At 41.2% G+C, this 109,476-nt stretch overlaps 1 protein-coding gene and 1 pseudogene across 1 annotated transcript; one reads left to right on the top strand and one right to left on the bottom strand.

Annotated features, from left to right (window-relative positions):
* Positions 1 to 1,787: 1,787 nt before the first annotated feature.
* LOC149991282 (elongation factor 1-alpha 1 pseudogene) lies at positions 1,788 to 6,877 on the bottom strand (annotated as a pseudogene).
* Positions 6,878 to 6,947: 70 nt separating this feature from the next.
* GAB3 (GRB2 associated binding protein 3) lies at positions 6,948 to 75,998 on the top strand. The gene is made up of 11 exons (XM_090264286.1): positions 6,948 to 7,019; positions 53,594 to 53,897; positions 56,455 to 56,671; positions 57,246 to 57,727; positions 62,368 to 62,423; positions 62,925 to 63,144; positions 65,634 to 65,715; positions 66,837 to 66,939; positions 73,317 to 73,433; positions 74,970 to 75,082; positions 75,444 to 75,998. The coding sequence occupies exons 1-11, from the start codon at positions 6,948 to 6,950 to the stop codon at positions 75,466 to 75,468; spliced, it is 1,791 nt and encodes a 596-aa protein (XP_090120412.1). The 3' UTR covers positions 75,469 to 75,998.
* The last annotated feature ends 33,478 nt before the right edge of the window (positions 75,999 to 109,476 follow it).

Genomic DNA, 109,476 nt, shown 5'->3' with positions numbered 1-109,476 from the left:
GAGAGCTTGTATGTACGACCCATGGGCGTGGACTTGGGGAGGGGATTGTTGGGGAAGAGGGGTGCTGGGCAGAGGGGAGCAAAGGGGAAAAAATTGGAACTATTATAACAATATAATCAATAAAATATACTTAAAAAATAAAAGAAACATCGATCGGGTTGCCTCTCATAGGTGCCCCTACCAGGGAACAGAACCCGAAACCCAGGTATGTACCCTCACCAGGGAATCCAACCAGTGACCTTTCACTTTGCTGAACAACGCCCAACTAACTGAGCCACACCAGACAGGGCTAAAAGTTTTATAGTCTTACATTTTACATATAAATATAGTCCATTTTTAGTTAACTTTTATATAGGGTATGAGGTTTAGGTTAATTTTTTGTTTTGTTTTGTTTTGTTTTGTTTTGCCCATGCATGTCCAACTACTCCAGCACCATTTGTTGAAAAGACAGTCTTTCATCCACATCATTACTTTTGTGTTTTTGTCCAAAACCAGTTTTGGCTAATTTATCTGAGTCTATGTCTGGGTTCTCTATTTCATTCCACCATTTATGTGTCTATTCCTATACCAATATCATAAGTCTCGATTACTGTAGCTATATAATAAGCCTTAAAATTGTGTAAAGCTCTTTGTGTGTTGATCTTATTAGTTATGGGAGTCTTTCTGTAGATTCCTTGGGATTTTCTATGAAGACAATTATACCTGTAAATTGAGATAGTTTTATTTATTCCTCCCCAATCAGTATGCCTTCTGCTTTTTTTTTCTTTTCTTTTTTTTTTTTTTTTTTGCCTTATTTCACTGGCTAGAACTTCCAATACTATGTTGAACAAGAGTAATGAGAGTGGATATTCTTTCCTGTTCCTCTTCTTAAGGGGAAAGTGTCCAGTTTTTCACCATTTAAGTATGATGTTGGTCATATGTCTTCTGTAGATGTTCATTAACAAGCTGAGGAAGTTCTCCCTCTATTCCTAGTTTTATTAGTTTTCATCATGAATTGGTGTTGGGTTTTGTCAGATGCTCATCCTGCATCAATTGATATAATTATGTGACTTTTTTTCTTTTGCTTGTTAATGTGGTGAATTGTGTTGATTGGTTTTCACATATTAAATGAGCATTGCAGCTCTGGGATAAACCTCACCTGGTCATGGTGTATAAAATTTTATATATTTGTAAATTCTACTTGCTGCTATTTTGTTAAGAATTTTTAAGTCTGCATTGATTAAGTATATTGGTCTGTAGTTTTTTTTTTTAATTATTTTTACTGTATTTTTCCGGTTTTGGCGTCTGAGTAATACTGTCCTCATAGACTGAGTTGAGAACTGTTTGATTTGGACTTATGACAACAATTTCATTTTTCTCATTAAACTTTGTTTTAATGGGTTTCAAAATTCTGTGACATGTTTTTGGTCAAGTTGTTTCCATTAAAAAGTACTGATTTTAAAAACTAGCAACTTAAAAACTGTCACACACACAAAAAAACAAAATAATGCACAAAACATTCTCCTTTCTTTCTGAAGATTTTATGATGCATTGTAATCATTAAGTAGTGTTTTACTATTAAATTTAAGTGGTCAATTGATACAAACAGTTCTTGTGTATGTATGTGTTTTCTTTTATTTATTTTTTTTAATTTTTAGATAAAATTTTATATTTGGAATTTCTTTATTAAACCGTAACACATGGGATTTGTATATATCTTTTTTGTGGTTGCATATAGAGACAAACAGTTCTGAGACTGTTCTTCCACTATTAATTAAGTCAGGGGTGTCCGGTATTTGGGATAATATTCACTTAGCCTTCTGTGCTTTCTGGGCAGACTTGATGGCTTTGCCAGCTCTAGCTGCCTTCTTGTCCACTGCTTTGATGACATCCACAGCAACTGTCTCATGTCACAAACAGAAAATGGCCCAGAGGAGGATAGTCAGAGAAACCCTCAACACACATGGGCTTGCCTAGAACCATATAAACAATTTACAAAACTTTAGGCCATCTTCCAGTCTTTTCCCAGAACAATGATCAATCCTCTCCTTCAGCTCAACAAATTTGCAAGCAATGTGAGCTATGTGATAATCCAACACAGGTGCATATCCAGCACTGATTTGGCCTAGATGGTTTACCACCTGAGCTAGGAAGTCAGCTGCTTTCATTGGTGGGTCATTTTTGCTGTCATCAGCCATATTGCCATGACAAACATCTTTGACAGACACGTTCTTGACATTGAAGCCCACATCGTCCCCAGGAAGAGCTTCACTCAAAGCTTCATGGTGCATTTCAGTAGACTTTACTTCCGTTGTAACATTAACTAGAGCAAAAGTGACCACCATTCTGGGTTTGAGAACACTTGTCTCCACTAGGCCCACAGGGACAGTACTAATATCACCAATTTTGTAGACGTACTCGAGGGGCAGATGCAGGGGCTTGTCACTTGAATGACTTGGTGGCAGGATACAATCCAGAGCTTCAAGCAGTGTGTTTCTACTGGCATTGCCACACTTACAGGTGACCTTCCATCCCTTGAACCAAGGCATGTTAGCATTGTCACCTTTCCAACCAGAATTTGGCACAAATATTACTGTGCCAGGTTTGTAGCTAATTTTATTTTTTTCTAATTTTAAAAAATTTTTTTATTGATTATAGAGAGAGAAGGGGGAGGAGAAACATCAATGTGGGAAAGAAACATTGATGGGTTGCCTCCTGTATGTGCCCTGACCAGGTATCAAACCAGCAACCTACGCACATGTCCTGACCAGGGATAGAACCCACAATCCTTTGGTGTACGGGATGATTCTCCAACCAACTGAGCCACCCAACCAGGGCTAAAAGCCACACTATTTTAAATGTAACAATAATGGATATGACGTCAGGATTTTTCATAAGACATGAAAAAGACTATCATTGATAATATAAAGTCAAGTTTTCATATTTCAAATGGAAATTAGGTTGCTTTCACTTTCAGAGAAGCATTTTGTAGATGTCTGTATAGGCAAAAAGAGAGTTTCCTTATCTGAAATTGTACCATGGCAATCTAGGCTTTTAATTCATGTACTTCACAGATGATTTGAATAAGAGGTGGGTGGGAGTTGAGGAATACAGTACAGGAAAGCACAGCCCTCTTCCCTTGTTAGTGGCTTTTCACACACATGTAAGCTATCTTCGCATGTATGTCCCTGATCCAGAAATTGGAGAGACATTTTATTTTTATTTATCTTTTTTGAGGGGGGATCAGGCAACGAGTTTATTGAGGGAAAAAGGGAGAAGGGGGGAGGCAGCTCCCAGACCAACTCAAGGGCCCGTAGAAACAAGGGGAATAGGGAGCAAAGAAACAGGGAACAGGGAATGGGGAATGGGGACTCCCATTCCTCCTCGTGGGCCCGTAGGAGTCCCAAGACATTTTATTTTTAAATGTTCTCTCTTTTCACAGAGAATAGAATAAGTTGGATACATGACCACTTTGTCCATCATAAGATAATTGAAATAGAAACTCTTCCATAATAATGGACATTTATTCTCATAAAGCCTTCTAGTTATAAGATTTATAGTACTTAATGAACTGCCAAACTAAACCTATTTTAAATAAATAATAAATGGGGAAGCCACAAAGAGAATCCAGGTACTAAAAACCACTTTCTATTTAAAGCCTCCTCTCCCCAGGCTGGAGTGAAAAGAAGATGGGATGGGGCTTGATGAAAGGAAAATTAAAACCTTAGTATAAAGAGGTCAACTCTTCCTAGAAATTTAGGAGGAGTGACCACGAAGAAGCAATTTGGTTTCCTCTCGAAGGGAGAATAGTACACTTTAAAAGATGCAGGAATCACACCCTTATTTAACTTACCTGGTTAGCCTGGGAATGAATGGTGGGTAATCATAAAATTAATTAGGTTGTGACTTGAATTGAAGCTATTCTGGATGATGTTGTTTTGCTAGAGCACATCAACACAGACCCTACCACCTGGTAAGTGGCTATTTGTCTGCCAAATGCTTTTTTTCTCTATCCTGGTCAGCAGAGACTATCAGAAGCAACTTGTTTTCATCTGGAAGGAACAGAAGTCTGACTTTAGTGCCTTATCTAAGGGCTACTCCTGTCCTCTGGCTAGCTGTCATAATCCAGGGTGAATGGAACTTGATTTTTGCTATAGTCATGGTGAACATCGCCGGTTTATTACATCGAAGAAATTTTACTGGACCTGGTGACCAGCAGTTAGCATAGATGCTTTATTAAGACACATGTATGCCAGAGGGTAGGAGATAAAACCCACAAAAACTCAGGAGTCTGACCTTTAATTATGTTTTGAGATGGTCTGGACCAGGCCCGGTATTCAACAAGTTACTGCACCTCATACCACCTACTACCCAGAAAGAGCCACAGCATTTTGTGGGGCTCTTCAGATTCTTCAGGCAATAGATACTACACTTAACTATGCCACACCAACACATTCAGCAAGTAATCTGTAAGGTTGTACGTTTTCAGTGGGACCCAGGGTAAATAAAGGCTCTGCAGCAGGTCCAGGACACTTGACCTTTATGATCATGCAGATTCAAGGTGCATAGAGCCCTTTGACACACTTGGAGGCTACATGGAGTCTCTGACAAGTCCCAACAGGAGAAACATACAGTGGACACCTACAGTATTGAAGCAAAAGAAGTATCGATATTTTCCTTTAAATCAGCAGCTTGTGGCTTGCTCCTGGGCTGTGGTAAAGTCTGAATGTCTGACCATGGAGCACCAAGGCACTGTGTAACTTCAGCTTCCCCTGATAAACTGGGTGCTAATTGATCATACTAAGTAAGTGGAGTATTTGAGACCAGACTCAAGCAGGTCTGGAAGGTACGGCAAAGTTGTTTGGGCAAGTGGCTCAACATCTCTGTGTCCCCTACTGCTTGCTGCATGACACTCTTTCCTTTGACTCACACCTGTAACATCATGGGGAGTTCTTCATGACTAGGCATATTGGTCAAAGTCTCAGAAGGAAGCAAAAGGTAGACTCAGTGGGTTGAACTGAAGAGAGTATCATGAGGGGATTTTTTTTCACAGAGGTGAGAGCAAGCTTAAGGGGATTAGAAATGAATGGTGAGGCTCCCAGGGACTGTCATCAATTGATACGGTCACAGCCACTGCGACCGTCGCTGCTATGTATTCAGCTTGCCCACAGCAGAGACCAACACTGAGCCCCCTATAAGGAAGCATTCCCTGGGGGTCCAGCTATCCCCCTGGTGGCAGATTGTTGAAATCAGATCACAGTTGTCTATAAGGGACAGCAATTTGTAGTCACTTGAATAGGCACTTATTGTAACCCACATTTCTGCCAGCATTCCCAGCCATAGACTTACTGCCCCTTATTCACTTTTACAGTATCTCACATAACAGTGCTTCTGACCAAGGAAATCATTATAAAACAAAGGACATGTGCTAGTGTGCTCATGCTGAGGGACTGCACTAGTCTTACCATGTACCTCATTGTCCTGAAGCACCTGGCCTGATAGGGTGGTGGAATGGTCAGTCTATTGAAGACTCAGTTACTGCACTAGTTAGGTAAAAATACACGGAAAGGTAGAGGTCTTACAGTGTGAGGTAAATACTTTGAACTGATGACCACTATATGGTGCTGTTTTTCCATAGCCAGAATCCATGGGTTGAGGAATTAAAGAGGTGAAAGTGGATGCGACACTTCTCACTGTCACACCTAATAATCCACTCCCAAGGTGTCTCTTCCCATCCCACAACCTTGAGCTCTGCTGTCACTATCTGGCCATTTAGGGTTCTTTATGCCATTGAACCAAAAGGCAAACCATGAGTCTACTGAGCTGGCTTGGATGGTTGATGTTGATTATCATATGAAAACTGGGTTGCTGGTAAACAAGATTAGAAGGACTATGAATCAAATCCAAAGAATCCTCTGGGGCACCTCCTACTACTATGTCCAGGCAGGACCGCTGAGGATTCAGACTTGATAGGAGTAAAGATTTGGGTCACTCACCAAGTGGAGAATTTTGACCAGCTGAGATCCTGGCTGGAGAGCAAAGGAAGGACAGGGAGGGTGGTGGAAGAAAGTTATAAAGATGAATTACAGTCTCAAGACCAGTTATAGAAATGAGGAGTGTAGTGGCTCTGCGTGTGTGTACATATCATCTTTTCCAACCTTCCTTCTCTCTATATCTTATACACGTCAAATAAAGGTTGATAGAGGTTATAGGATATTGAGGTGGGATGGTGTCTGAACTAGAAGAGGAATGACTATCCCCTAGAGATGGCTGCGATGACTGGTGGAACTTTTGGTCTCCTGTTCTAAGGAGTGCTTTTTAAAGTAGGTTTTCCCATCTGAATCTCTTAGGGAGGAGAGGGGGGAGGGTCAAAGATTCCTTCTGAGTCTTTTGTTTCTTAATAATCAGCTTAAAGTCAGTATCCCAAAAGGCATATTTTGGGGTAGCAAAACTTCAGTACCTCTGAAAACCATTTCTTTGCAAACAATCATGTGGAACAGGGAAGTCAAAGAGGAGGCAATGCTTTTTCTTATTGCCTAATTATATACACGGCAGGTGCGGATCACAGGTTTCGGCTTTCGGTACCCAGGACCAGCCCTTTTGACGTGACTGGTCACGGGTGGGGGTGAAGGCAACAGGGGACAGTTCCGTCCTGCGCTCTCTTTTGGTCACGGGGCTCCTTCCGCGCGCTCTCTCGTGGCCCGTCTACCGGCCACTCGCCCGGGTTCTTGCTCGAAGGGGCTTCCCGGTTTTTGTCGCCTGCTTCCCCCCGCGGTCTATCGCCGCGGGCGGTGGCGCCCGTCCCCTCCCAGGGGGGCGCGGCGGCCGGAGGCGGGGGTCGTGGCGGCCTCACGGGGCGGTGCTGGGAGGGCGGGCGCTGGGCCCGCCCCGTCGGCATCCCTGGCCCGACTTCCTCCGGCCGCGGGCGGGCGACCCAGCTGGAGGAAGCAGCGGAGGCGGCGGCCACGATGAGTTCGGGCGACGCTGTGTGCACCGGCTGGCTCGTCAAGTCTCCTCCCGAGAGGAAACTGCAGCGCTACGTGAGTAGGGGCGCTGCCTGCCCGCCTTTTCGTCCTCGGGTCCCCACCCGCGAGGTAGTCACCGGGAACCCTGTGGTTCTATGCTCCCCAAAAGCAACCGCTCCCCGCTCTCGGGGCTGCAGGCAAGGCCGATCCACCGAAAGCGAAATCGCACGTCGAGCCAGTGTCCAGTAGGCGGGCAGGGGCCCGGTGACTCTTGCTCGCGGGGCCGGCAGCTCCAGACCGCCGGTGACCCTAGAAGAGGAAGGCGGGTTGGGGCTGAAGCACCAGGCACCAGTCTCAGTGCATGAGTGGCCGGGGAGACATCTCGAGTGCCCTGTCTCTGGAGATCGGTGGCCCTGAGTTCCATTGCCCAGCGAGCAGGACAGGGCAGGGGGTAGGGAGAAGCACCGAGGAACGGGGCCTGCATTCCACTTGAACCGTAAGGAGTGCTCTCTCTAGTAGCTGTCATTGGACACTCCTATCTGGAACCTTCCACAGAGTATAACTCGTTTCTCATGCTGTCTCTTCTCAGCTTTTTCTTTATGCTGACACGTTGCTTTTTTTTTCTAGTACCAGCAGGAACCATGGACTTTTGCTAGTAAGAAATAAGGGACACTCGGAAGAGCACATCTTCCTACGTATTGTATTACCATTTTAAATGCACTGTCCACAGCTCAAACGTTCATTATCTCCATCAGCACCCTCAGTAAGGTCTTAGAAACATTCCGCTTGAAGACTTGATTGCTACTGAGTGTTCTTCATCCATTAGGAAGAACCACTTCAGCCCTCAGGGATTTGCATATAAATAGATATTAGGGCTTCTTGCTTTTTTTAGGCTGGGAGTAGCTTGATGGATCCATCTTGTTAATAATTCCCAATTTCTCTGCAATTCCAGAGCAGGGTGCTAGCAACAAACATACACATGCCTGCTCTGCTCTACGGAAGCCCACCCACAAACCTCTTGTTTATGATTTACTCCCAAACTGGTGTCTGAGTTTCAGCCAATTTCAGCACTGTTTTGGTTCCTACATTTATGAGGCACATACTGTGTGGAAGTGGAGGAGGTGGGATTATAAGAAAACTAAGCATGTATGTATACTTCCACAATGTGTGGCAGCAGTCTTTCCTGAACATACAACTGCTTGGGGTCCCTTTTTCCACCGATCGGTATCACTCTCTTAGGAGTTTTTGGGAAGTTTTTTTTTTTTTGTTTGTTTGTTCTTCTGAGCAACATTTTACAGGAATCTTCTATTCAGCATATAAGTGACACAGATCTATGCATACCAAGAGTTTTCAGATTAACTACCAGTGTGTCCTTTCATTTTTTTTTTTTTGAATCCTCAAGTCCATAAACACAAAGTTCAATATTTCTCAGCCTCTGAATCACCCAGCTGCTTCCCTAAAAAACACTGAAGTTGTTTTGAACGCTCATTGATATTCAAATGAAGCAAGAGACAAAGCCTGCTCCCCAGGACCTTCCTGGGCAGGTGAGGATTTTTCACAGCATGGTACTTAGGAGACCAGCTCAAGGTGCTCTTCCTTGTTGCCCTGTGGAATGTGAGACATTTTAAAGGTTCACTGGATATTTTCAGAGTGCCATTCATTCTTCAATAGATTATTCAGAAAGATGGTGAACCTGGAGGGCAAAGTGTATGGAAGATTTTTTTTTTCCAGTCCTGTTTTGTATTTGTCCAGACCACACTGGCTTAAGAAAATTTGTTAGTATTTCATCAACATTGAGAAGGCTTGAGTGTGTATACATATTATCATACATGTTTCATTCTTTTTGGGTGCAGTGGAGGTGTGGCAACTGTGGACTTTGCACAACTTATAGGTAGGTAGGTGTTTGGGGCATTGTGATGGTGAGGTGGTGACAGAGGAGACTTAAAACATGAGTACCTAGACGTCATCTTATCAATACTCCAAGACATAAACCTTGACCTTTTAGCTCATGGTTGGGGATGTTATTCTTATTAGGGTCTTAGCCTTAGTCAATGCTGTTTTGTTAAAAGGTGCCTCTGGAACACACCTCAGAAAGTCCCCTTCCTAAGTTCTTCAGGAATTCCTTGTTGCCACTAGATGGCGATTATATGTCAGTTCAACGGGGCAAGGACAGAACTATTCACAGCCAACTTTAATTAACATCTTGTCCTGTCCTCCCTTTAACTGAGTGCCAACTCTGAACCAGGCCCTGTGTCACCATCTAGAGATAGAGAGAAAAAAATATTTGGTCCCTGACCTCAATAACTCCACCATCTTAACATTTGTACGACAACAATGTAACAAAGCTAGTTTGTCACACAACCAGAGCAATAATTCAGTTCTTTGTGCTGCCAGGTCAACAAGCAGCACTCCTTTAATGTTTCTTAAATTACAAATGTAACATGAGTTCATTTTCAGTTAAGTCTTTCAGTCCAAAGTAAGCTTGTGCTTTATTCTCTTGACTTCACGAGCCAAGGCCATCAGAAAGTTATTTGTATCACTGTTCTTTTAAAAGATAATTGATTCTTTTCTTTTGTATTTTGTTTCACGAATAATGTAAGAATGTATTATTATAAAAATTCAAACAATTTAGGAATAAATAGAATAAAAAGTGAAAGACTCTTTAATTTTCCTGCACATCCTACCTTTTCTATGCACCCCTCCTTATTCCCCTCCCCTCCCTAGGGATAACAACTGTTAGCAGTTTGCTGAGTATCATCCTAGAAAAATTTCTACAGAAGACAATTTTATTTTTTGCACAACTGAGGTCATACTATAAAATTGTTCTACAATTTCCTTCCTGCACAACAATCCTGGACATCTCCTGGTTAGCGCTTTTAGATTTACTTAATTCTATTAAACCATAGCCTAATATTCCTTGTAATAGATGTAACATAATTTAATAACTTACCTATTAATGAACATTTGCCTTGCTTTACTTTCTCAATTTTAAAGAATGCTGTAACAGCAATGGTAATAAAATTATAACTCAAATTTATTGAATGGTTGTATGTGCCAGGCACTGTGCTTGTATTATCTTTTAGTCTTCAAAGCAACACTTAAGAGCCCAGGTACTCTTTTTATTTCTGCATACAAGTTCTTTGTTGGGTATATAATTTGCAAATATTTTCTACCAGTCTATAGGTGTTTTTTTTATTTTTATTTTTTAAATTTTTTATAAGTTCTATAGGTTTTAAAATTTTTCATTTACAATATCTTTTCTAGAACAGATTTAAAATTTTTTATTAAGTCCAATTTATCAATTTTTCTCTTATGGATTATGTTTTTAAGTGTCAAATCTAATAAAGCTTCACTTAGCCCTAGATCTTGAAGATTTTCTCCTATGTTTTTTTTTCTAAAAATTTTATGTTTTTATATTTACCTCAATGATCTATTTGAGTTAAATTTTGTAAAAGACATGAGGTTTATGTTGTAGTTCATTTTCTTGAAAACCGATTTCATTTGTTCCAGTACCATTGATTGAATAGACTATCTTTACTCCCTTGAATTAATTTTGCAACTTCGTTAAAAAAAATTAATTGGTCATACTAATGTAGGGCTATTTCTGTGTTCTCTAGTCTGTTACAATGATCTCTTCGTTCATCTTTATGCTAATATGCTGTTTTGATGGTGATAGCTTTATAATAAAACTTGAAGTCAGGCAGTTTTAGCCCTCCAACTTTACTTTTGAAAGTTGTTTTAACTATTCTAGTTCCTTTGCTTTTTAATATCAATTTTAGAATGTATTGTTAACTTCAGCAGCACATACACTAGAATTAATTTGTCAACTGATTTTTATTTTTTAATAAGACTAACTTTACTGAAAAATCTAGTAAAAATTTTGGTTATAAGTATCTGACAGTATAAAACGTACAAAACATTGTAGATTTGTTTTTTTGTTTGTTTTAAAAACATTTTATTTATTTTTAGATAGAAGGGAAGGAGAGAGAGAGATTTTTTTGTTGTTTTAAATATATATTATTTATTTATTTTTAGAGGGAAGGGAGGGGAGGGAGAGAGGAGAGAAACGATTGGTTGCCTCTCATACGCCCCCTACTGGGGACCTGGTCGTCAACGGAGGCATGTGCCCTGACTGGGAATCCCAACAGGCTACCTTTAGGTTTGCAGGCCGGGGCTCCATCCACTGAGCCACACCAACCAGGGCCAGATTGTAGATTTCTAATATGGTATAGCAATACAAAGTGCATGACTGCATACAGTACATCCTACAGGGGAAGTGGGGTGGAAGAGGAAAAAGCAGAGTGTGGTTGAGGTGTAATAACAAATAAGTAAATACAGAAGTAGAGATGATTTATGTTATAGTATATTCTACTACCAATATTGCAGTCAAAATGTACACAAAAAAAAGAACTATTTCAAAATAACTCAAGAAGACAATAATGGCTGGTACTCTTGTAATACACCTTAAATATTGTGAGGGAGCCAACCCAATTCACTGCATAGTCTGTGCATCTGATGGCTTGTAGTTTTATCAGGTGATTTAAAAATATTCTTATATTCTGCAACCTTGACAAACTCACTAGTTCTAGTAGCCTTGCGTATAGTTAGAACCTGCCGTACTGTCAGTGTTACACAGAAATGATGAGAGCAGTCATTCTTGAATTTGTTCTGGTCTTAGGGGGAAAGCTTTGTCTTTCGCCTAAGTATGTTTTCTGTAGGCTTTTTGTACGTGCCTTTTATCAAGTTGAAGTTAACTCCTATTGCTAGTTTGCTGAGATTTTTTATAGTGAATTGGATTTTGTTCAATATCTTTCCTGCATCTATAAAAATAATAATATTGCTCTGGCTTGGTGTTTCACTTGCTTGGAGCATCATCCCATACACCAGAAGTTTGCAGATTTGATACTGGGTCAGGGCACATACCTAGGTATCGGGTTTGATTCCCCATTGGGGCATGTATGGGAGACAACCTAACAATGTTTCTCACATTCTCCATAAAATCAATAAACTTATCCTTGGGTGAAGATTTTTAAAAATGTACTTTTTATTTTTTGTCTGTTACTATGGTGAATTATTCTGATTGCTTTTTGCATATTGAACCAGTCTTGAACTTCTGGGATAAGCTTCACTGGGTTATATTGGGCTGGCCAAAAAGTTTGTTTAGTTGTTCCTGAACAATGGCTCTAGTAGTGCTTTGTTGTTTTTCACTTCATTTGAAACACTTTTGTTAGATTGTATTGTGACAGCTATCATATCAGTGTGCATTAAAAAAAAACCTTATCAAAATTTGTAAATTTTTGTGCAGCCATTTTAATATTGAAGACAGAAGAAAATATGCAACATTTTTGGCATATTATGTATGCTTCATTATTTCAAGAACAGTAAAAATGCAACTGCAATGCATAAAAAGATTTGTGCAATGTATGGAGAAGGTGCTGTGACTTATCGAATGTGTCAAAAGTGGTTTATAAAGTTTCTTGGTACTATTGACATTTTGGGCAAATAATTCTTTGCTGTGGGGCTGTCTTACACATTGGAAGATGTTTAGCAGCACCCCTGGCCTTGACCCACTAGAAGCCAATAGCAGGAGATAGCCAACATACTCAAAATATCCAAATCAATAGTTTTTGGTGAAAATGAAAAATGTGTTTTATTTTATGGTAAAAAATGGGCTTTTTGGCTAACCCAGTAATATATTATCCTTTGTATATATAGAACTGTATTTAGTTTGTTAATATTTTGCTGAGGATATTTGTGTCTTTGTTCATGAGGTATATTGGTCTGTAATTTCCTCTTTTGTGCTATCTTTGTCTGGTTTTGATATTAGCATAATGCTGGCCTGATAAAATGAATTAGGAAGTGCTTCCACCTTCTATTTTCTGAAGGATATTGTGCAGAATTGGTATTCCTTCTTCCTTAAATGTTTGGTAACATTCACTTTTTTTTTTATTTTTATTTTTTTACCAATTAGATGGATTAGAAGTTTATTACATCAGATCCATAATTTATTTATTTTAAAATTTCTTCAATATAACTTTTTTTAATTGAATTTATTGGGATGATATTGGTTCAAAAAATTCCCTGTTGAAACATCTGGATCTGGACTTTGTGAGATGGTTATTTACTACAATTTGTATTTCTTTAACAGATACCGGGCTATTCAGGTTATTCATAGCTTCTTGAGTGCACTTTGGAAGTTTATGTTTTTCAGGGATTTTCTCTATCTCAGTTCTTTAACTTATTGGCATGAAGATGTTTATTATATTCCCTTATTAGTGATGCCTCCTCTTTCATTTATGATACTGCAGTTTATTTCTCCTCTGTTTTTCCCCCTGATCAATCTCATTAGACTTTTACCAATTTTACTGATATTTTCTAAGAACCAGGCTTGGGTTTCATTGGTCTCTATTGATTTTTTGCTTAAAATTTTTTGATTTATCTTCTTATCTTAACTGCTTACTTTCTTCTGATTGCTTTGGGATTAATTGTATCTCTTCTTTATCTGGTTTCTTCAGGTGGAAACTTAAATTACTGATTTGAGATCTTATTTTTTAATTTACTTTTTCCAATATAAGCATTTAATACTATAAACATCCTTCTAAGCGCTGCTTTAGGTGCATCCCACAAAATTTGATATATTGTGTTTTCATTTTAGTTTATTTAAAAATATTCTTTAATGTCCCTCTGAGATTTCCTGTTTGATCCAAGGGCTGCTTAGAGGATTTTTTGTTTAATTTTCAAATACTGGGGGATTTTCTAGATATCTTTCTGTTATGAATTTCTAGTTAAATTCCATTATGGTCTAAGAACAAACTCTGTATGAATTCTATTCTTTAAAATTTGTTAAGTTTATATTATGACCCACAATATAGTTTCATTTGATGACTATTACATGTGCACTTGAAAGAAAATGTGTATTCTTCTCGTTGGGTGGAGTATTCTATAAATACTAATTAGACCAGGTTGGTCGATAATATTTTTAAATTGTATTTATTGGGGTGACATTGCTTAACAAAAACTATATAGGTTTCAGCCTTGGTCGAGTATGTCATTGGTTAGAGCGTTGTCCTGATACACCAAGGTTGTGGGTTCTGTCTCAGTTGGGACACAGAGAAGAATCAACCAATGAATGCATAAATAAGTGAAACAATGAAATTGATGTTTCTCTCTCTCTCCCTCCCTTCTTCTTTTTCTAAATTCAAGAAATAAAAAAAGTTAAAAATTATATAGGTTTCACGGGTACAATTCTATAATACATCATCTGTATACTATATTGTGTTCACCACCCCAAGTCAAGTCCCCTCCCATCACCATTTATCCCTCCATTACCCTCTCTTACCTCCCCTTATCCACCTTTCCCTCTAGTAATTACCATACTGTGGTCTGTCTATGAAGGTTTTTGTTTGTTTGTTTAATCCTTTCACCTTTTCTACCCAGTCCCCCTCACACCTCCCCTCTAAGAGCTGTTTGTTCTCTGTATCTATGAGTCTGTTTCTATTTTGTTTGTTAGTTTATTTTATTCATTAGATTCCACATATAAATAAAATCATATGGTACTTGTCTTTGACTGGCTTATTTCACTTTGCTGTTGCAAAGGGTAAGAGTTACTTTTTTACAGCCTCTTCCATTGAGTAAATGTATCACAGCTTTTTTTACCACTCATCTCCTGATGGGCCCTTGGGCTGCTTCCAGATCTTGGCTATTGTAAATAATGCTGCAATAAACATAGGGATGCATAGGTTCTTTTGAATTAATGTTTTGGGTTTCTTTGGATATATTCCCAGAAGTGGAATTGCTGGGTCATAAGGCAGTTATGTTTTTTAATTTTTGAGGTAATTCCATACTGCTTTCCACAATAGCTGCACCAGTCTGCATTCCCACCAACAGTGCACTAGGGTTTCCTTTTCTCCGCATCCTCGCCAGCACTTGTTGTTTGTTGATTTGTTGATGATGGCCATTCTGCCCTGTGTGAGGTGGTATCTCATTGTGGTTTTAATTTGCATTTCTCTGATGGCTAGTGATCTTGAGCATCTTTTCATACATCAAACTAAAAAGTTTTTACATAGCAAAGGAAACCATCACCAAAATGAAAAGACAACCCACTGAGTGGGAGAACATATTCGCCAATGATAATATTGTTTAGTTCATTTATATCCTTACTGTTTTTCTGCTTGCTTTTATTTATTAAAAGATTTTCTTTATTTGTTTTTAGAAAGTGATGAAAGGAAGGAGAAAGAGACAGTGAGAAACGTTGATGTGTGAGAGGAACATGGATCAGTTGCCTCTCACACACCCCCAACTGAGCACCAGGCCCACAACCCAACCAAGCATGTGCCTTGACTGGAAATGGAACCAGTGACCATTTGGTTTGCAGAACGATGCCCAATCTACACAGCCACGTTAGTCAGGGCTGTACTTACTTTTATTATCAATAAATGAGAGAGGAGTGTGAAAATTTTTATCTATAACTCTGGATTTGTCCATTTCTCCTTCCAATTCTATTTACTTTTGCTTCATGTATTTTGAAGCTCTGTTGTTGAAGCCATGTAGAATTATGTTTTCTTTTTTTTTTTTTAAGGAAGCAACAAATCTAATTACCTTAGACGATACGATAGCTCTAGAAAGTTCAAACAAATCTAATCACAGATGAATTATTGGAATTACACCTTAGCAGTGATTCAATTTCTTTTGTTTGTGAAGTTTTTTAATAGTTCATTTTTTCTTCACTTTTTAAATTTTATTGTTGTTCAATTACAATTGTACCAATTTTCCCCCATTGCTCTCCCCTGCCCCACCCTCCTCCCCCAGTCAATCCCCACCCACCCTGCTGTCCATGTCCATGGGTCATTTATATTTGTTCCTTAACCTAGACCCTTCCTCTTCTTTCCCTGTTATTCCCCTCCTCCCTCCCCTCTGGTCACTGTCAGTTTGTTCCTTATTTCCATGTCTCTGGTTCTTTTTTGCTCATTTGTTTGCTTTGTTCATTAGATTCCACTTATATGTGAGATCATATGGTATTTGTCTTTCGCTGCCTGGCTTATTTCACTTAGCATAATATTCTCTAGGTCTATCCATGCTGTCTCAGAGGGTAGTAATTTTTTTTTATCATTTATTTACTTATTTGTTTGTTTGTTTATTTTATTTTTAGAGAAAGAGGAAAGGAGAAAGAGAGGGAGAGAAACATCACTGTGTGGTTGCCTCTCACTCGCGCCCCCAACTGGGGACCTGATGTGCAGCCTAGTAATGTGCCCTGACTGGGAATCGAACCAGCGACACTTGGCTTGCAGGCTGACACTCAATCCACTGAGCCACAGCAGGCAGGTCAGAAGGTAGTAATTCTTTCTTTCTGCTGTGTAGTATTCCAGTGTGTAAATGTACCACAGTTTTTTGATCCACTCACCCACTGATGGGCATTTAGGCTGTTTCCAGCACTTGGCTATTGTAAATAGCGCTGCTGTATACATAGGGTTGCATAGGTTCTTTTGAATTGATGTTTCAGGGTTCTTAGGCTATAATCCCAGCAGTGGGATCACTGGATCAAAATGCAGTTCCATTTTTAGTTTTTTGAGGAAACTCCATACTGTTTTCCATAGTGGCTGCACCAGTCTGCATTCCCACCAACAGTGCAGTAGGGTTCCCTTTTCCACATCCTCGTTAGCACTTGCTGTTTGTTGATTTATTCATGATAGCCATTCTTACAGGCATGAGGTGATATCTCTTTGTAGTTTTAATTTGTATTTATCTGATGATTAGTGATATTGGACATCTTTTCATATGTCTACTGGCCATCTGTATGTCCTCTTTAGAGAATTGCCTATTCAGGTCCTTTGCCCATTTTTTAATTGATTTTTTTTTATATTGAGTTTTATAAGTTTTTTATGAATTTTGGATATTAACACCTTATCAGATATATTGGTGAATATGTTCTCCCATTCAGTGGGTTGGTTCTTTTCCTTTTGTTGATGGTTTCTTTTGCTGTGCAAACACTATTTTTTTCTTTTGTTTCCATGGCCTGTAGAGATATATTAGAAAAAATACTGCTATGAGCAATTTCAAGATTTTACTGCCTATCTTTCCTCCTAGGAATTTTATGGTTTTTGAGTCTAACATTTAAGTGTTTACTCCATTTTAAATTTATTCTGGTTTGTGGCATAAGAAAGTAGTCTAGTTTCATTTTTATGCACTGTCCAATTTTCCCAACACCACTTATTGAATAAACAATCTTTAGGCCTATTGTATGTGCTTGCTTCCTCTGTCAAATTTTAATTGATTCTAAAGGCATGGGTTTATTTCTGGGCTCTCTATTCTATTCCATTGATCTATGTGTCTGTTTTTATGCCAGTACCATGCTGTTGTGATTACTGTGGCCTTGTAGTATATAGCTTGACATTAGGTAGCATGATTCCTCCAACTTTGGTCTTCTTTCTCAAGATTGCTTTTGCTGTTCAGGGTACTTTGTGGTTCCATATAAATTTTTGGCATAGTTATTCTAGTTCTGTGAAATATGTCATTGGTACCTTTATAGAAATTGCGTTGGATCTATCAATTGCTTTGGGTAGTATGGACATTTTAATGATGTTAATTCTTCCTATTCATGAGCCTGGTATATGCTTCTACTCAATTGGAATTTATTCTGGGGATTTGAGGTTGGTACAATATTCACAAATCAATAAACATGGTAAGCCACATAAATAAAAGGAAGGATAAAAACCACATGATCATATCAATAGATGCAGAACAAGCATTTGATAAAATCCATCAACATTTATGATAAAAACTCTTAGCAAAGTGGGAATAGAGAGGACATACGTCAACATAATAAAGGCCATATATGACAGACCCACAGCTAACATCATACTCAATGGGCAAAAACTGAAAATGTTTGTTCCCCTTAAGATCTGGAAAAAGGCAGGGTTGTCCGCTCTTACCAAGCTTATTCAAAATAGTACTGGAAGTCTAGCCATAGCAATTAGACAATAAGAAGAAATAAATACATCCAAATTGGAAAGGAAGAAATAAAACTGTCATATCCGTAGATAACATGATACTGTATATAGAGAACCCCAAAGATTCCACCAAAAACAATTGCTAGAACTGACAAATCAGTAAAGTAGCAGGATATAAAATATCCAGAGATCAGTTGAATTTTATACGTGAATAATGAGCTATCGGAAAGAAAAATTAACCCTGGCTGGTGTGGCTCAGTGGATTGAGCACTGGCCTGTGAACAAAAAGGTGGCCAGTTCAATTCCTAGTCAGAGCACATGCCTGGGTTGTGGGCCAGGTCTCCTGTAGGGGGCGTGTGAGAGGCAACTGATCAATGTTTCTCTCCCTCTCTTTGTCCCTCCCTTCCCCTATCTCTGAAAATAAGTAAATAAAATCTTTAAAAATTGGCTCCCAAAAGAATAAATTACCTAGAAATACATTTAACCAAGAGTGTAAAACACCTGTACCTGGAAAAATATAAGACACTGAAGAAAGAAATTGAAGAAGATAAAAATAAGTGGAAGCATATGTATTCTTGAATAATGGACTATTTCATTATTTAATATTTGTATTTACCCTGATGCTATTCCTTGTTCTGAAATATACTTTTTCTTTTTAAAAAATATTTTATTTATTTATTTTTGGAAGAAGGGGAAGGGAGGGAGAAAGAGAGGGAGAAAAACGGTGATTGGTTGCCTTTCACACGCCAACTGGGGACCTGGCCTGCAACCCAGGCATGTGCCCTTACTGGAAATTGAACCTGTCACCTTCCAGTTCACAGCCAGCACTCAATCCACTGAGCCACACCAGCCAAGACTGAAGTATACTTTTTCTTATATAAGTGTTACCACCCAAGTTTCTTTTGATGTGTGCTGGCACGGTGTACCTTTTTCCATTCTTTTACTGCTAATCTAGCTGTGTCTTTATATTTAATGTGAGTTTCTTATATATACTGTAATATAGTTGGGTCTTTCTTTTTTTATGCAATTCTATCTTCATTTTAATTGGTGTAATTAGTTCATTCACATAAAATGTGATTATTGAAATGTTTAAATTAAAATCTTGCTAGCTGTTTTTCCATTTGTTCTATCTACTCTTTGTTTCTTTTATTTTCTGTTTAAGCCTTGTCAGGTTAATTGAGACTTTTTTATTATTCCATTTTATCTCCACTATTAATTTATCAAACATAACTTCCCCTGGAGTGTAAAATATACATCAGCCTTCTTTTAAATAATATTATACCACTTCATGAGTAGTGTGAGGACTGTATTACAGTACATTCTTAATTTATCCTTATGAGCTTTGTGCTATTGTTGTCATGTATTTTACTTATGCTGTAAACACATGATAGCATATCAGTTTTGCTTTATCTTTTCAAACGATTAAAAATGAGAAAAAAAATCAAAGTTATTTTCCTTTGTTTATTCTATCTAGCATTCTTTATTTCTTTGTGTAGGCTCAAATTTCTGACCATTGTCATATTCCTTCTGCCTAAAGAACTTCCTCTAATATTTTATGTATTTTATGTATTTTAGGTATTTTATATAAATACCAGTTGGCAATTAATACTCTCAGTATTTGTCTAAGAATTATCCCTCAGTTTAAAAAATATTTTCACTAAGCATAAAATTCTGGGTTGGTTTTTTTTTTTTTTCTTTCAGTGCCTTAAAGATGTCACCCTTTAAAAAAAAACAAACAAAGATGTCACCCTTTTGTCTTCTGTTTTCTGTAAGGATAAGAGGGGCTGTTTGTCAAAGCTTCTTTGTCAATGTCTGCATGATATTCAACTGTAGGTCTCCTTTTTGTATTTTCAGTCTACCATCTTGCTAGTTGTCTCATTTATCCTTTCTTTCATTTTTCACTTTTGTGCCCTGTTTTGGATTAATTAAATTTTATGATTCCATTTTATCTTCTTTGTTGGCTATACCTCTGTGGGTTTTTTTATAGTGGTTGTTTTAGAGGTTTGGGATATATCTTTAACTGATTATAGTCTACCTTAAAGTAACAGCTTGCTTTCAACTGACAGGGACAATAGTACATTTTTAGATCTTTCCTTAGGACTATGAAAAGTCTGCTGTTCTCTGCCATAATCTAGTCTTCTTTGAATGTCTGGTAAAATTCACCTGTGAAGCCACCTGGTACAGGACTTTTGTTTGTTTGTTGGGAGTTTTATGATTAATGCTTCAATTTTACTAGGTGTCATCTGTGTATTCAGATTTTGTAATTCTTCCTGATTCAGTTTTGGAAGATTGTATATTTCTAGGAATTTATCCATTTTACCCAGATTGTCCAATATATTGGCATATTGTTGTTCGTAATATTTTCTTACAATCCTTTGTATTTCTGTGGTGTCAATTGTTACTTCCCTTTCATTTCTGATTTTATTTATTTGTGTCCTCTCTTTTTCTTGATGAGTTTGGTTAAAGGTTTGTCAATCTTGTTTCACTTTTCAAAGAACCAGCTTTTTCTTCATTGATCTTTTCTATTGTGTTTTTAGATTATATCATTTATTTCTGTTCTGCTCTTTATTGTTTTCATTCTTCCACTCTATTTGGGCTTTGTTTGTTGTTCTTTTTCTATTTCCTTTAAGTGCAAAGTTATGTTGTGTACCTGAGATTTTCTTGTTTCTTGAGGTAGGCCTGTAATGCTATGAATCCCTCTTAAGACTGCTTTTGCTGTGTTCCATAGGTTTTGGGTTGTGTTCTTATTTTCATTTGTTTCAAGTTATCATTTGATTTCATCCTTGATAATATTATTAACCCACTTATTGTTTAGTGACATGTTCTTTAGCTTCCATGTATTTATGTGTTTTTCAGTTTTTCTTCTTATGATTGGTTTCTAGTTTCACACCATTGTGGTCAGAGAAGATGCCTGATATGACTTCGCCTCAGTAGGTGCTGGTGCCTGTTGAGACCTCCCTTTGGATATGCTGCTTGTGAAGCAAGTTGGATCCAGCTATGATGTTTTCTGAAGCTTGCCACTGTATGTGTTGGTTCTGGGTCCTCTTGTGAGGGATTCTGGTACAGGTCAATGTCAGATGCTGCCTGTGACTGGCCCTGGGCAACCTGTTTAGAGCTACAGTTTGTGGCTGCCTCTGGTGGACCTTGGTATTCATGGGAAAGATCAAGCTGTGTACCAAGCCTGGCTTCTACAAGCACCAAGTCCAGTGGCAGTTCAGCAAAAGTCTCAAGGCACCCTGAGGTCTGCCTCCTCCTGCCTTTATCTCCTGGCTGCCTGTTAGGCTCAGTCACTGAAAGAGCTGCTAGTGGTACTTGAGTTGCATGAGGGAGATTCTCAGCGAGTCACCAGGTAGGGGCGAGTGGGTTTCACCAGATTGAAACAGGCTCAATCTCAATTCCAGTGCTAGGTCTAAGGCTACTCAGCAAAAGTTGCAGGGCACACCAAGTCTAGCTGCCACCTGCCAGGTGCCCCCAGACCTTTGTGGTGTGGCAGTGTCTTAAGACATCATCAAGGTGAGGTCATCAGAGTTTATCAGGCTCAAACAGACCAAAATTTGGCTGTGTGAAGCAGAGCTCTGCACCAGTCAGGTGTGCAAGGGAAAAATGTCCCCCTCAACCTAGAGCCACAAAACTCAGTCTGTCCCAGATTCTGCTCAGAGCCCAAGCTCAGCAATGCAGGCCGCTGGGAGTTGGGAGGGTGAGGCTAGTGGATTTCCTGTGAGGGAGAGTATGGGTCAGCTTGGAGGAAGGAGGGAGAAGTGGCCCCATCCCAGAGTCACACAACTCAGTCACTGACACTGCGAGTCTGCCCACACCTCTACACCCCTGCCTCCGCAGTTGACTCCTCAGCAGGGTTTGAGCTCCACAGGGTAAGGTGACAGGATATCTGGAGAGTGTGGCTATTGCATTCCCCCAGGCTGATGCTGTAAGAAGGGGAGTGCTCCACTGAAGAAAGGTGGCATCTGCAATGTGGGAGAGGACTCAGCACACGGATCCTGGTTGCTGTCCCTTCAGCTCTCTCCCCAGAGCCACAAACTGCAGTCTCTCCTCATGTGACTCTAGTCCACTTCACCCTCCCTCCACCAGAGCCCAGGATGAATGATTGTGTTTTGGCCTTTTAAGAAAGTACCTGTGTTTTTAGCAGACTCCTATCTCTCCGTGTGTCTCTAACAGACTTCGATCTCTCCCTGGTGGACAGAATCTCTAATAATTTTCATAGCTATATGGGCTCTGGTGCTTTGAGCTGGCGAACTGAGTGTGGCATTGAGACCCCACGCCTCAACCAGAATCTTTGCAGCTCAGAAACCTCTTCGGTATCTCAGCCACTGCCTGTGGGAACAGGGCCACCCCTTTTCGGGCTCTGTCCTTCCTACCACTCTTGATGTGGTTTCTTCTGTAAATCCTTCATTATTACACTTTTATTCAGCTAGTCTTCAGTTGGTTTTTCAGGTTAATTGTTCTGTATTTTAGTTGTAATTCCAGTTTGGTCTTAAGAGGACCAAAGCATATTTTGTTTTTTGATTAATTTGAGAGAGAGAGAGAGAGAGAGAGAGAGAGAGAGAGAGAGAGAGAGAGAGAGAGAGAAACATCCTTTTGTTGTTCCACTTATTTATACACTCATTAGTTGATTTTTTATTTTCGTATGTGGCCTGACTGGGGGATCGAACCCACAACCTTGCCATATAGGAATGACTCTCTGAACAACTGAGCTACCTGGTCATGGTTCCCCAAGCATGCTTTTTTAAAAAGAGATTTTACTTATTTATTTTTAGAGAGAGGGGAAGGGAGGGAGAGAGGGAGAGAAACATCAATGGGTGGTTGCCTCCCATGCACCCCCAACTGGGAACCTGGCCTGCAACCCAGGCATGTGCCCTGACTGGGAATCAAACCAGTGATTATTTGGTTCACAGGTTGGTGCTCAATACACTGAGCCACATCAGCCAGGGCCCAAACATGCTTTTGAATTATTATTCTGGTAGTGAATGTCAGGAGTTCCATTGTCTCGCTCTTTTACTGTCACAGCCGTCACTCCACAGGCCAAGAAGGCTGATGTGGGGCTTTGATCAGTTGCCAGGTATGTCTGTGCAATTACACATTCAAGAACTATTCTAGACACATTGATCCTACTCTGAAGTGTAATTAGGTCAAAACTCCATTTATCACCTGACCTCCTTAAAATACTCTTTCAGGAGATACAGTGGTATAATGGAGGTGGGTAAGTGAATGGATCACACATGGGAAGTCCACTACATCTTTCTATCTTTCCTTTTGTATTTCTCCTTTTACATAATGGCAAAGGAGTTCTGGTATCTCAACCTCATTGAATGTAGCCATGATTTAGTCTCATGTTTCAGTCAGGCAAACAGAAGACTAAGTACTTGAGCTAATACATTAAATTTAGAAATCTCTGGTAAGCGTACCCATATCAATACAGTTAGCTTGATCCAATACTATATTCTGTCTTTCTTGGGCTAACATTCTTAGAATGCATTTCCACATATTCCAATGTTTTTTAAAGACAGATCTATTGAGGTGTACACACACGTATACTATAGAATAAATTCATTGTAAGTTTACACTTGAGCGATTTTTAGTAACTCTATAGCTATGCAACCATTACTACAGTCCAGTTTTAGACCATATTTGCTTCCTCAAAAATTCCCTTGGCCTGTTTGCAGTCAATTCCCACTCTCTTTTCTAGCCTCAGGAAAAAAAAATCTGTTTTGCTTTTTTAAAGTAATTTTTGATATAAATGGAATAATAGGATATATGGTTTTTTGTGCCTTCTTTCCCTTAGCCTTGACCACATAATAGCCAGTGCTCTTTCTGAAATTCACTTAAGGTAAACCCTGAGGCCACTGATCTGAGACCTCTCTTATTGTCTGATAGAGACATTTAGTGCTACGAATTTCTCCCTTGGCACCGCTTTAGTGGCATTCCAAAAATTCTGGTATGTTGTGTTTTCATTTCTATTCACTTCAAGATATTTTCTAATTTTCCTTCTTATATTTCCTCTGTAACCAATGTGTTATATTTAGTTTTTAGTTCTACTTTCATTTCATTGTGGTTAAAGAGCATACTTTGCATCATTTTAGTCCTTGCAAATTTGTTGAGACTTGACCTAGTATATGGTCTATGTTGGTAAATGTTCTGTGTGCACTTGAGAAGAATTTACGGTTTGTTGTTGGGTGGAGTGTTCTATAAATGTCAATTAGGTCACCTTGGTTAATAGTGTTGTTCAGTTCTGTGTCATTTTTTATTTTCTTCTGTCTTCTTGATTTACCCATTACTGAGCAGAGGTATTGATATTTCAGATTATAACTGGATTTGTCTATTTCACCTTCATATATTTCAAAGCTCTGTTAAGAGTTGCATACACATTTAGGATTGTTATTTTATCTTGATGAAATAACCATTTCATCATTATGAAATGACCTTATTTATTTGGGGTACTATTCTTTGTTCTGAATTCTACTTGTCATGTAAGGTCATTGAAAAGGTTTATTTCCTAGGACTACTTTGGACACCAAACACTGTATCAGGCAGGCTTCACACAGGAATACTAAAGCCACACTAAGTATTCAACAGAGATAATTCAATATAGTATGTGGTTTACACAGATGTTAGAGAGCTGAGAGAGCAAAAATGGGGCAACCAGATATTAGTAACTACAGAAAGCAGCTACTATTGTAAGAAGAACTCAGGCATAAAGGTGAAGGATTACATCACCAGAACCTCGGAGCTTGGAGGAGGAGTACTTGTAGTCATATATCTATTGCTCCAACTTCTGATGAGGCAGATGCTATGCAGTTAGTACTGGTACCTCTGAGGGGGCCTAATGGAGCTGGCAGCTGGAGCTGGTGCTATCTTGTGCTACTGGAGAGATGCAAATGGCTGTTGAGATCTCTTCTCCCTTTTTCATGCCTTGGAGTCTTCTACTGGTGTTTCCCATTAGCAGAACCCAACAGGAAGATAGCCAGCAAGGGAGTCCTAGAATTGTGGTGGTAGTCCCAGTTTCAGACTTAGAGGGGAGTGTAGAGGGGTGGTATCAGGGTTGAAAAATAATAGAAAAACAACTGGGGTAGTCTGGATGTAACTCTTCAGATATCTCCCAGATTTTCTCTCATACTATTCTTGTGTTCTTTTGCTCAGTGTTCTGAGTGAATTTCTCAGGTCAAGCTTTTAGTACACTGATTTACTCTTAAGTTATAAACATTCTGCTGTTCAGCCCATTGATTGGTAGTCATGTCATGTTTTAATTTCTAAGAATGGTTTCTTTTCACATCAGCCTGCCCACATTTTCTGGGTGTCCCACCATCTAGTGAGAATTTTCCCTTGCATATTTATTACATCCTGGCTTCCTCCCTCACATTCATACAGATATTTAGGAGGACAAGTTTCTAGAAAGAAGGAACAGAAAGTGTAAAGACCTTAAAGCAGAAGGAACACATTTGCCATATTTGGGGAAGAGCTTTTTGAATTTGGTTTCATATTCTTCAAATGCTTGATAATTCTTGGTTCTCTGCTCATGTTCATGTTTGAGGGTCTAGATCAGTAGTTCTCAATGGGTGTAAGATTTTGCCCCTCAGGTAGGGATGCCATATTTAGGAAGAAAAGCAAAACCAGTTAAATTTCCATTTCAGATAATAGAAACAAATAATTTTTTAGTATACATACGTCAACCCTATCCCCTGGAGACATTTGGCAATGTCTGGAGAAATTTTTATTGTTACAATTGATGGAGAGGATGCTACTAGCACCTAGTGCGTAGAGACCAGGGATGCTGCTCAACATCCTACAATGCACAGGATAACTCTCAGAGCAAAGCATTTGGCCCAAAATGGCAATAATGCCAAGAGTGAGAAATTTGTTCTATATTGAAGTGAATTTCTTCAGCTGAAATGTGAATCCTGTTGACAAATATATGTTTTAATCACAGGAGCCTGTTTCTTGTTGTGTTTTGGTGAAGAGGAAGGCCAGAGACTGAGGTTGGCTAGTTTGTCTTCTGAGGTGTGGACTCTCACAGCAACTGGAAGTCTCTATGATTAAGATCACCACCAAGGGGGCTGCCACCACAAGTACCATCTACCTTGGTCCCTTGTAACCTCAACTCTCTTATGGGATTAAAAAAAAAATGAAGATTCTGTGTTTTGTCCAACTTTTCTAGTTAGGGTGAAAAGGATACCCTTCGCAACTTTCTACATCCTAGGCAGAAAAGGGAACCCCTTTATTTTTTTTTCTGAGTTTCAGAAACTCTTGTTTTATTATTTTATTTCTCCTTGGTATTTATTCATTTCTGTTCTTTGCTTTTGACATCTGGATGATCTCAGCCTCTGAGTTATATTTAGAGGATATGTTGGGAGTTTCAGATTTACACAGCCACCATTACCTTAGCTGGTTTCATTTGTAAAAAAAAACAAACTTTTATTTCTCTAGTTTAGTTGTTATTCATATTAGCATAAGGTGAAGTGAGGGTATAACTTTATTGTAGTAATCAACTGATCCAATACCATTTGTTGAGTAGTCCTTCCTCCATACATATTTTATTTGTATGATATCAGAGAGTGTATTTTTAGGAAAGATATGCACATGATTCAAAATATAAGCCATATTAAACTGCATACAGTAAAAAAAAAAGTTTCCTTCCTTCTCCCTTTCTCCCAGCTGTTCAGTTTGTCTCTGCAGCTGCAGACGTGGGGACCAGCTTCTTGATTTTCATGGTTATTGCAATATTCTCCATAATAGCCAAGATATGGAAGCAACTTAAGTATCTGTCAGTGGATGAATGGATAAAGAAGTTTTGGTGTATGTAATATTACTCAGCCATAAAAAGAATGAAATCCTGCCATTTGTGTCCACATAGATGGACCTAGCGGGTATTATGCTAAGTGAAATAAGTCAGACAGAAAGATGAATACCATATGATTTCACATATATGTGGAATCTAAAAAAAACCCTCATAGATACAGAGAAAAAATTAGTAGTTGTCAGAGGCACGATATGGGGGGTAGACAAAAAGAGTGAAGGGGGTCAAAAGGTACAAAAGTTCAGTTATGAAAAAAATAAGTCGTGAGGATGTAATGTACAGCATGGTGACTATAGTTAATAATACTGTATTGTATATTTGAAAGTTGCTAAGAAATTAGATCTCAAAAGTTCTCAAAAAATAATTTATTCTAGAATTCTCTCCATGTCAGTAACCAGAGATCTTCATTTTTGACAACTGTAGAATATTCTATTGTGTGGCTATACCACATCTATTCAATCAGTTTCCCATTTTGGACACCTGGGTTGTTTCCACTCTTGATATTTACAACCATTGCCACAACTAATAATATTGTATGTGACATTTGTACTTGTGCAGGTATATCTGTATTATTTCCAGAGCTGGGATTTCTGGGTCTATGAATTTATAAATTTAGTAGATATTACTGAATGTCCATTTACATTCTTACTAGCAATGTAAATAGTGCCTTGCTAACAGAATGTGTTGTCATACTTTGAGATTTTGGCCATCTGATCATGAAAAATGCTGTTTCTGTGTGATTTTAATTTGCAGTTATTTTATTCAGAGAGAGGTTGAACATTTCTTGATATTTTTTTAAATTTTCCTATGACATATATGCTGCTTCTCTATCATTGATTTTTTTTTTTTTTTTTTTTTTGCTGCAAAAAGCTTTATTGTTTCCATTTGGTCCAATATCATTGATCTTTTTAGTCTCAATTTTGGGGAGGTGATTAGTCCTTTTTGAGAAGAGTTGTGTATTTTTCCTAGTTTGTCATTTGCCTTTTGACTTTACTTATGTTATTTGTGTGAGTGTACAAAAATGTATGTATTAAATGTGTCAGTATGTTATTTTACAGCTTCTGCAATCTCATTCACATTAAGAAGGCCTTTTCATTCCCTGGCTTTAAAGGAATTCACCTCTGCTTTCTTCTGTTGCTTGTATAGTTTAACTTTTTCACATTTAGATTTGTAATCCATTTTGGAGTTTATCCTGGTGCAGATGTTATGGTAGATGGATCTTTCCATTATATCTACTAATTAGCTACTGTTTATATACATAAGGCTATTGATTTCTGTCTTTGTCTGTGAGTTCCTTCAAAAACAACATTTGAGCCAAAACTTATTTGCTAATGCTTGTTGGAGTTGTGACCTCAGTGTGGTGAGAGTGACAGAAAAGGGGAAGGCAGGAAATAAAATACAAATTTGTGTGTTACTGAGTAGTCTTCACGAGAAAACACAGCCAGTTATTGGGTCATTTGGGTCTATTTGGACAAGCTGTCTAGAACCACTACACCTTGAAAATGGTCTTTTGCAGCAAGGAAGGGAGATAAACTTATCTGCTAATTCTCTTATGGTTTCTGTCACTGACCCTCTGGGCAGCCACTGGGAAAGCCAGATTCCGTATTTTGTGGCATGGTGTCTCATCTGAATTCAGAAGTGGTGGAAGGAACTAAAGTATGTAAGGCTTCATTTGGGTTAGGTCTAGGCATAGGAGCTGCAGTGGCTTCTGCCATGGCAGACAAGACATAAGCTACGCCAGAGTCCAGCCTTTCTCCAAGGAGGCCAAACTAGACAATATGGGAGGGACTCTGAGCAGAGGCTGTGCTCTCCACTGGGCAAGCAGCCAAGGCCTGGAAGGCAGGTGGGGCCAAACTCATCCTGGGGATGCACAAAATGGGGTCCAGTAAAATTTCCACATCTTAATATTCTGTCCTCTTTATTACTTTTGTAGTAATTTTTCCAGTTGATTATTTAAGTTTCCTGGGTATACAATCATGTCATCTGAAATAGAAAGAGTTTTACCACATTTTTTTCAGTTCTTATATGTCTCGTTTTTTCTTCTGTCCAAACGTGTTGGTTAGCACCTCAATGTGAAATAGTAGTATTGATACCAATCTTATTTTGATCTTAACTTTTGTAAGCATGCCTTTAATGTTTTCTTATTAAGAAAGCTATTAGAAATTTATACCAATTGAAGAGCAGCTCCCCATTTCCTCCTCCCCTTGTACTCTGGCAACCATCATTCTATTTTCTGCTTTTATGAGTTTCACTATTTTAGATGCCTTGTATAAGTGCAATCATGCAGTATTTGTCTTCCTGTGTCTGGCTTATTTCACTTAGGATAATGTCTTTCAGGTCTATCCATGTTGTCACAAATGGCAGGATTTCTTTCTTTTTTAAAGCTGAATAATATTTCATTGTATGGATACATATCATACATTCTTTATTCATTCATCGATAAATACTTAGACTACTTTCATATCTTGGCTATTGTGAATAATGCTGCAATGAACATAGCAGTGCAGCTATCTCTTTGAGATACTGATTTCAATTCTTTTGAGTGTATACCCAAAAGTGGGATTACTGGGTCGTATTGGTATAAAGTTTCAGTTGTGAAAGATAAATTAGTTCTAGAGATCTTTTGTGCAACATAGTGCCTATAGTTAAGAATACTCTATTATGCACTGAAAAATTTATTAGGAGGGTAGACATATTGAATGTTCTTAACTCTTAACACACACACACACACACACACACACGAACACAAAGGAACTTGTGGAAGTGATGGATATGTCTATTACCCTGATTATGGTGATGGTTTCCAAACTGTACACATTATGTGCAACTCTTTGTATGCCAGCTATACTTCAATAAAGCTGTTCATAAAAAAGAAAGATTGATTTTGGGGCTAGGAGAAATTTTTTTCATCAAAAGTCACTGTTGACACTGTTTATTTTTAAAGTTTTTTTTAGCATTTCTAGTGATAGTAATAAGATTTTTTAATTGAAAATAGCAAAGCAATACATTCTACTAATAGGTTATCTAACATTGACCCATTCTTATATTTCTGAAATAAACCCCAGCTAGACAGGGTGTGTGTGCATGTGTGTGTATGTATATGATTATACATGCTTATCATGTATTTTGGGGTTTTGCATCAATATTCATAAGTAAGATTGGTCTTTGGCTTTAAATGTGGCTTTTTAAATTTCTCTACAGTCTTTAACAGATTTTGGCATAAATGTTATACTTGGTTCATATAAAAATTTGGAAGTTTACTATATTCTAGAATATTTTAAGTAGAGCTGGAATTATCAGCACTGTAAAATTTTGGCAGAATACCCCTACAGTTTATATCTGGAGCTTTTTTGTGTGTGTTTAGATCTTTTTCAACTCTATTTCTTTTATGGAAATTGATCTGTTTAGTCTATCTCGTTCTGAGTCAGTTTTGTAAATTAGACTTTTCTTGGAAAAGTATCTGTTTCATCCTGGCTATCAAATTCATCTACATGTAATTTTACAAAATGGTTCTTAAGAGTTTTGAATTTATTTTACTCTTCCTGGAGTTATTTCTTCCTTGTCATTGTGATTTTGTGCTGCCCACTTTTCCTCTGTTGATTAGGTTAGCTGGTGGGTTTTCTATTTTATCAATTTTTATTTTTACAGTGAACCAGCTTTTTGATCACTAATTAGTTATACTTTTTAAAAATTTATAACCATTTAATTTCCCCTTTTCTATTTATTAATTCTTCCTTCAAGTTGGTATATTTTAGAGGTGAGGAAACTTGAGCTGACCAGGCGCTCCATATAGATGTTGTACTAGTCAGGGTTTTAAGTTGCAAGCAACAGAAGCTGATCTTGACTGATTTAAGCAGAAAAGGAGCTTATCAAAATTATACTGGGTAGCTCACAGAAGTGTTGAGAAGGCTGGAAAACCAGCTTTGAGGTTAAACAGCCAGGAAAAAACACCCCAAACCACAACTAAGAACTAGCTCTGGTGAGAAATCCACTGCTGCTACTGCCTACCTATTCCTTCTCTCTTGTGTGACAGTAGATGCCGGACAGTCTGAGTGGTGCCACTTATCTCTAGTATTGTCACAAGCCTACCTAAGAATCTATAAAATAAAATTAAACTATAAAATTTACTCCCATCAACATATCCTAGATAAAAAAGCTTAGGGAAAAGAAAGGAAAGGAAAATTACTAAAATGTTGTAGCAAGGCAGAACATCTGAAAGGTTACTATAGTCCTTGATTCCTGTTCCCCTTTCACTCAGTCAGTACCTCAGCTGATCAGGGTTTTCTACCTGGTGAGGTGACCCGAACCTTCATTGCTAAGGAGTCTGGTTCCTTGGTGGTCAGTCCTAGCAGTGGGTTCTGGGGGTGAGCATATGTGTGTACTCAGAATCATCCAAATATCCTCAAAGGTCTCCATTCTAATTCTCAGTCCCATTCTTTCTTAAGCTTGCTCTTGATTTCACACATAAGACCTGGTGGAATAATTTGGCAACTCGCAGTATTTAAACTACGAAGTTTGTTTTGGGCTATCTCAGCCTGTGGCTATAAGATATGAGGTTCTTTTTATAAAAAAAATATTTTATTTATTTATTTATTTTTAAAGAGAGCAGAAGGGAGAGAGAAAGAGAGGGAGAGAAACATCAATGTCTGTTGCCTCTCGCGTGCCCCCAACTGGGAAACCTGACCCACAACCCAGGCATGTGTTCTGACTGGGAATCGAACCAGTGACCCTTTGGTTCACAGGCCGGTGCTCAATCCACTGAGCCATACCAGCCAGGGAAGATATGAGATTCTTTTAGCATTGTCATAGAAAGTCTAGTTTTTCAACCATGCTGAAGCCAATAATTTAGGTGTTTCAGCTTTTCAAATCCCTTTTCTTTAAGATCTCCAGCACATTTAGAAGCAAATGCCTACTTTGGATGAGATTATCCAAGGAGTGTTGTGAGTAAGTCCTAGAATGCCTCATGACCTTCATTGCTATTCTGTAGTAGTGAACACTGAGCTCCTCTCCCCATACCACCTCTCAAAAACCCTTATCTTCAATAGGTACATCATTTCAGGTAACTAGCTGATTGTTCAGTTAGGTAGCTAAAAAGGGGTGTTGTGGGGTCTGCAGAAGCAATCTGGAAGCTAAACTGTTAGGAAACATTATCAGAGTTTGTACTCTAGGTGGTAAGGGAAACTGGAAAAGAAGGGGTATTAATGGGAATGCAGGAGAAGGGGAAACAGAATGATTTCAGGGAAATAATCAGTGGGACTTGTGATTGCTTAATTAAGAGGTGTGTGACAGGGAGGATATTGAGAAGGGTGATTGGCGGTGCCTATTGCAATGCAACACTGTAAACTTCAGTGATTTGAAGGGATATTAACGGTAATCTGATTAAATGCTGGCCACGTTTTTGACCAGTTATTAGTTATCTGGACAATTCCAGTGACAGGAAACTGGTTACATAACATGCTTCCCAAATAATTGTGTGATAACTGCTGAGTGTGAGAATCTGGTTCTGATGTTACCTCTTAAGAATATACAGAACACGTCTCATTTTTTCACCTTGAAAGCTCTGCAAATATCCAGTCTAAAACTCTCCAGTTTTTTCACCCATTCTATCTGAGTTCCTACACCATCCTGATAGATCTTCTGTGAGCTGATACCAGACTGAATAAACTCCTCCACATTTTGAGTGGCCATGGCAGGACAGAGCAGAGCAAGACGATTCCTCCTCGTCTGGATGCTCTGCTTCTGAGAAGGCAGCTGGAGATTCCATTAGCTTTGTTCTGGCAGCCACACCACACCGTTGACTCACACTGAGCTTCCTGTCAAGTGAACTTAGTTTTCCTCTGTGCTTTTGCTAAGCTATCTTTTCTCTAGTTTGTTCTTGTGCTGTTCGTGTTTTGTTTTGTTTAAGCCCGGGAACTGGACATTACATTTATTACTGTTAAGTTTCATCTTTTTGTTTGGTCCTTCGTGCTGGTCTTGTTGGGCTCTGATTAGGTCATATATGACATATATGTGAGAGGCAGCACAAGAGAAAGACAATTTGGGAGGAACTCTTGCTGTGGACACGTTTAGGCTGAGACGTACTCAGTTTGAAGTAACTGTGGGACAGTCAACAATCATTTGGGGTAAAATTTGTCCTGAACTCAGGGATGGGACCTGGGCCTGAGATGGCATTTTGGTTGTCACTGGGGTATAGTTAATTGAAATCATGGAAGTGAATGAGATTATCTAAGGAAAGTGTGATGAGTAAGAAGGAAAAGAACCTTGGACAGAACATTGGGAGATGCCCAGGGTTAGTGAGAGGAAAGATGTAGGTGAAGCTGAGAGAGCTAAGAGCACTTGCAGAGGGCTGCTTTGCAGGGAGCGCCAGTCAGCCCTCCCTCCTTCCAGGGCTCTGAAGTGGAGAAAGCCACTTGGGCCTGAGGCCAAACTGGGGCTCCTATGCTTTCTGATGATACTGATTCCATGGTTTAGAAAGAAATGGGTAGGGAGAAAGGTACAAGTGTAGCAGTGGAAAAAAAGAGAGATAAGCTGGTAGTTGGAAGCAAAGAAGAGGGAAGCATTTTATTCATTTACAAGGTAAAGTAACCAGAAATCAAGTGACCCAGGCCCAGCAGAAAAATAAATCTAGGCAAATGACTAGAATGCATAAAAATAAGCAGCTTTGCAGACGGACAGCTGCATTTTCAGGACCTGAAATGTGTGTTTTAGATGCATTTTGCTCTTAAGTATTTGTGAGATTCAAGATAGAGTGTATTGGTTAGAAGTCTTTGGGGGAGAGGGACAATGATTGACAAGATGTATTTTTTAAATTGTTCTATTACAGTTGTCCCAATTCTGCCCCTCTCCCCACTGCTCCCTTGCTCTCCATCACCCTGCCCACCACCCATTCCCACAGTCAACCCCCCACCCTGTTGTCCATGTCCATGGGTCATTTATACTAGTTCCTTGACTAGACCCTTCCCCTTCTCTCTTCCCTCATCCCCCTCCCCCTCCCCTCTGGTCACTGTCAGTCTGTTCCTTGTTTCCTTGCCTCTGGTTCTATTTTGCTTATTTGTTTTGTTCATTAGGTTCCTGTTATAGGTGACATCATATGGTATTTGTCTTTCACAACTTGGCTTATTTCACTTAGCATAATAGTCTCCAGTTCCATCCATGCTGTTGCAAAAGGTGGGAGTTCCTTCTTTCTTTCTGCTGCATAGAATTCCATTGTGGAAATGTACCCAGAGGTTTTTGATCCAGTCACCTACTGATGGGCACTTAGGCTGTTTCCAGCACGTGGCTATTGTAAATAGTGCTTTTGAATTGCAGTTTCAGGATTGTTAGGGTATAATCCCAGCAGTGGAATCGCTGGATCAAAAGGCAGTTTCTTTTGTTTTTTGAGGAAATTCCATCCTGTTTTCCACAGTGGCTGCACCAGTCTGCATTCCCACCAACAGTGCAGTAGGGTTCCTTTTTCTCCACATCCTCACCAGCACTTGTTTGTTGATTTGTTAATGATGGTCATTCTGACAGGTGTGAGGTGGTATCTCATTGTGGTTTTAATTTGCACCTCTGATTGCTACTGATGTTGAGCATCCTTTCAGATGCCTATGGGCCCTCTGGATTTCCTCCTTGGAGAAGTGTCTGTTCAGGTCCTTTGCCCATTTTTTAATTGAATTGTTCTTTTTTCCTGGTGTTGAGTCATATGAGTTTTTTATATATTTGGAGATCAAACTCTTGTCTGGGTATCATTGGCAGATATGTTTTCCCATATGGTTGGTTCCCTTTTCATTTTGCTGATGTTTTCTTCAGCCGAGCAGAAGCTTTTTAGTTTGATGTAGTCCCATTTGTTTATTCTTTCCTTTATTTCCCTTGCCCTAGGAGATATATCGGTGAAAATATTGCTGTGTGGGATATCTGAAATTTTCCTGCCTATGCTTTCCTCTAGGACTTACATGGTGTCACAGCTTACATTTATTTAAGTCTTATCCATCTTGAGTTTATTCTGGTGTATGGTGTACTTTGGTTTCCTAGTTTCATTTCTTTTTGCATGTACCTCTCCAGATCTCCCAAAACTATTTGTCGAAGAGGTTATTATTACTCCTGCCTCCTTTGTCAAATATTAATTGACAATAGAGACCTGGGTTCATTACTGGGCTCTCTATTCTGTTCCATTGAACTGAGTATCTGTTCTTATGCCAGTACCAGATTGTTTTGATGACTGTGGCCTTGTAATATAGTTTGACATCAGGTATTAGATTCCTCCTACTTTGTTCTTCTTTCTCAAGATTGCTGAGGCTATTTGGAGTTGGGGTTGGTTAGAAGTCTTCACAGGAAAAAACCCTTAAAAATTCTCTCCATAGTTCTTTCTCAGAAGTACTATTTAAAACCTAGAGTGAGAGTGGAGAAATAAGGCAGTGAACTGATTCCTTAATGGACCAAATGCCTCATCCTGTCCTTGCCCTGCATTTGGCCAAGACCCTGTAAGTCCAGCTTAAACCTCTAAATTATAAGAGTCAACATTCAAATGTGTTGTTATTTTCTGAGTGACTAATATAATGAATCCATTACCTATCTCAGTAGAACTCGTAGCCTTCACAAGTGGTATTCTTTTACTTTTATTAGGAGGGATATCATAACTGGTTGTCTTTTTGTAATTTTAGCAGTCCCTGATGTTTCATATATATAGATAGATAGATAAATATAGTGAGGACTTCATTAAGGATTACACATGATGGTATTGTATTTCTCATTTACTCTTAATCAGGCTTTTGTCAAGGTTGACCTATGTCCTGCCTCAGAGTTGCTATGAGGATTAAATGAGTTTTTATATGTAGAGCTGGCCCTGGCTGGTTTAGCTCAGTGGATTGAGCGTCGGCCTGCGAGCTAAGTGTCGCTGGTTCGATCTTCCAGTCAGGGTACATCAGAGAAGGAAAACTCTGACTCCAAAAAACCTCCGCTGCCTTGCGGCATACCTCTTCAGGGGAAAGGCTAAGGGAGTAAACCCTGACAGAAAATCCGGAGCCGGAGTCCCTAAGGCGGTTTGACGTTGTAGTCAACACCGGCAACTCCTGCGGCGCACCTGAAGCCAAGCTGTATTGACTCCGTCTTTCCCTTGGACCCTTCAGCTGCGAAGAGAGGGGGGGTCTGCTGCATGGGCAACAGCAGACCCTCCATATCACCCTGCCCAGGCTCTGTAGCTTCAGCGTCATCGCAAGATGTCGATTCAACACGGGAGGAGACAGATACGATGTCACTCCCGAGTCGGACTGCACAGCCATTCTCGGCGGTGCAGATAGACTCTTGAGAAGCTACACCATCGTCTCTCGAGACGGACGGCTGCCGACGATTTGTTAAATTGTAGCTCCCTACATATTATCTCACAATTATATTCATGTGCTAATTAAACAAAAAAATTAAAAGAAAAGATAGAAAAATATTTTTTATAATCTTGGCTAGGGGAAGGACTCCAGACTTGCGTCAGGCTGAATGTACCCAGAGACCCTGAGTAACCTGGCCCCAAAGCATGCTCGGAAGCCCTGGTTAGGGTGGCTCCACATCTGCTGTCTCAGTAGCTAAGGGCGGGGTGCTAGAGTGGAAACAGGGATCAAAGTCAGTTTCCTTCCCTTTTGGAGCACCCTCTGTTTACTTGTCTGTCTCCCTCCCTGCACTGTGAGCGCATGAACACAGGGGCTACAATGGACTTTCTCAGTGTCATCTCCCCAGGGCTTAGAGTGAGTGACATCAAAGTCTGGCTTCCTTCACTTGCAGGTTGGTGCCCAGTGCCTAAAAACGCACTGTCTTCCTACCAAGTAGAGCCTCATAAGTCTGTCCCACTGACCAGCAAAGTGTTTAGGTGAAAAGCTTCCTATCTCCTCTCTTGGGCCCTGGCCTTGCCTCTCTCATGTCTATCATGGTGCAGTGTGATTATTTGTTTGACTTTCTTAATATCTGTATCCCCAGTACTTAGCAAAGTCTTTCATTAGAGACTTTTTATTCTGGTAACTCAGCTTATTTTGCCTTAATTCTTTTTTATTGATTGATTGGTGTGAGAGAGAGAATGTGTGAGAGCGAGAGAAACATCTATTGGTTGACACCCACATGTACCCCAATTGGGGATCAAACCACAAGCTGGGTATGTACCCTGATCAGGGATAGAACCTGTGACATTTTGGTGACCTGTCAGTGACCTTCAGTGTACAGGACAGATGCTCCAACCAACTGAGCCACACCAGTCAGGGCATTATTTTGCCTTCTTTACAGATAAGAATTTTGCCTTGCTTTACACTGAAATAAATGGTTATTTGCTATTAGGCAGCAGCAGTGATGTGCCAGCTAGGTCACCCAAATGGGCCACTGTGTGGTCCTCTCCCAGACCTCCTTTTCAGTAGTTGTTTCAGTTAATCACTTCCAGTTTCTATTTCACAAGAAGCAAGTCAGTTGTGTTGTGGCTTTCAGTGCTAACAAAACAAAAACAAACAAAAAAAAAACAGTGGTTTGGGGTCTTTGGCCAAGAAAATGGTATAATTAACAATTAAACTGAAATGTAAGTAGTAATTTAACCCTACCCAAATGTTGACACCAAATGAGAATTCTAACATTACCTTGCCAAGAACAGTCTGAAACCCTAAAATGTTATCCTGATCAATATTACAAAATAAATATGAAAGGAATGAAATGTATTGCCAGATAATTACCAAGACAGATGCTTGACTCAAAGTTTTTATGTGAGATCTTTTGAACTTTGAACAACAGATAATTCTCATACTTTAAACTCTTAAGGCAAATTTCAATAACCCTGATATAAAATTAGATAAAGAGATTACAGTACAAAAAATACTATAGATCAAGCTCAATATAGATATGAGAAACTAATTCCAGATGTATTGTATTTAAATGTAAGAAAATTAAATGTAATTTCTAGAAGAGAATGTTGTAGAATCTCAATCAGATCTTGGGTAATGAAAACTTTTCTAAACATGATAGCAGAGGGAAAACTATGAAAGAAAAGATTGAAATTTTTGCCATGTGAAAATAAAACACGTTCATTCATTTCTTCATTCATTCAGTCCTTCAACAAATATTTAATGAGCCTCTCCTATATGCCAGGCACTATTTTAGGCGTAAATGTCAGATCATGTACACCTGGACTTTGGTAATCAACCTGGCCCTGGACTTAGCATTTCCCAAAAGATATGTTGATGGACTGAAACTTTCCCAGAGGAAATGCTATGGACTTAGTCCGGTATGTTAACTAAGCTGGTGTGGGAGGGGGAAAGCAATGAGATGTAAATGACCTACTGAATATGTCAGTAAGCAAACTCCTCCTTACCGAAAGGTGTATAAAAAAGGTGCCTGCAGAAGTGTCGGTGGCGATTCCTAGGGGCCCACGAGGAGGACCGGGAATCACTCTCCCCTATTCCCTTGCTCCTACAGGCCCACGAGGAGGACCGGGAGCTACTCCCACTCCGCCACCATTTCCCTTGCTCCTACCGGCTGTTGAGTCAGTCCGGGGAATTGCCTTTCCCCTTAACCCCCTTCCCCCTTCCTTTGTTCGCTCAATAAACCAGTTATCTGTTCCCACAGCAGTCTCTGGGCGGTTTCTCGGAGCAGGGCTACCCTGACAGTAAGGTACTTCAAAAACAACATAAACATGTGAGGCAAGTAATAAACATGAAAAATTTTTGCATCAATCACAAATATGTGGCAAGCAAAGAGTTCATATCCTTCACCATTAGAAAAAGATCAGTAAAATAGTTCCTCTCTATATTGCGGTTCACTTATCACAGCCTCACTGTATCGCGGGATTTTAAAAAATACTATAATTAATTAATTTTTCACTATGTTGTGGGATTTTGCGGTACTGTATACATATGTTGTTAAAGTTACGTAGGTTTGAGAGTGTAGAATATGTTTAAGAACATAACTAGTGTTTATAAAAGTGTGGAAAAGGTTAACAAGGGACTGGGAACGGCTTATCAGTGTGTGGGAAGGGTTTTAAAAGCCTTAAAATATATATAAATACTAAAATAAATGTGAGGTTCCTACTTAGCGGATTTTCACCTATCGCGGGGGGTCTAGAACGTAATACCCGCGATAAGTGAGGGAATACTGTATCCCAATTGAAAAATTGGCAAAGTACATGAACATTAGTTTACAGAATAAAGTTAACAAAGGGACATGACACATAAGAAATGATACTGAACCTCATTAGACATCCAACAAATACCAAGTTAAAGAAGATACTCTTTTGCTTTGGCCTATGTGAAGGCCAGGGCTTTAAAAGAGTTTCTGAGAAAGATGGCAGAAAGAAAGTAACATAGTACTGAGTGCATGTTTGTGTAATCCCCTCTGTGACACACATCAAAAAGAATGGAAAAAAATCCAGAATAGAGAAGGAAAATCCAACCAAGTCATGGAAAGACACTTGCTTGGAAGGGCACAGTTTTGACAAATTAGAAGAAATATTTCTCAAGGCTTCCAGTGAAAAATGCTTAGCTTGGAAAGGAGATGACTATAGCATGGACTAATCCTCCATTTACACTCTCAGGCGTCATGAGCAGAAAGGGAAATGAAGGGAAGAGGATAGAGATTTAAGGTGTGAAGAGGTGTGCAGTAGTGCCCAGGGGAGGGAGAGCGTGCTCTGAGGGGGACCACCTGAGTGACGTTAGTGCTCATACACTGAAATGAAAGTGAGACTGGTTCGTGTTGCATCTGAATGTTCCTGAGGTAAAGGAATGCCATTGGGGTCAATAGCGAGGAGACCAAAGAAGTTTGCCTTGAACTGTAAACAATAAAAGGTTCTTCCCTCTAGCAGGTGTATGTGCTTTGAACCAAGCAAGTTACGAAGCCAAGATGAAAGGGAGAATGTTCTTTTCCTCTCCAGGTATCTGGGGATAAGCTTGCTGGCAGGCAACCTCTGGATCTTAACTTCTCCCGTGTTGAGACTGGAGCTTAAATAAACCCTGGTGCCCTGTGGTCTGGGTGGAGTAGCTTCTATTGATTGACAGTTATGTGCTGGCCAGAGCCTGGGAGGTGGTTTTGGCAACTTCCTCCAGCCAGAAGGGTATTTCAAACTGATGAGCCACCTTGTAAAAAATCCCCTTGGGGCCATCGCTGATTGCTTGGTGTCCCATCAACCCTGAGGTGCAGCCATAATCTAAAGCTGGGACCCCTTTGAAGATGGCTCATTCCTTCTCCCGTTCACTTTCCTCTCTTCCCCATCCCCCATCCTCCTATATCTCAGGCTCACATGTAACACAGGTGTTTCAAGCATAGACATCTGCTTTTTAGGAAAAGCACTGTTTTTCTTTATAATTTCTGGCTGTAGTGACGTATTTTTAGGAAGCCTTTCTAGATGCCAGTGGTAAGTAAACGTCCACCTCTATTTTTTCCATACTGTTATAATTTCCTTATTTAAATGTGAATTTTTAATAGAGGCAGGGTTTATTTTGATTATGTGTCGGGTGAGAGAAATTTATTCATTCATTCAACAAGATTTACTGAGCTCCCCCTAGGCACCAGGCACTGTTGGGACATTTGAGAAAGATTTTCCTCATATTCCTTATATCTAATAATATAAGAGACCAGGTTTTCTGAATGCTTTCCAGATTCATCTATTTTAGGAAAAAGAACAGAAAGACCGCTTGCTAGACTGTGTGCTCATTTTTATAAAATGGTGCTCTATTTTCTCCTTTCCTAGACGTTTAATCCTAGACTTTGTAACCCAAATACACAGTCTCCCACAATCCCAATCGATTTGCCTCATTCCTTTCTTCCTGCCTGACTCTTTGGAGTTCTAAGCTCTTTGATCTGCAAAACTTGTTGTCAGCGGATAGCAGCTTCTAAGCTCACTACAGCATTTGGTTAAGACCTAGGATCCTGAAGTAGCTGATCTGAGTTCAAAGCCCACCTCTGCCACACATTAGCTCATGTGCTTAGGCAAGTTGTTTAATCTGTTTTTCAGTTTTCTTATGTATTAAAGGGCATAAACATTGTATACCTCACGAGGTTTGTACACAGCTTAAATGATTTAAGTTAATCCATACAGAGCACTTAGAACAGTTCCTGGGACATATGTGTTAAGTATTATTATTGCTGTTGTCTCTTTTGAGGGGTCTGTATCACTTCAGGTTTGTCACTCCAGTATTGATATCTTCTCATTGTTAATGGACTTTTTTGGAGACAGTCCCAGGAATTCTCACACTTGTGTACTCAGCTTGACCATCCATGGTGTCAGAGCAATAGTTTTTATTGTAGTTAAATATACATAATATAATATTGACCGTTTTAACCATTGTTAATGCCACAATTCAGTGGCATTAAATACACTGCTGATGCTGTGTAACGACCACCACTATTTGTACCCAACAGTTTGGTGTGAAGGTAATTTTGATAAGCTTATTCACATGTGTTCATGCCTTTGCAAGCATCCTGCTTAGAAGAGCCTCCCCTCAACCATTTTGGTCTGGTAAGCTCAGCTCAACTGTCACTTCTTCCATATTGTACCTTCTCTGAACCTTCCTCCAGCCTTAATCATTTCCTTTGTGTTTCCATTCCATTCCATTTAAGACTCTTAATCTATCACATAACTTACTGGAGTTTAAAATAACTGTTTATTCCTGAGTTGGTTTGAGCCCATTGTTCCAGCCCACCATTTTGCATCCTGAGTCCGATACCTAACATACTGGTGGTGACCCTCCCAGGTTCATAACACCTGCAAATTTGATTAGTGGGTCTTTAATGACCTCTAAGATTCTGCCACACAAGAAATAATGAGAAACTAGTCAGGACATTCAGTGGCACTTAGATTGACAATACATGAGGAAGGTCAAGTCCATGTCATGTACTGTGGCATACTTATCTCTGCTGAACATTCCTCCTCAGGATTCCTCCTTCCAAGGCCCACCACACTGCAGAGATACAAGATTTTTCTGCCTCTGTTGACAAGCCATGGAAGCAGATCCTGTGGGCCAGGCCATCTCTAGGACAATCACAGGAAGTTATTCCACGCCTGGGACAAGTCCCAACTCTATCTGGCAGCGAGCAGAAGGTTACAGGCCATCAGGCTGAAGGGTCACCAGCAATCCTAGGGCTGATGGCACTGAGCCAGGACAGAAAGGAGCTATATAACCTGCTTCTGGAAATTCCCGACCTGCTGTCCTTGGGTCCCCTAGCCTTTGTGGTCTCCCTTGGCAAGGAAGTAGAGGTGGAGAGAAAAGACCCTCTTGAGTAAAGCCCAACAGAAAATAGAACATTAACCAGAATTCTGTTTCTTCAATGATACTCACATTTTGCAACACATAAACACACCCCAAACTTCCCAAGTGTTTTCAAGGTGAAACCACCGGGAAGAGAATGAGAGCTAGGCTTAGAGGAGCAGGTCTTGGGAAGTTACTGAAAATCTCCAAGTTGCTACCAAATGCTTTCTTTCATCTCATGTTCTGGGACCACATCCAAGATTCCTGGGGGCCTTACAAATGGCAGTCAGTGGTTGAGTTGTTAAGTTTTCTAAACACTAACTAGCATTTACTAAGTAGATGTCAATAGCAACACAAAAACAAGAAAAACACAGTGGGGTAAACCTACTCATAGAAGAACAGGGATGAGGGAGGATGTAAAAGAAAGTGAAAAGTCAGTAAATCAGACAAGAGCAAGTCTTATTCATTTTTCATTTTTTTCTTCTATGTCTTCTAGACTCCAGAGAAGAATATGTACATGAAGGGACCGAAATATTGCACTTTGGAATATAGAGCTAAATCGGGGAAATAGCTTTGGCAGTTCCCTGTGATAGAACAATCTTTCCTGGAAGTGCTTCTAACATGTTTGTGACTTTGAGGGTAATATGCTCTGTCAGTCTGTTTCCTTCTGAATACCTCCCAGTAAACTACAGGAGTGACAGGAGCAACAAGCTTGAAAACCTGCCTGATAAAGTTTTAAGATATCTTACTGCATCACCAGCCAACTCCAACTGGCATATATCCTCTTCCTACTGTAACTCTTTTCTCCCTTGAATTTTAACTAATTCTAATTCACTTTCTTAAACATTCTTCTAGAACACTAAAAAGGAGCCATGAGAATTGGATCAATGAATAAGGTACTTCATCTCTCTGAGAACCAGCTTTTTCCGGAAAATTAGCTGTCTTGACCACTTAACAAGTTTATTAATATAACTTGATAGACTTGTAAGAGAAAGAAATGCCATCAGTGAAAGGCCATGTACCTTGTTCTATGCAGGAGACTCCTAGCACTTGATAAAACATACAATGATGGTATGTGCCCAGTAGCAAACCAGAATGCCTGATTCAGCCTGGACCCTCCCCCTCGCTCACGGCCCACGTGCCACTGGTGAGCCCGTACTATCGATTTTGCCCCCACCGAGTCTTCCACCATCTGGCTGCTGCCACCTCTCTACCTTTGTCCTCGGTCACTCCAAACATCCAGGAAGTCACAAGTTCATACATGTGGCACAGCACTTGGTCCACAAGGCCACCATGAGTATCATAAGAGCAGGGCCTGGGTCATATTTACCTCTTTGTCCCCTGCACACACCCCATTCAATAAACACGTTTTTGCTAGATGATTTAGTCAGTTTCCATTTCATGTAATTATTGATGCTTTTGGATTCAAAACAAACACCTTATTTTGTGCTTTTTATTGCTCTTCTGTGTTTCCTTTTCTGTACTTTCTTAACTTCTTTTGGACTATCTTTTTGTAAACTTATTTAGAAATTTAATTAGGTCCCCAGGAGGTTGTAAATAAATGTAGAGGAGACTGCTGGCTCTTTCCCTAGTCCCCCCACATGTAAGTATCTTGGACAATTTCAGTTCAGTCTTACAACCAGCCAATGACATTGGTACCATCCAAGATATGTGGCAGGTTTCACCTATTGTACATGCACTCGTATGCATGCGTGTGTATTGTTATGTGTGTCAGTGCAACTCCATCACATGTGTAGATTCATGTGACTACCACTGTAATCAATATATAGCTACCTTCTGACACAAGGATTCCTCTTGTTAACCTTTTATAGTCACACCAGTTCAGCCTGTCATTTGGTCCACAACAATGCATTGAGTATGTATTGTATGCCAAGACTTTTAAAGATGTGGGAGGTACTTCAAAGAACAAGACAGGCAAAGTTGCTGCCTTCACAGAGTATACAGGCTAGGTCAGCAAAGGCTAAAGTCCCAGGGAGAGTTGGAGACCAGTGATGTTCATTGAATATGTCTTAGTTCCTCGAGTTCCTTTATTCTGCTGGTAACTTCAGGTGCCCCCCAAACTAGTTTCACTTCCAACTTTTCACCTCTCTTCATATGTAATAGTGAGAAGTTCTCTACCAACCAATTCACAAGAACTTGAAAGCTTTTCACAATAGCCCAGGCCTTGCTGTCCTCTAATCTGAGGCATCTTCTGCAGCCTGACAGTAGGGCCACTGAAAGAGCGGTGCAGGAGACCAACACCTGTAAGCAATCAGACAGTTAGAATCTGAGCACCAAATCCTGGAGCTCCGGACACACTTGGCCAGGACAGCATGGAGTACATCCATAAATCAGGAGAGGAAGAGGCCCACACAGTTCCTTTTGGCAGCTTAAGTCGAAAACTGCCATTGCTGAAATGACAGCAGTATTGAAGGATCAAAACCTAGAGCTCCAAGTGTAGCTAGATGTAGGTTTTTCTCCCTTAGCCTGAGTGTGAAAGCCTGACTCTGAAGGCAGGTTGCTGACCCATCCTGTGCACATGCGAAGGAAATGATTTCATAGCTTTGGGATTTCACCACTGCAGAGGGGGCAGCGGGCCAATTCTGCTGAAACAAAGGGACAGTAATCACTCTTGCCAGAAAAGCAGTTTAAATCAGAGGTGTCTCTTTACAGCCTCAGAGACTTTCAGGATGTTTCTCCGTTCATTTCAGTGTCTTTAGACAATAAATACAACCCAGATAGGCCACTTGAATTTTACTGAATTGAATTCTGGAGCCCCAGAAGTGTAAAAAAAAACTTACTATAACCCAGCCAGGATTGTTTTACTGTGCAAGTAAAATTGAGTGCACAAATAAAGTACTCAAACTTCTAAGTTTTATCCATTATAAACTTCAGCCTTGATAGCCTATCTTATTAACTGATAAAAGCTAATCTTAGGTATGCTTAACTGATCACTCTTGCACCCCAGTTTAATCCTGAACATGCTGCAGTGTCTGGATAGAGCATTTGCTGTGTTTGAGTTAGAAGTCTGGTACCAAACCTTGCCTGATTACCTAAGGTCCAACTTAGAGGCTGTATCTCTCTGGTTCACTATCACATCCCTGTCTCCTAGAACATAAATATGTTGAGTAAATTCTGGTTATTAGGTTTATTATGAACCCACAAAACTAGTTTCTCAAGAGTAGTGATTTAAACCTAGGCATGCGGTACTGTGAAATAATGTGCGGAAGTCAATCAACAAGTATTTACTGAGCAACTATTTTGTGCCAGGAACCACTAGGCCCAGTGAGTAAAGTGGTGATCAAGATAGACAAGGCCACACCGTGCCTGAGTGGCTTAGTTGGTTGAAATATCATCCCGTGCACCACAGAGTTGTGGATTCAATTCCGCTCAGGACACATGTCTAGGTTACAGGTTCGATTCCTGCTCGGAGTGCATACAAAGGGAAGCCAGTTGAGGTTTGTCTCTCACATCTGTTTCTCTCTTCTCTCTCTCTCTCTCAACTCAGTAAACATACCAGTGGGTGAGGATAAAAAAAAAAAAAATCAGCTGAATCATTCCAAGGCTTTTTAAGCTTTTTAAGGGTAGGTCTATAGTTAGTCTATACTCAAAGCTACTGTGGAACTCTTAAGGTTTGGCCTTTCCTAAGTCTCTGTTGAATGTCTCAGGTTTCTCCTTGCTAGTTGGTCAGAATTCACATATCTTCCACCTTTGTGTGAGCTGCAGCAGTTATTCAGTTTGTGAGTCTTCGGTAGCTGTTTTTTGATTCACCTCCAGGGGTTTCACCCTGCATAAGTGGATGTTACTACTATTAGCCATTCTCACAGTGGGGCATTCCTATGGAGATTTCTGAAGCTCTTTATATAGATCCCTCCTCTCTGGCGTTCTGTTCTACAAATTTCAGCCACCTCAGATATTCAGAATTCTGATCTGTCCTCTCAACTCTGCAAGATTTATATGCTCTTTTTGGGATCCTCTCCCTGCACTGAAGTCTTGAAATGTGACTATAGGCTGAAAGCCAGGATGGTCATAGGGCTCCCCTCTTTTGTTTCTCTTTTCATACTGACTACAGCCCTGCATGGACCGTCATCCAAAGTCTGAAAGCAGTGGTTCCATAATTTGGTCTAATTTTCGAAGTGGTTTTATGGGTAGGGGACAAGTTCAGTGCCAGACACACGGAAGTGGCTATAAGTAGAAGTTCTCCCAAGTGATTCAGATGCATAATAAAGGTCGGAAAATGTATTGGTTTGCTGAAGCTTCTGTAACCAAGTATCACCAACTGGGCGGCTTAAACAACAACAATTGTCTTCCAGTTGTGGAGGATGGAATTCCAGGGTTGGCTCCTTCTGAGGGGGTTGGAGGGAGAGTCTGCCCCAGGCCTCTCCCCGGCTTGTCGATGGGCATCTTCTCCCTCTGCCTCTGCACAAGCTTTCTTCTGTGTGTAGCTGTGTCCAAAGTTTTCTTTTTTTAAAGGCCACCAGTCATGCTGGATTAGGGTCCACTCTAACAATCTCATTTTAACTTGGTAAAGACCCTGTCTCAAAACACAGTCACACTCTGAGGTACTGGGGGTTAGGATTTCAGTGTATGAATTTAAGGGGGGGGCACACAATTCAATCTGTAACAGGGAAGTTCAGATTCAAGTCTCAGTCCCTCTTCCCTAGACACTAAAGTGACCGCAGTTTTCCAAATGTGCACAGCATCCACCTCAGTCTTGGCGGGCACTTGCACCTTTGTTTAACCTGTGGATCACTCTAGATCAAGAAAAAATGTGAAATCTGCAAATTGGATTGGCTTAAGGGAAGGCCAACATATAGCTTTTACTTTCTGAAAAGGATGAAATTCAAGTATTCCTCTAACAATTCCATGAAAACAAATAGACCTGTGATCTAGGCACACTTCCTTGGAGAAGTTTATATTTTAGAAATGAGCAAAAACACTTTGCAACAAGGTTACAGGATGTTGCAGGTTTTTGTTGTTAGAGATGATACTGATCGGGTGGTAATGACTCAGCTTGGTGGCTGTGGCAGGGAAAGGCTGATGGGAAACGGATCTTTTGTTGGTTAGAACTGGAAAAGCCCCCAGAGCCCATCAGGACACAGTGGCAGTGGGATGTGGGCTCCAGAAGGGGAGAATCAATTTTCCCAGGGCAAGCAGGTGCCTAGTGCCCCGGCGGTGGGGGGGTTGCGGAACAATCCCATTGTCGTTTTATAAGTTACTTTAAATTGCTAATGTTTTGCTATCCATTTTCTCATGGCTCACTCCAATTACACCAGAAGGGAGGCAGGACAAGGTTTATTATCTTCATTTGCAGATGGCAGGACTGAGGTTCACAGCAGTTGAGTTAATTGCTCAAGGTCACTAGGAAAGTCTAAAGGTGTATCAGAATTCAAATGCAGGTCTCCGGAATTTCGATTCAGCCACCGCCTTTTCTGAACTCTCTTTCTCTGAGTCATAATTGTGGATACTTGTTTGTACGATGCTGCTGCTTTCTAGATCCTTTTGGCCCAGGATATGCTCATCTTCACAGTCTTTCCTGAACTGTTGACCTCACCCTTTTCCATCTTGGCTTCCCAAGCTGTTCTCGACCTGCACAGCAGAGGAAGCCTGGAGGGAGAAGGTGGAGTCTAGTGCAGCCTTGAAAACCAGCAATCCTGCACTTGTAAAATGTAAACATCTCCACAGTCAGAACTGGGGAGAGTCTTCTGTGAGCTTACCAATTCCGTGAAAAACCAGCACCCTTCTTCCTTTCATGCACAGTGCCTGGCACACAGTGGGCACTCAGTAACTGCTTACTGAATGAATCCATGAGTGTGCCCTGTCCAGAGGAATTGCTTTAAAATCCTTTTTGTCATAAAAGAAAACACAAATATAGCAAACCACATTTTTAAAAATATGTGTGGCTCGGTAAATTACTATAAGGTGAGCCCCCTTGTAACCACCAACCAGTTGAAAAATAAATTTGCCACCCACTGCCAAAGCCCCTCCATGTTTGCCATCTCAATCACAACATCCTCCTTCTCCCCATAACTGACTACTATTCCTGACATGTATAGAAATCTCTTCTTTGCATTTTTAAAGTTATTACTCAATTGAGCATCCCCTAGGCACTATAATTTAGTCTTGCCATTGAAAAAATTCTGATACATCCTTTAAGTGTCATTTAATTCATAGATTCTCCACACTCCTATCCTTTCTTTTTATTATTTATCGCTGAAGAGCTCAGGCCTTTGATCTGCAGAATTTCCCAAAATCTGGCTTTTTCCTTGTCAATGTAAGAAATATCCAAACCTGTAAGAATTTTTATGAGTTTGTTTGAGCCAAACTGATGACAATTGCCCAGAAGCAAAATCTCAACAGATGGAGAAAATGCTCTGGAAAATGGCAGTTTTACCACTTATTTTATACATCAAAATCAAAGGGGAAGACATAAGGGGGTTGGTTGCACGAATTCATTGGTGATAGATTAGGGAGGTGGGAGAAAGCAAAGCAGGAAAACCTCCGGGATTGGATGAAAAGTAAAACGAATAGCCCTGGCCAGGTGGCTCAACTGGTTGGAGCATCATCCTGTGCATCAAAAAGTTATGGGTTTATTTCCCGGTCAGGGCACATAACTAGGTTACAGGTGCTATCCTGGTTGGGGCACATACAGGAGGCAACCAATCAATGTTTCTCTCTCACAGTGATGTCTCTGTCTCTCCCTCCCCCACTTCTCTCTCTCTCTCTGGATAGTTAACAGTCAGTAATTAACATGATAACAATAATAATGAGGGGATTTGTGGCCTTCCTTTAGGTGTCCGCTGTGCTTTGAGGTGGGGGTGGGGGGGAGGAAACTACTTTGTTTTTCCAAAGGCCTGTTATCAGGTATGCTATCCTAGATGCAAAGACTACAGACAGATTCAATTAAGGTAAAGATTGACCTGTATTAAGGAAAAATACTGCCCTGGGACATTACTACCGATCATGAACCATTTTTAGTACGAAAGTTTTAATTTCAGACTGCCCTATGTGGTTACTTTTTGTCTGTGAGTTTAGTTTGTAAGGCCCACCACACAAGCCTCCCCTGAGTTTATCAGGTTTAGTATGTGGCCTCTTTTTCATCCACAGCTTCATGCTAGGCTATTGAAGGTACAGAGTGTCTGCTTGTTTCTCTTCCTGAGTTCGCCACTGTAGATGCCTAATGCTTACACCTACAGATTCACTGGGGATAGCGACATGGTGATAGTCTAATTCTATCAGTTGTTTTCCTTTATTAGTCAGAATACATTTATAAAAAGGTATTTCTCTTCATGTGTTCAGTGGGATGGCTTATCTCGGAAAGGCAGGGTAATGCTCAATTCTTTCCCCTTATTTACCAGTTTGCAAGATAATGAAGTGGTTCCCCCACATCCTCTGAGGATGACAAATTATTTTTTCTTTTTTAAAATCAGGAGAACTTGTGGATTTAAATATTTGGTGGATATCAAATTACTGAAATTATTATATTTATTAAAGCTTACATTGCTCCACCTTTGTCCACTGGAAATTTCTTCAGGTTAACTCCTGTGTCCTTTTGATGTGACCCTTGATATTTGATAACTTTCTTGTGGCACTGTTTCATTGGAAAGAGCTTCACTTTGGTGCTGGAACATTTGCTTTCAGGGATCTTTGTCACATGTCTCCCACTTCCAGACACCTATAAGCCTGATGGGACAAAACTGTAATAGCTGCTGGGTCTACTTACTTAACAGAACCCCAAGAATGCATCATTTCTGCTTTTGCATAATTACAACTGTTAGGTAGAGATTTAAAAACCTGAGGAAGAACATGTTGATAAGTTTGCCAGATTTAGCATGTAACTGATGCTACATCCTATTCAAGTTACTGGGTAACTGTTCTTTTTTCTTTCCGGTCTCATGCTTGCCTTCCATCTCTGCTGAAATACCTGCACTTACACAAGCCGCTTACCTAGCCCTTCTTCAGTCTTACCTTAGCCATCATTTCCTTTTGGAAGCTTCCCTAGACCCACTGATCTGATAGATATTTCTCTCCTGTGTATTACCATAGCATTTTGGCTTTCCCTTCTCATAGCAGTTATCTCACTGACTGCAATTGTCTGTTTATCCATCTGCCCACTTCCTTTGCTACCCACAAGACTGAGTGGCAGGGCCTGTGGCTTGTTCACCTCCATTTCCTCAGTTTCTGCACAGTGTCCATTATATTAGTAGCCTATTAACAGATAATTGTGGAACAGATGAGTGAAAACCAGACTTGTCCATGTCATTCTACTCTTTGCATAGCCACCACTCCTGGTCGATGCCTCTACTAGAGCACTCATTACCCTGTGTTGAATTTCATATTTCTAACCCCCCTTTCCACATATCCCTACCAAAGTGGCCTTTGGAAAGTTTAGGGTACCCCAGGCTCCCCATTAAAACTTTCTTTAGCAGGTATACATGACATTCTTTCATCCCCAAGACCCCTTCCTTGGACCCACGTTGTCACAGGGAACACCAAGACTGGTCCTTACTTTCCTGTTTGCCTTGGTCACTGCCAGAAGCCCAAGTTTCCCATGCCCCTCGCTCCAAACCTCACAGTGATACTTGCACTCCTTTCCTCATGTTTGGTGTCTCCATTCTGTTCAATACTCTGTTTTTGCAGCAAGAATATATTGACTCATTAATTTTTCGCTCCCTCCTGGATTACTTAATGAGCTTACAAAATGATGTTATTTCTCCTATTTTTTATTTTTTAATCCTCACTCGAAGATATGTTTTTTTTAAAGATTTTATTTACTTATTTTTAGAGAGAGGAAGGGAGGGAGAGAAACGTCAGTGTGTGGTTGCCTCTCACATGCCCCCAACTGGGGACCTGGCCCAAATCCCAGGCAGGGGTCTGACTGGGAATCGAACTGGTGACTCTTTGGTTCATAAGATGGCACTCAATCCACTGAGCCACACCAGCCAGGGCTGTTTTTTAAAAATTGATTTTAGAGCGAGAGGGAGATGGATGGAGAGAGGTGGAGAGAGACGGAGAGAGAGAGAAAGAGAGAGAAACATCAATTGGTTGCCTCATGTATGCACCCCGACCAGGGATTGAACCCACAACCAAGGTGTGTGCCCTGAATCTTCAACCTGCAACCTTCTGTTGTGTGGGACAGTGCTCCAACCAACTGAGTCACCTGGCCAGTGCTACTTCTCCCATCTTAAAAACAAGAACTAAATCATATTGCTTTGTCACTCTTCTAAGTGACCAAACATCTCCTCAGAGCTTTACGCTGTCTGTAAAGGCAGACCCAAGCCAGGGCTCACCTGCCAGGCACTGTTTTCCCCCTCTGTCCCAATCTAACATGGAGAAACTGCCCTTCTTCTGGTGGCTGGCCCCTGCTACAGATTCAAAAGGGCTTTCTGTTTTGAGGTATAATTGCAGGTCCTTTGTGCCAGTTGGTCTTCCCCTCTTCAGTGCTTTATCAGATTCTCTGCTGTCTCAGATCTTATGTTCCCTGGGTAGGGAGGAAGTTAAGAACACTCCAAACGGTGGCCTTTCCTTTCCTCCTGGCCTCTTGGTCAAAACTGGTGGGCTTATAAATGTGTCAAGCATAAATGAAGTTAGAGATATAAAAGACTTCCTGTCCCAGTGGTCACCATGCCTCCTGGCAGAACCCCGCACTTCCTGCTCTCACACATGCCATTGCACAGGAGAGCAAACCACAGAGCTATAAATCTCTCCATTTGCATTTACCAACTGCAACATTGAGCCTCTACAATGGAAGAAAGCCCTGCGGTCAGCTCATCAGCTTGTTACCTTTGTCTGTGCTCAATTCTCTCCAGCACAAAGCAAGCATATGGTATCCATGCAGGCTGGCCAGGTGGCATGCACTGAGCAAACAGCACCTACATGTAAAAGATAGGGAACTTGAGGAGAGTCCTCACTTCTCTCTTCCTGCCTCTAGGAGAGAGCAGGGAAGTTTATAGACAACTGAGAACTTCTTAGAATAGAACGCTATGGTCACTTGCAAATCTCTTTCCCCAAGGCTCATACCCAGAAAGGTAGCTATCCATTTATCTGTTAGGATTCTCAGATCTTGGTACTGTGTGCAGCAAACATACTAGATCAGGGGTGAGTAGGGAGTTGAGGGGTTATATCCTTTTCAATAACTCCAGTCTGCCATGATCTCGCTGCTGGTTCCTTTCCAGCATCATTCTCTTTTCTCTTTTGAGCGCATAGACTAAGCATTGCCTGACCATCTTACCTCAAGACTTGACTCTTTCTATGATCATTATTGCACTAAGAAAGTTCTTTTCAATTGTTACAATGTTTCTCAACAAGCCTGCCCCCCCTACCTTTATGATAAAGCAAAACACATCTATTTTCAGATGTTCTGTAGGTCTTCTTGATCCCTGGTTGAGAAACAGTGTGATTGGGGTGGGGGGAGAAAGTGCATGTGTCTTCCATGTTTAAAAAATAATCTCGTGACCCCAAGTTAGACACCTCTAAAGAATTGGCTACACACCCCCTCTACTTTTTTTCCTTCATATTCTTTACTGATCCTTTCATTCTCACTTGAGGTCAAATCCATTCCTACAGCAGCTTACCTGTGTGACCTTGAGCACATTAGTTAATTTCTCAATTTGTTTCATACACAAAATGGACACAAAATAGTTATAGGATAGGATAGTTTTAGAGATTGAGTTATGGTAAAACATTTAGAAAGTGGTTTTCTCACATAAGAAATATAACTAGCCACATGCTATTTAATTCTCTTAGAAGTCTACTTGTATTTCAGTCATCCTTGGTGATTTTATAGAAAGACAGTCATAAATTTCAGATAATGCTAATCCTCTTTCCTCTCCAATGTATATGATTTTTCTTTTCCTGTGGAAGAATTGTCTAGAGAAGTTAAGTAACAATGTTAGATAATACTGACAATGGTGAGCACTCATGATTTGCATCTGATTTTAATGTATGATATTGCCTTTGGGATTGAGATAGACAGTGATAAGAAAGCTTCCTTCTTGTTCTTCATTACTAAGGTTTATTTTGAAGGCCTAAGTATAAATAATTTTGTATTATTGTACATACCTTTACTGCATTGATCATATAGTTCTCGTCCTTCAACCTGTGGGTGTGAATCCTATACTCGTCGGCGGCGGCGGCGGCGGCGGCGGCAGCCGTCCGTCTCGAGAGACGATGGTGTAGCTTAGTCTATCTGCATCGCCGAGAATGGCTGTGCAGTCCGACTCGAGAGTGACACAGCATCTGTCTCCTCCCGTGTTGAATCGACATCTTGCGATGACGCTGGAGTGTCCTCTACAGTGGAGCTGAAGCTACAGAGCCTGGGCAGGGTGATATGGAGGGTCTGCTGTTGCCCATGCAGCAGACCCCCCCCTCTCTTCGCAGCTGAAGGGTCCAAGGGAAAGACGGAGTCAATACAGCTTGGCTTCAGGTGCGCCGCAGGAGTTGCCGGTGTTGACTACAACGTCAAACCGCCTTAGGGACTCCGGCTCCAGATTTTCTGTCGGGATTTACTCCCTTAGCCTTTCCCCTGAAGAGGTATGCCGCAGACTTGAAGATGACACACTGGTCCTTTAACCCAAAACAGGGTGGGCTTTGCATTTCATTGTTTGAATGGCTGATTTACTTCTTTTTGCTGTCCTTGCTATGAAATGGGTTCTTAGCAGAGTCTGAGAAGCAAGAGCCATTGGTCCAGTAACTCCTTGTTGAATTACCTCTCCACAGGCCTGGCGCAAGCGCTGGTTTGTCCTCCGGCAGGGCCGCATGAGTGGCAGCCCTGACGTCTTGGAGTACTACAGGAACAAACACTCAAGCAAGCCCATTCGTGTAATAGACCTCAGCGAGTGTGCGGTGTGGAAGCATGCAGGCCCTGGCTTCGTTCGGAAGGAATTTCAGAATAATTTCGTGTTCATTGTTAAGACTACTTCTCGTACATTCTATCTGGTGGCCAAGACGGAGGAAGAAATGCATGTGTGGGTATACAGCATCACTCAGGTCTGCAACTTTGGCCAACTGGAGGGCGGTGCAGGTGAGAGCAGAGTCGGGGTTGCTGTGCTGAAGGGATGGCCTGGGACGCAATGCAGCATGTACACTGGAGAGCTACTACGGGAAAACCATTCAAGGTGCCAAGCCCACCTCCTTTGAGGGTGTTTTGGCAGGCTCATTTATATCAGAACTGCCCCCCTCCCAATATAGTACCAGAAATTTCTCCCTTTCACCAGGTTTTAGACTTCAGGTTCAAATGTACCCATACGCTGAGCATTATAGGCAACATCAAAGGCTTTGAAGCTGCTCTGTGCCTTTGCTCTCAAAGCCACATAGAATGCATTCAGTAAAAGTAAATTGTGGGTGAGGACATCCTGTAGGGCTCTTGATTTTCCCCATGCTGTTGATTTTCTAGAAATTTTAAATATCACCATCTTTCATGAATTCATGGAACTCCAGCTTTTCTGTTACCTATTGTATTGCTTAGGACTACATAGCAGACAGACAGAACTTGGCTACTTATAGGCAGGGAAGAATTCCCCATATGTGCCTTTAATTTGTGAAGGTCTCTGAGAGGGAAATTAACTCCAAGTTTGCTCTGGGCCATTCCTGGAGGTGGGAGCAAATGACTCATGAGGCTCTTTCTCCTTCTCTCTTTTATTCTCACTCTTACACACACACACAGACACACACACCTTTTTGGTAATATAAAAGGGATACACACACACACACCTTTTTTGTAATATAACAGGGTATAATGCACCTAGGGTTATAATTCACTCTCCTTCATGCGTTTTCTTGTTGGGCAGGGTGCCCTGATCCTCAAACCATGGAACTTTCCATCTGATTTTTTATAGCCTTAGTCTGGTAGACAAAACCTTATTCCTAAATCCCATGGTCAACAGTTGCTTCGACATTTCCACTGTTACTGTATTCTTATTAGCCGCTGAAATATCTACAAGAAACGCCAGGTGGTGGTAGAGAATCAGAGTTCTATCTACCACAAGCATGTGTTTCCTAAGGGCCAAGTTCCTTTTTCTTTTTTTTCTTTTTTAAATGAACCAGGGAAACTTATTAAGTGAAGCTATTTGGTCACATTGTTGAGCTTTGACAGCACTCAAATGGAAGGAAATGAAGGGATGGCGAGTTCTTTATTCTTGCTGGAACAGATGAAGTTTACTACCAAGGTGGCAGTGAATGCACCCTGGCTGGATTCTCACATGGCAAACAAGCAGAGATTCCCTGACCAACTCCTCTACTTTTGTCACCCAATCTTTGCTATCCTAGCCCCTACCTTCAGCCCAAACTATATATATATATTTGTGTGTCATGTTATGTGTTTCCTATGTTTCTTTCCTCATCTAGGAGTTATCCTAAGACATAGATACATAATATGTTTCCCCAATATTCGAAGAGAAATAGGAATGACTAAGGCACCAGGCAGGAAATGGAAAGTTCTGGCATGAAGCTGGAGGAAGCCAGAAACCCCCTATGACCTCTTTTATTCCCTGTATTTCCCCTTAGTTTTTAAAAGAAGGATGTAAGAACACAGTCCTCTTCACCTGAGAACCACACCTGAAGGGGTTTCTTGTGGCTTTTTCACATATAATGTTTGGTTCTGTCTCCAACAGCCACAGGTAGTCAGCGTACTGTGCAGACTCTGTCCAGGAACATTCTTAAATGCTTTTGCATATTAGCTTGTCTTATCCCTAGACTAATTCTGTGGCATATGTACTAATATTTGCATCTCTGTTTTACAGAGAAGGAAACTTGGAGCAGGAATGTAATTTTCCCAAGGTCACAATAGCTAGATAGTAGAGCCTGGACTTGAACCCAGGCATTTCTGGGCCACTCTGACTCAGGAATTCTGAACTCTTGCTAACTTAGTTCAAAGGGGAAATAAAAGGAGGCTTTCCATTGGGAGATTCTGAATGTTATGCTTTTTGAGAAATGTGGGCTTTACTAGCCATCACAACACCTCATTTTTTTCTTCCTTTTCATTATATGTCATTAACAGTCAATCTTTAACAGTATTCTTTATTTATGTATTACTTGTCTATCCCTCCTGGTGGACAGTAAGGGCAGAGTCCTTGTCTTGGCTGTATCAGCAGGGTTAGAACAGTTCTGGGCACATATAAGTGCAAAGTAGGTATTCTATATATGTAGACATAAGTAGACATCTTTGTATGCATAGATGTATGCATAAATGCATGTGTAAGTGCATACATATGTATTTGATATGCATAAATATATGCATATATATGTATATTTATTGAGGGAATAAACAGTGATGCAGGGCTGTGGCTGAGGGCCATAAAGAAGCTGTGTATAGACTATCTAATTACAGATTTTTATACCAAGGATGGTTGTTTTTTTCTTTCTTTTTTTTTTTTTTAACTCTTAATTGATTCAACACTTCACTCTTAGAACATTGGCCCTCTTTCCCAGACATTGTTTATAGCTTGGGGAAGTGGTCTCCTCCATCAGTACAAACACCAGCTGTGATTTGCATCTTTTATCTGGCTTCTTTAGATGCTGTTTGAGAAATTGTGAGTGTTATAGCCATTTTTAAATGTTAACATGGGAAATGATTTCTCCAGCAGATTCTGTGGAGAGCCTCTCTCACACACCCTCCTCCCTCCAGCCATCCCCTGCCAGCTCCCTTCACACTGCCTGTGCTGTCAGCTCCTTGCCAAGAGATGACCCACGTTCTAATACTATAGCCACTGAGGAAACCAGAAGTGAGTCAGAGTTTCCCTTCCTTCCTGATTATCTGATTCTGTCCAACTGTGAGACTGGACGACTGCACCATGCCAGGTACGCTTATGCGCCGGATTCCCTCTGAGCCGTGCCTCCTACACACTCTCCTCTGTTTGCACAGCCCACACTGCCCACTCTTTCAGGGTCTGTCAGTGAGATGTGCTCAGTGTACCTGACCAAATCAGTCTGTTTAGCTACAGCATGTTTTAGTGGGTGTATCTGCCCTCACTTCTCTTCCTGCTACTGACTGGGCGGGGACAGATCACTATCAACCACTATGAAGGGTGAAGTATGTGATATACTAAACAAAATGAGTCATGTAGTTTAGCATTGTGGCTTTCATTTCTAACCTTGCATTTTCATATGAAAAAAACATATATACAAACCATTTTTTTTCCCCGCATCAAGGTGTTGGTGTGACCCAGGGTTGTAGAGGGTTGTGGCTATATATGTAAAATAAAAGGTAATATTTGAGGGATGGGAATGAGGCCAGCATGGGCTTTGTGGTGGGTAGATGGCTGGCTTCTTCAGATTTCTGCCAAGCATGTATCGGCAATGTTGCTGTGGTACCTGCTATAGCTGCTAGGGATCTACCAGTTTCAGTCAAATTTACATATTTTTCTTCCCTCAGTTTACCCACCAGATGTGACAGCTGGTCAAACTCAGACCGTTCTTTGGAACAGACTTCATTTGATGATGTTTTTGTTGAAAGCCTGCAGCCACTGCACTACATTAATGTGGCCTACCCCTCACCCCATGGGAGTGGATCTCAGGAGGTACCTTACTACGCAAGGCCTCGGGCTTCCCTGACCTGGAGCAGAGATATCAATGGGCCATCCAGGGACCACTTTTCCTCACCATTGCTGGAAACTTCCTTAAATTCCACCATTCAGGTAGATAAAAACCAAGGTTCCTTGTCCTATGGAGTAAAAGAACTAGACCTTGTGCCCAACGTGCCACCTCCCCGCCCCCCTAAGCCAATTCATCTCTCTGAACGGCGCCAAGGGGAGCAACTTCTGTGGAGTGGGCACAGCAGCATCAAGAAGCCAGAATGCACTACGGCACCAAGAAGAATCTCTCTCTCTGGTTTAGATAACATGAGACCCTGGAAAGGTAAGTGTTGGATGCTAGAGAAGCCTGGCTCCTCTTAACTCTTTGGGTCCCTGTAGATGTTGAAAGAAGTCAGAGCCCTGGTCCCTTAGTGATTGTTCTGCCTTCCCTACTAAGATTCACCTGGAATCGATGTTTGTGACTGGTGGGAGAGTGGGGTCAAGGCCTGTTATTGAGGAGGATTCAATCATGTCTGTAGATCATCTTGTGAAGATTTAACATCCCTACAATTTTTAGTAAGATTTCTGACAGACTCATTCTCCAGGTGTCTGTTTCATAAGAATGTGGATGTGAATCCATTCTTGGTATCTTCCTTTAGTCTAAACCCATATTTACTCTATCTATAAAGTCCTTCAGCTTATCTGATGTTGATGTAGGGTTTTCTTTATATTTGTGTTATTTGATGATAGCAGTAAGGATCTGATAACAGAAAGGGAGTTAGGGGACTGTGTTCATACACACAAGTCCCAAATTTTTTATTAACAACACCCATAATAATTTCTAAGATTTAAGTACTTTATGTGTTCCAGGCACTGTACTAAGTCCTTTATGTGCATTAACACATCTAACCTTTCCAGCAGTCCTATGAAATAGAATCTGTTACTGGTCATATTTTATAGAATAGGAAATTGAGACATAGAGAGTGTAAGTATCTAGTATCTAGTATGACACAGCTAATAAGTGGTGGAGTAGGAATTTTAAACTGGACATTGTGACTTCAGAGCAGCTTTTAACCAGTACTTCTGCAGACTTGAAGACATACAAACATAGATATGTATCAATACGTATCATACATAGATGTATATATAATACATATTCTTAATTCCATCAATCTCCATCACATCTTTCTGAGATAGAAGTTATTCTCTCACTTTAAGATGATGTTGACTTCCAATCAAGATGGCATCATAGGTAAACACAGCTCACCTCCTCACACAACCACATCAAAATTACAACTGGTCATCACTCAGAACTATCAGAAACCAAGCTGAATTGAAGTCTGACAACTTATGGAATTAAAGAAATTGTATCTATCCAGACTGGTAGGAGGGGTAGAAAAATGGAATGGGCTGATCCCACATCGATGTGTGGTGTATACAAATTTGGGAAGGATATTTTGGAGTGAGGAGTGCCAGCCCCACACCAGGCCACCCAGCCCAGTGTTCCAGTGCCAGGGAGATAAGACCCCATAACTTCTGGCTGCAAAACCAGCGGAGATTGAGACAATGGAAGAAATTCTTGGAGCCCCAAGAAGTTCCCCTTAAAGAACCCACACATTGACTTACTCAGACTCACTCCCTCTGAACTGCAGCACTGCAGTAGCAGCTAGAAAAGCACCAGTGGCATACAGGGAGAAACCGAAGTGTCTGACATCAAGGCAAAAGCAGGGAGACAGCTTTCTCCCAGACAGAAAGGTGGGCAGAACCTGTTGTTCCTTTTCTGAACCCTCCCGCAACAGCCACAGAGCCAGTGGGTGGGTGCCATATATGAGACTCCATCAACCTGGCTAACACTGTTTGCCCTGCCCCAGAGATCCCCTGAAGCTCTGTCCCACCCAACTTTTAGACCCACCCAAGCTGTTAATGGTGTCTTTTCAATATGAATGGCTGGTATTGGCTCGTGATTCACAACTTCCTAAATCCTCTCAAGCAACTGCTGGCATCAGTGAGTTCCCAGTCCCCAGCCCACTTATATCTTGCTAAGTGACCCCAGGCCCAGCACTAGCAGCAGCCACCTTGATTCACAACTTGGCTTCACCTGGGAATCTCCAGGCCCAGCACAAGTAGCAGCTATCTCAGATTGCTTTATAGCTCATGGTGGATGATCCTGTGCAGAACACAGGTTGGGACTGACCTTGGCCTGCACCTCCTGGGAAACCTCAAAGCCTGCGCCTCATAGCCTGTGGACAGCTATGGACCACATTGGAGCACTACCACCCTGCCCCTGTACGGCTGATCCTCCATTGAGGGCGGAGGTTGATGGTCAGTGGCCATAGCCAGCTCTTGGCAGCTGACTGGCCTGGGTAAATCCCTCCCATTGATCTGCCAACAGCAATCAAGGCTCAACTGTAAGAGGAGACTGTACTCAGCCCACACGAAGGGCATATCTTGAATACCCAGCTTGGGTGACAGGGGAAGCTGTGCCACTGGACCCTTCAGAACATCTACTACATTAGGCCATGCTACCGGGACATGGAGTTATAGCAGATCTACCTAATATACAGAAACAAACACAGGGAGGCTGCCAAAATGAGACAAAGAAACATGGCTCAAATGAAAGAACATAACAAATCTCCAGAACTAAACAAAGTGTATATAAGCAATCTACCAGACAGAGTTCAAAACACTGGTTATATATATAAGGATGCTAAAGGAACTTAGTGAAGACCTCAAAAGCATAAAAAAGACCCAGTCAGAAAATAATGATTCACTAATTGAAATAAAGAACAATTTATAGAGAAACAACAGTAGAATGGATGAAGCCAAGAATGAAATCAATGATTTAGAAGATAAGAAACCATAAAACAACCAATTAGAACAACAAGAAGAAGAAAAAAATTTTTTAAATGAGGATAGTGTAAGCAGCCTCAGGGATAACTTCAAAAAGCCCAACATTCACATCATAGGGTTGCCAGAAGGAGAAGAGAAAGAGCAAGACATTTGAAATTTATTTGAAAAAATAATGAAAGAAAATGTCCTTAATTTGATGAGGGAAATAAACATGCAAGTCCAGGAAGCACAGAGTCCCAAACAAGTTGGACCCAAAGAGAACCACACCAATGCACATAATTAAAATGCCAAAGGTTAAGATAAAGAGAATATCTTAAAAGCATCAAAAGAAAAGCAGTTACCTACAGGGGAGTTCCTGTAAGACTGTCAGCTCATTTATGAAAAGAAACTTTGCAGGCTAGAAATATTCAAAATCATGAAAAGCAAGGACCTACAACCAAGATTGCTCTATCCAGCAAAGCTATCATTTAGAATCAAAGGGCAGATAAAGAGCTTCCTAGGCAAGAGAAGTATAAAGGAGTTCATCATCACCAAACCACTATTATATGAAATGTTGAAGGGATTTATTTAAGAAAAAGAAGAAGATCAAGACTATGAACAATAAAATTGCAATAAATACATGTCTATCAACAATTGAATCTAAAAAACAAGTTGAGCAAACCAAAAGAACATACACAGAATCATGGATACAGAGAGCATTTTGATGGTTTCTAGATGGGAAGGGGGTGTGGGGGAATGGGTGAAGAGGTGAGGGGATTAAGAGGTACAGATAGGTAGTTACAGAATAGCCAAGGGGTATAAAGTACAGCATAGAAAATGGAGTAGACAAAGAAATTGTACACATGACCCATGGACATAAACAGTGTTGTGGGGACTGCCTGAGGGTGTGAAGGGTGCTGGGTGGAGGAGGACAAAGGGGGAAACATTGAGACAACTGTAATAACATAATCAGTAAAATAAAATTTAAAAAATATGATGTTGACTAGTTTATTTCTTAGAGACAACCTGACTTTTAACATCTCCAAGTTCTTGGGGGACATTTTGCTCTGGTCCCCATGTGCTAAGAGTACTTGCCTCCCTTGTAACAGCAGTCTCCATTGTTAGCCATTTTCTTCTTCCTGCGGCCTAATGGCACTGAATTTCCTCCTTACTCTATGGTTGCACTCTCTTAAGATGAGCCAATGCTCATCTTCTTCCTCTATGAATATTGGGATTCTCTAGGGTTTTATACTTAAACTTCTCTCAACACTTGCAACCTAGATAATCTCATCTGCTCTTACGGTTTTGACTGCCATCTTTTTACTGTTAATTCCTCTAAATTACATCTCACTAGAGTCTAGACCCACATATCTTGCTGCCTTATACACTTCTCTTTATGTATTTATTTTTATTTTGTATAGTTGTAAAACATTTTAATATCTTTTTTGTTAAAAATGGCCATAGTATAAGTTCAAGTTTGTTCTCAATGTTCTTTCTTAGCTCAATATAAAGTCAGAAACTCCATGTTGATCACTAACTTTAGTTTTTTATGGACATCTCTTTTAACCCAACTATTAATTCTAAATTCTTATGTCACACTGTATTTATTTGTCACACCTATCTCACGAACTTTTAATCCTGTATTAATTCACCTTTCCTCCCTTTCCATGCCTGTACATGTGTAGCTGACTATTGCTGAAGAAAATCATGGTCACCAATTCATGGTCACAGATCTCAAATGAGCCTTCAATGCTGCTCAGCAATACTATCACTTCTGTGTTCACCCTGTTCTCCTGATCATCACAGGGGATGTCTCACATCTTCTCACTTCTCCTCAAACTTCCAGTTCTATCTTCACCATCTCTAAACTCATAAAATTCATATAATAAATTCAACGAGTATTTGTTAATTACTTGCCATATCTCTTAGCGAGAACTAAAGCAATCATTCAGAAACTTCTTCAAAATGCGCTCTGATTTCCATGTGTTCTGACTGCCCAACTAGACATAATAGCAAGCCTTGCATTTAGAAACTGTGTTGTGTTTCTCTGCCTCTCCAGAGCTAAGGGCAGGGCCTGAGAGGCACAGGATCTTGGACCTTAGTTTAAATTGATGTTGTCCTGCATTTCTCACCACCACATCTTGTTTCTTGCAGCTGATGTAGAAGGCCAACCCTTAAGACACCGAGATAAGCGGCATAGTTTAAATTTGGTGAGTGTTGCATTTGAGTTCCTTTAAGCCTCAATTTTAGCAAAAAAAAAATAGCCTGAACTATGTACATTTCCTTGAAGTCTTTTGAGACTCAGCACTCTGAATCTAAGGACTGTTCCAGTCTTCCCTTAGAGCTTGAACTTGCCTGGGAATTGCTGGACCTTATGAGTAGTGTTCTATAAGGACACTGCCAGTTCTAATGGTCCAGACACTTGTCCAACTTGGCGATAGCTACTGAAGTCATCACTTCATATTTAAAGCATTTGCATCAATTCATAATCCTTTGTCTTCCAGCATCAGATCTAGGAGAATCGTCACCTACCTTACACAACAAGTCCAGAGGCAGAGCTTGAGTAAGAGGCTTGTCTGACTTTCCTAAGGAAGTTCAGAGTTAGTCTTGGATAATTTGCAACGAAAACCGTATATGTAGATGAAGCTGCCTACTGGTAGCAGTTTCCATGACTGTTCTGTGGTTCCCAATCCATACTTGTTCTCTTGCAGCCATGCAGGTTTTCCCCAAGGTGCTCCACAGCTTCAGCTAGTGAAGAAGACAGCTACGTGCCTATGGCCCCCCTGGCTGCCATTTCTGGCCTTGGACCCCAGTGCAGCTCTGATGACTACATCCTAATGAGCTCAGGAAGCATCTCCAGCCCACTACCTGAGCTACCTGCAGACCTGGAACCTCCCCCAGTGAATAGAGATCTCAAGCCTCAGAGGAAACGTAAGCCATTTGACCAGGCCTACTGTGTAGAAGAGGGGAGAAGCCCTGTGGATAAGTTTCCTTCCTGACCTTCTCTGGGAAGGAAGCACTTAGAGAAACCATCATAGAGGGCTGGGAACTTTAAGGGTGAGGAGAAATGGCTGGATTTGAATGGTGGGGCTGGGGAACCTTGCTGCCCCAGATTATCATGATAAAATGAGTCACGGGACTTTCCGGCACCATAGCCCTGCAAATACAGCCAACAAAGCCAAACTCATTCCAGATGGCTGCTTCCCAATCAAAGGCCCAGAAATAAGTGTTGATGGATTGGAATGGAACCTACCTGGCATCTCTTCATTTAAACAGCACTTGAATGTAATCATAGTGCCCTCTTCCTATAAAGAAGCCAAGAATGACCTTTGACACTAATTTCTGAAGGTCAGAGTTATCACTCAATGCCCTGTGCATACCTATCAGCTGAGGTGTTTTGTTACCTCATTGACTTTGGCAATGAGCAGTCTAGCTCCTATGTGCACAGAGTTTCTTAAAGCTTCTGCATTGCTTCCAGGCAGCTTCTCTGAGTCTGCGAAGCAGCATGATAGGAAGGGAGAAAGGATAAGAGGGAAAGAGGAAAAGCAGGTCAAAGTAACTTTCTAACTTCATTCTTGCCCACTGTCATCTGCCCAGTAAGGCTATGTGATTCCAAGGAAATATTTGGTACAATGGCTGTGTTTGCTGACCCTCACCTCTGGTGCATTTCCACCTCTCTTTGCCTTTTGGAAAAATACCTTCTTTAGGTGGCCATGCCTGAAGCTAGTAACTAAGTCCCTTACTCGTGCCTGGTTATTCATATCTGGTCCATTCTAGTCTCTCCTGTTCAATTTGAGGCAAATCACATTTACAGTTTGTTTGCTGTGTGTGTAGTAGTGTTCTAGGCACTCGGTGGGATACAAAGATGAGGAAGCAAGAAGGGTTTTTCAGTTTGAGAGGAAAAAAAGATGTATAAAAACATCTGGAAGAAGAATAATTATGAAGTCTGTATTAAATAGGAGAATAGACCTTGTCTTATGAGGTTCGGAGGAAATAACCATTCATTCTGGTCAGAAACAATTTAACAGGAGCCTGTAACTTTGAGGTAGATACCGTTCTATTCAGTTAAATTTCTATAGCAGTGCTGCCCAACAGTACTTTTTGTGGTGATAGAAATGTGACTATTGAACACTTGAAATGTGGCTAAAGTAATGTAACTGAGGAACTGAATTTTAAGTTTTGTTTAATTTTAATAAATTTAAATAGCCACATGTGGCTTGTGCCTACCATATTGGACAATACAGCTCTATAAGAACTGGCAACTGGAGGCATGAAAATGCTGAATGGACTTGAGATTAGAAATACATTGGGTGGGTATGATGGGCACACTTGGGCCAGGAGGTGCTGGTTTTCTGACAGGGGGGATGCAAGGATGGATCCTGGGGCCCAATGGGGAGAAGGAAGGTGGTTAAGCCAGGAGGTGACTAGTCTGTATCATGCCACCAAGAGAGATCTATTCCCCAGGGACTATATGACTCACGTGTCCTTTCCAGATCACCACCTTACCCTGGTCTGAATCTCCTGGGAAATGGATTGAGCAACAGGAAAGTCACTGTACTAGGCTCTGGTGATATGGAGGGGAGTTATAAACAGATACAAAAGCAACTTGGTCAAAGCAGTGATACAGGAATACATGCATGACCAACTCAGCAAGGTGGGCCACTGAGGTCAAGTAAGGGTCAGATGCCAAGTGCTTCTCTAGATGCTAAGTCTATTGCAGTGAACAAATCAGAAGAACCCCTGTCCTCTCAGAGCACATAAATCTAGACCTGAATCAGATAATCACAGGTGAATATATCATCACAAACTGGGGGGAATGCTATAAAGGGTAAGTACAGGAATGCATGAGAGACCAATGTGGAATCTAATCTTGTCTGGAGGTCAAAAAAGGCCTTCCTAAGCAGGGGACATTGAGCTGAGATCCAAAGATGACTAACAAGGCAGAGAGATGGATAAGAATATTCTAGGCAGAAAGACCATTAGCTAGACAATGAACTGGAGGTGAGGGAGACTAGAACCTGGGTGATAAAGGTAAAGTTTCAATTTTGGACATGTTGAGTAGGCCTTGGCATTCCATAAAGTCAGAGACTTTCATCTGTTTTATTCATACTATGTCTCTTAACACCTAGAACCATGCCTGACATATAATGAGTTCTTATAATTCTATATTGACTAAATGTCTTGCCTCATTGTTACCTCCAGCTGGTAATGTGAATGTTTGCTCAGTAGTTGGCCTCACTCTACTCCCAGGGAGGCAGGAAAGAGTTGCACAGTTAAATTTGCTCTCATCATTGGTGCTGCTTATTAGTAAATTAGGACTTGATGTGCTCGGTAAGTGGAATGTAATAGTTTTAGTCTTTTGATTCTGGACTTGAACTCCTGAGAACTTATTCTACTGGATATTGTGTGTTATCTTATAGCACGGTCACCTCCCCTAGACCTGAGAAACCTTTCTACCATTCGGGAACATGCATCTCTAACCAGGACCCGCACTGTGCCTTGGTAAGTCTCTGCTTGCTCCAAGAGTCCTCATCCAGCACAGACACTCCATCCAGACTTAGTTAAGTCTCTGATTAAATGTAGTTGAAGCCCACTTGATCTAGCTTAAGCAAAAGAAGGGACAGGGTTTATTACCACAAGAGGAAGGAATACAACTGAACCTCCCAAGATACTGGAATCAGGAAGGAGAGTGCTGTTGGAAACCCAGGGAATCTCTATCTCTTGTGTACTTCTCTCTTCACATTTGCTCATTCCTTTTACTTTGGAGAACCTTGTCTTTGTTGTACAATCTTCATGGCCAAAAATAGCTGTACCATACAGCCTGAGCTTATTTACATGTTACAATTCCAATATCAACAGAGATAGGCTCTTTTTCAATCCAAATTCACAGTTCTTGGGAGAGGGGATTGTATTGCCTCAGCATAAGTGGAATCAGCTATAGCCTGAGGGAGTCCCAGTAGTACTGACATGACTTCCAGAAGCTTAACTTTGTGAACAGAGTAGGTGAAGGACATTCACAGAGAAAGAGGAATGGTTCATGGGCTTGCTGGACAACCCCCAAAATATATCTGCACCCTCTCATCTCACCTTTTAGAAATTGCATTTTGAGAGTCCTGAGCCTTACCCAGGAGTTTCTTGGTTCATTCTAAATGCCCAGGACACAATCACTTTGTAACACAGAATTCTGCAGTGAACTATATTTTCAGCTTCTAGCTCAAGAGAAGGATGAAAGGTGATTTGTAGTCTTGTCCTCATTCCATCAGAGGAATGGCCATACTTTCTTACTTTCACTGGTTACTTTGAATGGAAACAAGAGAGCCCCAGAGGAGTGGAATTTTTTCTAAATGATCTGATGCCTTGGTCTTTTTCTAGAAAGCTCATGAGCTGTGTCACATGGAGGCCCTGGAAAAAATAGTAGCCTTTGAGAATTGGGAGTCATTTGTACCAGAGTAGGACAGAAGCTGCTGGGCAGTCTCTATTGCTTTAAGAATTGCTTTGGCCGGAAGGAAGTTGTATCTGGAAGGGGGAGGGCTGAAACCCCACAGGGCCCATGTCAGTTCCTGGCTGGCTTTCAGAGCAGCTGTAAGACATTGCTTTGACCTCATCTATATTTTTGTTCTTAGCAATCGGACCAGCTTTCTCTCTCCCGAAAGAAATGGTATTAATTCTGCAAGATTTTTTGCCAATTCTGTTTCCAGAGAAGAAAAAGAAAGCAACACCCAAATGGTAATTCTATATTTTTCATGCTCTCTTATTCTTCACCTTAATGTATATTCTTATGAGTTCATTATAGAGGAAACATACTTCAGAAAGGCCCATACAATCTTAACACAATCACTTGGTTGTAATATCAGGTCATAGTGTTTTCTAGACTGCGAACAAACCAATTTGAAGGTGTGTTTTTTTCCCTGCACTACTGAGTTCCTTGTACCATTTTGAGGCCACAGTATTTTACAAGTACCCAGGGTTTAGGCATGTGTAATGGGAAAATGGCAGTGTCAGCACTTGTTTTCACCAGGGTTGTGATACTGACCCCAATAGGTTTGGAGTTCCATAGAAGTCCAGAATCTAAGCTGTGGAAAACTCACACATTGGATGGTTCCTTCCACCAGATCACTTGGTGGCCCTACCCTTACTGCCCCTGACCCTTTCCAAAGGGTGAATCACTTACAGTCCCATTGAGGGTGGGGTACAGTGCCCTGGGCTTCCGATGTGTCTTAGTCTCTGGAGAGTCCTGTTATTGGGTTTTTCTGTAGACCTGAGTGGATAGAGACTTGACATTTCTGTTCTTTGATTAACCATTTTTGGTTCTAGTCCTAACCTCTCTCTCCTGCCCTCTTATATCCCTTCTATTCTCTTTACCTTGGATTCTATTTGAGAGCATATGTTTCAAAACAAGAAGGGGGCTTTTAGCATCTCTGGGAATTATCAAGCATTTAGTCAGAACCGTGCCCAATCTGCAATTTTAAAATATAGGAACTTTGGAGTTAATTCTCTAGAGAGACTGACTGTTTGAACTATGAAATTTTGCAGAGATTTTAGGAGGACAATGTTCAAGGCAATGTGACTATACTTTTCAGGAGACAATTCTTCCTTCCTATACATGAGGATAATAGGCAATTCAAAAACTGAAAACAGTAGTCTCCAGTGAAGCACTAATTAAATGCTTTATTTTGCCTTTCTGTTTGATAAAATTGCATTGTAAGTGCACTTAACCATATACAGATGGAATGTGACTCATATACAAATCTGCTGTGATCTTCCCAATGTTTTCACACTTAGTAATGGCCCTTGGGAAACTTGTACAAGAAAACATTCTTATAAAGGATGGTCGACCAGCTGTGCTCTGTCTCCAGAGAACAGAAAAAGGAAGTGAATATATAACGTAATAGAAGCAAGTGCATAGTCATTCCAGACACTAGCAGTTCATTTCTGATCTTTGAGCTTCTGAGAAAGACCAGTGAGCCGCTGGTAACCTCTGTTCTGCTTTCTGTCTTTGTAAATTTGCCTATTCTATCTAGGTACCTCGTATAAGTTGAGTCATTCAATATTTGGTCATTTGTGTCTGTCTTCTTTCATTTAGCATAGTGTTTTCAAGATTCATCCATATTGTAGCATGTATCAGAATCATTTTTTAAGGCTAATACTCCATTGTATGTACATATCACCTTTGATTTATCTATTTGTCTGTTGGGGGACAATTGGGTTGTTTCTACCTGTTGGCTGTTATGAATGATGCTGCTATGAACATTGTTGTACAAGTATGTGTTTGAATATTTGCTTTCAGTTCTTCTAGATATCTACGTAGAAGTAGAAGTGCTGGATCACATGGTAATTGTTTAACTTCTGAGGAACCACCAAACTGTTTTCCAGTGACCAAATCATTTTATATGCCCAACAGCAATGCAAAAATGGTTCCAATTTCTCTACATCCTCACCAACACTTGTTATTTTCCATTTTTGTTTGTTTTATAGAATAGTCATCTTAATGTGTGTAAAGTGGTATCTCATTGTGGTTTTCATTTGCATTTCCCTAATGACTAGTGATGTTAAGCATCTTTTCATGTGCTTTGCCATTTGTATATCTTTGGAGAAATGTCCAATCAAGTCCTTTATCCATTTTGAACTGGGTCATTTGTTTTTGTTGTTCTTGAGTTGTATAAGTTTTTTTTTTTTTAATTTTGAATATTAACATCATATGAGATGATTTGCAAATATTTTTCCCCACTCTGTGGGTTGTCTTTTCACTCTTGGTAGTTCCCTTATATGCACAAAAGTTTTCTTAATTGATTCTAGAGAGAGGGGAAGGGAGAGAAAGAAAGGGAGAGAAACATCAATGTGAGAGAGAAACATTGATCAGTTGCCAATTGCACATGCCCCAGCTGTGGACCAAACCTGCAACCCAGCCAGGCAGTTTCCCTAGCCGGGAATTGAAAGGGTGACATTTAAGTTTTCAGGATGACCCCCAACGAACTGAGCCATACCAGCTAAAGCGACTACACAAAAGTTTTTTAATTTGATGAAGTCAATTTTTTTTCTCTTATTGCCTGTGGTTTTCGTGTTATATTCAATAAATCATTGCCAAGTCCAATGTCATGAAGTTTTCCTTTATGTTTTCTTCTAAGAGTTTTACAGTTTTAGCTCTGATGTTGAGGTCTTTGATTCTTTTTTGTATATGGTCTAAGGTTAGGGTCCAACTTCATCCTGGATATCCAGTTTTCCCTACATTATTTGTTGGAAAGACTGCCCTTTTCCCTTGGCACCTTCACTGAAAATGAATTGAACATAAATGTGAAGTTTATTTCTGGGCTCTATTCTCTTCCATTGGTCTATATGTCTGTCCTCACCCCAATATGACACGATTGCTATATCTTTTTAAGAATATTTTTAAATTTATTTTTAGAGAGAGGGAAAGGATGGAAGAATGAGAGGGAGAGAAACATCACACACCCCCAACTGGGGACCTGGCCTGCAACCCAAGCATGTACCCTGACTGGGAATCAAACTGGTGACCCTTTGGTTCACAGGCTGGTGATCAATCCACTCAGAGCCACAACAGCTAGGATTGATTACTATATCTTTATAGCAAGTTTTGAAATCAGGAAATGTGAGTCCTTCAACTTTGTTCTTCCTTTTCAAGACTGATTTGGCTATTCAGGACTACTTGAGATTCCATATAAATTTTAGGTGGGTTTTTCTGTTTCTGCACATAATGCCATTGGGATTTTGATAGAAAACACTTTGAATCTGCTGATTGCTTTGGTTAATGTAATCTTTTTTAAAATATATTTTATTGATAATGCTATTACAGTCGTCCCAATTGTTCCCCTTTTTGCCCCACTCCACTCAGCACCCCTATTTCATCCAGCAATCACCCCCCTTAGTGCATGTTCATGGGTCATCCATGCTCTTTGGCTTCTCCATTTCCTGTACTGTTCTTAACATGACCCTCTCTATTTTGTACCTACCAATTTGTACTTCTTAATTCCTGCACCTTCTCCCCAATTCTCCCTCTTTCCCCTTCCAGTTGATAATCTTCCAAATGATCTCCATGTCTAATATTCTGTTCCTGTTCTGCTTGTTTGCCCTGTTTGTTTTTTAGACTCAATTATTGATAGTTGTGAATTTATTGCCATTTTAATGTTCATTGCTTTGATCTTCTTCTCTTTCTTATATAATTCCCTTTAACATTTCATAACAATGGCTTGGTGATGATGAACTCCTTTAGTTTGACCTTGTCTGTGAAGCACTTTATCTGCTCTTCAATTCTAAATGATAGCTTTGTTGGATAGCATAATCTAAGTTGTAGGTCCTTGCTTTTCATCACTTTGAATACTGCTTGCCAGTCCCTTCTAGCCTGCAAAGTTTCTTTTGAGAAATCAGCTGACAGTCTTATAGTAACTCCTTTGTAGGTAACTCTCTGCTTTTCTCTTGCTACTTTTAAGTTTCTTTCTTTATCTTTAGCCTTTGGCATTTTAATTATGATGTGTCTTGGAGTGGTTTTCTTTGAGTCCATCTTGTTTGGGACTCTGTGTTTCCTGGACTTGTATGTTTCTTTCCTTCAGCAAATTAGGGAATTTTTTTTTTCATTATCTTTTCAAATTAGTTTTCAATTTCTTGCTCTTCCTCTACTCCTTCTGCCACCCCTATCATTTGGATGTTGGTATGTCTGAAGATGTCCCAGAGGCTTCTTAGCCTATCCTTTGGGGGGGGGGGTTCTTTTTTCTTCTTGCTGTTCTGATTGAATACTTTTTTCTTCCTTGTGTTCTAAATTACTGATGTGATTCCCAGCTTCATCCTCTCCACTGTTGGTTCCTTGTAGATTTTCCTCTGTTTCACTTAATGTAACATTCATTTCTGCCTCATTCTTTTTCATGTTGTAATACTGAGTGATTTCTTTGAGCATCCTGATAACCAGTGTTTTGAATCCTGCATCTGGTAGGATGCTTACCTCATCTCGTTTAGTTCTTTTTCTGGAATTTTGTTCTGTTTTTTCATTTGGACCATATTTCTTTGTCTCCTCATTTTGGCAGCCTCCCTGTGTTTGTTTCTGTATGTTAGGTAGAGCTGCTTTGACTCCCTGTCTTAGTAGCATGGCCTATTGTAGAAAAGTGCACCTCTAAGTTGTATGGGGCAGAGCCTCAGGAAATTTGCCAAGGCAGGGCAACTGACATCGTACCTCTATGGCTCTGTGTGTAGGAGAACTCAGTGAGGGGACAATGCCATCTCCCAGCACTTGCCCTGATTCCAGTCACCTCAGTTTCTTCCTGTATGCTACTGGTGCCCTTCCAGCTGTTGCCTTGGTGCTGAATCACAGAGGGGCTGAGTCTGTGTAAGTCCTAAGACTGCTGCAGGCCCTTTAAAGAGGAGTCTCTTGAGAATTCTGCTGTTTCTTCTGCTGCCCCAACACCCACTGGGTTTTATAGCCAGAAGTTACAGGGACTTAAATTTCTGGTGCTGAAACCTGTGCTAGGTGGTCTGGTGTGGGGTTGGAATCCCTCGCTCCTGAGGTATCCCTCCTGATTTTTATCCACCACACATGGAGTGGAACCACTCGTGCTGCATCTCCTCTCCTTTCTATGCCACTGCACATCTTCCTGTTCTACCCATCCTTCCCTTGGGCAGTCTGGATAAATGTGGCTTCCTTAAATCCTTGGTTTTTGGACTTCCATACAGCTTGATTTTTCTGACGTTTCTGGGTGGTATTTGTTTTGTAATCTAGTTATAATTTTTGCTGTAATTGTGCGAGGAGGTGAGTCATGTTCACCTACACCTCCATCTTGATGGAAGTCTCTGGTTAATGTCATAATCTTAACAATAATTAAATCATCCAATCCATGAACATAGGGTATCATTCCATTTATTTAGGTGTGCTTTACTTTCAGCAATATTTTGTAGTTTTAACTATACAAGTCTTTGTCTCCTTGGTTAAATTTATTTCTAAATATTTTATTCTTTTTGATGCTTTTGTAAATTAAATGGTTTTATTAATTTCCATTTTAGATTGCTCAATTTTAGTGTATAGAAATGCAACCAAATTTTGGGTCTTGGTCTTGTGTCCTTGCCAAGTTTATTTTTTGTTTGTTTATTATTAACTTTGTGAGTGGAATCTTTAGAGTTTTCTACATAAAAGACCATGTTATCAGCAAACAGATTATTTTGCTGCTGATTTTCCAATTTAGATGTCTTGTATTTCTTTTTCTTGCCTAATTGTTTTCTAGTACTTTGATAGATAGAAATTGTAAATAATTCTGTTGTCAGCTACACACCCCAGAAATTCTTCTGCAGGTGCATGAATGCTCACGGTACCATCTTATATGAGCCACAAACTGGAAGCAACTCCAATGTCATTGGTAGTGAGACAGTTAAATAAATCATGCAATTGAATTATCTATTCCAATGAAAATGAATGAAATAGGGTTTCTACATTGATATGGGTAAATGTGAAGTATGTAATATGAAACAAAAATTGAAGCCACCAAAAATACATACCATATAGTTCTATTGATAGAAGTTCAAAAGAGGGAAAACTAAACAATACATGATTTAAGTATACTTACACACTCATAAAACCATATGTAAAAAGAAACAGTGTTAAACACAAAATTCAAGATAGTACTTAACCTCATCGTGGGAGAGAAAGACATAGTTGAGGGGAACAGGCACTTCACAGGTATCGGCAGTATACCATTTGTGAAACTAATGGTAAGTCCATGGGCAAGTGTTACACACATCTTATCATTGTATTGTATAAAGTACCTTTAAGTGCATTTGGGGTGACTTTACTAGAACTTTAATAAGTGTTACTGATCTTTTCAGGATTTAATCTCTAAGCTGCCAAGGGCCTGTCAAATCCATAAAGCATTCTTCTTGGGGGATATTTTGGCCATCTGTTTTCATGGTGAATAAAGATATAGCTTCATGTGAAGACTGAATTGGCTATTTTGCATTTCAAATGCTTCCTTTCACTCAAACATGCAGGATGAGCTGCACAGGTCTTATCAGACTAGTCTGTTATGATCTGATGGCAGCTGCTCACCTTCTTTCCCTTGGGCAGCCTGTACAGACATTGTTAACCTTAATCTTGTGATGTTGGTTTTTAGCGGGAACACCGAACAGTCAACTCCCTGAGCAGTGGTGCTCTGATGTGGACAAAGAAATTCAGCCTAGATTATTTAGCCCTGGACTTCAATTCATCATCACCAGCTCCTGTACAGAAGGTAGGAAGGACTTTGTGTCTGAGAATTCCCAGGATATTTCATTTCTGTTTAAATTTTTCTGATGATTCAACCATGCATGTCCTCTTTGAAAAGTCTTAAACATTCAGATATGTACAGTGAAGAATATTAAAATCAACCCTGATTCTGCCTCCGAGAAACCTGTATTCCCTCTAGGGTATGTTGTTTAGATGTATAGATATAATATGTTTTATTGTGCTTTGCTTTATTATGCTCCACAAATGTTGCATTTAGGCAAGACCCTCCACTTGCAAAAAGATTATGACCCACTTTATGGTGATGCTCACTTTATTACTGTATTCTAGAACTGAACCTGCAATATCTTCAATGTCTGCCTGTATACATACAGATGTATGTAGTATTCGTATCCTTCAAAACTTGGGCCATAAAGTTTACAGAAAATTTTCTCTAGCAGAGAAGAGGGTGAGGTAAAGGGCACTTTAGGCACCAAAAGGGTCTGCTTAGAGAAGTCATAGTTTAATGTGGCTAGACTGGGGATTGGTGACAGGAACTCTCACTTGGAATTGGAACCCCTCAGTAAAGAGCCTCAAAGGCCAGATTGGGTAGTTTCAACTCTTTTGGGTAGAATTCTCATCTGTAATATGGGGATCAGAAAGAATAACATCTATGTTGATGCCTGTGGTGAGGTTTAAATGAGTTAATATGTGTAAGTGACACTAGCCATTAACTAGTGTCACCCACTACACAGTGTAATCAGCCATGGAATGAGTGAATGGTATGCAGTGGATAACAGCTAAATATTTTTGAATGAGGGATGGTCATAATCTAAATTGTGCTTAACAATGTATTGTTTGATGTGCAAAACAACTTGCTGAACTGGATATACAGTATGATTCGTGTGTGTGTGTGTGTGTGTAAAAGAAAAGTCTGGAAGGCTTCTCTTCCCTTTTGCCAAATGAACTCCCACATCTCCTTTTGCTTGAATTTCATTCCAAAAACCTGAACTGATACTGCAAAAAAGCTGATCAGAAAGGTGAGACCAATAAGTAAAGAAGGTACATTAGTCAGTTTTGGTAGGTTATGAAATCAAGACAAACAATTCCCAAATCTTAGTATCCTGCAACAGGGAAGTCTTTATCAGTTGTTGCTAATGGGACAATCCACTACAGGTAAGCACCTTGGTGTTTCAGGTCATCTTCAATCTAGGGCCCAGGCAGAAGGAGCAACTCCATATGAGGCATGCTGGTCTACTAGCAGGGGAAAAAGAAAGATTGCAGAATCACACAATGCCTCTTTTCTCTTTAAGATCAGCATGTGTCACTTCCACTCATATTATATTGGTCAAAGCAAGTCATATGGCTAGAGCAAAATTGAAGGGAACAGAGGTGAAGAGATATTTATACACATACACACAACATATAATAACTTTTCTGCAGTGAATGACCTAGAAAGGAGCAGCAAATACTTAACAACACTATAATATACCATAGAAGGACTGACATTTTCCTGAATTTTTTAACTCACTGTAATGTAAATCTTTTCATTCTGCCCCTTCAGAAACTTCTGCTTTCAGATGAGCAAAGAGTAGACTATGTCCAAGTGGATGAGCAGAAGACACAAGCTCTCCAGAGCACAAAGCAGGAGTGGACCGATGAGAGGCAATCCAAAGTGTAAGCAATGTGGGCTTGGACTGTGTGTGACAGGGAAACTTGGGGCTGGGTTTGAGTTTTTTTCTTTCTTTCTTCTTTTTTTGTCCTCATCTGAGGACATTTTTCATTGCTTTTAGAGAGAGAGGAAGGGAGAGAGTAAGGGTGAGTGAAACATCGATGTAAGAGAGAAGCATCGATTGATTGCCTTTTCGTGCGCACCAGACTAGACTGGGGATCGAACCCACAACCTAGGCATATGCCCTGACTGAGAATTGAACCCACAACCTTTTGGTTATGGGATGATGCTCCAACCAACTGAGCCACACTGGACAGGGCAAGGGTTTGAGTTTTTTCACTAAAATCACACTGATGTTCAACACAGGTCAAGATCCAGAGAGAATGTGTAATTTCCATGGGCTCGGCAAGAACCTTTGGGAAAGAGGACCTATTTGTATACATTAAATGGGGAGAAGAAGGAAGCAGTGTCCTCCCAGAGGGGGCTCTGAGGGAGTCCAGCCCCAGCCCCCAACCCCACCTGTCGCAGAAGTTTCCTTCTCTGGCCACACTTGCCCTTGCCCAGAGCCTCAGGGATGCTTAGAGTTGGCTCCACAGTCACAAGAGACAGAGATGGAGGATTCCACAGCCATGGACTGGGATGTAGAAAACTCCATTCATTCAGACAGGGTAGGACAATAAAAACAAGACTTAGGAGAATATTTTTTCAAGTTTGGTTAAAAGTCTCTCCAATGGAGAATTTGGAGTGCAGATTGAAGCCAGTATTGCTAACTGACAGGAAGACATCATTTGACTCCAATACCTGAAATTGACCTCTCTCCTGTGCTTCCATTGAAATTATAAATTTTCCTAGCAGAGAAGCCCCAGGAGATCATATTGTCCTAGCACTAGAAGACACGATTGAAGAGATCAAGACCAACTATGGTGGGATAATCTGCACTCCTTATGCCATAGACTCCAGCAAACAAATCATTTCCGTCTCCCAAAGAAAGACAATTCAAGTGATGGGGCAGTTGAGTCCTGGGCTCTGTGATAACCATATCAGATGATATCAGTGGCTTTAAGGACATAAAGTTTTGAGCAGCTACCTGTGGCTGGGTATTCTGTTCCTGTTGGTCTTCATTCAACACGTTTTCACATGCATCATATCCTGTCTTCCTCTAAAAGACCTTGGAAGCTCAGGTTGACAGATATTGTTGCTCCCACCTCGAAGAAATGAAAAGAAAACTGAGAACCAGAGGAGGGCGCACTTTGCCCAAGATCACTCATGGAGCGGAGACACGATCAGATTTAGAATAGAGCTGGCCAGACTGCCTGCTGCAGGCTCATTCTACCATCTCATCATACTGACTCTGAGGATTTTGAGGAAATTGATCAGTTTGGTCAACCTTGGGGACCTATGGGTGACATGTGCAAACATGAGGGGGGTCATCATCTCTTTTCCCTTTTATAGGGGTTTGAGTAGGTGCTTTTATACTTGAAAGGTATGTGTGTCAAGCCGGGGTTTCTTTGCATGGTGTTCAAATGGGGAATTCTGAGATAATTAGTAAGTACCATCACAAATAACTCCTGACAATTGATGTGAAATCCATTCTTGGATTGCATGGTTTGCTTGCAATGTGTTTCCAATGAGCTGGCTAATGCTGGCAAAAGAATTTTGCCAACTTGGAAAGGCACAAATTGTCCTTGGCTATTCTATGCTGGACCCAAAGTTTTCAGTGATAAAGAGTAATAACTAGAAAAAAAAAAAACACAAACAAAACCCAATGAGTTACATTCTCAAGTTTCCTGGCTAATTTTTCCCTCTGCTTTATGGGGTACTGGGGCTCAGGGGACTTGGATAAAAGTCTCACTCGGGCATGGGGTTTTACTTGATGCTTCATCCTGATCCTTCTGAGTACCTGTGACCAGAAGACAGTATGAACAACTGAAAATCAAGCAATTACTGTTCCAACATTTCAACTGACACTGTGTCCTTCATATGGGGATGAATCAAATAGGCAGGCAGGTCTATGATAGTCAGAGTTACTCAGGGCAGTTGTAGGCTTTGCTGCATGGTTTTGGGGTTTCAGAATGCCACAAAAGTAAGTAAATGCCAAAGTCTTGGTTTTTAGATCACAAAAGAAGTTGATTTTGATATTAAAAGCAGCAGGATCTGATAACATCATTTTGTTCCTGGAGCAAGGTAGGGGGAAAATTGCTGAGTTGAGTCCTTACTGAGCACAGATGGAGCAAAAAGAGGCTTCCTCTCAGCCCGAGGCCAGCTCCATGTCACCACACACAGAGGCTAGAGCCTGTAAAGAGCTGCCTTCTTCCCTAAGTGACTTGCAAAGAGTCACAGAGTTTCAGACAAGAATCTAGAGCTGCAGAAGACCAGTTCCTGTAGATGGTAGCTTCCTCCTATGCGGGGCACCTGGTTTAGACTGTTGAGACCCTGATAAAGGCCAGTGCAGACAAGTTGTATACCCAAATGTCAATAACCATACCAGATTGAAAATAGAATGGAAATAAAATACAGCTGAAATTATGTTGATAGTGAAATGTCATTCAATTGACAAAAGAGAAAATGTCTCTATAAAACATTTCCAGAGCCACGTTTACTGCAGGAAGCAATACACACTTCAGTGGTATGACTTGTTTAGAAGTGGTTAATTAGGGATTTTTTAAAAAGATGACTTCACCCTCATTTTGAGGGTGTATGCAAGTATGTCCTGCTTGATAAAACTGCTAATGGATGGCTACTCAAAAGCATAATGATTCAGGGATACAAAGTACAGGTAGTTTTGGAGCTTATAGGAGCATATGCTCCTGAAGAAGTTAGCATAAGTCAAAATGATGCTGGCCAAATTTTGTTTTTTGGTGGGTATAATCCATTTGTAAGAGAAGGTTATGATTTTGACCAGGTTCTGGGATTTTTTAAAACAGAAATCATCCCAGATTTCTTCTGAAGTCAAGTGCACATGGCATGTCTGTACACTGTACAGGGTACTCCTTCCTAGAAGATTTGGGGATCAACAGGGCAATGCAGCAGTTAATTCCACATTGTTTTCTGCAGTTTGTTTTTGTTTTGTTTCTTTCCATCTTGTTTTGTTAGGAAATTCCTCCACTTCAGGAGTTGTGTAGTACAAAAGGGGGTACTAGAGGTCTCAAGCCTACAAGTCAAGGCCACAAGCCCACAAGAACCCTGGGAGTTTAGTTTTTCTTGAGAAGGGATATGGCTTGAGTCCCAGCACACAGCCTGGCTGCAAGGGCATGGAGTGAGCCTGTGGGAGGCATTGTCCAGACCACTATACTACAGAGCGAGGATCAGCTGAATTGTGGCCTTTAGGTCCGAGTTGAGATTGAAGGCTCACCTCAGGCCTGGATTTCTGCTCTCAAGACCTCTTCAGTCCCTGTTCATACCATCTTTGTACCCACAATCATGCTGATTTTAACAGTTTATTGTATTTTTACTATTTCATTTCAGGCATTAATAAAAATTTTATAAGGAGGAATCATGACTTAAGTTCCTTCTTGTTTTCAGTGATGACATTCAATATAAATACAGAACATGTTTTGAAACCTGAATGTGTGGAAATAAATCTCATTGCCGTTTTCAATTACAATGACGTTAACAACGGACTCACATAGCATGACCTACATCCATGTAATTTTGCTGCAAACAGTTGAGCAGGTGGCTGTAATGAGTACTCCTTCTGCTCAGCCAAACCACATCTTGACATCTTTTTTCTTCATCAGAAATAAGCTTCAGTAATTGGCAGTAAAGTCAAGGGCCTTCCATGATACCATGTGTAACATGAACTTCATTAGTGACACTAAAAAGCAACAACCCCTACCATTACTCTCCCCAGCAGGGGTTTCTTGTGCCACCAACTCCCTGTCTCTATGGCTGAAGATCCCAGCTGCTCTGGTTGCTGCTGAGTCAGCAGCATCTCTAGGCCACAAGGCAAAGCAGAGACAAACAGTAGTGAGGACTCAGGTTTGGGGAAAATAGGCCAAAGGCAGAGAGAGGACAGGCCCAGGAAATCCTGGGGCTGAGAGAAAGAAGAAATCACAAGAAATTCCTCATCTTGGTGAAGTATGAGGCCAACCAATATAGATGGTTTTACCCACCCACACACTCCAGACCAAGGCCCTGACCCCAAGGAAAACAGGTTGAACCTTAAGGCTGACCTGAAAATTGGGGTGTGAAATTTAACCTTAAAAGGTCTTTGAACCCCAAGCCCCTTACAGTCTGATCCCTTTACCAGACACCTCCCTAAGTTCACAGCTTCCCGTCTCCTTTATTTCACTTGAACTTAAATTACATTTGTTGTTATTACCTTATTTTAATTGTGCCATTTATTATCGAAATTTAGTTTTTATTTTCTGCAACGGAGAGTTTGCCATTGGTGCAGGCTGGACCAGGGGGCCCAATGGGAGAGATAATCAAAAGCTAAGGTTGCAGACCCCACATGCACAGTATTGGATGGTGCCTAAACTGAATCTCCACTAGCTTCCTCAAGGTGTCTTTTCCATCACCCATGGAGGCAGAGATGGCCTGCCAGTTCCTGGCCCCACGTGCCCAACCCCACAAAGGGATGGATGTGAAGGAGCTCACAGTGTCTGACAATCTTCTCACTATGTTAGTTCCACTATGACAGGGAATGCAGAAGAGGCTCAGGGACATGACACCTTTCCAGTCAAGGGGGCTGAGTCATTGGTTGGAGATCCATGTGGACAATAATGAACATTGACCCCACTTGGCCACCATGCACAAATGTCAGTTCCAAGGTAGACTGACACGGGGGAGGATGAGCAATTGCTGACGCGCCTCTCTGTTTTATCAGATCCATTTTTCTTCTATCTACCACTGTTTTCATCTATATTTCATGATAAAAACTTCTATTTCAATGAGTTAGATTGTTTGCCTTCACGTAAAAGAACACAACCTGTTTTATGTCTATCTTAAAATCTGTAAATTATTTCAATTATTTTATTTTTAAAATTTAATCTTTATTGTTTGTTCTATTACCATTTAGTCCTCCCCATCAATCACTACACTGTTGTCCATATCCATGAGTCCTTCTTCCTTTTTGCTCAATCCCTCCAACCCCTAACCTCACCCCCCACTAGCATCTGTTCTCTATCTATGAGTCTGTCCCCATTTTCCTTCTTAGTTCATTAGATTCCACATCATATGGTATTTGTCTTTCTCTGACTGGCTTATTTCACTTAGCATAATATTCTCCAGGTCCATCCATACTGTCGCAAAAGGTAAAATGTTCTTTCTTACGGCCCAGTAGTATTCCATTGTGTAAATGTCCCATAGTTGTTTATTCAATTATTTACTGATGGACATGTGGACTGCTTCCATATCTTGGTGATTGTAAATAACGCTGCAATGAGTGTAGAGGTGCTTATGTTCTTTCGAAAATCTTTTTGGGTTCCTTCAGATATATATATTCCCAGAAGTTGGATTGCTGGGTCAAAAAGCAGTCCCATTTTTAATTTTTTGAGGTACTATATCTCCTCCATAGTGCTTTCCACAGTGGCTGCACCAGTCTGCATTCCCACCAGCAATGCAAAAGCCAGCACATGTTGTTCGCTCATTTACTGATGGCCATTCTGACAGATGTGACATGATATCTCATTGTGGTTTTAATTTGCATTTCTCTGATGATTAGTGACATTGAGTATCTTTTCATATGTCTTATCGGCCATTAGCATGTCCTCTTTGGAGAAGTGTCTATTCAGGTCCTTTGCCCAATTTTTAATTAGGTTCTTTGGTTTTTTTGGTGTTGAGTTTTGTAAGTACTTTATAAATTTCAGATATTAACCCCTTATCAGATGTATCAGTGAATATGTTCTTCCATTCTGTGGGTTGTCTTTTTATTTTGTTGATGATTTCCTTTGCTGTGCAAAAAATTTTAGTTTGATGTAGTCCCATTTGTTTATTTTTTCTTTTGTTTTCCTTGCCTGAGGAGATATATCTGATAAAATATTCCTATGAGCAATGTCCAAGATTTTGATGCCTATGTTTTCTTCTAGGATTTTTATGATTTGGGGTCTAACATTTACATCTTTGATCCATTTTGAATTAATCTTGTGTGTGGTATAGGAAGGTGGTCTAGTTTCATTTTTCTGCATGTATCTGTCTAATGTTCCCAACACCATTTATTGAATAAACAATCTTTAGCTCATTGTATGTGCTGGCTTACTCTGTCAAATATTAATTAACTGTAAAGGCATGGGTTTACTGCTTGGAACTCTATTCTGTTCCATTGACCTAATATGCCTGTTTTTATGCCTGTACCATGCTATTGTGATTACTATGGCCTTATAATATAGTTTGATATTAGCTAGCATGATTCCTCCAACCTTGTTCTTTCTCAAGATCACTTTTGCTATGTGGGGCCTTTTTTGGTTCCATATATATTTTTAAAATATTTGTTCTAGTTTTGTGAAATATGTCATTGAAATCTTAATAGGAATTGTGTTGAATCTCTAGATTGCTTTGGGTAGTATGGACATTTTAATTATGTTAATTCTTCCTATCCATGAACATGGTATGTGCTTCCACTTATTTGTATCTGCTTCAGTTTCTTTCTTCAGTGTCTTATAATTTGCTGAGTACAGGTCCTTTACATCCTTGGTTAGGCTTATATTCCTAGCTATTTTATTCTTTTTGTAGCATTTGTGAATGGGATTGTTTTTGTAATCTCCCTTTCTGTTAGTTTGTTACTGGCATATGAAAATGCGACTGATTTCTGCATATTGATTTTGTATCCTGCTACTTTACTGAATTCATTTATCAGTTCTAGTAGCTTCTTGGTGGAATTTGGGAGGGTCTCTATGTAGAGTATCACATCATCTGCAAATAGTGACAGTTTTACTTGTTCCTTTCCAATTTGGATGCCTTTTATTTCTTTTTCTTGTCTGATTGCTGTGGCTAGGACTTCCAGTAGTATGTTGAATAAGAGGGGTAAAAGTGGACATCCCTGTGTTGTTCCTGATCTTAAGGGTAATGTTTGTAGATTTTGCCCTTTGAGTATGATGCTGGCAGTGGGTTTGTCATATATGGCTTTTATTATGTTTAGGTATGTTCCCTCTATTCCGACTTTGCTGAGTTTTTATCACAAATTGGTGCTGGATTTTATTAAATGCTTCTTGTGCATCTATTGATATGATCATGTGGTTTTTGTCCTTCATTTTGTTTATGTGGTGAGTCACGTTTATTGATTGGTGACTATTGTACCAACCTTGCATTCCGGTAGTAAATCCCATGTGATCGTGGTGTATGATCTTTTTGATGCATTGCTCTGTTTGGTTTGCTAATATTTTCTTGAGGATTTTAGCATCTATATCAATCAAGGATATTGACCTATATATAATTTTTCTCCTTTATAGTGTCTTTAAAATTTTATTTATTTATTTGTTTATTTTATTTTTAGAGAGAGGGGAAAGGAGAAAAAGAGGGAGAGAAACATCACTGTGTGGTTGCCTCTCACTTGCGCCCCCAACTAGAGACCTGAAGTGCAACCTAGTAATGTGCCCTGACTGGAAATTGAACCAGCGACACTTGGCTCGCAGGCCAACACTCAATCCACTGAGCCACAGCAGCCAGGGCTTCTTTATAGTGTCTTTACCTGGTGTTAGAATTAGGATAATGCTGGCCTCATAAAATGAGTTAGGGAGCCTTCCCTCCTTGAATTTTATGAAATAGTTTGAGAAAAGCTGTGTTTGTTTTCTCAGAATGTTTGGTAAAAGTCGCCTGTAAAGCAATAGCCATCTGGTACAGGGCTTTTGTCTTTTGGGAGTTTTTTTTTATTACTGCTTCAATTTCACTAGGTGTTACCCGTCAGTTCAGATTCTCCAATCCTTCCTGATTTAGCTTTGGAAGATTGTATATTTCTATGAATTTATCTATTTCATCCAGGTTGTCCAGTTCATTGGCATAATATTTTCTTACAATCCTTTGAACTTCTTTGGTGTCAGTTGTTATTTCTCCTCTTTCATTTCTGATTTTCTTTATTTGGGTCCTTTCTGTTTTTCTATTGATGAGTCTGGTTAAGAGTTTGTCAGCCTTGTTTATCTCTTCAAAAACCAGCTGTTGGATTCATTAATATTTTGTATCATTTTTTAGACTATTTCATTTATTTCTTCTTTGATCTTTATTATTTCCTTCCTTCTACTCACTTAAGCCTTTGTTTTTTTAAGTTCCTTTAAGTATAAAGTGATATTGCTTCTTTGATCTTTCTCTTGTTTGTTTATTTGTTTGTTTGTTTTGAGGTAGTCCTGTAATGCTATGAATTTTCCCTTTAGAACTACTTTCCAAGTGTCCCACAGATTTTGGATTGTCATGTCCTCATTTTCATTTTTATCAAGGTATCTGGTGGTTTCATCCTTGATCTCGTTGTTGTGTGTTTTTCAGTGTTCTTCTTGTGATTGATTCCTACTTTTATAGCATTGTGATCAGAGAATATGGTTGATATGATTTCAGTCTTCTCAAATTTATTGAGACTTGTTTTGTGTCCTAACATGTGGTCCATCCTAAAAAACATTCCCCATGCTCTTGAAAAGTATGTATATTCTGCTGCTTTGACATGAAAGGCTCTGAAGGTATCAATTAAATCTATTTGATCTAGTGTGTTGTTTAAGTCCGCTGTCTCCTTGTTGATTTTCTGCCCAGAAGATCTATCCATTGAAGTCAGTAGGGTGTTAAAATCCCTGATTATGACTGTATTTCTGTCGCTCTCTCCCTTTATGTCCATCAAGATTTGCTTTACATATTGAAGTGCTCCTATGTTGGGTGTGTAAATGTTTACTAGAGTTATATCTTCTTATTCGATTGTTCCCTTTATCGTTAAGTAGTGTCCTTCTTGTCCCTTAGTGTAGCCTTGGTTTTAAAGTCTGTTTTGTCAGATGTAAGTACTTCTACTCCAGTTTGTTTTCCTTTTCCATGAGCATTAAATCTTTTCCCATCACTTTTAGTCTGCATGTATCTTTCGATCTGAGATGGGTCTTTTGGAGGCAGCATATATATAGGACTTGTTTTCTTTTTATTTCTTTTTTTAGGTATATTTTTTTATTATGCTACTATAGTTGTTCCAGTTTTTTCCCCTTTGACCCTCTCCAACCAGAACCCCCCTTCTCTCTAGCAATACCCCCCTTAGTTCATGTCCATTGTTCGTGCATATAAGTTCTTTGAATTCTCCATTTCCTTTATTATTGTTAACATCATCCTGTCTATTTTGTACCTACCAATTATGCTTCTTAATCCACCTTCCTACTGATAACCCTCTGTATGATCTCCATATCTATGATTCTGTTTGTGTTCTAGCTGTTTGCTTAGTTTGGTTTTGTTTTTTAGTTTCAGTTGCTGATAATTGTGAGTTTGTTGTCATTTTACTCTGTCTATAGTTTTGATCTTCTTTTTCTTAACTAAGTCCCCTTACCATTTTATGATGAACTCCTTTAGCTGCACCTGTTTGAGTAGCACTTTATCTGCCCTTTAATTCTAAATGATAATTTTGCTGGATAGGGTAATCTAGGTTGTAGGTCCTTGCTTTTCATCACCTTGAATACTTCTTCTGCTTGTCCCTTCTTGCCTGAAAAATTTTCTTTGAGAAATCAGCTGATCGTCTTATGGGATCCCCTTTGTAGGTAACTATCTTATTTTCTCTTGCTGCTTTTAAGACTTGCTATTTATCTTTAGCCTTTGGCATTTTAATTATAATGTGTCTTGGTGTGGTCTTCTTTGGATCCAACTTGTTTAGGACTCTTCTTTCTGGACTTGTATGTCTATGTCATTTGCCTCATTAGGGAAGTTTTCTTTCATTATTTTTTCAAATAAGTGTTCAATTTGTTTCTCTCACTCTTCTGCCATCCCTATGATTCAGATGTCGGCATTTTTGGAGATATTTCGGAGTTATCTTATTTTCTCCTTGTTTTTTTGAATTCTTGTTTCTTTGTTCTGCACTGGTTGACTGTTCATTTCTTCTTTATATTTTAATTCATTGATTTGAACCCTGGCTTCCTTCCCTTGACTATTGGTTGCATGTGAATTTTTCTTTATTTCACTTAGTGTAGCCTTCATTTCCTCCCTTGTGCATTTGCTGTACTCAATAATTTCTCCAAGCATCATTAACACCAGTGTTTTGAACTCTGTATCTGATAGGTTGGCTATCTCCATTTTGCTTCGTTCTCTTTCTGGCATTTTGATCTGTTCTTTTTTTGGGGGGGGGCATACTTCTTTGTCTCTTCAATTTGACAGCCTCCCTGTGCTTGCTTCTGTGTATTAGGTAGAGTTGCAGCACCTGTTACATTGTAAGAAGCAGAGCCTTAGGTATTCAGTGTGGGGTGACCCATTTCACCACCTTTTGGTGCTGCATGTGGAAGAGGTATTAGAGAGGGAACAATGCTGCTTGCTCAGCACTTGACCATGTTCCAATCACTTCACCCACTTCCCGTATGTGACTGGCACCCCTCTAGCTGTTGCCCTGGTGATGGTTCCCAGAGTGGGTGGGTTTGTGTACATGCTAGGACTGTGGGGACCCTCTAAACAGGTTCTCCTGAGAGACGCGAAGTTTCTTCCATCAACCCAACCCCCACTGGTTTTCATAGCCAGAAGCTATGATGTTTTATTTTCTTGGCACTGGAACCATGAGCCAGCCGTGTGGTCTATGCTGGGGCTGGGATTGCTTCCCAGGTGCCCCTCCCAACTTTTATTCACCACATGTGAATGCGGGACCACTGCCTTGCCACTGTCACCTCACCTCTCCCACATTGTGTACTCTCCACTCCGGTTCCCACCCACCACCCATCCTACCCATTTGGATGAATACTTCTTTAAATCTTTGATTGTCAGACTTACCTACAGTTCGATGTTCTGGCAGTTCTGGGATTTTTGTTTGTTTGTTTGTTTTGAGTTAGTTGTAATCCTTAGGTTGTGGGAGGGGTGAAGTGTGTCTACCTATGCCTCCATCTTGGCTGGAAGTCCATGGTATTGTTTTCTTATCCATTCAGCTACCCTGTGTCTTTTGGTTGGAGCATTTAAGCTATTTATATTAAAGGTGATTATTGGTAGATACAGATGTAGTGCCAGTTTATTGTTAGACTGCTTTCCTCTTTTTTTCTTTCACTTTTTCTTATTCTTCTTAAAACAAGCCCTTTAACATTTGTTGCAGTACTGGTTTTGTGTTAACAAACTTTTTTACTTTTTCTTTTTGGTCTGAGAAGCTCTTTATTTGTCCTTCCATTTTAAATGATAGCCTTTTTGGGTAAAGTAGCCTTTGTTGTAGGTCCTTGCTTTTGATCACCTTGAATATTTTACACCACACCCCTGTGGCCTGAAATGTTTCTGTTGAATAATTAGATGACAGTCTAATTGGTGCTCACTTGTATATAACTACCTGCTTTTCTCTTGCGACTTTTAGGATTCTCTCCTTGTCTTTAAGCCTTGTCATTTAAATTTTGATGTGTCTCAGTGTAGGCTTCATTGGGTCCAACTTGTTTGGGACTCTGAGCTTCCTGGACTTGTGTGTCCTTTTCTTTCACAAGATTAGGAAATTTTTTAGTCATTATTCCTTCAAATAGGTTCGCAATTCCTTGCTCACTCTTGTATATTCCCATGATGTGGATGTTGTCACACTTCATTTTGTTCGAAATGTTTCTTAAGCTCTCCTCATTTAAAAAAAAAATTTTAAAAACTTTTTGCTGCTTTGCCTGGGTGTTCTTTTCTACCTTGTCTTCCAAATCACTTATTTGATCCTCTGCTTCATCTACTATTTATTACTTCAGTGTATTTTTTATTTCAGATATTGCGGTCTTTATTTCTGACTGGTTCCTTTTTCATGTTTTCTATGTCTTTTTTCATGGTGTTAAGTATCTTTATTTTCATCACTAAACTCTTATCTAGTAAATTGCTTGTCTTCATTTTATCTAGTTCTGAAGCATTCTCTTCATTTGGGGTCTGTTTCTTTTTCTTCTCATTTTGGCTGCTGCTTTGTTTTTCTCTGCCTTAGTTGTTAAACTATCATTTGTTAAAGTAATCAAGCTATAATCAGCAGCCTGGCTTAAGCTCCACAGTGTGGGGCAGAGTAATACCTGTGGGCAGTGCTATTGCTTTCCTTCAGGTTGATGCCACTTGGAGGGGTGTGCTCTGCCTGAGAAAGATGGCTTCTGCAGTATGGGGAATGGCTCAGCACAGGTATCCTGGTGGCTATTCCTGTAGTTTTCTCCAGAGCCACTAACCGCAGACTGCTCAAGCAACTCTAGTACACTCTATCCTCCCTCTGCCGGAGCGCAGGGTAAGTGGCTACAAATGAAATTTTTTGTGTTGGCCTTATAAGAGGATTTCTGTGCCTCCAGCCATCTCTCCCTGGCAGACAGAAACCCTGCTCCTTTTCACAGCTGTATGTTATCTGAGTTCCTTTCTGGCTCTGGTGCTCTAGGCTTTGGAGACCAGCTTGAGGTTTAAACCTCACGCTTCTCAGGGAGAACCCCCAGGCCACTGAAATATCCCTCTGGAACTTCAGCTGCTGCCTGTGGGAGCCTGGCCAGTCTTCTCATGCCACCTCTGCATTCCCTACCAGTCTTTTGGCCTCTTCTTACTTTTATACCATCTTGGATCCTCTTATTTTCTCACTTATGATTGATTTTTAATTTCATGCCATTATGATCAGAGTAAATGCATGATATGATTTTAATCTTAAATTTATTGAGGCTTGTTTTGTGGCCTAACATGTGGTTTATGTTTCATGTACACTTGAAAAGAATATATAGTCTGTTGCTTTGGGGTGAAGTGCTCTAAAAATACCAGTTAAATCTATCTGATCTAATATGTCACTTCGGGCTGCTGTTTCCTTGTTGATTTTCTCTAGAAGATGTATCCAGTGATGTCAATGGGATGTTAAAGTCTCTTATTATGATTGTATTACTGTTGATCTCTCCCTTTATGTCCGTCAATGTTTGCTTTATATATGTATTTAAGTACTCCTATGTTGGGTGCATAAATATTTACAAGGGTTATATCCTCTTGTTAGATTGCTCCCTTTATCATTATATATTGTATTTCTTTGTCTCTTACTGTAGCCTTGGGTTTAAAGTCTATTTGTCAGATATAAGTTTTGCTACCCCAGTTTTTTTATTTTCAATTAATATCTTTCTCCATCTGTTTATTTTTAGTATGTATATTTCTTTTGTGATGAGGTGGGTCTCTTGTAAACAGCATAAGTAGATAGATAGATAGATAGATAGATAGATAGATAGATAGATAGGTTTTGTTTTCTTGTCCATTCAGCTATCCTATGTCTTTTGATTAGAGTATTTAAGCTATTTACATTTAAAATGATTACAGTATTGATAGGTATGTATTTATTGCCACTTTATTCTTTTTAACTATGTTGTTCTGTTTCTTTTCCTTCCTTCCTTCCTTCCTTCCTTTCTTCTCCTTTCTTCTCTTATTCATTAAAACAAGACTTTTAACATTTCTTCTGAAGCTGGTTTGGTGGCAATGAACTCCTTTAGTTTTTTTTTCTTTTCTGGGAAGCTCTTTATTTCTCCTATTTTATTTTAAGATTTTATTTATTTATTTTTAGAGCGAGGGGGGAAGGGAAGGAGAAAGTGAGGGGAAAAAACATCAATGTGTAGTTGCTTCTTGCACACCCCCAGTCGGGGACCCAGCCTGCAACCCAGCATGTGCCCCGACTGGGAGTCAAACCAGCAACCCTTTGGTTTGCAGGCCAGGGCCCAATCCACTGAGCCATACCAACAAGGGCTCTCCTTCAATTTTAAATGATATCCTTGCTGGGTAATGGAGTCTTGGTTGTAGGTCCTGGCTTTTCATCACTTTGAATATTTCATGCCAGTCCCTTCTGGCCTTGAAATGTTTCTGTTGAGAAATCTTCTGACAGTCTTACAGGAGCTCCCTCATAGGTAACTAACTGTCTTTCTTTTGCCGCTTTTAAGATTTTCTCTTTTTCTTTAACCTTTGCCATTTTAATTATGATGTATCTTGGTGTGTCCTCTCTGGGTTCATTTGTTTGGGACTCTGCACTTCGTTGACTTGTGTCTTTTTCCTTAATCAGGATAGGAAGTATTCCAGTTATTATTTCTTCAAATATGTTCTCAACCCATTGCTCTCTCTTTTATCCTTCTGGTATTTCTGTGATGCAGATGTTATGCTTCATGCTGTCCCAAAGGTCCCTTAAACTATCTTCATTAAAAAACACTTTTTTTACTGCTCTGATTGTTTTTTTCTATCTTATCTTACAAATCACTGATTTGATCCTCTGCTTCATACAACCTACCATTTATCCCTTTCAGTATATTCTTCATTTCAGATATCCTTCATTTCTGAGTTGTCCTTTTTTATAGTTTCTATGTCTTTTTTTTTTTTCATGCTGTTAAGCAGCCTTATAGCATTACTTTGAACTCTACCTGATAAATTGTTTGCCTCTATTTCATTTAGCTATTTTTCTGAAGAGTTCTCCTGTTCTTTCATTTGGGGCCTGTTTCTTTGCCTCTCCCATTTTAGTTGCAATTTTGTGTTTATTTCTATGTATTAGATAGATCTGCTAAGACTTCCAGTCTTTGTGGGATGAACTTATGTACTAGGTGTCCTGTGAAGTCCAGCAATGCAGTCTCCTTGATCACCTGAGGTGGGTGTTCCAGGATTGTCCCTTATGTGAGTTATGTGAACCCTCTTGTAATTGCATCTTGATTGATGTCGGCCCATTAGTGCCTGCGATCTACCCTCAGGCCTGCTAACTGTGAGGCTCAACATTGACCACAGTGTGCAAGCTGCTGTGCAGGTGCTGACTATAGGAAGCAGAATTTGCCTCAGCATGGTTTAGTACCTGCCAAGATCTGCCTTAAGATATACCACTTTTGAAGCTAATTGGACCCTGCTCTGATGGTGTCTGAAGCTGGGCACTGGGTGTGTTGGTTCTGTGTCTCTTGGGAGGGACTGTGGTGTAGGCCAGCATGAGATGCTATGTGTGTCTGTCCCTCAGCAATCTGTTTGGAGCTACAAGTGATCCACAGTTTGTAGCTTCCTCTGCTGGGCCTGGTGTACATGGGAAGGATGAAGTCTTGCACCATGGTGGCTTTAACCAGCTCCAGTTCCTGGGGCTAGTCAGCAAAAGTCCCAAGGCACCCCCAGATCTGTCTCTGCCTGCTGACTGCCTGTTAGGCTCAGTCACTGAAAGAGCCTGTGAAGGTACTTAAGCTGCTTGAGGTAGGTTCGCAGGGAGTCACCAGGTAGGGACAAGTGTCCCATGCAGGTGAAGTGGTGGTAAGGCTTTGTGGAAGGTGGAAGGTGTGGCCCTCATTCTAGGGCCACACCACTCAGTCTTTCCCAGATTTTGCCCTGACTTCAGCAGGGTAGAGCCACTAGGACTCAGGTAGGTGGGGCCTATGGATCCCAGAGGATGGGTCTGCTAGAAGCCCAGAGTGTAGTTCTAGCAGATATATTTTAAGGGGGAATCCCCAGTTAGGGTCACAGAAAATTTAAGGGAGTGGCCCCTACCACATAGCCACTTAACTCAGTCACTGACTCCCCTGAGTCTTCCCAGACCTCTGCACCCCAGCCAAGGCAGCTGATGCAGCAGAGCATAAACTCTCCAGGGTGGGGCTAAAGGAGCAATGTTTTTTTCTGATGTATCTCCTTGGGCAAGGGAAACAAAAGAAAAAAATGAACATACAGGACTACACCAAACTAAAGAGTTTTTGCATAGCAAAGGAAACCATCACAAAATGAAAAGACAACCTACCAAATGGGAGAACATATTCGCCAATGATACATATGATAAGGGATTAATATCCAAATTTATAAAGAACAAGTACAACTTAACCAAAAAAATCCAATGTAAAAATGGGCAGAGAACATAAATGGACACTTCTCCAAACAAGGTATATAGATGGCCAATAGACATGAAAAGATGTTCAGTGTCACTAATCATAATAGACATGCAAATAGAAATCACAATGAGATAACACATCACATCTGTCAGAATGGCTATCATTAATAAATCAACAACTAGTGTTGGCAAAGATGTGGAGAAAGGGAACCCTCATGCCCTGTTAGTGGAAATGCAGATTAATACAGCCTCAAAAAATTAAAAATAGAACTGCCTCATGACTCAGGAATTCCACTTTGGAATATATACCCAAAGAAACCCAAAATACTGATTTTAATGAATATATGTAACCTTCTGTTCATTGCAGTGTTATTTACAATAACCAAGATACGGAAGCAACCCAAGTGCTCATCAGTAGACTATAAAGCTGTGGTACATATATGCAATGGAATATTACCTGGCTATAAAAAATGATATCTTACCTTTTGAGACAGCATTGATGGACCTATAGGGTATTCTACTCAGTGAAATAAGTCAGGGAGAGAAATACAGATACCATATGATTTCACTTATGTGTAATCTAAAGAACAAAATAAATGAGCAAATAGGACAAAGATAAAGAAATACCATCTGATTGTCACAGAATAGTCACTCGGATGTAAAGTACAGTGTGGGGAATATAGTCAATAATATTGTAATAACTGTAGAGTATATATGATTTTCTCACCACTGTGTTGTACACCTGAAACAAATACAAAATAATATTGAAAGTAACCTATAATTGAAACTTTTAACTTAAATTAAAAATTAAAAATTGAGTGGTAACCTGAAAGAGCAAGAAAACAAAGAAAGTAGACAAAGATGATAATGAAAGTAAAGAAGCTGAAGATAAGGATAACGACAATTACAATTTTTAGTGCATATTACAAATCTCATTACTTCTAAAATTTTTAAAAAGGAAATTCAGTAGGCTAGATTTGTCTTTCAGTTTTTACTGTTCTCATGTACTCAATACCCTATTGTATTTGTCTTTAGACAGTCGTCTTTTTTTAGCAGTTTTCATTAGGCATTGACTGTCCGTCCATAGGGCTGAAACCTGGCCTGGAAAGGTATAGGAGGATCTTTGTCTCTGATGATGGCAGATTTTTCTGGTCATGCATTTGATTCAGCCTCAGTGAAGTAATTTTTCTGTTAATTAAATATCACCCTGTATTTGATAAATCCTGCATTTTTTTTTGAAAAGAAAATATGGGTGCTGGCATCTATACCTGTACATGGGCCAGGGAAGAGTAGGTGTACAGGGCACTTTTGGGTTGGCCTGCCCCCCTGACACCTCCACCTCATCCCAGGGGACCCCAGCTTTGACCAGTCAGGCTTGAGATAGTAGATGATACCATCCAAGGTGCCAGGCAGCAGCACAAGGACCACATAAGGGAATGTAGCAGTGAAGTACAGAATGTGGGGAATTCAGCTGCTCACAGTGGCCCTGCAGCACCCACCACCCCCTTATAGGCCCCCAGCCTGAGAAAGGCACAGTCATCCACCATTGGACACTTAAGAGGTAAGGAATGAGGCCAGGCAGCAGCTGTCCCTTATCCTCAGAGCCATGGCTCCTTCCAAAGGAAGCCAAGTGCTTAGTTTGGGCATAGTAACCCCATGGCAGCTTCAGAGGGGAAAAGAGGCAGGGCCCTCCCTGGGCAGGGAATGGGACAGCAAGCAGCCTAGGAGCAGGTCTCATACTTCCTGTGCCCCTGACTTCAGGTCATCCTGTAGAGAGAGGCGGAGTCCTTGGTAGCTAGGATTAGAAATGGACCAGTCAGAATTGTACAGGTTGGTAGTTACAAAATAGTAATGGAGATGTAAATTGATGCAGCCACTATGGAAAGCAGCATGAATGCAAACTGTAATTGGAAAGAGTAATAATTTTTTTTTTCAAAGTGGGCCAACCAGAGATAGGCAAGAGTAACAGCACACACATCTTTTTCCAGTACAAGTGCGGCTACCAGCACAGGAAGCAACTGCTCTTTGGACCCTGCAGAGAATGAGTCTAACCGCCCCCCCACCCAGGGACCTGGTCATGTTCCCACAGCCCTCAGCACATTGTATTATTTGTCTGTTCACACATTTGTCTCCCAAACCTGACAGGCAGCTTCTGGGGAAGGCATGTGTCTGGACTCCCCACTGGGCCAGACAGGCAGGCTAGAGAGAGAAGGTCCAAACAGACTCAGAAGGTGAGTGAGGAATAGGGAGGGAGAGAAATGGGATGCACAACTGAGGGAAGAGGCTGCCTGGGCTTCTTCCCCCCAGGACAGAAGGCTGCAAGACCTGGATTTGGAGGGTGGGGAGGACTATGAAGTCAAGGTGTGGGGAATCAAGTCACCTGGATTGAAGTATCTTCCCCTCCTTAAACCCAGGCCCAGGTCCTAGCCCAGTCACCTCCTATTGTAACAGTGGCTCCTTTCAAAGACCTCCCTTAAGGCAATGCTGCCCCCCAGGCCTTCCCGCCTACAACTATACCTTTCCTGTTGACATGACCCCCTTCCAGACACAGAAGTAAATCAACACCCACCATGCCAGCAGACACAAAGTCACCTCCCAGTTCAGGGCCCCTGGAAAAACCCAGCACGAAGAAAGCCTGTGGTTCCTGGGGTAAGAATAGCCCATGAGGGAGGGATGTGTCAAAAAAAGGCAAAGATACTGAGAGCTGTCCCAAGAGTGGAGCGCCTCCTCCTGCATCTATTCTGTCCAGCTGATCATTTCTGAGCAGCTGATCATTTCTGAGCACTTGAGCTGATCCCAAGCCCTAGCCAGCCTCCTCGAGACATCACAGTTTGTATGCCTGAAGCTCCAGAACCCCAGATCCCTGGGTGGATGCTCTGGGGCTGGCAGCTAACCACAGGGCTCACAGCAAAAGTGCTCCCACCCTAAAGCTAACAGACCATAAAGAGTGACAGCCCCCAGAGATATGGTGCAAAAGGAGCAAGACCTATCCATCCCGGCTCCCCCAGGAACTGGGGTGGGAGGTGCCCAAGGGCAGGCAGGGCCCAGGAGTGACTTGCTAGGAATCAGCCCAAGGCTGGGACCTTCCCAGTCACATGGGCCATGTATGGAACCCAGGGACGAAGACAGGACTGGACTGTCCCAGAAATACCTGTTTTACTCCCATAACTTCATGAAAAGGGGCCAGCAGCCAGCAAGCTGGCCACAAGGGAAGTTAACCGGGCTGGCACTGCCACAGGCTTTGAGGCTCACATGCGCACTTGGGGCCTGGAAGTTTTGGCGGGAAACAGTCATGTGACCAAAGGCCTCCCAAGATGGGGTCTCAGGGATGCGTAGGCACGGACCATCTGCGCAGGGGCTCAGGGGAGTTCGAGTGACGTCACGCTAAGGGGCGGAGCTTCCGGAGGCAGCTGCTATCCTGCGCGCTCAGAAGTTTGAAGACGAGGCTGAGGAACTATGCAGGCTGGGGACCGAAGTGGAGGTGGTGTGGCCAAAGATGCCGAAACCAAGGGCACTCCTGGTGACACTGGCAGCTTAGATGGCCCTGGAGGCCACGAGGGCCCCAGTAGTGGCAGCTCAGGAGAGGCCAGGGCCTCAGCTACTGGAGCTCCGCAGGCTCCTCAGACACTCTGTGCTCCCGGGCTGGGTGCAGAGGCCTTGCCAGGGCCCGATGTGCATGTTGGGCCCACAGCCAGAAGTCCGGAAAGACGACTGCTCCACTTGTATCCTATTTGAGTAGTGGGGGGTTGCCAGGGGGTGGATTGGGTGAGGTAATGGGGCGGGGAAGATGGGGCCTGTCAGGAGGTACGGAGTGAAGAGGGTGGAAAGGGGCCTGGTGCCAGCCTGGGGTTACAGAGTGAAGAGGGCAGACGGGGGACTGGGGTGGCTAAGAGGATGGGCCAGTTGAGATGCGGTGGGGGGAGATGGCCTGAGGAACCAGGAGGGAGGGGAGGAGACATGAAAGGATTAGGACTAGGACAGGTGAGAGTGGACTGGTGGGGAAACAGGCAAAGTCTGTATTGGATGGTGCCTTAACTGAATCTCCACCAGCTTCCTCAAAGTGCCTTTTCCATCACCCATGGAGGCAGAGATGGCCTACGAGTTCCTGGCCCCACGTGCCCAACCCTATGAAGAGACAGATGTGAAGGAGGAGCTCACAGTGTCTGACAATCTTCTCACTATGTTAGTTCCCAAAAGGGCCAAGGTTGTGGGTGGTGGCAGTGGTGGGGGTCAGTCTCCAGAAAGTCATTCTAATAGTGAGTTCTAGACACCCAAACGTCAGGTCTGGGGTACTCGCAGTGTACGGAGATTGTGAACACCTTAGGGGGCAGAGAGAGCTAGGTGCAGAGGTAACAAATTTAACATGATTTACTTTTTCCCTTCACATAGCCGAATGACTGGTGAAGACCCTGTTGAAATCCGAAATTCTATCACCTCCTGTCTCGACCAGCTTTCCCTGTTCGTTTTGCTCCCATGTTTTTTCATTGAGCCTACACTGGAAAAAGGGGTCTAAGACTATCCTACAGTCCCTCCTGAGGCAGTTCATTCTTCTTTGGGGCATTTATTCCTACAATAACTGCAACTTTATTACTGGGGCCTAATTGTTTACTTGCATTAGCCCTTCCGCGCTCAAATCTACTCTTTCCCAGTTGCTGAAGGAAGAGGTTCTTAATTGTTTGTTACAGCAAAAAATTAAACCAAACTGCTACTCTTGTCTGAGTTTATTTTCAATTACAGGGCCTCCTCATTTTCTTGCCTTTGTCCCTGGCTTGGAGGGGAGGTGTAGGATTCAGTTATTCTACTCAATTGAACACCACTTAGGAAATGGAATAAAATGAATATGAACTGTTTCATGCCATTTAGCACCAACAACTGTCAGTATTTTGGAATATTTTCTTAGTTTTATAGTTGTGTTTACTAAATGCACAACAATAACGTATAATATTTGCAAGTTCAGGATTAATTTTTTTTGAACTATTTTCATTTAACATACGGGCTTTTCCTCTTTCTAAAATTTTTTTTTGATGCATAAAAGAAGTACAATAATGTAATTGTTGAAGACCTACTGTTTCCATTTTGCCTCTGTTATATATGACTTGATACAATTCTTCTGCATAATTTTGCCTGAATGCTTATTACCTGAAGGTAGATTTCAAAAGGTAGATATACTGAGTTACAAATTTATGTTTCTATTTATTTTTTGGTCTGTTGGTCTACAGTACACAGCTGTTATCCAGAAAGTTTGGCCACCCACCAGAATTCTAGTTTGCCATTATAAAAGCAGGCCAGAACACAAACAAAGGGTTACCTCCCAGTTGAGGGCCCCTGACACCTCTGGAATTTCCAGCTTCTCCACATGCCCTCCACCCCGAGAGATAAGAATCTATAGCTAGGGAGGGAGGTACATGATGGCTGTTTCAGTAAAGGGCAAAGGAACTGGAAACTGTCCCAGGGACGGTCCTCCTGCTCCTGCAGCTCTTGTGCCCACCTGGTCCCTCATGAGCCCCTTGGCCAGGTAGGCCCAAGCCTGAGGCCTGGAGACCTGGCAGTGTGTGTGCCTGGATACCCTGAGCCCCAGGCTGGAGGCAGTGGGGCTGGCAGCTATCCCCCTCAACCAGTCTGGGAGGCACCAGGATTGACAGCGCAGAGTGACAAATGGTGCTGAAGGAGCAAGTCCCTTCTATCCTGGGTCCCCCAGGCACTGGGCTAGGGGTGCCCAAGGGAAGGCAGGGCTCAGGAGTGACTTCTGCTGGGAATCAGCCCAGGGCTGGGACCTGCCCAGCCCACGCAGAGTCAGGTCACGTGTGGAGCCCAGGGAGGAAGACAGGCCTGGATTGTCCCAAGGGGCACCTGATTCAACCCCAGAACTCGATGAAAAGGTACTGGCGGTCAGCAAGCTGGTCACATAGGAGGTTGTCCCAACTGGGACTGCTACAGGCTTTGAGGCGCACATGTGCACTTGCTGAGCAGAGTTGGTGCGAAACTGTCAAGTACTATGGGCCTCACAAGACAGGGTTTCCGCAAGTGGTGGCAGGGCCTGTTTGTACAGGAGCTCAGGAAGGTTGAGTTTTGTCACATGCAAAGGGGCAGAACTTCCTGTGGGGGAGTCGCTGTCCCCCACTTCAAAACCGAAAGTTGAAGTCAAGGCTGAGGAACCATGCAGGCTGAAGACCGAGGTGCAGTTGTGGCTCCAGGTGGCGAAGGCAAGGGCAGTCCAGGTGACCCTGGCAGCTAAGATATCCCTGGAGGCCATGAGGGCCCCAGTAGCAGAGGCTCAGGAGAGGCTGGGGCCTCAGCTACTGGAGCTCTGCAGGTCCTGCGGGCACCCTGTGCTCCCAGGCCAGGCACAGATGCCTTGCCAGGGCCCGGTGGATGTGGATCCACAGCCAGAAGTCCAGGAAGATGACTGCTCCACTTGTATCCTATTCTAGTAGTGGCGGTGTGCCAGGGGGTGGACCGGGCCAGGCAATGGGGTGGGGAGGATGGGGCCAGTCTGGGGGTATGGAGTGAAGAGGGCAGAGAGGGGTCCACGGTGGCTAAGGGGATGGTCCAGTGATGGCCAGTTGAGATGGGGTTGGGGGAGATGTCCTGAGGAACCAGGAGGGAGGGGAACAGACTTGAGGGGATTCGGACAGGTGGGAGGGGCCTGAGGGGAAACAGGCCAATTCGATACTGGATGGTGCCTTAACTGAATCTCCACTAGTTCTCTGAGGGTGACTTTCCCAGCAGTGGTGCAGGCAGAGATGGCCTGCCAGTTCCTGGCCCTGCGTGTCCAACCCCACCTAAGGGTGTTGGACAGGAGCTCCTGGTGTCTGAAAATCTTGTAAGGATGTGAGTTCTAAAAAGGGCCACGGTGGGGGATGAGGTGGCAGGTGGCTAGGATTGGTCTCCCTAGGGTCATTCTAATAGTGAATTGGAGACACCAAAAAAAAAAAAGTCAGGTCTAAGGAGGTCCTCATGGTGTACAGGGCCTGTCGCCACCTTAGGGGGCAAAGACAGCTAGGTACAGAGATATCACATTTAATTTGATTTGATTTTTTCCCCCTTTAGCCAAGGAACTGCTGAAGACCCTGGCCAACTCCAAATTTCTCTCACCTCCTGTCTCCACCAACCTTACCATTTGATTCAGACCATGCAGAGCATTTTCCCTTCATTTATTTTTTCATTCAGCCTAGGCCAAAAAAAGGGGGCTAAGACTAACCTAGAGTCCCTCCCTAGGCACTGCATCCATCCCTGGGACATTGATTCCTACGGTATTTGCCACTTTATTACGGGACCTAATTGTTTGCTTATACTGGCCCTTGAACCCTCTCAACTCTATTGTTTCCCTGTGACCAGATGAGGGATTCCTAATTGTTCATTACAGCAGAAAATAAAACTGAACTGCTACTCTTGTCTGAGTGTATTTTCACTTAAGGGGCCTCCACAATTTCTTGCCTTTGTGGTTTAGGGAAGAGGTGTGGAATTCAGTCATTCTAGTCAACTGAAGACAATTTAGAAAATGGAAGAAAATGAAAATAAATTGGATCAAGTCATGTAGCATTAACAGCTGTCATTATTTTGAAATACTTTCTCAGTTTTATAATTATGTTCATATATTAATGCACTATAATAACATATAATGTATAATTGCTTCAAGTTCAGGATTACATGTTTTTTTTAACTATTTGTACGTAGCATATGAGCTCATTCTCTTTCTTAAAAACCTAAATACATGTTATTGGAAACTTAAAAGAAGTACAATAATGTAACTGCTGAACATTTATTGTTTCTAATTTTTTAATTATAAATAATGATTTGATAGAATCCATCTATATGATTTTGCCTGAATGGTTATTTTGTCAAGATAGATTCCAAAAAGTTAAAAACTGAGTATAAAATTTATATTTCTATTTATTTTTTAAGGCCATTAGTCTACAGTACACAGATGCTATCCAGAAAGTATGCTCTTTCACCGGAATTCTAGTTTGCCCATCTTTTTAGAGCAGTATGTCTTATTTTTGCTAAAAGAAAATCTTAGTTGGCATGAGAAGAAGATAAATCAACCCAGAAACACTAGAATTGGAATTTTGTGGCTTACTAACATTTCAGATAAGTGAAGTAAAGTGTTGAGATGATTAATAAAGCATTTCCAGAGAGGAGTTAGCTTCCTCTAATATACCTTGTTTCCTGCAAATTTGTAAAACTTGCTTATAGTTTTAGTAGCTCTTCTGAGGAGTACATTAGATTTTCTATCTAGAATATCAGGTTGTCTGCAGAGAAGTCAGTTTTGTCTTTTTATTTTACAGTCTGAATGCCTATTTGTGATTGAGTTCTTTCCTCATAATGGTGTAACAGTGAGGGAGGCCTCCCCAAAAGTTCCCATAGCCCATGGTTTTTAGGGTGGAAAAAGGAGACAATACAGCTTTTAAGGTACTTTGCATATCTATGGCTGGTAGCTAGTTTCTTAGTTATGTAGATAATTGTGGCCACTGCCTGGCATCAGGGAGATGGGAAGAACTTTGACCATAGAGTGGTGGTGGAGAGCTCACGGGGCTTGTGCAAGATTCTTGTGGACGGTCACACTGGTCACCATACCGTTGCATCACAGGCTGTGGTTAGGATTCAAACAAAAGGTGGCAGCCATTTGGCATACTGGGCCACGCAATTTGAAAGACTGCAGAAGGGCCCTGCCGTCTGCCATGAAGTCTGATGTGAAAGAAGACTCCCCCCAATCCGCCATGAGAGGAAGCATGATGGAAGGAGCACATTGGGAGTAGCCATGTGAGAATAAGTAGTTGAGCAGTTTGCAGTCAGGGTTAGGCCATGAGGCCTAGGCTAGTAAGAGAGCAGGCAGGCTGCTGCTTTGATTGTGCGCACTCTAGCTGACTCCGAAGCCACCAAGGACTCTGCCTTGCAGACACTGACTCTATCTGGACTTTTGGAATTTGGGACATGTAAGAGAACACTCTTAGGATTTGTGCCTTTCCTGGACTTCACCATGATCCAGTGTAACATGGAACATGCTCGTCTTAAGTATTATATGGAGGCTGAGGACATCATAACCCAGATCCTGAAGGAGAGAGCGCACAGATAAGGAATGGGGAACTATTGGGTTTGCGGTTGGTTTATAGCCTTTTGAGGAGTAAAGGAAGTGCTGGGTCTCGTGGGAGAACAGGGCTCTGAGCAGGAGTACTCCCAGCCCCACCCCCAAGTTTGGAATATTGTAAATAAAGACCTGTTTTTCTCAATAGTAATTGTTGGGTCTTACACCAAGGCACCATGTGAATGAGCCCTGCCTTGCTTGGTAACAATGGGATTGAAATTTTCTGCTTCTTTGTGTAGCTGGTAATTTTAGATTGGATGCCAGACATTGTGAAGTTTTACCTTGGGTGGTATTTGTGTTCCCAAACACATTCTTGGGCTTTGTTCTGGGACTCTGTTAAGTTACTTGGAAAGAGTTTAGCTCTATTACATTAAGAAATAATCTTTCCTCAAGGAACTAGTCGAAGTGACCCATGGACATTGACAACAGGGTGGGAGGGGGAATGGGAAGGGTTAGGGGAGAGCAATGGGGGGGAAATGGGACAACTGTAATAGAAAAACAATTAAAAATTTTTAAAGAAATAATCTTTCCTAGTCCTGTTCTTTTAAAACATTAAGAATAGATTTTACATTTGATTAATTGTCCCCACCATTGTAAAAGATATCTATCGGTTTTGGTACCAACTTGAATTCCTCTTTCCTTGGTAGTTGTATCTGAATTTTCTCCTGGACATGCCCATTACCCTTCCCTGACCAATCAGAGCACTGCTTCCCACCATCTGTGGTGGTCCCATCCAACCAGGGACACCTTTGGGGTTGCAGGGGTACAGGCAGGCACTGAACAGAAGGAAAGTTGGAGCAAGAAAAGCAAATCTCAGAGAACCAGATCTTGGATTCAGCCATGCCTGAAGCCAAGAACTATTCCTTAGCCTTTCAGTTACCCAGACCCAGAAACTTTCCCTTTGGCTCAAGCCAATGTGGATATTTTGGGTTGTTTTTTCTCATTTTTTCACTTGCTATAGAAATGTCTTGACTATTACTGAATTAAGAAACCATAGTTTTATTTTTTACCCTATTATTGTGATCTGAGAACTTGGCCCTCCTTCTTGAGAGATGAGTCTATTTTCTTGCTAAGGGACTGGCTCCTTGCTGATCAAGCCATGTATGGTAGAAGATGAGACAAATGTGTTTTTGTGGGTAAGACTCCAAGAAGTAAGGAAAGGACTGCCAGGGGCAGCTGCAGGAAAGGGACAAGGAGAAGAACCACCCCATTCCACATAGTGCTCCCAAATTTGGCTTAGAAGTGAACCATGCAGTAGAGATGGGGAAGCCTATCCATTCCAAATTATTTTAATGGCTGTATAATCCACAGAATGTATATACCTTGATTATTTTAGCCAGTCTCATACATATGCCTTTATGTTGTTTCTAACTTTTTGGTATTATAAATAATGCTGAAACGACCATCCTGGCACATTTGTTTTTGTCTAAGTTATTTTGTACAATAGATTTCTAGAAGGGGAATTGTTGGGTCAAAGAATAAGCCCCTTTAACAATGTTTGATATATAGCACCAAATTTCCTTCCAAAAAGGATACACCAATTCTAACTCCAACTAATTGTGCATGGAAGTGTCGATTTCCTGACTTCTTACCCTGTAGAGGCATACCTCACTTTATTGAACTTTACAGATATTGCATTTTCATTGATATCAAGGCCAGATCCTCCCCACCAGTAAAAACATCATGACTCACTGAAGGCCCAGATGATGGTTAGCATTTTTTAGCAATAAAGTATTTTTTAAATTAATGTATGTACATTTTTAGATGTAGGCTATTGCACACTTAACAAACTACAGTATGGGATAAACATAACTTTTATATGCACTGGGGAAACAAAAATGTGTGTGACTCACTTTATTGCAATATTTGCTTTATTTGTGGTGGCCTGGAACCAAACCTACAATCTCTGTGAGGTATGCCTCTTTGTGAGCTCAGGCAGCCTTAACAATGTAGCACAGACTAGCTGGCTTAAACGATAGGAACTTAACTTCTCACAGTTCTCAAAGTCCAAGATCAAGGTACCAGCAGGGTTGGTTTCTGGTCAGGTCTCCTCCTTGAGTTCTACACAGCTACCTTCTCACTGTGACCTTACGTGACCTTTCTTCTGTGTGTATGTAGAAAAAGGGAGTGCCCTGGTGACTGTGTCTGTCTTTATGACACCAGTCCTAGGGGATTAGGGGCTAACCATTATGACTTGGTTTAACTTTACCTCCTAAAAGTCTCTCTCCCCAGATATAGTCACATTAGGATTTCAACATATGGCTTGGGTGGTGTTTGGGGCACGGGATCGATTCAACCCATACACACCCCAAACAAAATATTTTCAATATTTTAAATCTGCTCACATTGTAACCAAAATTACATATCAATAGTTTCACTTTCTTTTAATTTTGAATGTGGTTTAACAATAACTCATGTGAAATTTGGCCAATGGTATCTCTTCTGGGAATTGTCCATGCATATCTTTTATTTTTAAATGGGAATAGTCATATTTTACTTATGTCATGATTGGAAGATATTATCCTTCTTCTTCATTTTTATCTGTTTATAATTCCTTTATATAGAGAACATTTTGTAAAATTCAAATGTTATTTAAGTGATCAATTTTTTATGATGATTTCTGCCATTTATGTCCAATGGAAAGCTTTACCCACTGTAAAATTATAAAAATTTTCACTCATAACATGTAGTACTTTAATATTTTAATCCACTAAGAATTTTTTTATGTGTGGAGATGACATTGATCTAACTATTTCCCTTGCCAAAAGTTAGTCAGGTGTCTCAGCATCACGTACTGAATGATCTATATTTATCCAATGAGTTGAAGTGTTGTCTTCACCAAATTCTAAACTCTCATCTTTGTTTATTCTTGCAGCTTGGGTTGCATTCCCAAGGGTATAGGATGAAACACCAGGACAAGGAGGAAGTGAGACAGAGAAGGTTAGGCCATGAAGGGATCGGAGAGAGGACTGTTATCTTGGGGACACTTGAGCATTTGAGTTTTTTGTTTGTTTGTTTTACTGTTATCAATGATGCTATGGTAAGTATTTTGTTCAAAGACATCGTAAACACACATTTATGTCAATATACACAGTGCTGGTGTTAGTGGTGAGACAGTTTTCAAGTTATTGAGTTCATAATTTTGCAAGAACTATAATTTCCTTCATGACCTATTTAGCCAGGTCTCTGTAAGTTTCAGTACATTACCTGGTCAGAGAATGAGGGAACGTTACACTACCACATAGTAGAATGAAGGGTGGGGAGAGAAAGGCCAAGATATGTGGATGCCAAGGTGATGTCCAAAATCAAACACAAGTGCCATTTCCTCATGCAAGATGGGGTTGTATCATAAGCAATTAAGCCAGACTTGTGACTGGAGAAAGGAGTTAGTCGGTAAGTGAAACCAAAGACTACATAAAGAACAAGAGTGAAATTAGTTGGAATACTCAAATCAGAAAAAAACAAACAAGAAAGCTGGTTGTGATCTTACTTTTTTCAGAAAGTACATTTCCAAAAGAATCAAAGTTTAAATTGGGGTGGGGGTATAAGCATGCAATGAGGTAGAAAATATGGAACTGTAAAATAAAAGGAGAAACACAGATGAAGGCATGTTAGCTTTAAATATGCATGTATACACATTTGTAGTTCAAAAGAAACCTGAAATGTTCAATCGAAATGTTCAATCAAAATGTTCACTGACTCTCTCTGGGTGGTAAGATGGTGGAGCGTATTTTTTCATCATTTTATAAGTTTCTGCAACTGATCCAATGAATATGTCTTATGTCCATCAATAGAAAACAATGTTTTAGTATAAAAAATATGCAATAGAGATATTTGATCTCTGCTGGAATGGAGGAAACCTTCCACATAAAGTAGGATTCACCAATTGGACCATCTACATTAAATTCCAAGCTCCTGCGCTATTGGATTCATTCCCAAAGCATCAGATATGTGCCAGCCTCACTGTGCAGGAGTGTGGCCTTGTTTTGATGTGATGAGTGCCTCACAGGCACTTTCTTTCCCAAGGACTTTAAATAAAGCCCTCTTCACCTCCTTGTTCCACAAGCTGTAGATGATAGAGTTGAGCTTGGGAGTGAGGACCACATACAGCACAGGGAGCACCCGGCCTCACAAGCTCAAGTATGCAGAGCTGGGAAGGGTGTAGCAGATGACAGAAGTGATATAGAAAATACAGACCACAGTGATGTGGGCACCACAGATGGAAAAGGCTTTTCTTCGGCCCTCAGCAGAGTGAATATTGAGAACAGCAGCTACAACGTGTATATAGGAGATCACAACCAGGACGCAAGGTGCAAGAGCCACCAGAAAACTAAAGAAGAACAGAACAAGTTCATTTGCCTGCGTGCTGGAGCAAGAGAGTCTGAGCAGTGGAAAGAGGTCACAGAAGAAGTGGGTGATGAGGTGAGGCCCACAGAACTTGAGTAGAGCTGCAAGGATGGTGTGGGTGAGTGCAGTGGCCATAGGAAGAAGGCAAGAGATTGAAGCTAGTCCTATCCAGGTTCTTTGGCCCATGAGACTAGGTAGTGCAGTGGCTGGCAGATGGCTGCGTAGCGATTATAGGACATGGCTGTGAGCAGGAAGTACTCCCAGGGTGCCAGGAAGTGGAGAAAGAATACCTGGGTAAGATAAGCATGATAGGGTATGGTCCACACTCTTGCCAGCAAATGCAAGAGCACCTGAGGCACTGTGTTGGAGATATAGGCAGTGTTTAGCAGTGACAGGTTGGCTAAGAAGTTCATGGGACCATGGAGTCAGGAGTCCATTACAATAAGGCCGACAATGCCCAGGTTCCCAGCACAGCCACTATGTAGACCAGCAGAAAGATGGCAAAGAGCAAGGGCCTCAACTCCTCTGTGTCAGTCAACCCTCCCAGAAGAAACTGGGACACTAGGGTCCCATTTTCTGGCTGCATGGACCCACGCACAAAAACCTGCACCTGTAGGGTCCAACTCAGGGTCAGATGAGGGTGTAAGTTTGGAGTTCCGATTTACAAAAGGTGAGTGGGGGTGAGGGTGGGTCCAGATACAAAGAAGACAGGTTTCAAGCTGATGGGATTAAGACTCAGAATCAGAGGAATGAGGTCAGGCTGAAGAGGACAGTGGTAAGGTCGAGGCCAGGAGAATGGAAACAGTAACCCCATCAGCCCCCACACCAAGAGGGGGTGCACACACCTTGACATCATATTGCATGCACCTCCTGTAAGGATAGCAGTCAATCCCTCAGAAACATCTCACTGAATAAATGACCCTGGACCTTGTAATTATTTGAAATGACCACCTTAGTTCACCGTCACCAACCCAGCAGAACCCCAATCCAGGATCAGTGATAAGACATCAGTCAGATCCTTCTTTCTGCTTCTATGAACCTTTCAGTGCCTTGCATATCACTCAAAGTCAAAGCCAAAGTCCTCCCCACAGCCCACCAGGCCCTCTGTGGTAGGTTCTCTCCTCTCCTCTCCTCTCCTCTCCTCTCCTCTCCTCTCCTCTCCTCTCCTCTCCTCTCCTCTCCTCTCCTCTCCTCTCCTCTCCTTTCCTCTCCTTCCTCTCCTCTCTGATCATCAGGCAAGAAGTCTGTCAGCTTGCTGACCTATATTGAATCTTCAGACTTAGTCACTGCAGCCACTGTCCTTGCCTATTTCCTGCCCTGGTAGATGAGGTCTCTGCCCTCTTCTCCAAGGCTAATTTTTCTAGCTCTTCTCTTAATCTCAATCCTTGGAAATTCTTTTAAATGTCAGAGTACTAAATGCCACTGAACTCTTTGCTTTAAAATGGTTATTTTCATGTTATGCCAATTTTATCTCAACAAAAAAAGCAAAATAATGACTTTGTCAGACATATAAAAGCAAAGACAGTTGGTTGTAAGCAGAAAACCTGCACTATAAGAAATGTTAAAGCCAGTTCTCTGTAAGGAAGGATGATATCAAAGGGAAACTTGGTCTACCTGAAGAAACAAGAGTCTTAGAACTAGAAAGTATGTAGATAAATATAAAATCACTTTTCTCACTTAAATTTTTAAAAAAATAATAGCAAACTGTTTAAAGCAAAAACATTGTCAACATAGTATGAGATTTATAACTTCTGTAGCCATAAAATATATGACAACAATAGTACAAAGGCCATGAGTGAGTAATTGGAAATACATTGTTGTAATTTTCTTACATTATATGTGAAATAATTTAAAATTATTTTAAGGTAGTCTACAATAAAATACATATTAGAAAACACTAAATCTGAATATATTAAAAATAAAGTGGAATTCTAAAAATTATTCAACCTAAAAGAAGTCATGAAATAATAGAAAAAAGAACACAGAACACATGGAAGAAATATAAAATAAATAGCAGGCTAATAGCCCTGGTTGGTGTGGCTCAGTGAATTGAGTGCTAGCCTGAGAACTGAAGGGTCACTGGTTTGATTCCCGGTTGACACACATGACTGGATTGTGGGTTTGCTCCCCTGTGAGGGGTGTGTGTGAGCTGCAGCCAATGGATGTTTCTCTCTCCCTCTCTCTCCTTCCATTCACCTCTACCTGGAAATAGATAAATGAAATCTCTTTAAAATAGCAGGCTGATAGATTGAAACTCAACCATATCACTAATTACTTTAATTGTAAATGGTCTAAATGTTGCAATTAAAAAGTAGAGATTATCAGACTGGATAAAAGGCAAAGTGAAACTATATGCTAAGCATAAGAAATCCACTTTAACTTCCAGTCAAGATAGAGGCATAGATAAACACGCTTCACCTCCTCCCAAAACTACAACAAAAATGGAAACAAGACTACAAAACAAATATCACTCAGATCCATGACAAAAATTGAGCTGTATGGAAGTCTGACAACCAAGGGTTTAAAGGAGTCACATTCATCCAAATGGGTAGGAGGGTCAGAGACGTGGAGAGGTACAGAGAGATGTGGAGACATGCAGTGGCACAGAGAGGCACAGAGAGGTGGACTGGACAGACCAACATTCATGTGTGGTGGGTAAAAATCAGGAGGGACACCACAGGAGCAAGGGATCCCAGCTGCAGGCCAGATCACCCAGGTCAAGGTTCCAGGTCCAGGTTCCAGGTCCAGGAAGATAATTCCCCATAACTTCTGGCTGTAAAACCCAGTGCTTGTTGGGACAGTGGAAGAAACTGTGGGATTCTCAGGAAACTCCTCTTAAAGGTCCCACAAGGGTCTTAGGACTTAAGCAAACCCACTCCCTCAGGGATTCAGCACCAGAGCAACAGCTGAAAGGGCACCAGTGGCATAAGGGGAGGAAGTGAAGTGACTGGCAACAGGGAAAATGCCAGGAGAGAGCTTCCTCCTTGGAAAATCTCCAGAGGCCAGGCAGCAGCATTGTCCCCTCTCTGAGCCTTTCTACACACAGAACCCAGAGTGGTGACATGGGTTGCCCGACCCTGGCAATTGCCTAAGGCTCTAACCCATACAACCTACAGATGTGCTTTTCTACAACAGGTCACGCTACTAAGAGGGAGTCAAAGCAGCTCAACATAATACACAGAAACAAACACAGGGAGGCTGCCAAAATTAGGAGACAAAGAAATATGGTCCAAATGAAAGAACACAACAAAATTCCAGAAAAAGAACTAAACAAAATGGAGATAAGCAATCTATCAAATGCAGGGTTCAAAACACGGGTTATCAGAATGCTCAAAGAAACCAGTGGGTACTGCAACATCATAAAAAAGAACCAGGTGTTGTGGTAAGATGGCGGAGGAGTGAGGAGAGGTTGCGGTTTTAGGCTCCGGAGACCCGTCTGCAGTTTGGGCTAATTGCAGACAGAACATCTCAGTGAGCAGCTGGACATTGGCGGGAGTTGAGCCAAGGCACTGCTGGATTAGAGAAAATCCATCTGGGAACAACCTGTTTAGTGAGGATAGCGGAGAAAAAGGGGACGAAACGGGATTCCTGACTGGGGCGGCTGCCCGAGCTGCGGCAGGAAGCACACAAAGGATTTTTGGTGACCACAGGCTGCCCCGGAGAGGAGTCAGGCAGAGAGCGGATCTCTGCCCGCTGGCAGAAACGGGACTCGACCAAGTGGCATTGGCGCTGAAGGACAGGAGACAGCGTGCTGCCGGGCAAGTGAGAACATAATTCTCCTTTATATTTTTCTCTAGTGGACGGTGGAGAGGGGAGGAAAGTTTGGGGGTGGTAGGCCATTCTGGAGGAGCCCAGGCGCAGAGGCGCGCTCATCCACTCCCCAACCCTACCCTTGGGTCGCGGGGGCGCACATAGGGAAGTGTTCTCACTCACTGGCCCAGGTGCGCGAGGCCGCCGTGAGTCCAGGCGTCCCTCGGACACTCCCCAACGGACATAAGATCAGTGCCCCAACGGGCACAGGGAGGGCCCACTGAACAGGCAGAGAACCGTGCACAGACACCCCTAGACAGCTCCCGTGGGCGCAGGGCCCCAGGCCGGAAAGCAGACCACTAGCGCAGGCTCTGTTTGTGCCCGCCCAGATGGGTGAGGGAAGGCGGGCGGCTGCAGCACGGGAACAGCAGGAGGCGGCGACCCACAGACGCTTGCTTCCACTGAGCACAAGTGTCCCCGGCCCTGCCCTAAGAGGCGAGAGACCAACTCCCGGAGCTCGGCTCAGCGGGACTGAGGGCACGGGGCGGCGCGCGAGCGCGAAATCACCTCAGCCCGGGGTCAGGGGCGCCAATCCCGGGGAAAGCTCTCGGGCACCCCATGAGTGCAGGGACGCACGCAGGGACTCCTCGGCGCGAACCCGGAACCACCACGGCCCGGCAACAATAGGCTCCAACCGCGGGGCAAACTCTCGGGCCACCCGAGGGCGCAGGGGCTCGCACGCAAGGGCACCTCAACTGGCTCCAGCGGGCAGCAAGGGAGCGCGCCGTGCCGGCAACCGGGGGCGCGCACCATAGCGGCAACCGGGGGCACACACCAGTCCTGCAAAAAACAAGAACCTCTGACCTGCCACACTAGACCAGCTGCGGACCCAGAAAAAGAAGACAACACACCAAGGCTAAAACGGAGTAAAAACATCGCTTTTTTTTTTTTCGCCCCAATTTTTTTCTCCCTTGTTCTTTCTTTCTTCTTAATTATTTCTTTTCTTTCCTTCTTTCTTTATTCTTTTCCTGGGGTTTTTTTGGGGGGTTTTTTTGGGGGGGTATATTTTTTTTTCAATTTTTTTCTCTCTTTTTTCTTTCTTTCTTTCTTCTTTATTCTTTCTTTTCTATCTTTCTTTGTTCCTTTCTTCCCTTTTGGGGTTTTTTTTGGGGGGTTTTGTGGTAAATTTTTTATTTTCTTCTCTTTCTCTCTTTCTTCTTTTCTTTCTTCTATTTTCTTGGGGATTTTTTGGGGGGTGTTTTTCCTTCTCCTCTTCCAATAATAACAAACTTTATCTCTAACGTGTTGCATATAACCTCTCCTTCTCATCCTTTCTCTTTAATCGTTGTTTATTCATTTGTGTGTCTAGCTTAGCC

Source organism: Furipterus horrens, unplaced genomic scaffold, assembly GCF_987537825.1.
Source record: "Furipterus horrens unplaced genomic scaffold, mFurHor1.1.pri manual_scaffold_17, whole genome shotgun sequence".
In the NCBI taxonomy this organism is placed as follows: domain Eukaryota; kingdom Metazoa; phylum Chordata; class Mammalia; order Chiroptera; family Furipteridae; genus Furipterus; species Furipterus horrens.
The sequence above is the reverse complement of the archived record's forward strand: the minus strand, read 5'-3'. Positions and strand labels throughout refer to the sequence as shown.

Coding starts and splice junctions, on each gene's coding strand:
- GAB3 (XM_090264286.1), top strand. CDS start 6,948: ATGAGTTCGGGCGACGCTGTGTGCACCGGCTGGCTCGTCAAGTCTCCT. Junction 57,728..62,367: donor TAACATGAGACCCTGGAAAG/GTAAGTGTTGGA, acceptor TGTTTCTTGCAG/CTGATGTAGAAGGCCAACCC. Junction 75,083..75,443: donor GATGAGAGGCAATCCAAAGT/GTAAGCAATGTG, acceptor TGTTCAACACAG/GTCAAGATCCAGAGAGAATG.